This window comes from Ipomoea nil, unplaced genomic scaffold (assembly GCF_001879475.1).
Source record: "Ipomoea nil cultivar Tokyo-kokei standard unplaced genomic scaffold, Asagao_1.1 scaffold1074, whole genome shotgun sequence".
Lineage (NCBI taxonomy): Eukaryota > Viridiplantae > Streptophyta > Magnoliopsida > Solanales > Convolvulaceae > Ipomoea > Ipomoea nil.
In genome coordinates, this window is record NW_017617502.1 from 1,872,588 (window position 1) to 2,016,766 (window position 144,179).

The 144,179-nt window shown below is 34.6% G+C and overlaps 11 protein-coding genes, 1 long non-coding RNA gene and 1 pseudogene across 20 annotated transcripts in view; 8 read left to right on the plus strand and 5 right to left on the minus strand.

The window, feature by feature from the left end:
• Positions 1–9,085: 9,085 nt before the first annotated feature.
• Positions 9,086–9,863, plus strand: LOC109182620 (annotated as a pseudogene).
• An 824-nt stretch (positions 9,864–10,687) lies between these two features.
• LOC109182715 (pre-mRNA-splicing factor SLU7-like) lies at positions 10,688–14,520 on the plus strand. Of its 2 annotated transcripts, XM_019332877.1 has the most exons (10): positions 10,688–10,849; positions 11,082–11,245; positions 11,918–12,030; positions 12,112–12,537; positions 13,085–13,220; positions 13,301–13,600; positions 13,687–13,903; positions 14,005–14,108; positions 14,277–14,348; positions 14,428–14,520. In XM_019332877.1, exons 1-10 carry the CDS (start codon positions 10,834–10,836, stop codon positions 14,503–14,505), a joined length of 1,626 nt encoding a protein of 541 aa, XP_019188422.1. In that variant the 5' UTR covers positions 10,688–10,833; the 3' UTR covers positions 14,506–14,520. The 2 variants fall into 2 exon arrangements, with proteins under 2 accessions (XP_019188422.1, XP_019188423.1); XM_019332878.1 differs by lacking the exon at positions 10,688–10,849 and having other exon boundaries at positions 11,159–11,245; positions 11,918–12,034.
• LOC109182718 lies at positions 14,093–16,012 on the minus strand. Of its 3 annotated transcripts, none has more exons than XM_019332883.1 (3): positions 15,773–16,012; positions 15,319–15,683; positions 14,093–14,450 (listed from the first exon to the last, which is right to left on the minus strand). In XM_019332883.1, the coding sequence occupies exons 1-2, from the start codon at positions 15,904–15,906 to the stop codon at positions 15,356–15,358; spliced, it is 462 nt and encodes a 153-aa protein (XP_019188428.1). In that variant the 5' UTR covers positions 15,907–16,012; the 3' UTR covers positions 14,093–14,450; positions 15,319–15,355. The 3 variants fall into 3 exon arrangements, with proteins under 3 accessions (XP_019188428.1, XP_019188427.1, XP_019188426.1); XM_019332882.1 differs by having other exon boundaries at positions 14,301–14,501; XM_019332881.1 differs by lacking the exon at positions 14,093–14,450 and having other exon boundaries at positions 15,199–15,683.
• A 2,604-nt stretch (positions 16,013–18,616) lies between these two features.
• LOC109182714 (structural maintenance of chromosomes protein 1) lies at positions 18,617–31,593 on the minus strand. Its single transcript, XM_019332876.1, has 18 exons — positions 30,914–31,593; positions 30,206–30,442; positions 29,482–29,715; positions 28,488–28,726; positions 26,899–27,165; positions 26,475–26,745; positions 26,155–26,279; positions 25,639–25,748; positions 25,430–25,537; positions 24,231–24,370; positions 23,392–23,481; positions 23,097–23,305; positions 22,017–22,186; positions 21,010–21,119; positions 20,502–20,872; positions 19,758–20,009; positions 19,008–19,235; positions 18,617–18,911 (listed from the first exon to the last, which is right to left on the minus strand). Exons 1-18 carry the CDS (start codon positions 31,349–31,351, stop codon positions 18,863–18,865), a joined length of 3,648 nt encoding a protein of 1,215 aa, XP_019188421.1. The 5' UTR covers positions 31,352–31,593; the 3' UTR covers positions 18,617–18,862.
• Positions 31,594–35,248: 3,655 nt separating this feature from the next.
• Positions 35,249–38,043, minus strand: LOC109182716 (TOM1-like protein 2). The gene is made up of 3 exons (XM_019332879.1): positions 37,322–38,043; positions 36,381–36,653; positions 35,249–35,899 (listed from the first exon to the last, which is right to left on the minus strand). Exons 1-3 carry the CDS (start codon positions 37,829–37,831, stop codon positions 35,495–35,497), a joined length of 1,188 nt encoding a protein of 395 aa, XP_019188424.1. The 5' UTR covers positions 37,832–38,043; the 3' UTR covers positions 35,249–35,494.
• A 1,909-nt stretch (positions 38,044–39,952) lies between these two features.
• On the plus strand, positions 39,953–45,407 carry LOC109182621 (RING-box protein 1B-like). Its single transcript, XM_019332769.1, has 6 exons — positions 39,953–40,148; positions 42,382–42,473; positions 42,600–42,628; positions 43,564–43,682; positions 44,810–44,931; positions 45,159–45,407. The coding sequence occupies exons 1-5, from the start codon at positions 39,953–39,955 to the stop codon at positions 44,923–44,925; spliced, it is 552 nt and encodes a 183-aa protein (XP_019188314.1). The 3' UTR covers positions 44,926–44,931; positions 45,159–45,407.
• Positions 45,408–48,544: 3,137 nt separating this feature from the next.
• LOC109182717 (protein CUP-SHAPED COTYLEDON 3-like) lies at positions 48,545–55,218 on the minus strand. The gene is made up of 3 exons (XM_019332880.1): positions 54,981–55,218; positions 50,382–50,647; positions 48,545–49,225 (listed from the first exon to the last, which is right to left on the minus strand). Exons 1-3 carry the CDS (start codon positions 55,147–55,149, stop codon positions 48,824–48,826), a joined length of 837 nt encoding a protein of 278 aa, XP_019188425.1. The 5' UTR covers positions 55,150–55,218; the 3' UTR covers positions 48,545–48,823.
• Positions 55,219–64,953: 9,735 nt separating this feature from the next.
• Positions 64,954–67,816, plus strand: LOC109182622. The gene is made up of 2 exons (XM_019332770.1): positions 64,954–66,342; positions 66,665–67,816. The coding sequence occupies exons 1-2, from the start codon at positions 64,954–64,956 to the stop codon at positions 67,814–67,816; spliced, it is 2,541 nt and encodes an 846-aa protein (XP_019188315.1).
• A 115-nt stretch (positions 67,817–67,931) lies between these two features.
• On the plus strand, positions 67,932–69,056 carry LOC109182623 (uncharacterized mitochondrial protein AtMg00810-like). The gene has a single exon (XM_019332771.1). The coding sequence runs from the start codon at positions 67,932–67,934 to the stop codon at positions 69,054–69,056; it is 1,125 nt and encodes a 374-aa protein (XP_019188316.1).
• Positions 69,057–114,637: 45,581 nt separating this feature from the next.
• Positions 114,638–116,686, plus strand: LOC109182731. Its single transcript, XR_002054403.1, has 3 exons — positions 114,638–114,651; positions 115,836–115,838; positions 116,606–116,686. It is a non-coding gene; the product is annotated as an uncharacterized LOC109182731 (long non-coding RNA).
• On the minus strand, positions 116,218–120,460 carry LOC109182728 (pentatricopeptide repeat-containing protein At5g27270). Its single transcript, XM_019332893.1, is given in 10 exon segments — positions 116,218–116,324; positions 116,327–116,426; positions 116,428–116,525; positions 116,838–116,902; positions 117,034–117,155; positions 117,241–117,328; positions 117,417–117,521; positions 117,682–117,993; positions 118,068–119,469; positions 119,829–120,460. Coding segments are annotated over 10 exon segments (2,907 nt in total). The 5' UTR covers positions 120,372–120,460; the 3' UTR covers positions 116,218–116,252.
• A 6,372-nt stretch (positions 120,461–126,832) lies between these two features.
• Positions 126,833–133,760, plus strand: LOC109182726 (protein CHROMATIN REMODELING 8). 3 transcript variants are annotated; one of them, XM_019332891.1, is made up of 8 exons: positions 126,833–127,027; positions 127,830–127,932; positions 128,191–128,775; positions 128,977–129,352; positions 129,504–130,356; positions 131,163–131,772; positions 132,010–132,462; positions 132,726–133,760. In XM_019332891.1, the coding sequence occupies exons 2-8, from the start codon at positions 127,840–127,842 to the stop codon at positions 133,413–133,415; spliced, it is 3,660 nt and encodes a 1,219-aa protein (XP_019188436.1). In that variant the 5' UTR covers positions 126,833–127,027; positions 127,830–127,839; the 3' UTR covers positions 133,416–133,760. The 3 variants fall into 3 exon arrangements, with proteins under 3 accessions (XP_019188436.1, XP_019188435.1, XP_019188437.1); XM_019332890.1 differs by lacking the exon at positions 126,833–127,027 and adding an exon at positions 127,379–127,539; XM_019332892.1 differs by lacking the exon at positions 126,833–127,027 and adding an exon at positions 127,549–127,724.
• Positions 133,761–139,666: 5,906 nt separating this feature from the next.
• The window catches only part of LOC109182729 (casein kinase 1-like protein 7), a 5,912-nt gene continuing 1,399 nt past the window's right edge, over positions 139,667–144,179 (plus strand). The window contains exons 1-14 of one of the 4 annotated variants that reach the window (XM_019332895.1): positions 139,667–140,038; positions 140,096–140,188; positions 140,312–140,352; positions 140,824–140,893; positions 141,247–141,395; positions 141,487–141,582; positions 142,360–142,430; positions 142,744–142,805; positions 142,914–142,977; positions 143,109–143,193; positions 143,317–143,443; positions 143,553–143,638; positions 143,739–143,802; positions 144,049–144,179. In XM_019332895.1, the coding sequence (XP_019188440.1) occupies positions 140,113–140,188; positions 140,312–140,352; positions 140,824–140,893; positions 141,247–141,395; positions 141,487–141,582; positions 142,360–142,430; positions 142,744–142,805; positions 142,914–142,977; positions 143,109–143,193; positions 143,317–143,443; positions 143,553–143,638; positions 143,739–143,802; positions 144,049–144,179 (1,122 nt within the window). In that variant the 5' untranslated portion in view covers positions 139,667–140,038; positions 140,096–140,112. Of the gene's footprint in view, positions 140,189–140,311; positions 140,353–140,823; positions 140,894–141,246; positions 141,396–141,486; positions 141,583–142,359; positions 142,431–142,743; positions 142,806–142,913; positions 142,978–143,108; positions 143,194–143,316; positions 143,444–143,552; positions 143,639–143,738; positions 143,803–144,048 lie in introns of those variants that run through there. The other 3 variants (XM_019332894.1, XM_019332896.1, XM_019332897.1) reach the window with 3 other exon arrangements.

Genomic DNA, 144,179 nt, shown 5'->3' on the forward strand with positions numbered 1-144,179 from the left:
AATCTGATTTATGTACAAAATTTGTGTACATAGGCACTAAATTTCACAATACAAGACAGAAAAATTTATAACATAAGATACAACTACTAATTTGTCTTATGTACAAAATTTATATTCTTAAGACACGTAATTTCATAACATAAGATGTAAAGACTCACAATATAAAACACATACATATGCACCAGGGTCTATAGTACATTGTGGACCCTGGTCCATGGTTGTGGAAAATGGTGCATTTTTTTCTTTTTTTCTTACGAACAAGTATTGAGGTCTGATCATTTAAGCCTCGCACTATCAAAATTTACAAATGTCATCTCAACCTTACAAAGTTATTACAATTTTTGGATAATGATATAATTTATATTTAATAGTAATAATTTTTAATGGATCGAATTTATCATAAAATTGAATTGATTTGAGAAAATAGGAAGGAAAAATACTAATATTATATTGGAAAAATTGTAATTTAGGTCCCTCCATAATATGTCAATTATCAATGTCATTCATGAATTATTAGTGGTGTAATGTTGCCTCTCAATTTTTAAAACGGTACATATATATTACCCCTTCCGTAGTGTAAATGTTGCCTCTCAATTTTTAAAACGGTACATATATATTACCCCTTCCGTAGTGTAAATGTTGCTCCTCAATTTTTCTAAATTAATATAGATTTATTTTAGAAAAATTATGAATGTATCAATATAAATTTATTTTAGAAAAATTATGAGTGTATAAATATGAGTGTCATTTAAAATATCTCAATTTATCGATATTTAGATTATGTACATACAATTAACATATTATGTACATTCAGTTAAGTTATGCATTTGTAAATAAATTTAATGTACATAATATGCTAATTGTAATATATAGTTAAATACGTTAATTGTAATAGATACATAATTTATTAATTGAAGGTACATAATATATTAATTATTTGTTATAAGTGCATAATTTTTTAAATAAAAATATATAATATGTTAGTTATAGATATATAATATGAATGTGGTTTTGAATCAGAGTTTATAATCAATGGTATGTAATTTGCCAACGACATTGGATGTTAACCGCCTGGCATCAAATAGCAACTGCACTAAACGAAAAATCATCTATAATAAACAATACAATACTTAAACATTATATCCTCCAACTAACCCACTCTCAAGATAACAAATTTGTTGACTTATTCAATCCAAACGAAGCAACAAGAGGTCAATTAAATTATTTAAAAAATTAAGAAAAGGGTCAAATTAGTCCCTAATTAGTTAATCAGATAGTACATTTGGATCTCTTAAAAAAAAAAAAACAAACAAACAAACAAAAACAAAACAAAACAAAAAAAACAAACAAACAAACAAACAAAAACAAAAAAAACAAAAACAAAAACAAAAACAAAAAAAAAACAAAAAAAAAACAAAAAAAAAACAAAAAAAAAAAAAACTTCATTCAAATCTCTTAAGTCCGGGATGGCCATGGCCATCTTCCATTTTTATGATTTAGGATATTTGAATGGAGTTTTTTCATTTAAGAAACCTAATTGCACTATTTGATTGATTTAGAGGGTCAATTTGATTTTTTTTCAAAAAATTCAACCTTACAACTAGGAATAAATTTATCAAATTTGTTGACTTATTCAATCGTTAATAAATAAAAAATAAAAAAAATAAATAGTAACTACATTGGATAAATAGATGTCATGGTAAGAAAAATTCTGGCCAACCGACCTTTTGTCATAAATCACATAACCATTCAATCAAAGTGACAAGAGGCCGGCTATACGAATTATTTATTAAAAAAATTAAAATTAAACACTTATAACTATGAAAAACTTTATGAAATTTGTTGACTTATTCAATCCGTTAATAAAAAAAAAATTACATAACTATATTGGATAAACAGATGCTTTAAAATTCTCTCCAGCCGACCAAATTTTACCATGGAGTAGGGTCTATTGTTCCATCTTGCATTATGGACCTTAATTTAAAAATAACCTTTAGATTTATACTTATTGTAGTTGACACATTATGTACCAACAATTAATTGTTTATGTACATGTAAACAAATTGAAGGTACATCACATAGTAATTACAAACACATAATTAATTAACATAACTACAGACGCATAAACTGTTAATTGCAGGTTCAAAATATATTAATTGTGGACATATAACATGTTAGCCAATATCTTGTGTGTCTACAATTAACATATTCTATTCATATAGGTAACAACTTACGTATCTGCAGTTATCATGTTATGTGTTTGTAATTATCATATTATATGCCTTCTATTTGTTTACATGTACAAAATTATTAACTATAAACACATAATTTTTGAATAAGGATTCACAATGCAATATGAACCCTACTGGTTCGGACTTCCTGGTATAACAATTGTCTTTCAATACAATCATCCAATCGAAGTGAGAAGAGGCCAGTTATACGAATTATTTATACAAAGGCCCTGTTTGGTAAAACGGCTGTTAGCTGATAGTTGTTAGTTGTTAGCTGATTGTGTTAATTAGAGAGTATAAATAAACATTAGCTGATTGTAGAAAAGTGTTTGGTAAATTAGCTGTTAGCTGATAGTTATTTGGTATAATTTCTTTTCTCAAAAAGCTAATTGAAAAAGTTGTTTGGAGTAGCTTTTTGAATTTTAGGCTTTTGAAGTTGCAAAAAGCTAATTAACCAAACATTTATATTGATATTTAAACTAAATCAAACAATTAATAGTGGTCAAATAAGTCAAAATTGACCTACAGGGCAATTTTTTTTACCAAACAAGGCCAAAATTTAAAAGTAAACACGTATAACTATGAATAATTTTAACAATGGAAAATGATGATTTTAGTCTATTAATTATGATTAAAATTGTAAACTCAATCCATGAATTATTATTTTATACAAATTTTTTATTTTAATTATGTTGAAAGTAGTAATTTTAATTCATTATTTATAGATTTTGTTAATATTAATAATTTATTTTGAATATCCAAATTAAGATGCGTCAGTTGTTTAAACTTAAGGTGCGTCGACCGAAAGCTTTAGATGCATAATTTTTTCCTTCTTAAGCTGTGTTGTTTTCCTTCTTAAGGTGCGTGATTTGTATGCATAAGGTGCATTAGTTGTTGAAACATAAGGTGTGTGATTTGTGTTCTTAAGGTGCTATATATATATATATATATATATATATATATATATATATATATATATATATATATATATATATATATATGATCACGCTCCCATGAGAACCACCTTTAATGTGAAATGTGCGAACTAATCTAAACCATTAAATCAGAATGATGTATGATTGAGATTAAAAGGTACAAATCACTCGGATTAAGGAAACAAATTCCTTTAAAATATTAAAAAAAAAAATATACGATTATGGGTAAATCAATCTTATTAGAAGTTATGTATTCCTATACAGAATGTCATGCATTCCTATACCGAATGAAAAATCATATGATCGCACTAAGTTCCTAAGTGCACTAATACACCTTCACCAAACTACAATGCAGAACTCACAATACTGGGTTGCACAACCAGCACACCTGAATGAAGAACCGTACTAGTTACTACCCAAACATGTGTACATATACACCAACATCCAAATAAAGACAATATTATACTCAAAAGAACGAGCGAAAAAATGACCGCTTTCCATTGACGAACATCAATCGTTATGCTCTGGAACGTGCATGCTGGACACGGGTAACAGTGCCGTTAGGCACTGTTATCTCTTTTTTTTTTTTTTTTTTTTTTTTTTAATTTCAGATTCGTTATAGGAGTATATGTTCATAATTTTATTACTATATGTTCATAATTGTAAGTTCATAATGTTCATAATTCAATAAGTGTACATTCATACTTCCATAACTTTACATTCATAATTTCGTAACTGTATATTCATAATTCAATAATTGTAACTTCATAATTTTCGAAGCTCTATGTTCACAATTTTAGAGCTCTATGTTCATAATTTTATCACTATATGTTCATATTGTAAGTTCATAATGTCAGAGCTTTGTGTTCATAATTGCATAATTGTACATTCATAATTCCGTAACTGTACATTCATAATTCAATAACTGTAAAATCATAATTTTTGAAGCTCCATGTTCACAATTTTAGAGCTCTATGTTCATAATTTTATCACTATATGTTCATAATTGTAAGTTAATAATGTCAGAATTCTGTATTTATAATTTTACAACTTACATTCATAACGTCATAACTGTACATTCATAATGCCATAACTATACATTCATAATCCCATAACTGTACATTCATAATGGCACAAACGAATAACGCCGAGACAAAATATTTAAAAAAAAAAATTAACTGGAATGACGCGTTTTTCTTAAAAACGACGTCGTTTTGGACTCGTGTCCACAATGAATTGTGGACACGGGTCCAGGGCATAATTTCTTGACGAACATTCGATCGATTTCAAAATCGCAACTACAAATCACAACAGTGATGATCCAAGAAAAATAGAAAACAATTGACCAAGAATTACCCATTCAATCACACTTGAAAAAAAAAATAGAAAATAACATTATTATCCCACTTTAACAAAAAAATCAATCCATGTCTTTTTTTTTTTTTTTTTGAAAAACTTGTCATTTTATTGAATATCAAAGCTCATATTTACATAGGCCCAAAAGTGACCTAAAGAAAACACAAGAAACCAAGGCCTTACAAGACAAAAGGCCCAAAAAATGAGCTCATAGAAAAAAAGGAGCCAAAGCCCTCAAATTCTGCCCAAGAATCACGGCCCAGAAAGCCCAATTACCTACCTTATACTTCAATAGCTATACAGCAGCCCAAGTCTCCCTCTTCAAACAAGACCATAATATTCAACAAGAGGCCTAAATGACCTTAAACTATACAAGAGACCCAAACGGCCAAAATCTAAAATTCAACTATCCAAATCTAGGCAGCCCACTTTAAAACTCATCTTCACAATTCCAAACAACCCAATAAATCTCACGGCCCATTCTTTAGTCTCAATAAAACCTCACACAAATCTGTCAAGTATATTCTATGCATGCATACCCCATCTACAAGCCTCCAATGGATGACCTTGTTTAAAACATTTAGTACAGTAATGAGGAAATCTCTCATACATAACCTGCTGAATATAACCATCATCCTCCTCTCCAGGCTCTGTAGAAAAACCTATGAAAATTTCAGACACCATTGGCTTCAGTAAGTCAACTTCCACCTTTACTCTTGCAAAGCTCGGCCTAGTAAAATTAAGAGTAGCAGAATCAGCAGCCAAAAACTTCCCTAAAGGTTTACAGATTTGTCTAAGAGCTGTCTCAAAGAACATATTCAACTTCAGCCTTGGCAGCCTAACCCAAACAGGGGCTAGGCTTGTTTCCTTTTCAGTTGAGAACTCCATGGTCCACCTAAAGATCCTCATAAGAAAACCATTAAACATTATCTGTTCCTTCATTAGTATACTCAAACAATCTGCCTCATCAGAAAAAGCTAGGAATACATGCCTGTGATCCACCCATTCAACCTGAATTGTTCCTTTAAAAATATATTTAGCAGCCATAAACCTCCTAATTTCATCCATGTTAGGCATTCCCCTGGAGAACTTACCAATCAGCAAAAAGTTTTCAATTCTGTTCAATTGCTCAACCTCAGATTCCTTAAATCTAATGGCTGGCAAGCCCCTATGTACCTCCGGATTCTTCTCAGCAATTATAGGTTGAGGCATATCAGCAAAAACTCCCCCTAACCTCCCTGTTTCAGCAGCAAACAATGAAGCAAAATTCTTATTATTTCCCCCCGGACAGTCACCTGGCCTCACAAGCCTATTCACCTCTCCCAAACCCACTGCCCTCCTTCCCCGTAGCAAAGGTTCATGGGAAGCAGCCATAGAAGACTGCCCCTCCTTCAACCTACCTCTCCTATCAGCATACTCCTCACCAGCCACACCATTTTTAGTGTCCAACCCAGCATTCCTGGGATTCAGGTTCACTGATGCATTTTTACAAACAGTTGGTGTATCTAGCAATTGTTCATTAATCTCAACACAATCAGCATGTCTAATCTCCTCAATAGCCTTACCAAAAGACGTAGATGCTAGATTAGAAGGATTACCAGATTTGAGACTCTCCACTGCAAACGAGACCCCCTTCTTCGCAGCCACTTCATGATAATCAAAACCGCGCTGGAGTTCTTCTTCAACCTCAACCGGAACAGCTGGTTCCACAACCCTATCCTCCTCCTTCCATCGCATCATCTCCTTCTCCGCAGCCTTGAGACTCTCCACTGCAAACGAGACCCCCTTCTTCGTAGCCACTTCATGATAATCAAAACCGCGCTGGAGTTCTTCTTCAACCTCAACCGGAACAGCTCGTTCTACCACAACCCGATCCTCCTCCTTCCATCGCATCATCTCCTTCTCCGCAGCCCTATTCGCTTCCTTCCTTTCAATCATCCTGCGCCAACCCAAATAATCGTACCAGAGATCCTCAACTTCTCGCCAAGTATAGCGATACTCCACTGGAACCTTCGTAAGCTTCCTCAATCGATTGGTATCGCGGACGAAATCCCGCGAGGTTCTCTCTAGGATTTCAGCATCAGTCGGACAAGAGGCATACCAGGCCTCGTCTTCCTCATTATCGCCTTTGATTGAAGAATGATCCGAGACCGAGTCAGGATCTCGAATCACCGCTGCCGTCCTTCTAGACTTCCTGTTTTTGCCCCTTTTCTCCATCACAAGCGAAACCCTTCGACACAACCAAAGCAAATGGCGACGGTGGTTGAAGAGAACGACTAGACTCCGAATTTAGCGAAGGAAGATTTTAGCTGTAAAACCCTAGCGCCAGTTATAACCGACATGGCAGACACTACCCAAGCATAGAGAAGGCCACGAGGAATCGAGAACGAAGGCGGGAACAGAGGTTAAAAAGCTCTAATTGAAATCGTTTAATAACATCTCATCTCATATATTAATATATTTCAAAAGGTTTTTTAAAAAATAATAAATCTATAGGTACTATCATTATGTTAGCCTAGTGTTTATGTATATTATACTCTTTATTTTTATTAACATATAACATTATGAACTTATTATATAGTGCAAAATGAATGAAAATAGATACTATAATATATCAACAGGAAAAAAGACTGAAATATGAAATTTAGTTCATCTATTTCTCAAAATATGAAGCTTCTGAGCAATTGCGATTGACAAATTTGTGAAAAGGATGTTTGGGACATGCGTTTTAGGCATATTCAAAACGTACTCGACTTTTAATTATTTTTTTTTGACCTCTTCCTCAGACACAAGTCGTATTTGCGTCTGAGGTATTTATACGTCAGCCGCATTTACGAAATGCGACTGGCGTATGTTTCCATTATAAAGCAAGACCCATGTTTCCATTATAAAGCAGCAAGACGCATGTAGGAGATGTGTTTGACGTATACGCATCTCATACATGCGTTTTTGTTTCGATTACTCATCGGCTAGTAATTGCGTTCTTTCAACTGTGAAAACTCAGAAGACCGCAAGTGGGTTCTTTCTTTTTGTCAGCCGAAATGTGAGCTGACCAATAGCCTACTTAGGCACATTCCTTAGACCCCATTCACTCTTACAAAGAACAAAGAGCAGAGCATTCAAAGACTTCATAGTTAGGGCACATATAAACCTCGGAATCCTCAAGAACAGCTCAACCGCACATTGCAATTCACCAATATCACCATAAAACTTGATGAGATAAACAAAAACACCCTCGGGTATCTCAAAGTTGTCAACTTTCTGCAAATGATCAAGAACTTTAGGGATCAAATCATAGGTACAGGAGTTTCTGGTAAGCACTTGGAGTGGGGTCGCATTGGTAGTCCGCGAATGAATTGATGAGGGCCGATAAAAGATTCGACGTTGAAACATTTTCTATCATGCTCTGCATAGCTAGCTGATGGTCGAAGCTCTCGTGCCACTTGGTTTTGTACGGCGATATCGGCCATTTAATTTTCTTCTTTTTCTCAAGTAGTAGTTTTTCAATTTGGGTTTTGAAGAAGATGAAAATGAAAAGGACGAAAGATTTGTTCTCATATGCCAGATTGGTAGCCTGCATCTTCCGAAACAAAAACGCATGTACAAGATGTGTTTGACGTATAATACGCCAAACGCATCTGGTACATGCATTTTGATGTATAATGGAAACATACCTCAGCCACATTTCATAAATGCGTCTGAGGAAGAGGTCAAAAAAAAAAATTAAAAGTCAAGGACGTTTGGGACATGCCTAAAACGCATGTCCCAAACGTCCTTTTCACAAATTTGTCAATCGTCTAGAAGCTTCATATTTTGGGAAATAGATGGCCTAAGTTTTATATGTCAGTCTTTTTTCCCCAATAGTTTAGTGTTTATGTATATTATTAATATTTAAATTTATGATCATATAGACGAATATTATAATATATAATACAAGATAAATGTTATTAAAATGATGCACTTGTAATGTAATTTTATGTACATTGATCTTAATTTTTTTAATGAATACATAGAAAGAATATCATTAGTCTACTACATAGTGAATGGAAATAGATATAATGTACATGTAATTTAGTATTTATGTACATTAAAGTTTAGATTTATGATCATATAGAACATATATTATGAACATAATTTATTACTCCATATTAAACATGATGTCTATGGTGTAATTTTTATGTACATTAAGTTTTTCTTTATGAAAATATAGAATGAATATTATGAGTCTATTATAGAGTAATTAAAAATTTTACATATAATGAACATTAATGTTAGTGTTTATATACATTAAGGTTTAGATTTATAAACATATTTATCAAATATTATGAATATAATATAGGATCTGCCATGTAAAATCAAATTTCAATTTTGATCACATGACTATAGGGGCTTTGTTAATTTCAGCACTTGACTTTTAAAAGTATCAATTTAGTACCTTGACTATGCAATTTTTATCAATTTTGGTTACTCCGGCCAAATTAAACCGGAAAACCTTAATCTAACATTTAATCAATAATTTGAGGGATAAAATGGTCTTTTGATCCTTTCTCCTAATTGGTGTGCACCTACGACCGCCTGAAACTTCATCTTCCCAAGCAATTTTGCCAGCTCCCCAAATACCCTTTTCCGGATCACTACCCGGAGTATCAGACAATGCGGGAGTTCATTAAATACCTCGAATCGTACGCTGAACACTTCGACATCAAGTCGCGGTTCAACGAATGAGTGCAGTCCACTAAGTACGACGAGGCCTGCAAGGTGTGGCGGGTCAAGACAGCATCCCCTGACAGCGGAGAAGTCGAGTATATTTGCCAGTGGCCACCGACGAGAATGCGGAGTCCGTCGTGCCGGAGATTGAGGGGCTGAAGGAATTCGGTAGCGAAGTGATCCATGTCTGCGATTATAAGTTCGGCGAGGATTTTCACGACGTCGGCTGTGGGAATTCCGGCATGGAAATCTCCCTCGATATTTGCAACCACGACGTTAAACCTTCCATGGTTTGCCGCAGCTCGGTAAGCAAGAAAGCCATCAACTAAACGACGACGTTAATGCAAAATCATGGTTGAATTCTAATAAAATTTTCCTCTTTTTTATTTTTCTTTAGGTACATGTACTGCCTAGAGAAATTTTGGGGAAATTGACGTTCAAACTCGCTGTGTTAATGATGAAATGGCTGCCGCTGTGGCTGGTGGAATAGATTCTGGTAGTCCTGACATGGTTTATCCTCGAAAACATCGATAAATATGGACTGAAAAGGCCTTCAATTGGACTATTGAAACTCAAGAATACACAAGGAAAACCCCCTGTTCTTGACATTGGTGCCCCGGAAAAGATCAGATAAGGAAAACTGGGCGCTATATATCACATTTGCTGAACCAGGTCAAAATCAATTAAGAAAAAGGATCAAAAGACTATTTTGCCCCTTAAATTATAGATTAAATGTTGGATTAAATTTTTCCGGCCAAATTTGACCGTTAATTTGGCCGGAGTGATCAAAATTGACAAAAATTACATAATCAAGGTATTAAATTGACACTTTTAAAAGTCATGTGTTGAAATTAACAAAGCCCCTATAGTCATGTGACCAAAATTAAAATTTTCTCTTTGCCAATATCACTTGTGGTTTGTATAATATGTTAAAGTGGTTCCTCTACCGTGGGATCGGGAGTGTGGACTCTTAGGGCAATTGAAAGCATGTCTCACATTTGAATTAAAAGTATAAACTGATGGTTAGATTACCACACGGTTGCAAAAACGGCGTCATTTTGATTAAAAACGACATGTCCGACTAAAAAAAAAAAAAAAAAAAAAAATCAGTTTCGTTTGCTGTTAACGGCGTTATGTTGTGCATAATTTGAACTATATATCGAGAATGAATGAAGTATATTGTTTAAATTATGCACAACATAACGCCGACAATCAAAATTGATTTTTTTTTTTTTAATTATGCATGGTGCACAGCATAACGCTCCTTAAATTGCACATTTTTTTATTTTTTTTATTTTTGGGCTTCAAGCTAGGGCATGAGTTGAATCTGATATTAAATTACATATTCTCCATCTCAATCTCAATTAAAAAGTTAAGTTGATAGTTGAATAGCATATTTTGTTCATGTATCAATGTACCATATGCTCACAAGAGCTAGAGATTTTGGTTGAAGTGGGCCAATTTCAGAGGCAAGTTCTATTTCGTTACCGTTGGCAACGTCTCCCCCTTCTCTCCCTCGGCGATCTCTGACGATCGATCCTATCGACAACGGCTGAGCTTCGTCTCTGATCTATTCGGATTTGCATCAATAACTCTTATCGATCATGGCAACTGCGTCAGGTATTTCATTCTACTCTTGCTCCAAAAAATTCTTCGTTCCCTTATTGGAATTTAGTTTTTGTTATTTTGTGGGCATAATATTAACCATTCTATTTAAACTTTTCAATCAATCGAATCTCCATATGATTATTTTATGGTTTTCAGATTGGTTTTATGCTATCTTCCTGGATTGCTAATTGCATTGCACTTTTGGAATATGTTCAATAATATCATAAATAATGGCAAACTGCAGTGGCTTTCAAATCTAGGGAGGATCATAGGAAACAGTTGGAATTGGAGGAGGCTCGAAAGGCCGGGCTTGCTCCCGCTGAGGTGGATGAGGATGGAAAGGAAATTAACCCTCATATTCCTCAGTATATGTCCTCTGCTCCTTGGTATCTCAATGCTGAGAGGCCGGTATGTTTCCTTAATGGTTAGAGTGCCTTTTGTTATTCTTTTAATTGAGTTTGGAGCATGCATGTTCTTTTGGGTAACGAGGGAAACTAGTAGCCACTATTCGAGAGTGTGCACGGGGTAAATCCCGTCTTATAACCCTAGTCGAAAGACCACAGGAAGATAAATCCACATAGGTTGTCCATAGCTTACTGGCAAAAGACCACAAGGAGGTAAATCAGCCTAAGCTACTGTGATTTGAACTCGTGACCTTGTGGTTACAAGTTTGTATTAGATCATTAGCCATCTTGGCTAGAGTAACCCCGAGCATGCACGTTCTTGTTTTATAGAGTGATTGTAACTTCTTAATTGAGTTTGGAGCATGCATGTTCTTTTGGGTGACGAGGGAAACCCGCACTCACTACTCGAGAGTGTGCACTTTAATTTCCGCCTTGGGATCCTAGCTAGCGAAAGACCACAAGGAGGTAAACCAATTTGCTAGGTTGTCCATAGCTTACCGGCGAAAGACCACAAGGAGGTAAACCAGCTTAGGCTACTAGGATTTGAACTCGTGACCTTGTGGTTACAAGTTTGTATCAGATCATTAGCCATCTTGGCTAGTTGGAGTTACCCCGAGCATGCATGTTCTTGTTTTATAGAGTGATTGTAACTTCTGTATGTTTGAACGCTTCCTAGAGTTTGAAACATCAAAGGAAATGGAAATCAGATCCTAATTATACCAAGTCGTGGTATGACCGAGGTGCCAAGATTTATCAGGCTGACAAATATAGAAAAGGTGCTTGTGAAAAGTAGGTCAGACACTCTTTGATTTACAGCCACTTCCTATCTATGGAAATTCCTCGCCTTTACATCTCTATTTTTTTTCCCAGTTGTGGAGCAATGACACATAATGCGAAGTCATGCATGGAAAGGCCCCCCAAATTGGGAGCAAAATGGACGGGAAAAAGCATTGCAGCGGATGAGAAGATAGAGCAGTTCGAGCTGGATTATGATGGTAAAAGGGACCGTTGGAATGGTTATGATGCTGCTTCTTATGTCCATGTTGTTGAGAGATATGAAGCAAGAGATGAAGCGAGAAAGAAGTATCTCAAGGAACAGCAGCTTAAGAAGTTGGAGGAGAAAAACAATAATAACCAAAATAAGGAAGGTGATGTCCTCAGTGATGATGATGATGAAGATTTGGAAGATGCTCTGAAGGTAGATGAAGCCAAGGTTGATGAGAGTAACCAAATGGATTTCGCAAAGGTTGAGAAGCGTGTGCGAACTACTGGTGGTGGTAGCACCGGGACTGTTAGGTTAGTCTTAATGCATCTCTCTAGCCCGGGAAAGGTATAACTACTGGTGGTGGTAGCACCGGGACTGTTAGGTTAGTCTTAATGCATCTCTCTAGCCCGGGAAAGGTATAACTACTGGTGGTGGTAGTAGTACCGGGACTGTTAGGTTAGGCTTAATGCATCTCTCTAGCCCGGGAAAGGTATAACTACTGGTGGTGGTAGTACCGGGACTGTTAGGTTAGTCTTAATGCATCTCTCTGGCCCGGGAAAGGTATAACTAATGGTGGTGGTAGTACTGGGACTGTTAGGTTAGTCTTAATGCATCTCTCTGGCCCGGGAAAGGTATAACTACTGGTGGTGGTAGTACCGGGACTGTTAGGTTAGTCTTAATGCATCTCTCTGGCCCGGGAAAGGTATTTCTCTTTGATGTTTTTACGCGTTATTGGTAATGTTGGTGGGGATTCTTTTGTTGTAAATGCAGCTTCTGATTTCTGTGATAATCTAGAGCTTGATATCTGCTCTGCTAAGTGTTCAACATTACAATTCTGTTTTCTATTTCTATGGTTAGGAATTTGCGTATCCGGGAAGACACAGCCAAGTACCTTCTTAATCTCGACGTCAATTCAGCCTACTATGACCCCAAAACCAGGTCCATGCGCGAAGATCCACTTCCAGATATGGATCCAAACGAGAAGTTCTATGCGGTAAGATTGAGGCTTACTTACCGGTTGGTTATTTTTTGTCGAGTGTCCAAAAATTTGCTTGTGTTTCGGCTCTGTTACAGGGGGATAACCAAAACAGATTAAGTGGCCAAGCATTAGAGTTCAAGAACCTCAACATCCATGCTTGGGAATCATTTGAGAAGGGTCATGATGTCCATATGCAAGCAGCTCCCTCTCAAGCACAATTGCTTTATAAAAACTATAAAATCAACAAGGAACAACTCAAGTCCAAAACCAGGGAGACCATCATGGAGAAATATGGTAATGCAGCTAGTGATGAGGCACTCCCTAGAGAACTTTTACTTGGTCAGACTGAGAGAGAAGTCGAGTATGATCGCGCTGGCAGGATCGTAAAAGGACAGGTGATATTTGAATTCACAATTTATGAATGCTCGATTCAAAGTACTATGCATTTTACCTTAATTAATTACATATTATGGAATCAAAGGAGATGTCACTTCCTAAAAGTAAATACGAAGAAGATGCTCACATAAACAACCACACTAGTATTTGGGGTTCGTGGTGGAAGGACCATCAATGGGGTTATAAGTGCTGCAAGCAGACAATACGGAGTAGTTATTGTACTGGCGCTGCTGGAATTGAAGCAGCTGAAGCCGCGGGAGATCTTATGAGGGCCAATATTGCCCGCAAAGAAGCTACTGAGGGTGAGTAATAACATTCTAATCGTGTTGTGTCTATTTTGCTTCCGTGAACATGAAAGCATTTCCTAATGTTTTGGCACTGAACTTGATGGTTGTCAATCCAGATGCCTATAAACCAACCAAGGAAAAGAGGCTTGTTACCTGGGGAACTGATGTACCAGAAGATTTGGTTCTGGACCAGAGTAAAGTGACTGAAGCTCTTAGAAAGGAAAGATTTCTCATTCTCCTTTCGCTTTACACTTTGTTAGCATGTCTCAAGTTTCACATTTCACAAATCACAACCACACTCCCTGCACAATTTGATTTCTCAATGACCTTTTCACATCAAGCAAGCTAATTAGGTTCTCAGGTGGTGTGTGTTATTTTGAACGAGCAGGAGGATGAAAGGAGAAGAGAGGAAAAAGATGAAAGAAAACGGAAATATAATGTGAAGTATACTAGTGATGAGGTATGCCATTGTCTTCATCTTCTCACCAACACCCCACCCTCAAGACTAGGCTTTGTACAAACTACTTTTGCCCCTGCAGGTGACACCAGAAGAAATGGAGGCCTACAAGATGAAGAAGATCTATCACGACGATCCAATGAAGGAATTTCTGCACTGAGTTTGGTAGGAAGGAATAGAATTATTGAAAATTTAAAGAAAAAAGTGATATAAAAATGAAAATGCCCTTGTGTAATAATTATAATTAAGGGCAATTTTTGTCATTTTCCTCAATTTTCCTTTTCCAACTGCTACTAAATTGAAATTCATGGCTTGTTTGGTTGACATAACTGAATTGCAATTACAACACAATCTTTTGAACTCCTAATTACAGGAAAATTACTATATTGCCCTTGATTGTTATTATTATTATTTCCTTTTCCAACTGCTACCAAATTGAAATTCATGGCTTGTTTGGTTGACATAGCTGAATTGCAATTACAACACAATCTTTTGAGCTCCTCAATTACATGAAAATTGCTATATTTCCCTTGATTGTTATTATTATTATTACACACGAGTATTTTAATCTTTATATCACTTCTTCCTTCCTCATTTTCAATAATTTAATTCTCCTACCAAACAATGTAATTTGAATTCATACCCTTATTCTTTTCTTATCGAATTACAATTCTTTTCCTTTTTAATTCTTTCTTTTCAACCAGACGTCTTGTCGTGGGAGGAGTCTATGAATTCCAATTCCACTAAAAGGAGAGGATTACAATTCTCTACCAATCAAATGCCTTGTAATTAGTGTAGAATTCCCCATGAAATTTTGGATAAATGATGTTTGAGTGATAAGAAGCACATTTAATTTGTGTTGTGAAACCCTACTTGAGTGTGAAGTGAAAAATTATTTCACATTTTGGGCGGAGATTTAGTGAAGAAAAGCAAATAAATGTAAGTTAGGAGTGAAGAAACTAAAGACACGTACAGTAGTTTAATTCCAATGGAAATGGGTAGAGAGTGATTCAGTTGCAAGCCTGATTTGCATTGGCGAAGCTTTGAGCCTGTTTAGCGGCGGCGTCTTTAGAGACCAAAGCTTGGATTAGGCGAGTCTTGACTTCCCAGGCGGTGAAGTGATAGTGTGGCTTCCTAGCGTAGGAATTTAGCAGCGCCGCCGTGGACTCCTTCACCAGGCTGGCGAACACGTCGTCGCCGTCGTCGTTCCGCGACGCCGCCTCCAGCAGCGTCAGATCGTATCTGTACCGTTCGTACGCCCTCGATCCGAACACCTTCGACACCGTCGACATCTCCGGCACCATCCTCGGCCACGCCTCCCTCCGACTGCTCCAATACCTAATAATCAATCATACATACTCCCACATAAACACTTGCATTCAGATTTCAGATGAGATAACAGAGACGAAAGGAAAGGAAGATCTTACTGGGGAGTGCATCTTCCTCTGTTACGGGTGAAGAGAAATCCCGGCCGTCGCTGCTTCGCCATAGCCGTAGCTGCTCCAGCTCCAGAGCAGTAGAGGAAAGCGACAAGTAGTAGTAGTAAGAGCAAGTTATTCATGGCGGCACAAATCCTCCGCTTCGATCGGAGCTGCTAAATTAAGCTTCCATTCTCACTATGGCTGCTTAAATCCTTGTAATGTTTCGGTCGCCCTCGTAATTGATGCAAATTCAAAACTTCTTTTAACACTTATATTAAAAAAAAAAAAAGTAGGCATAAATTTTAAAAAAATTCTACTAACTAGACTCTCAAATCATACTCACTGATGTGGCGTAGGGATGTAAATGAGTCGAGCCACTCGCGAGCGGCTGAGTCAAAGCTCGACTCGAGATCGGTCAAAATCGAACTCGAGCAGCTCGTTTGATAATAAAGCTCGAGCTGAGCCTAGATATTCTAGGCTCGTAGCTCGTCAAGTCACTCACGAGCTGTATAATATATAATATTTATAATATATGATATAATATTATATAATTATAATATATAAAAATAACAATTAAAAAGTTCAAGATCAAGCACGAACTCGAGCTCGAACAATCGAGCTGCTCGAAAATTACCGAGCTCGAGCTCAAGCATCAGTTCTTTAGCTCGATCGAGCTCGAGCTCGGCTCGGCTCATTTACACCCCTAATGTGGCACATGATAGACTACTTTTTTCACGTGTATCCCAATACAAGTGTTTACGTCAAAATTTTGTGTGTGAGAATAAAAATTGAGAATAGAAAATGAGAATACATGTAATTTTTTCCTTATTAAAAATACTATTGTATTTTTATTCTCTACTCTTAGTTTTTCTTCAATACATAAAATTTTAACATTAACACTTTTATTAGAACTTGTATGAAAAACAAAAAAAATGTGTCCGAAAGTAAAATGGTAAGAATAAGATTTGAGAGTGATAAAGTACATGTAGGATAATTTTAATTTTTCTTTTTCATCCAAATTTTAAAAGTTTGGATATAGTAAACAAAAATTTGGGGTTCACGTGAAAATACTGTTTGTTTATTATTGTTTGTGGACGAAATATTTCTCATATTTTAATGAATGAGGACAGGGACGAATCTATCTTTGTTGATTTTGAAAGCAAGTACACATAAGTAGGGACAAGCCGGCAAGCTGACATGACATCACTCCCGATGATGAGTGTTACTGCATGTTAAAGAAAAAATAGTGTTATTATATTATATATGTACTTCAAAATCTTAGGACTCGTTTGCTTTGTGAAAATATTTTAGAAGAAATGAAATTTAAATATAAATTCATGGAAAAGTAATTACTAAAACGATAAATTTTATTGTTTAGTTGGTAAAAACAAATTATTAAGAATATTGATTTTATTGTTTGGTTAGATTTAGAATTGTAAGAAATAACAAATATAAATATTTATATGACCCTAACAAATTAATAAGAGTAATAATAATTAAGAAAGAACAGAAAATAAAAGATCATATCACTTCTTGGCGTCACAAATTCATATCCCGGGTGGGTAAGGAGATTCTCATTAAATGTGCGACACAAGTTGCCAATTTTTGCCATGTCTATATATCTTCTGCCTAAAAATGTCTATTCAAATCTGGAACGGTTGATGAACCGTTATTGATGGGACAATGGAAATGGCTTGAACCGTGGTGCCTCGTGGTTAAGTTGGGAATGCCTGTATTGATGGGACAATGGAAACGCCTCGTGGTTAAGTTAAGTTGTGGCTACCTATGACAGTCAAGGAAGCTTTAAAAAAAAATTGCTTCCTTTCTTGTCGTTAATATGCCTTTTGTCTTCAAAATTCGTTCCTCTATATTCACAATTTTTAACTCTATACTCACAATTTTAGAACTGAACATTCACAATTTTAGATATCAATATACAAAATTACATAACTAGATCTTAGTATACAAAATTACATAACTCAATATTCACAATTGCAGAAGTCTATATTCACAATTTTAGAACCCAATATACAAAATTACATAACTCATCAATATTCACAATTCCATAACTCCATATTCACAATTTCATAACTCTGTATTCACAATTAAAGAACTCTATATTCACAATAAAGAACTCTATATTCACAATTACAGAACTGAATATTCACTCGTTGAGTTGACTACAAAAACGGTGTGCCACTAATGATACCATTATTTTCACACGCGCAAATTACGTTGTTTTGAACCTAGATCCACCTTGCAAGGTGAACCCAAGTCCATGGGATAACTATCCCTAGCTTGAATAGCCAACTCGTATAACTAATGGGTCAATCTCCTTCCCCCTAAATTTTTCAAAATATATTTTGTAATTTTAATTAGTTCAGTATTTAAAAATATTATTCATTAAAAAAAATAAAATTGAACTCTTAACATTCAACTAATATAATCTTTGCAAGCCCAGTTAGTACTCTTAACCTTTCAACTAAGATAATCTTTGCAAGACCAATTATACCAACTCCCAACTTTTTCGGAAGAAACTTCATATTTGATTAATTAATTTCACAAAAGCAAAAAAATTAAAAAATCTAAAAAAAAAAAAAAAAAAAAAAAAAAGAGTAGAGACTAAAATTATCAAAATTTTAGCCTTACTGTTAACAAGCACTATTTGACATTGTCACTGAAATAATAGCTTTTTGAACAATGAACAGATACCATAATATAATAGAGTCCGTAGCTTTCAAAAAAAAAAAAACAAAACAAAAACAAAAACAAAAAATTTGAACATTAAAATTGTGCAGTACAATCGAATTACTATATACTTATACATTCCGAGAACCAACATGCATTTTAATCCAAATCCTCCCATTATATATTAATAATACAATATCCTTCTGAGATGAACCAAATATTTAGTATCACGCCCAAACACAATAAACAAGTACTTAATTTGGTACACTACTGACATTAAATTTAGCACGTTCAGATATTACTATTACTACTACTACTGACCTCTATTCCTACTTCTCCTTGTAGTATATACACCATACCAAGCATGGCTCTGACGTTGAAATTTCGAGTTACAGCAGTCAGAACTGGTCATGATTCACGGTACTTGGTCAAATCGAATGTCAGCGTCCTTGAGCAACTGGGGCGAAGGAAAAATAGAGATCACTGAGCATGTATGTATATTTTGTTAAAGAATGAAATGAAACTAGTAGAGAATCGCGAGAGAGAACCTCACCTTCTATCAGAATCTCTATACACACCGACCAGAGCTTCAGCTTTGTCATAAAAGCTATCCTTGAGAGATATCACAATACTTTGAAACCCACACCCTTCATCGGTGTCCACATTAAGCCGGGCTCCCTCACATGATTTTGATCTAATAAATCCCGCAACCTTGGCAACATTTAAATTATCCAATGCAGCATCCACTTCATCCAATATGAAGAATGGTGAAGGCCTAAAACTGAAAATTCCACACCAGAAACACATCGAACTACAGTTTAGACAACATGTAGATAACTCCCATTGCAACTTGGATGTGAAATAATTTCAAACAAGGTATATATATATATATATATATATATATATATATAGACTCATGATCAAATGAGTCCACCCCTCATGAGTCCGTGTGGACAGATCTGGGCCATTGAATGCTTGAGATCAATGGCTTAGATTTTGCCAGCTGTGCATCGCAAACTGTGCAAGTGAAGTGCACAGTTGGCAAAATCTAAGTCATTTCAAGCATTCAATGGCCCAGATCTGTCCACACGGACTAATGGGAAGGGGTGGACTCACCTGAACAATGGCCTATATATATATATATATATATATATATATATATATATATATATATATATATAAATTATTAAAATAAACCGATGAATACTCAGATTGGCTTGTAAAAAAGATAGAACCCCAACATTTCACACAGAGTAGGTCATTTTTTAACGACACAAGGAACTCCATGTCAGGAGAAGCATACCTGTGGATAGCAAAGAGCAATGCAAGTGCAGCTACAGTTTTCTCTCCACCAGATAGATGTTCCATTTCACGATAACGCTTTGTTGGTGGCATTGCAGTGTACTTAATGCCATGTAAGTATGGTTCATCTTCATTATCCAAGTTGAGATATGCTGTGCCACCAAGGGGGTGTGTGCTGCTCTTTGTGAGTTGTTTGTAAATTTTGTCTATATTGCCAGATATATGATTGAAAGCCTTCATAAACAATTCATACCTGACAATGAGAGTCAAAGACTCAATATTTACAATATTCAAACAGATTGAAATACAGAAATAGGACAACAGATGATACCAAACACACACTATTGGAAAATAATCACAATTTTTTTAAGCATGCACACAATTTTAGCATTGAAATAAGACAATCCCAATTTCATCCGCCTAGGTGACACATTGACACCCTGCTAGAAAGATGGGAGCCAAGTACTCTCTTTCTAATTGAAAGAGTTGAAACAGATTACTTTTCTGTGAAGTGGGAGGCCCCAGCCTCATTAAGGATTCCCAATTAGACCACCTTCATACCATACAAAACTACACAGATATTTTCATATTCCACCCCCAGAGATGGGCAACTCTACAGCCCATTTACTATTCTGCACCAAGATGGGACAGCAAAGTTGATGAGAAGTTAATAAAGTAGCAAATTTTAATGTAAAATGTATGAAAACATTTCGAAGAACAGTGGAGAATTGGAGATGAATCATACCTTGTCTCCTTCACTCTGTTGTACTCATCAGTTACCTTCTTCTCTTCATTCTTTGCCTCTTCAAATTCCTTAGTAACAGCATCTTCTTTCTGCCGCAGAGCCTCATATTGATCAAGGGCCTTCAGATTCGGAGCAGTTCTTTCAATATCTGACATCAGTGTAGATATTTTCTGAGAAAATTCTTCTTCGAGTTTCCCTCTATTCTTTTTCTCCTTATTTGCTCTACTGAGTCCACTGAAATCAAAAACAGGACCAGGAGTTGTCTCATCTGTATCCATTGGATCAGAGATAGTCGGAATGCTAATATGCTCTAATTCACACTTCTCCAATATCTCTTGCTTCCTTGAATTCAACTGTTCTATCTGTGCCTCCTGTAAACCCCCAGGAAGAATGTATTAGTATTATCTTTTTACCCCTTTTCCATCTGTAGCTTTATGATTGTTGAATCTTCAATGCATCTGTTAGTTTATGCATGAAAATTTGCAAGACAGTCACTAATAACACCAACCTCTGATTTTATTGTACGATTAACTTTGCCAATGGTTGTTGTTGCAGCGGATATCTCTTTCTGCCATTCCTGTATTTCCTTTTCACAATCTTCTGATTTGGATTTCCACGCTACACAAAAAAGGACTTATAAATCCTTTGATGATTAAGATTATTGAATTACAATTATTATAACAGTTCAGGAAAAAAAAAAAGTATAAATAGAATAAAAACTTTTTACATCCATTGCTTGAATCTATGCTCCTCAATCATTTTGTCATTCTAGAAAACTGCCGGTATGGAGTATTTAGTAAGGAGGAATTTCACTCATGTACCATTTATGTTGGACTTTTAGATTTTTAACTTTTGAGCCGAGTCAAATAGACAAATAGTACTTTTGTAGTATCATAATATAATTATGTTAGTTTTCAAAACCTGAATTTACCAATATCAAAACATAAAAGTGAAATTTGGTCAAATTAACTAAGAAAATAGCTAAAGTGACAGTGAATAATCTGTAGGGAGTATTTTTAGCATCAATCTCCAATTTTTAGTCATACTAAAGCACACCTGCTTGCATTTGTGTACATTATATATCTTCAATGTCAATTGTTTTTACATGCATATACGTAAGATCTCAATAGCCAAAGCCTAAGAAATAACTAGAAGAACCTTATTCAGAGCAACATAAATAAGTTCATGAATTGTTTCCATTTTTTATCGCATGTTGCCATCAACTTGATCCCCAAGCATTATTTTTGCCACATAACCCACATTTGGTCTTTCCAACCAAACCTCTAGTAGAAAACCCGATTACATATTTACATCATGTTTCCAATTCAAAACCATATAGTTTCTCCCCAAAAGTGTCAAAGTGTTGAAGCTGTTATGGTTCTGAACTAGAAATGTGATGAATTCTGACTGGTTTCTACCAAATGTGACAAAAGTAATACTTGAGGATCAAATGTAGAAGTGACCTATTAGTCATGGGACCAAAAGTGAAAATAATTCTAAAGTTGATTTACATACCTGTTACTTCTTCTTTGAAATGCTTAATTTCCTTACTTGCCGTTTCTATTGTTGATTTCAGTTCCTTCTCACTCTCCTCAACCTCTGACAAATCATTCTTTAACTTGATAAGTGTTGCCCCCAATTTGGTAATCCTTGAATCCATGTCCCGCTTCTGCTCATACTCCAATCTGGGAATTGATATATTATTAATATGTATTGCATTACAGTAACAAATCAGTATGTCAAAGCTGCAAACTCTCCAAGTGTTCTTAAGATGATAGGTTCAAACTATCCCCCATCCCCACAGATTATGCATGAAGAGAGAGAGAGAGAGAGAGGACAAACTGCAATACAACTGGTTAAACACTTAATCATTAAGCAAAGTTATACCTCTTAAATAATTAACATGACCACTAAAATAATCCTTAATGTGAAGTTAAAACTTAGTTTACACTCAACATTGCTGCACATATTCGAACTTCTCATGCATGGATGATCAGCAGTGCAACAAATCAATGGCCACAAACAAGTTGTGTGGGGATCTATTATTCTATTATTCCATGTCTCAGGGAACAATGATTACACTCTTGACTATCCCAGTTTGAACCTCAATTACATAGATGGACTGATGAACTAAGTCAACAGAATAATTCTGCCAATTTGTGAGTAGTTATGCCAAGTTTTATGGTTATAATATAATGTTTAATAGTCTACACCAATGCAGGGTACAACCCAAAAGTACATAGAACATGTAGAAAAAATAGATGAGCAGAACGCTAAGACACTATGCAAGGTTGAGCATATCCATAAAAATATAAAATCAATCAATGAACCGGAGCCTTTGCTTTGGTGAAGGAGAGATGTGTTTTATGGTTATATTGTAATGTGTACACCAATTAAGTATGTAAACCGATCCTTATGGCAGAGGTCATAAAAGCTTCCTGGATTGCTTATAGCAGCAATCTCCTCTCCTCTCTGATATTTTACTTGTGGAACTAATCAGGAAGTACAGAATTCAACTAAATCATCAAGGATGATCACAAATAGAAGATAAGGCTAGCATCACCATAACATATAAACTCAGGCAAAAAAACATACTGATATTTAATCTTTGATTGCTGATTGTGCAGGCTAAGCCTTTCTTCAGCCATCTGCTCTACAGCTTTGAGCTGGTTTTCTTCATACTCACGAATATTTTTCACCCCAACAGACTCACTGAATCTCTTATAGATGCGATCAACAATGTCATTGATCCTCTTCTCTCGAGACAGGATCTCTTTACTCCTTTCACTGATGGCATTTTCCAACTGCAGAAAACCAAGAGTGAGTTGTATAGTATAATAGCTGCCACATGATCATGCTCCTAAAGAGAGGAAGAAAGAGCACTACAGACCTTTTTAAGTTCAGGCTTCATGCGATCAATCTCATTTTCAATGGTTTCCCTTTCACGATTCAAGTTTGTAAGTTTATCAGCAATACTTTTCTGCAAAAAAATATGTAAATAACTAATATAGTCATAACAAGTAGGGAAAAAAAATTCTAGGAAGAGATTAACCATATATGAAGAGTTATCCCTGATTTAATCATCAACAGATTTGAGGACTGAAAGCATCCAGAGTGAAACCTGTGATCTTCAATCTCTCATCCAACAAAAAAGTCCAACATACTAATAAAAGAACCGATTCACTTGTCTAAGCTATATTAAATTCAATTCTACATTTGAAGTTTGAAGTTTGAACTAAATACCAACATGGACTACAAACTAAATAAAATTGGTGACAGCAAGGAAGCTAACCAACAACCCTAAACTTTATCTATTACTCCTGTATTCCAAAAAGATTGCCTAGTTTCATTTCTCAAGAGTCAACATAATCTAATTTTGACCAATTTTTTAAAACATATTTCTTTAAAACTCTGAATTGTGATTCTTAAAATAAGTGATGCATAATGTATAGTTCATAATATCTAATTTTTAATTTCAAAAGTTGAGCTTAAGAGTATTAAAACTTTTTAGACCAATCAACCTAAAGCACTAAATACAACAAAGTGGGACAAATGGAGCATTTAATACTAGGCTGGTCAAAGTGTGATGAATTAGAAGCACTTGGCAATGTTAATCAGTTAATTTACAATTTAAACCAATATCTAGCAGCACATTTCTCTTCACCAAATGCATAGTAGTAAGAGAAGATTCATGGAAATTAGAAATGTGGCGCAATTTACTCCATTAACCTGTTCAATTTCTGTATAGTGAATTTTCCTTTCAAGCCCCGTGATTTTGCCAGATAGTTCTGACTCCTTGAGATTCATCTCTCTAATTGAACCAAGATCCTCCAACTGCGATTCAAGTGCTTCCTTTTTCTTCTTCAGTCCTGAGACCAAAATTAAACATTTTGCAACAAAAGCAGAAGTATTTAGATACACTCCATTTAGGGGTGTCAATGCGGGCCGGCCCGCCCAGCGGCGGGCTAGAAATTTGGCAGGCAAACTCACGAACCCTAACCCGCCCCATGCGGGTTGGCAGGCGTCACGGGCCATCCCACAGGCAAACTTAGAATTTAAATAAAAATACTTATATTATATTACATACTATATTTTAATATATAAATAGGAAAATTCATATAAGTTTTAATTTATACGTACTATAATTTGATGGATAATGATGCTTTAATTATAATCATAAATTTGTACTAACTCTTTTTATACAAAAGTATTAATTTATATTTAGGGATAAGGGTCAAATAGACCCTTGAACTATAGGCAAAAGTGCAATTAGACCCTTCAACTTGAGATTTTGAGTCAAATAAGCCCAATTACAGATTATTCACCTGCAATAACCGGTCAAAAATTTCCGGCGACATTTCCGGTAAGAATTCTGCCGAAATAATCCGGCTGGCGACCAAAAAAAATTGACCGGCGCCTCGGAGAAGGCGACCGGACTGGGCGCCTTCTCACTGGAGAAGGCGCCGGTCAATTTTATTTTATTTTTTTGTCGCCGGCCGAATTTTTCCCCGGAATTCTTACCGGAAATTGTTGACCGGTTATTGCAGGTGAATAATCTGTAATTGGGTTTATTTGACTCAAAATAACAAGTTGAAGGGTCTAATTACACTTTTGTAAAGTTGAAGGCCTAATTGCACTTTTGCCTATAGTTCAAGGGTCTATTTGACCCTTATCCCTTATATTTATATTATACACAATACAATGAACAATAATGTATAATATGAATATTTTAAAAATATTTGAATGTAATAATGAGTTATAACATTTCTATTAAAAAAAATCAATTTTATTAAATACTAGCCAGGCCCGTGAGGCCCACTTCCTCGCGGGCCAAAAAATTTCAACCCTAACCCGCCCCACGGTGGGGCGGGTTAGGGCCAGCCGCGGGCCTCAACCCACTTTGACACCCCTAACTCCATTGCACATACCATCAACTTTTTTGTCATCCCATTTATGAGAGCGTACTTCAATACTAGAGCTTGTACCACCCGTCATTGTACCCGATTTTGTCAACAAAATCCCATCAATAGTCACAACTACAAGCACAATGCAAGATATTAGTATAAATGGATTTATGGTAGTAGGAATAAAAGGCTCCTTACCCAAAAAAAAAAAAAAAATGCATTTAAGATTTTACCCTTATGTCTATCTCCACTCCAGCTAAGACGCTTGGCCTCATCAAGCGTATCACAAACTAAGGTATTACCAACGGCAAATACTATTGCCCTCTCCAATGTTGGATCAAATCTGGTACTGTTAAGCACATAACCTCAAAGCATCTGTTTGGATTTTGATTTTATATTTTATAGGAAAGGATAGAACAGATGCATGTTTTACAATGAATCAAACAAAAAAGATATAGAGAATCCTACAATCTACATATAGATTATAGAGACTCCTACCTGTCTCATGTAATAAAACTAAAGAACTTGGTCAGGACATCATGCACAAATTTTTATACTATTGCCATAACTCAATAAAAAGAGCATGACTTTACCAAATTCACCGAGACTAAGAGATCTTGAGTATGATGGATAGTCAAATAACAAAGCAAAGGCAGAAGTAACTGGATGGTTTAAACACAGAAACAAGAAGAATGTATATAAAGGGATAAATCCTAGCATATAAAAAGAATTGTAGAGCAAGAGGATACTGGATTACATCAAACACCAGTTTAGCAGTTCCATTTAATGCACGTAGCCTCTCCATTACTGGTTTTACACGTACAGATTGAAGCGGAATAAATGTCTGGGGAGGAAGCTTTTGATCCTTTAAATACTGTAGGCAGGCAAGTAGACTACCGTAAGTCCGTAAATTTAACAGAATTAATCATTTACATAATACAGTTACTCAACAGTAACATGTACCACCTTCCTTGTAAATGAAGTTATTCTAGATGATTTACATCATGTGAGTCCAGGCACAAAGCATTCATGCAAAGGATTGCTAGGAAAATATGGTTACTGCTCATACCTTGATACATTCTTTGCCTGTGTGTTCATCTTCAACAACTATAGCATCCATAAATCTGCCCATAGCAACAGTTAAAGCAAGATTGTACCTCGTTTGTATAGGCTTACAGAGATCAATCATGCGACCACGAACACCAGGAAAGAGATGCTTCAAAGTATGAACTGCTTGAGAAATTTTCGTATCTCTCTCACTTTCATGTCGGTCAGCCTTCAGCTCACGTAGTTGATTTTCTACATCATCAATTTTCGCCTTCAACATTTCATATTTGCGTCTTCACCAAAAAAGAAAGATCACATTTTACAAATAAGGAGCATATATAGTAAACAAGTCATTTTTTTATGTACAGAGATTATGAAATCAATAAGCAGCTAGAGCCATTGCACTATCCGTAGAAAATAACTGTTGGAAAATTGAGATGAGTGACCTGGAATCTGCATGTTTATCTCTCATCTCACGCTGTTCCTTAATTGCTAGTGTTAGTTCTTCTTTGTGTTGTTTGACTTCCTCAATCATTTTTTTCAATCTACTTCGCATTTGTTTCTCCTGAGACTCCAGCTCTTGCTTCCGATTTTCCAACTGTTGAAGATTTTCTACCAAATTCTTTTGAGCCTCAATATCAGCATTTTGTTTCCTATCTAAGATGTCCTTTTCATCCCTTAGTTTTGCAGTTTTCATGCCAGCTTCCTCCTTGCTGCAAAAAAATAAAAAATAAAACTAAAATAAAATATAAAAAAAAAATCCCAGGTTTTTTATATCCTAATACGAGATCTGCTATATGTGATGCACTCATTATACCTAACCAAAAATAAATAAATAAATAAATAAGACTCTAAAGGGATTTATAAAGTTACATCATTATATGCAGAATGGTAACTTCTACAAGTTTCAAAATTAAACTTTTCACAGAAACAAAAACCAACAATTGTGGCTAGATATGACAAAGGTATATTTTGATTATTTTCAAATTTAAAACAAGGATGGTCATAATCACAATATTAGATTCTTTCAGATGAAACAAGAGGTAAGAGGATTGAAAATAAAGATGGACAATACAATAAATGAATATAAATAAAACAGAACAAAATTTTAACATGACTCCATTTAATGAGTGGCGTGTAAAGGCAGTAAAGCAAAAGCACTACTTTTTGGATTTCGAACTCCATTCCACAGTCAAAAGCAGTAGAAATACAATACATAAAGCATGTGAATTGGAAATAAGAGGGAATTCAAAATCATTAATATTCTAATTTTAATGATTTTTATTTAAACAATACAATTTCAAAACGTCTCACCAAAACAAAAAAACAAAAACAAAAAAAAAAACAAAAAAAAAAACAAAAAAAAAAAAAAAAACAATTTCAAAACATGATACCAAAACTTGAAAATATCACTTGAAGTGCATCTTTCTTGTGTGTGGGGGGGAGAGGGGGAGGGGTGGGGTGGCGGCTTCTAGGCTAACCTCAATCTTTCTGATACTAACCCATTTTCTAGAAGTCATAAATGAAATGAAAACCGTCAAAGCGACACTTATCTAGTAAACATCTTATGAGTTAAATTAGATGAGCTTTATTTTAAAAACTACAGTTATACAAGTCTAGTGATGTCTTTTAATAGAGCATTGAACTTACTCTTTGGGGAATAAATAAATGCCTTCAGATCAGTAGAAGAAAATTTTGAAATTAGAAATTTAGTAGAGAATAAGTGTAAACTACCAGTCCCTTATTAAAACACTGATATAGTTGTGCCTCTTGACAACAAAGCCTTTTATCATATTTAATTAACACCACTGTAGAATTTGATGGAAAGGTGCATTCCTTAAAATCTTTTCCAATTCTGGTCCAGTTGAAATTCTAACCAGATGACAGATTCCCATAATGCATCTTTAACTAGATATTATCCTTGTAAGCAAAAGATACATTTTGAAACGGCATTTTTCACATTATGGCATCATGCATTCTGACTAAAAAAATGTTGATACATGCATGATAATATAGCAAAAAAAGCAGGACTCACATTTGATGATATGTCTCCAGCTGACTGTCAGCCAATTGAAGTTTCCCACCTGCATCATGACTTTTTTTACGCAATTCATTCAGTTGCTCAGTGATATCTAGAAGGTCTCTCTCAAGTTTCTGAACCTCGGCAGCATGCTTTTTCTTTTCTCCCTGTCTCTTTTCTAGCTCTTTACTGGTGCTTTTAATTTTAGAATTAATGCGAGATGCTTCTTCCTTCTTTTTTACAACTTCTGGTTGCTATACAAATAAAAGTTCAAAGAATTATTAGTGTTATACTTCATTATTTTACCACAAGATTGATAACACAGAAACCTGGCGATTAAAAAATATTTTAAAACATGCCATGCAAAAATAACAACTTAAAAGTTGCACCCACTATGGGTTTTGATACCCATTACCAAGTTTGTTTGCCTATTTTTGTTATCCAACTATTGGATTCAAATCCTTTAGTAATTACAAAACTCATTACCCTTTTAGGCTTTTACTCCTCTACTTTTGAACTATGTGTATATATATATATGTATTATATTTTTTTAATATATTTATTTATTTTTATTTTAATTAATTATATATTTATTTATTTTGATTCCAATTCCTATTTACTACCAAACAAAGAGAGTCCTCCTACTTAAACCCATTAGCATTACCAAGTATTTGATTCCCATTACCATTCCGATTCCAATGTTTGAACCAAACACACCCTTAGTGAGGTCGATGCATCATCTAACAAAATTCTAAAAAGTTCCAAATAGCAGAAATTTAAAATAATTCACATCCATGTATTAAAGTACTAGTGCAAGACTTCACAAAAGCATTAGGCATTCACCCTTCACTTGATTTAATAATTGAAGAGTGGAGACTGGAGTGTGCATACACTACAGAGGTATGGCCTCAAATTAGATATGCAGAGCAAAGATTTAAATCAAGTTTCAAGTACAAGAGCATATATATCAAAATGCAGAAAAGAGAAAAGGAAGATTAGGTAATCATACACTCTTGTCAAGTTTATTCTTTTTGTCTGCAATCTTCCTCTCATACAATGCAACTTCTCTCATGTATCCACTTAGTTCTTTCTTCTTTTCTCTTGCTTCATTTTCATACTTTTCCAGTTCATCAACAATTTCCCTTCGTCTTCTTTCTTCAGCTTCGAGGTCTGTAGTTGCCTCTGTAATATCATTTTCTATATTGAATAATTGCCACAGAAAGTGCTCTTGCTTCAATTTTTTCTGCAAAAGAGAGGAATGGCAGAGATTAACAGCATGGGGCAAACACAAAGGGGACATTAAGGCAGAGAACAGGACTACACATGTATAGGCCCGACCTTCATGTTTTGCAGATTAGACACTTTTGAGTCCATGAAAAGTTGACTAGTAACTAACTCTACTATTCTAGGGTAATAACAAAGTAATTAGCTTCCCCTTCAAAAAAAAAAGTAGCCATGAGCAAAAATTAAAAATTCTTCCGTAAATAACCACCAAAATGTTAGCATATTTTTCATAGATAGCAAAATACGTTGTATTTGATGAATTGATGCCAAAATAATTTGTTAAATCTCTCATTATAAACACTAACCAAACATTCAAACTTATGTTAGGAGAAGCAGTTAGCAATCAAACAGCATAACCAGTAGCAAAACACAACTATGATGCTTCTTCCTCTGATAAAAGATCAAGAAGCCTGCACGCAAAAGGTGTTAATAAAACTCTGAAGCCATACCAGCTCCTTTTGTAAGCGAAGATGTCTTTCTGCCTCTTCCTTCTGTTCCTTCTTCTGTTTTCGCTCCATATTTACTGTTTTCTTCCTCTGATAAGCAAGTGCCTTCTTTTCTTCAGCTCTAGCTTTTTCCTCTTCTAATTCCTCATATCTTCTCTTGAATTCCTCAGACCCAGATATTTGCTCAAGCAAAGCTGTAAGCTCTCTAGGATTTTTAGATGCAATTGACTCCACATCACCCTGTATAAAATAACAGTTAATCAAGCACACACAAATTTACAGAAATCTCATCTTGTTACATTCAACCAAAAGCAAGAAAACCTTGGATTTTAATATTAGGCTGCAGAATAAATCTCTAGATCACTAATTCAAGGAAATTTTAATTTTAATTTTCTTTAAAAAATTAATTTATTCTTTGTTTCCATCTGAACATACAAATTCGAAGTTTTTCACCCTTACTCCTCATCCATACAGTTATTTCACAACCCTCTCCGGATTATACTCTCAGGAACTAGTACCACAATCCTTATGTACCTTTGCTCTTCCAACTTCATGACCAAGGTGAAGGCAAAAAAAGCTCAATTACCAAAAATGAAATACAGGTGTATAATGAGTTCCAAGTAAAAATGAATAATGATAATAATAAAGGGGTGATAAGTAGAAAATTTCAAAAGAGAAGATATTGGCATGATTGGTAATGCGCAAAACAACCTGAAACACAAGAAAGTTCCGTGCTTTAACAAGAATATCAAGGGACTTCAATTTGGCATTGTATTCGTCCCAGTTGACCACCTTTCCATCAATCCGGTACTCGCTGCCACCCGCACTAGTGATAGTGCGGGTAAACTGAATTTCAGTACCACTAGCCAACTGATAGACCATCCTAACAAAAGCTTTCCTGCCCCTCTGCTCCTTCTCACGATCATCAAATGCGTAAATAAGATCTCTCAACTGCGCGCCACGGAGTTGGCCAGTGCGGACGCCAAGGACGAAGCTGATGGCGTCCATGAGGTTTGACTTTCCGGCGCCATTGGGGCCAATGATGGCTGTGAAGTCGTAAAATGGGCCAATTGTTTGGAATCCCTTGTAGGATTTGAAATTCTCAAGCTCCAACCGGTGGATTTTGCCGGGGGAGGGTTGAGACGGCATCTTGCGGTCGGGGAACTGAACGTAGAAACCAAACCCTAGGTGTTGTCAGAGAACTGAGAAGTTTATTTAGGAGAAATGGAGATTGAGAGTGGAAAATTGATTGGTAAAGTTGGAAATTAGGGCTCGAAACTCGAAAATGTAGAAAGGTTTTGGCGGGTAAGTATATGGGAGAAAATTTAGGACAGTGAGGGAAGTATCTAGTTAGCTACCATCTTCGAGTTCGAAGCGCAGAGATGGAAATACGGACTTATATGGTAGTGCTCAATTTTTATTTTTTAAGGATAGCGCCGTGTAGGCCAAGCCCGCCTTTTTTGAGTACTATCGTAAAATACCAAATACTTATAATAGTTAATACCCAAAATCGTCCTCGACTATAGTGGTTTTTCTCAATTTCGTTCTAAACGACTATGGTGACCTAATATCATCCTAAACTTTTGTGTTTCGCTCAATTTAGTCCTCCATTTGTTATTCCGTCAAATTGGTGTTAAATTAAGGGATAATTCAGTAATGTCAATATTGATCTCTCTTTACTTTCAACTTGTGAAGTGCGAAATTCCTTTTTCTTGTACGAATTACACCCAAAATTACTCCCGGACCTGCAAATCAAATTTTATATTCGCAGTTTTAGGAGTAATTCTGGGAGTAATTCGTAAAAAAAAAGGATTTCGCAGTTCACATGTCTATGAGTAAAGAGATGTCATATTAAAATTACTGAATTGTCTATTTATTTAACACCAAATGGACAGAATAACAAATGAGGGACTAAATTGAGCAAAAACACAAAAGTCTGGGACTAAATTGAGGCGAAACACAAAAGTCTAGGACAATATTAGGTCACCAAAGTCGTTTAGGACGAAATTGAGAAAAATCACTATAGTCGAGGACGATTTTGGGAATTAACTCAATAAAAAACTAAAGAAATAAGTGTCAAATAGGATATTTAATTACGCACCAAACTGCAATTAGATCATTTAATTAAGTAAAGAGTTAATTTTTATGAAAGTTCTTTATTTTTTGTGACAATTCTAAATTTAGTTTCAGACTATCATTTTTGTCATTTAATATTTCAGACTATTGTTTTTTGGACACTTTTAATTTTTTTATGACTTTTTCTATTTTTAATAAGGGCATTTTTGTCTCTTCATAAATTTTTTTTCAATTTTAATCAGTTTAATTGATTTAGAACTTTAGGTAACCTATGATTTTTAATATTACTTTGCTTTCTAATTATGTTAGATCATCAATATTTAATTGTTGGATAAAGACAATACAAGTTTTATCACTTTCTCACTATGTACTTTTTTCATTATTTCATAGCAATTTTAACTATTTTATAGTGCATTTTTAGCATTTAGATCATGCACTTTTAATCTTTTATCCTTTCCATATTATGCACTTTTGTTCTACCAAAAAAAAAAATATGCACTTTTGTTATTCTTATAGTACAACATACTTTTACCTATTTTATATATAGTGCATTTTTTTCATTTTTTATACTGTACTTTTAAACTATTTTATAGTACATTTTTATCTTTTTTATAATACAATTTTAACTAATTTATAGTATAATTTTATCTTTCTTGTAATGCACTTTTACTATTTTTTACTAGTCCTCTAGCTGGTGCTGCGTAAATATGCATTGTTTTTTTTTCTTGGCTTTCTCTCTCTTCCTCACTCTCTTTCGTACATGGTATGACAAAAATCACCAAAAAACTAGTACTAGTATGGATGTGTTGGTGATAATGAACCACAATCGATTAATATCCCAAAAATAATATTTATATATACACACACAAATATATAAAATATTATTGGATATTTATCCGAAATATATATATACACACAAATATATATAAAACGGATCCAAAGGTTATATATACATGTATATCTACGAAAAAGATATACCAATATATATCAACCAAAATTGAAACTAATAATCCTCAGATTATAAGTCCAATCCAACTAATATATCAAAAGAGGGATAACGGATTTTTGCTTAAAAGCATAATCCAAAACAAGAAAGAAGGAGAAGGAAGAAAGAATTGTACGAGTTAGGCGAGTGCCTTTCTTTCCTTAAAACCTTATTTGCCACCTCCCAAAAGTGCTAGGAGCGTTGTGACCTAGGTTTCCCCAGGATAAAACGTACAACAGTTCGACGTTTGAGCACCTAAACAAACGAACCCGGCGAACAAGAGCACGGGCAAACACACAGCTTCAAGAATGGAGTAGAAGCAGAAGTATTTTGATGCTGGAAAAATTATTTTTCTTGTGTGTTAAAAAAAAGCTACTGTTCAACTCCTTCTTATATAGGGAATGAAGAGTGAATAGCTTTTATTATGTCATTTAGGGGCATCCCTACAACTCCTAACAGCAACTATTAACATGGGTTTTATTCAAAAATTAAAATTGAAATTAATTCAAAGAATTAATCCCATAACAGCTGAATTAAATCCCAACAGTCACAAACAGGAGCTTCAGGTCGAACTTTCGGCCTAAGTAGTAGCTTCGGCCATCAAGCCGAAACCACTACTTTCGGTTTGGCCAAAGTTGGCACACGAAACAAATGCAATTGTTTCATGTTTCATTTCGTGGCCACGGTGGCACACGAAAGTGAAACAATTGTTGTTTCATTTCGTGGTGACACCAAGGTGGCACACGAAACAGTGAAACCAAGTTTCACTTCGTAGCTGCCTGAATTGGAAAATGAAAAATGGCATTAACTTAGCGCACACAAGATTAGGCTTGATCCAAGCCTTTTCGATCTCATTCTGGAATTTGATTTGCACCCCTTCGCGCGAGAGAGAGTTTATATGCTATACAATTTAATAAGCTTAAAAAGAGCTCATGTATAAATAGCGGGGCAAATCCTCTTCCCAAACCAATGTGGGACAAAAGCTCACTTTTTCCCTTCATTTTCCAACTCAAATGGGTCTACTTTGAAAATCAATATCTCATTCACCCATTATCCGTTTTGAGCGTACAATATATCAATCTCTTGGTCTCACTACGAAGAACCCGAATCCACTTTGACCCGACCCAAATCAGAAGTGGACCCTACTGATAATTGTACCACAAAATAACCACTTAAAATGTCATTTTAAGCTATTTTTTCCAACAGGATGCTCTAACTATATCGACTCTGTCTCTCACATACTCAATCTTACTCGTTCAGTGTTTTTGTATTGGTGGAATCCTTGTTTATGGTAGTTCGTGAGTTTGTGAGATTTGGAGAAATACATACACAAGTGACCGGTGACTAGCTGAGATTTGTAAGGCTTGAAGCTTGATTGTGGTGAAAGCCCAAAGGTCCTAGTTTTCCAACATAAAAGTAAATCGTAAATTCTAATTTTCATTTTATGTTGTATTAAAGTATATATTTTCTACTAGTCCAAATGAGTAAAGTATAATTCTCATATCTGATATTATAGATTTAATTCTTGCTAATACTCTCGTAACATGTAACTTGCGATATTAGACAGTAACTTACCAGTAATAGACGCAATATTAGACAGTAGGTTACTAGTAATAGACGCAATGTGTCTTACAAACCTATCTTCGCTGCGTCAATTCATAATCAAGTTGAGTTAATACTTGATTTAGTCTCGCGACTATTAGAATTTCACCACTTTAGTCATTTGACTTTAAAACTTACTCAATTTTATCCATAACTATGTAATTGTTAACGAAAATGGTCCTAATAAGAGCTATTTTAGTTTGGACAAAAAGACTTTTTTATGTAAAAATTGCATAATTAAGAATGAAATTGAACAAGTGTGAGAGCCAAGTGAAGTCCTAATAGTATTAACTCTAATCAAGTTACTAAAAAAGATAAGTCAAAAGCTAATAATGCGTGTAAAATACCTAAAGAAAAAAGGTTTGGGCTTTTGAAATCAGCAATGAGAGAACTATGGAAATCCGCTTGATTTATTACAAAAATAAATACATACATATAACATATGGGAATCCAAACTCCATAATAAGACTCATGCCAGGGAAAAGAAGATTTTACACTACTAGTACTTCCATTGTGATGATTATTTGACAACTACTTGATGCAGACTGTTCAATCTTATTTTAGTTTTTCTAAAGCTAGCACCTACAACTAACTATTAGACAACCGGATCAGAGTGCAATTAACCCCCATTAAACCTTATTATTCTCGGGAAAATCTGGCTTATCAGCTTCATGGCCAGACCTCGTTTCTTCTGAGGAATCTAATCCATGGGCTGTGCTTGTAGCTTGGACTGGCAACTGTATATGGGGTTCTTTGACATCACCATCACTAGGCACTTCCCTTCCAACATCACCACCGGAACCCGAGGCATCCTTAGTCGCTTCACTTTCAACATTACTTGTTTTAGGCGGTTCGCCTCCTGAATCCAGGGCTGCTTCCATTTCTGCGTATTTGGAAATGACTTTCTGAATTTCATCGTGAAGGTTCAGAGCTTCAAACAGCATCCCCTCATCATCAGAGGTGATTTCTATGATCCTTCTAATAACTGCAAGAGACTGCTTGCAATTCTCCAACATGCTTACTGCCAAATCGTCCTGAGAAAGCACAAATGATCTTTTTAGCAAATGTTCATTCTTGTTCCCTATTCCAATTCCTTTAGCACACTAGGATCTCAATCAAAACTATCCAAGAGACTAGGCAATGAGACAAATATCAAGGCCTACTGGTAAATGAATATGTTACCAAAAACAATGAAAGCAGGGGGTAACCCTAGCCAAGATGGCAAAGGATACAAACTTGTAACCACAAGGTCACGAGTTCAAATCCCAACCTTTTAGGTTTGAGCAACCTAGGTTGGTTTACCTCCTTTTGATCTTTTGCTGGCTAGGGTCACAAGGCGGGGTTTACCTAGTCCACCCCCTCAGGTAGTGGCTATGGGTTTCCTTCGTCACCCCAAAAAATACAATGAAAGCAAGCAGAATTTTCGCCTTTTCGGGGGAAACAAGACTAGCAGAGGAGTATTACCAAATAACTGAATAGATACCATTGATATGGGTTCGGAGGTAGTAGTCTAACCTTGATGGGTTTTGGTTCAACTTCAGAGTTCAGTATGCTGGAAAAGATATCCAGATTGTTGCGTGCTATTATGAGAAATTCTCTCTTTTCTTCAACAGACCCACCACCATAATCAATGGAGCTTACATGCTCTTGGTTCTGCAACCCTGCTTCAGGAAAAGGGTAATTCTCCGGTGGTGATACTGGCGGTTGATTGATGTATGACTCCAAGGGGTACTGCATGGGGGAAGCGTTCCCATCTTGCACTTCTAGAGGTATCCTTGTCTTCAAGTTCTAAATGAGCAAAGAAGAAAATTAGAGTAAAGGTAATTGACGGTATGCCCCATCTTAACTAAAAGCCTAAGCTGATAAATGGTTACTTTGGATCATAGCCTCTTTTTATTGAGTGACACAGAGATTCAAACCCATGACCCAAATTAAAACATGTGCTCCATTTCAACTAAAAGCCTAGACTAATAGTTGGACTGCACATTTAGGTTATATATTATATGCTCAAGATCACCTAAATCTAAACTCAGGTATATATGGGACAGAATACACTAATTGGAGACTCAAACTCCATATTTAAGTTCACTTGATCTAAAGTCAAGTAAAAGGGGAATGGATATTGCTTCTGCATCCTCCCTTAGCACTAAGCTCCATTGTATTACTGGTGATTATCTATGGACAACACCTAATTTAAACCCCAACATCATTCTTTCTTTCAAGGAACTCATGAATACCTCACAACATATCTATTGAATTTTAAATCTTGGCCTTAACGTTTTGACCAAGAATTTCAAAAAATTTCCCCCAAAGTATCTCAATACAAGCGTTCTAGTTTCTAATGCAAGGACAAATTTCATAGATTGCAACTATGAACAAGAAAATACATACAATAGAATATACCTTAAGATGGAGGAAAAAGGAAAGCACAATAAAGGATTAAATGAGGGTTTTACCATATAAGTTTGACGGAAAACTGGGAGGTACTTGAGGTCTTCAGACTCGCCCCAAGCCCTAATCAACTGCATAGCTCGCACCCGATTCCCATGGTCGGTCTTCGGATCATCAATCATCCGCATCATATCTTCCAGAACCTTCTCAGAAGCCACTTCGGAGAAGACCTTGTCGCAATTGGAGGTGCAGGTCTCCAGCAAATCCAGGCTCAGCCTCTGAGTCACCACCGCGCTCTTCCCCTGCTGCTGCAACTTCCTCTTGATGGCCTTCACCACCTCCGTCCCGTTAAACTCCTCGCTGCTGATCATCGCGCAAATCCGGAGATTTAGCCCCCAATTCGGCTCCTCCATCGTCTCTAACGTCGCTTCGTCCACCATCTTCGACTCCGGCGTCGGCGCTTGCAGCATTTCCTTCACTTTCGTGCTTAACATCCGACTCATTTGGGCGCCGCCGGTTTTCAATCTCTCACCCAGAGACGATGAGGCCAGTTTCAGCTTGTCAAATTTATCCATTTTCAGATGATTGAGAACCCTTTTCTGTTTCAGCTGAGTACAGTATCGATGAAGTGAGAGAGCAGTTGATGCAGTTCCTTCCCAGAATCAGTTGCAGTTTTTGAGTTGGATTAACCCTTGCTTCCACTGGAAATGGAGAAGAAGAAAATTCAATGGAATTTATTTTTCATTTTCTGGGTCATAATGGCAAAACAATGTACTCCTTCCGACTTCCGACCCTTCCACCGACGTATCTGATTTTTTTTAATAGCATGTTTTAAATTTAAAATAAAAGTCAAATTAGCTAATTACACGAAAATAAAAATTTAAATATTTAAAAAGTTCAATTTTATTTAATTATTATTATTTTTTTAAACTACTTACCCCATAGTTGAAGGAGATGAGGTTTGTTTGTTTGTTTTTTTTTTTTTTTTTTAAATTTAAAATTGTTTTAAAAAGAATTAATTAGAATTAATTTCATCCTGTATAGGGCTGTTAAGAATTTTGGAGTGTTCGTGTTCGTTTGTTAAGTTTTTGAAAATCCTGTTTGTGTTCGTTTGTTAAGCATTCATTAGTGTTTGTTAACGTTCGCGAACACGTTTATAATGTGCAGTGTTCGTAACGTTAACAAACACGTTCACGAACATGTTGGTGTACGTTCATGAGCACGTTCGTGAACCTTTAATTCATGATCACAATTCGCTCGTGAACAAGAAATAATCTATGTTCATGTTCGCGAACATTATTAAACGAACACTAAACGAGTTTGTTCACGAACATTATTAAACGAACACAAAATAGCTTGTTCACGATCTCTTAGCAAACGAGCATATAATTGTTCAAGCTCTGTTCGTTTATTAACCGAGCTCTAATTTTTGTTTGTTAATGGTTCGTTTACCTTAACAAACGAACATAAACAAACGCTTACCGAACACGAACACGAGTAGTTTGCTGAAAGTTCTGTTCGCTAACACCCCTACTGTACCATAAGGAAAGAATATTTGCTCTCAAAACGCTCATTTCTCTCAAGGTAACTTTACGTTCTTTACAAACCGGAGGCCTACCGTCCGGCCATGCAGGCGACAACAAGTCCTCCAATGGTCCTCTATTAAAAAATGGGAGAGCAGTCTAAGGGAGGAACAAGGCTCTTCAAGAAGTTTCGATCTTTGAAGCGCTTGTATACAGAGACAACGACAATTTCGCCTAACTTTGAAGAAAATGTTACATGAAAATGATGGCATGGACTAGTTTCACGATGACATATATGTGGAATCGGACATTGAAGGTGGCAAAGGAGAGCCAGAGGATGTTACATGAAGATGATGGCATGAAGAGATTTAGAGATCACCTAGTTTCTCATTCGAGAACTTCTAACACTAATGGATATTGTCTCATTTCATTTCTCTATTAACGAAATTTAATTGTAATTATTTACAAATCAATGATTCATAATATAATATTAAATTTAGTTTCAGAATATAAAATTTACATATTTAGAAACAATAATACTAAAGTTCTATTAAACAAAAAAAATTTATTATAAAATACTAAAAAAAAGTAAATAAAAAAAAATTAGTTTTACCAATAAATAGTAAGCATGTCATTTAAAATAAGATACTCTAAGTAGTATATTTTTCATTTAGAAGAAAGAGAGTTGAGAGATGAGACTATCTAAAATTGAGGGAAATATAATAGCTATATATACAATTAACAAGTAGTTAGTGTTTAAAAAAAAAACAAGTAGTTAGTGATAAAGAGAAATGAGATTTGAGAAAAGATATAGAGCAACTAATTGAGAGGCCTATTTGAAATATTTTTTACTCATTCTACATTTTCAATATATTTATTCTCTATATTATTACAAACACATACACTACAAAAAGATTTAAATTATTTCGGTGTAATGATAAAAGGCTCAAACAAGTAGTAAAAAGTGGGCTTGAAACACAAAAGTGGACAGTCAGTGATGGTGGATCAAAGCAACGAAGAGTGGAAATGGAAGATCGAAGCAATAGATCGGCGGCGGTGGAAGATCAAAGAAGCAGAGAATCTGTGATGAAAGATCGATATAGTAGAGAATCGGCAATAGATATTTGAAGCAATGGAGAGTCGACGGTAGAAAATTGAAGCAATGGAGAGTCGATGGTGGACGATGGAAGCAACATTGAGTCTTTGATGGAAGATCAACACAACAAAGACTCGACGATTGAAAATCAAAGCGACAGAGAGTTGCCGATGGAAAATCGGTGGGACGGAGAGTTGCTGATGGAAAATCTGAGTGACGAAGAGTCTCTGAGGGAAAATCAGAGCGACAGAGAGTTACCAATGGAAAATGAAAGTAGTGATGAGTCGGTGATGGAAGATCATTGATTTGACGATGGAGTTTGAAGCAAATAAACGTCCAGCGGTGGGCTGACGAGACGTTCTCGTTGAGGAGAGAGCGATAGACAAGTAAGGTATGAAATTCAGGAAATGGCTTAAAATGAAAAGTGAGATACCTAAATAGGTAGAGACCTAGGGTTTTGGGTGATAGTGAAGATATGGGTCACACAAACAATAGTCCAATTTGGAGAACATTCTTTTATTGGTGTTGTAGATTAGGCAAATTTTAGTGTGGATTATGGTACATATAGTGATGTGTTGACTATAAAAAAGTACATTAATAATATATTAAAAGTATATTATTTGTGTACTGAATGTATAATATACAAAATAATATACTTTTTCTAAATACAAGATACATTTTTAATATACTAAAAGTACATTATTTGTATATTGAATGTATATTATTTGATAGTATATAAAATAATGTACTTTATGTACACTAATAATATACTTTTTATTTATGATTTACACAATAATGATTGATATGTCGTTAGCACAAAAATTAATTTCACGATTTAAGGAGTCAAAGTGGAAGCCCAAATGTTTAATGCAATGAAATTATCCAAATCCATAACTTTCAGATAACATTGATACATTTAGTAATTTGAGCATATCTCCATCATATGTAGGGATTTCAATTGGTCCAGCTTTATTGGTTTTAAGCCAACCCTATTAGTAGGGGTGTTAGCGAACAGAGCTTTTGGTAAATTACTCGTGTTCGTGTTCGTTTATGTTTTGTTTATTAAGGTAAACGAACATAAATGAACAAAATTTAAAGCTCGGTTCATAAACAAACAAAGTGTGAACAATTGTAGGCTCGTTTGTTAAGAGCTCGTGACCAAGCTCGTTTGTGTTCGTTTAATAATGTTCATAAACAAGTTCGTTTAGTGTTCGTTTAATAATGTTCAGACAGACAGACAGACACACACACACATATTAGATGCTACAATTGGACTTATTCAGTTATTTGTATTAGTTTTGTAGTTGTGTTGTTTGTTTAATTTGGTTATTGTCCGTGAACGTAGATTTTTTCTGATTCACGAACGAATTGTGATCGTGAACATGTGCAGGTGTTTGGTTATTAAGTGTTCACGAACGTTAACGAACACTACCGAACACTTAACAAACGAACACGGACAATATTTTCAAAAATCTTAACAAACGAACACGAACACTCCAAAATTCTTAACAAACATAGACACACAACCTCCGTTCGTTTATGCTTGGTTCGTTAACATCCCTACCTGTTAAGCTATTGAGTTCATTTTTATTTGGTTAACATTTTTGGCATTTTAACTCTAAAGTGACGCTCCCATATGGGAGGCCATGAGATCGAGCCTCAGTTGATGCACTATTGGCTCTTTGTGCTTCAACAGGTTAGGAAAGTATGTATGAACAAATGCTACAATGTAATAGAGTTAGTAGTACTAAAAAAAAAAAAATCTAAACCATAGGTTATTGGGCATATCATATGGACTCAATTAAAATTTCTGACATTTTAACTTTTAATTTTAATAAATTAACAAATTAACAATAATAAATAAAAAAAATACATCATTTAATCAATCCAAACCTTTATTTTTAAATTGCAACTAAAAAGATTTAATATATTTACAATTATAATATAAGAAATATAATAATTTTTTTGTTACTTATTTTTATAAAAATAATTTATTTTTTAATAAATTTGTTAATATATTTATTAAAAGAGTTAATTCCATTTTTAGTCATAGATTTATAGATGACAGTTTACTTTTTAGTCTTTTTTTATGAGAACATTCATTTTTGGTCATACTGTTATTGTGACATGATTATTTTTTATATTTTATCAATAAAATAATTTAAATATTCTTAAATACAAGGACATCTCTGTTTTCAATTATGGAGTTTGTTTAAAAAAATAAACGTAAACGATATAACGGGTCAACTTATACTTTGTATAAACAAGATAAGAATGTCTTTATATTTAACGACATTTCAATGATTCTGATAATGAATGACTAAAAATGATCATATCACAATAATATAAAGACTAAAAGATGATATTATAATAAAAAATAACTAACAATTTTCCGACACCTATAAATATAGGATATTTAAAAAGCCCTAATTCACAATCATTCATACTCAAGCTTCACTCTTCAGGAATTCAAATTTTCTACTCCCAATTATCTAAACTGCGAAAGGTAATTTCACCAATTACATTTCTTTCTCATTAGGGGGTTTTCCTGATTTCGAATTCACAACAGGTCCCAAGTGTCTGTCTACACTGCAAAATTTAATTTCATCAATTACATTTCTTTCTCATTGCCTCATTGGGGGGTTTGCCTGATTTCGAATTCACAATAAGTCCCAAGTCTCTGTGAATATAGGAGTAATTGTGACTGTAATTCTAATTTTGCAGGGAAGAGACTATGAAAGTCAAGATTATACGTATCCTTCTTGTCATATGCATTTTGAATAATTTGGCTGCTATTTATGATCTACTGGAACTATATTGATGCTTTTCGTTGTCCCAAATTTTCTTGATTGACTCAAAAAGTAATATTAAAAAAATTCCCGAATTCTTCAAACTCAAATCAATTTGGCTATTTGTAATTTTCTAGTTTAGGCTTTGGCCGCCATTTCAATGCATCGATGTTCTGTATGAATTTCTTGAACTCATGAAGTCTTAATGGGTGTTTGGTAAATAGCTGTTAGCTGGTAATTGTTAGCTGATTGTGTTAGTGTGTTTGACTAGTTGATAACATTAGCTGATTGTAGAAAAGTGTTTGATAAATTAGCAGTTAGCTGATAGCTTATTACATGCAAAATGACTTTCTCAATCGAAAAAACTACTTTGAGCAGCTTTTTAAATTTTAGCATTTTAGAGTAATAAGTTGTTACACCTAATTAATCAAACACTCATATAGATTGTTTAACCAAGTGAAACAGCTAATAGTGGTTAAATAAGCCAAAATTGATTGATAAGTTAACTATGTTACCAATCAAGGCCTTAACCTTTTATTATTAGTTTCTGACTTGACCACTAGCGAAGTTTGATTTGGACATGCATACAATTATACAAACTGTGTTTCATTTTTATTCTTCTTGTTGTTTTTTGTTTGTATGGCTGGACTAATTTTCAGTATGCCAGAAATACTTGAGATGGCCTATCAATTCTGTCATTGATTATCCAGCTTAACTTTCTGTGTGTAATACTGTAATCAGTTTTCACTTGACCAATTCTTTCGCGGGTTGCACTGTGCGCGGCTACGAACAGAGTATTTCCTTTGTCTCAGCTTGATACTACTCAACTTTCTAATATTTAAATTGTGGGGGATCTTAATACTCTCTTATTTTATGGTTTTTGTCAATAAAAACTACAGGTGGCATGCTGTTGCTTCGTGGACATGGGATGCACAGGATGAGACTTGTGGAATTTGTAGGATGGCCTTTGATGGCTGTTGTCCTGACTGTAAACTCCCTGGGGATGATTGCCCTTTAAGTAAGCCTTAGAGCCTGTTCTATTTGACACTTTTTCTTCACTTTTCAAGTTTCTGCATCATATGCATATGGGTGTTCTTTTAAGGATGTTTTGTTCTATATGTGCTTGTTTCTTAAGGATGTTTTGTCTGTGTAACTCTGAGTCTGCTATTATTGTCGTGTACTTGTGTGCACATTTGGATTATATGGTCATGTGGCAGTGTAAATGTGTAATACACTAATACTTATTGTTATGCCTTTAATGAGTCCACCATAATTGTTAAGCGTTGTTACTCTTTTTACACCTACCATTGTATTGCCATTAATTTTCTAATTCTATTAGGATTCCAAGCGGTTACTCTTTAGATCTACCATTATATTGCCCTTAAGTAAGTTTTCTTTGCAGTTTATCACAATACTGTCTAGTTCAGACTTCTAATTCTTGTGGGATTAATAGTGACATCCTTTTCCCCTGCACCTTGCGAACTTTTTCAATAAATATGTTTGTGATACGTTTCAGATATTCCTAAATTAGCAAGGATTTGCTTAATGCTTTTGGTGTATAAAGTTTCCAAGATAGTTGCTGAAGATGAGTGATCTAGCTTTTCTATACAATTTGAAGCTCATAGCCTTTATTGACAAGTGGTAGTCATTATATTTTGGGGGTTTTACCAACACTCTCTTGGTTTAAACTTTCAATTCAAATCTCTCCTGGCAACTGTATGACACTTGGTCCACTAAGTGATTAGTAATAATTAATAAAGAATGACAGTGGTTAATAAAGAGTGACAGTGGCATCTCAATTAATGTGTTTTTTGAAAGATCACCTTCAGTGCTTATGTTACAAGTAGTGTTTCAAAAATCGTGCCTAGGCGGTCGGCCTCCTAGGCGCTCTAGGTGCCCGACTAGGCGTTCTAGGCGCCCGCCTAGACGCTCTAGGCACCCTAGGCGGTCCCCAGGCGCCTAGAGGGCGCCTAGCGATTTTTTCAACATTGGTTACAAGGATGGAATGACAAAATGTTAATCTTATAGTTTGTATGGGTAGCCTACTTTTGATACTTCTCCCAAATACTGTCTACTGAACCAGTGAGCTAAGCCCGTGCGGGCGCTTATTTATGATACTTAAGTGGTTTAAATGTTGTTTTGCAGTTTGGGGTGCTTGCAACCATGCATTTCATCTTCACTGTATCTTGAAGTGGGTGAATTCACAGACTTCTCAGGCACACTGCCCCATGTGCCGCAGGGAATGGCAATTCAAAGGGTGAAAAACTGTAATGTGTTCTTAACTTCTGGCAAGTTTCTGTAGTGGAGAACTTGAATCTAGGAATTTCAGTGCTTGCCATTTTAAATTTTTTTTTTTTTTTTGGATTTAAAGACCATTACTTTTTGCTAAAAAAGAGCAGAGTGTAAAAGCCTTGCCCTTCTTATTTTACACTCTTTTGTATGTTGTATATGAAAGTTAATAATGTATGCTTAATGGTCTAACTACATTTTACAGGTTTGGAAGCATTGCCCCCATTCAACTAAAAGCACCTCAGAATTAAACATTTTTTCCATCTCTAGTTTGGTCCTGAGTTGTTTCCTTCTTTGCCTAATGTTGTATCAAACATTGTATTAGTTAGGATGGCTTTATGTTGTTTTCTTTCAGATATTCTATAAAGTTGGACAAATTATGTGCTTTAATGGCCAAAAATCTTGGTTATGGTGAATGATACTAGAAATGTAAGCATGTTTTTAGGGCTTAAAATGTTGATGATGCTGAGAAAGAAAATTGTGGGAATATGTGGGAAATTATTATGTGGACTCTCAAGTTCTACTCCTAAATTTTATTCTCGCTCTCAAATTTTTTATGTAGACATTTTTTTTGAGACCCACATGATGAAAATGTCTTATCATTGTCTGTCATGTCAGGGAGTAGAATTTGGAAATACATATAGTAGACAAATGTAGGAAGGAGTTTGGAGTTTGTATAACAAAAAGGAATTCATAAAAAATTTATATTCAGAAAGCATGTTTACCATTTTGCAATGCATAAAAATTTCATATGATACACATACATTATGAAAGTTTTTGAAAGAACTTTTTATATCATATGATACATATATACATTATCAAAGTTTTTGAAAGAAACTTATTATAATATAAAGAATACGTATTAATAAAAATTAATGAAAGTTTGTAAAGGCGTATTCAATTATGAAAGTCCTTAAATTACATAAAACTTTAAAAGAATGATATAAAAAAGAATTAATTTCACTTTTGGTCCCACGACTTTTGATGTTTTATCACTTTTGGTGCACAACTTTAAATTTTTTTAATTTTGGTGCCTAACTTTGTTATTTTTATCAATTTTGGTCCTTCCAGCCAAATTGACGGTAAAATATTTCTGGATTTTATATTTTAGGGGCAAAATCGTCATCCCATGGAAAGATCTTCAATATTTAAACAAAAGAAAAACCATATTAAGAGGAAAAAAAGAGTTTGCCAATGGTCGAAAATATAAATCCCATAGATTTGTCTGGTTTCTGCCCGTCTTCCACATTATTCTCATCATCAAACACATATAGATATGATTTTACAGGATGATTTTGTTTAGATATTGAAGATGTTGCCTTGGGATGATGATTTTACGCCTAACAATATAAAATCCAGCAACATTTCGCTGTCAAATTCGCCAAAAGGACCAAAATTGATAAAAATAACAAAGTTAGGCACCAAAATTAAAAAAATTTAAAGTTGTGCACCAAAAGTGATAGAACATCAAAAGTCGTGGGACCAAAAGTGAAATTAATTCTATAAAATACCTGCTTGATATGGGAACATAGCTAGGAATGATATTTTGAAAAATTATATTTTTAACGATTTGTTTTACAAATTACAATTTTGTTTATACAAAAAAAAGTAAAAATTAATATATTTAAGTGATCATTGATCAATTAGTGTCATTCTTATGAATCTAAATTTTTTGTATGAACATATAGTATATTTTTATGTACATAGATTCATGGTAGAACTATAGTCCATGATATAATTTTCCTTAATGAACACAAAAGGCTCATGGTCAAACACATTTTGGGTACGACTAGCAAAAGGCCCAATATCATTTAGAAATGAGAAGTTTTTTATTTAAAGAAATTACTACAACGCGCCATCAATTATATAGTGTAATGACATCTTTATTATCAATCTAAATGGGTGGTCACAGAATTGAAACCTGGTGATGAGGGCTTTAAATTTTTTAAATTGAAAATGATTGAGAAAGTATAAGGAGGGAATTAAATTTAGAAGTTGATTTAGGATAGCAAGCAAGTTGGTTTAAAGAAAAAGTAATACTTTTGAATGGAAAAGGAATATTTCTTTTATTTGCAAAATGTAATACTATTTTTTTGGGACATTATAATACTTTTTAGCAAAAAAGAAAAGTTTTAAATCAACTATAATATCTAATCTAACAAATATAATCTAACAAATATAATCAAAGTCAATTTTTGTTAAACGGACAGAGAAAGACCCGGACCACCTCGTGGTTTACACTAAAAAAAAAAGTCAATTTTGTTAAGTCTTAGGTGGAATAAAAAATGTGTTGGTAGTATAGATTGCATTGATCAATTATACTCTTGTGCTTTCTTCATTGTACCTCTTACATCTATCCTTTTATCTTTTGAAAATTGCTCAATCTCTTAACAATATGTTATTTAATTTAATGAATGGTTGTCAATTTAATGGTTTTTTTCCCCTTTTACTTGTACCGGCCTATTGATCCATCTATGTGATTATTAAACATAAATCCTTATAAGTTCTTGTCATAGCTATTATGCATAATTTTTTGAAAACAAAAATGTTCAATGAATAAAGATAATTAATTTTATGTAGTACAAGATACTGTGGTCTATATAAAAAATATCACTTCAATTATGGATAAAATTCAACATATTTTTGAAAATTCATATAAGATAATAATGTCCCTTATTATTAAAGTTGTATCCTATAATTCCATTTATAATTTAACATTTATTTTGACCATATTTTTTTGCTATTTTTTCATTGGTAAATTTTATTCATGCATTAAGCGTATTTATAACTAGTTTTTAGTAAAAAAATGTAATACTTTTCAAGGATAAAGTAATAATTTTCAAGAAAAATGTAATACTTTTTAGTGAAAAATGTGATATTATTTTAAAACAAATACGGAGTAATACTTTTTTAAAGAAAAAAATAATATTTTAAAATAAAAGTACAACATTTTCAATCAACTACTAATACATGTAAGTGAAAATTCAATACTTTTCAATAAGAAACTAATATTTGTTAAGGAAAAAGATTTTTTGTAGTGATAACATAATAATTTCTAAGTAGCATAAAATAGTTTTAAAGAAAAATGTAATATTTCAGAGTTTTTTCTAGTGAAAATATAATATTTTTTAATAAAAGAATAATATACCTTTTAGTAAAAATATGTAATTCTTTTCAAGGAAAAAGTAATACATTTTAATGGAAATGTAATATTTTAAGTGAATATGTAATGTTTTTTTAACAAAAAAAAACTTATAATTTTCAAAGAGCAGTAATATTTTTTAACGAAAATACAATACTTTAACGAAAAGATTGATTAAAAATGATGGATACTGCCGAGTACGATACCAGTCAGAGTATAAGTTGGCGGTCAAGGTTTGATCACGCTACCCAAACGATAGGAAGAATCCAGTAGCTTGCGGCCTCGTGCCGAGCTGAATGACTCGTTCGAAAGGCCCATCTAGATGACTTAGCGAAGGCAATCGGCTACACTCGACTGGGTGCCGTACTCAGGGGCGGTTAGTGGCCGTAAAACCAACAAAAAGATTATTTTCAATTCAAACAAAGAATTTTATGTTGATTTAAATCAAAGATATAGAGGAAAGAATACCATCATGACTGCCAGTTTACACCAAATCCAGACTAAATAAAAATAGAAACAATTATGTACACAGTATTCCTACCATTCAATTTGAATAACATAACCCTACCACTGAAAGAGAAAAAAAAAATGCAATCAAACACAATTCTTACCATATTTCCAAACACTACACAACATGATTGATAATCACAATTCAGTAAATAATTAATTCAAGTATTTTTTTTCCCTTTTAATTTTCTGCATAATGACCTAAATAAATAATCGGATCATCAAATGAAAGCCAAGCCGTTTTCATCGTCACCAAACCGCATATCCTCAATGCTGGAATGAACTCCCCCGTCTTGCATGCTTGGATGATCGTCGAAATTCATGTCGTCGAACAAGAACTCGTAATCGTTAGACGAGGGAGCTACGTTGTTGGTGTTGTGGCGCGACGATTGCGGAAATCCTCGTTGGTCTGCCGGCGCGGCGAAGAAGTTAGCAGTGCTTGATGAGTTTTGGGTTTGGTTGGGTGGACTGTGAGAGTGGGAGTACGGCGGCGCCGCCGGACGGTAGGCGGAGGACGGCAAACAAACCTCCAAGCTGCCACTTGCCATGTCGTACATGATGTTGTTTTCGTTGTTGGTTTCAATTTTGGATTTGTGGAACACTCTGCATAGTACCCAGTCTTCCTGCATTCATAATTAGCCAACCAATAAGTCCCTAATCATAGCTCAGTGGTCGAAAGTCTAAGCGTAAGGGTGTATTGATTAGAGATTTAAGGCACTTCCTGAGCTTCATACTCAAAGTCAAGGATTGAACCTTTGGCCTTTGAGTAAGGATTGATGAATCATTTCCACGCAACCACTTTGCTAAAAGCTATATATAGCTCACATTGAAGGCCCAACTTTATTTATTTATATACTACCAACACATTTTTAAAAGACAGGACGCTGGACTTAGGCAAATTATTGTGTGGACCATGGTCCACACATTGTTATGTGTCACCATAACAAAAAGTACATTTTTAATATATTAAATGTACATTAATTTTATACTTAATGTACATTATACAATATAATGTACACCCAGAACAAAAATAATGTACATCCCCTGAATATAATGTACATTAGTTTTGTACTGAATATACATTATTTTTATATTGAATGTACATTATTTTACAGTAGACAAAATATGGTCCACACAATAATAATTGTTGGACTTAGCCCTTTTCAGCCTCCGCCCAACAATCTCCTAGCTACAAATTACTGGACTTGGCCTTTCACCAGCCTCTTCCCAACAATCTCCTAGCCACCAATTGCTCAATTGCCCAAGTGCTAGACTTGGCCTTTCACCAGCCTCTTCCCAACAATTTCCTAGCGAATAATTGCACTTACCTTTCACTAGTCTCCGCCCAACAATCCCCTAACCACCAATTGCTCGATTTGGCTTTTCACCCGTCTCCGCCCAACAATTTCCTAACCACCAATTGCTCGATTTAGCCTTTCACCGTCTCCGCCCAACAATCTCCTAACCACCCATTGCTCGATTTGGCCTTTCACCAGTCTCCGCCCAACAATCCCCTAACCATCAATTGCTCGACTTGGCCTTTCACCAGTCTCCACCCAACAATTCCCTAAGACCCTAACCACCAATTGCATGCTCAACTTGACCTTTTACCCGCTTCCACCCAACAACCATTTATCTCTCATCACAGAACCCAAAGACATTAGCATGAGGGGCTTTTAAGTTTGGGGAACGGTTCAAACTTATAATAATTAGCGAACCATTAACTTAATTAGAAAAGAAAAAAGGGAAAAGGAAAAAGAAAAGAGAATATATATATACCTTGGGGGGAATATGAGGATTTTCGAGGCGAAATTCATGCATGATCCAGCCAGTTTTGATGCCATTTGGGGCTCTATTCTTGTAAAACACTAAAGTTTTCCTCATCCCTACAATTGCTCGAGTTGTGGGATCAATCACCGTCCGATCTTTGCCGGTGGCTTTCCAGTAGCCGGAAGTGGTGGCTCTGTTGGTACGAAAACCCGTCGCATATTTCCGATCACGGAAGCTGAAGAAGTACCACTCGCTCGAATTCAGCTTTGCCACCTCTTTATTTATTAAAACATTAATATGTTAGACTTCAATATAATTTGCCAGTCATCTGGGTATATACTTAATTGTACAAACTTAATTCCTTAATTATATGTCTATTCTCTTTTAACTCATAAGTTATGGGTAAAGTGGCGAATTTAATCAGAATCAAATCTTGTCACTTTATTAAATGACATATTAACACTTCAACCATAACTTAAGAGTTAAAAAATGATTACACATATCATTCAAGAACTAAATTTGTACCACATATAATTGGTGAACTAAGAATGTAATTTTTCTTAAAAGAAAAAAAAAAAAACAGATTTCAAATATTAGCAAGAACTTTAATTTAAGATTCCAAGAGAACACACTCAGAATAAATTAAAAATAAAATATAAACTTATTATCATTGTCATAATAACTAACGAACAAATTAAATGACCAATAATGTTACAGCAATGCATATATTAGGGCTCTAAATCTATAAATATTCTCTATACTAAATCGAACACATAACATAATATAAAGAGTTCACTAATTTATTCATAGATATATACTGCATCTATTTTTTTTTTGGACGACGATGAAAAACTTCAATCATTATTTGAAGGCGTGCGTTGAGTAAATTTTACCTGGTAAATCTATCTGTCAAAAGACTACAATGAGGAAAACCAGTCTAAGTTGCCTAGAAACCTGATCGAGTAAAATTAAGAGGGTCAATAGACTGTTATTGTTAATAGTCAAACTTATAACTTTCTAATTACCAAGTTAACAATCCGACTAACTAGAGTTGCTCCTACTATATTTACATTTTACCGATTAATCATTGATTTTGAAAGTGACCATCTCTTTCCTTCCTTTCTTTTTATCAAATCAACGTGAGTTACATGATAAAAAAAAAAAAAAACTATATACTTATTTAGGGATGGGAAAATATGATAAGTATTTTGGTTATTATTATTGTTGTGCCAACACATTGACAGTGTTTGTGTAGGACATGTAATCAAGAATTTGATGTGAGTAGAGGACTGGACAGGAGAGAGGAGAGAGGTGTGAATAAAGAGAAGAAAATGTTTGGAAGAGACATATATATATATATATATATATATATATATATATATATATATATATATATATAATCAGCAACCTTAGCTTATTAGGCATTCTCAATGTCTTGTACGAGAATCCTCCCAACAAAATTATTAGGAAATGACGCAGAAAGCTTGGTCGTTTAGGTAGTGGTCAGATCAGTACAGAGAAGAATCTCTACATACACTCACATGTTTCCTTTACACCAAAGCTTATTTATTCTACTGCTGTATGTATGTTAAGATTATATATTATTAATTAACAGACAAAATTCACAACCTAAGCTTTTATTTTAGAGCTCTACTTTTTTATATGAGTCCCAATACAAGTGTTTACATCAAGATTTTATAAAAGTAAAAGTTGAGAGTAGAAAATGAGAATACATGTAGTATTTTATTTTATTTTATTTTCGACCTGTTTGGTAACATTATTAGAGCCAATTTTAGCTTATTTGACCACTATTAGCTGTTTGACTTTGTAATAACTTATTACTCTAAAACGCTAAAATTCAAAAAGCTACTCAAAGTAGTTTTTTCGATAAGCTTTTAGGAAAGTTATTTTGCATTTAATCAGCTATCAGTTAACGTCTAATTTACTAAACATTTTTCTACAATCACCTAATCTTATTAACTAGTTAAACCCACTAACCCAATCAACTAACAACTATCATCAAACAATTATTTACCAAACACTCCATTTATTTTATTTAACCTTAGCTTTTTAAAATTAATGCTCATCTCATCTCATCTGATCTGATAATAATGAATAAGTGAGATGGTGGGCAGGCAGTCCATTTCCATCAACTTCACTTCATGCCCTACGTGTCCTCTCCTCACCTATGCTGCCTGTGCTATACGTACATACTAATCCAATTCATTTAATTTAAATAATATACCTATACATATATACTATCATCCAAATCCCACCATTTAATTTACTCCTTTTTCAGTTAATGAGATTTTACTCAAATCATTTAATTGGTATTAATAAATAAATTTTATATATTTAAAAATTATATTATAAACAAAATATCGAAATTTGAGAGTTATAAATTATTATTATTATTTTTTTTAAGAAATTAAACAAAGAAAGAAGGATTAAGTTGACCTAAGAATATTAAGAAAGGCGGGTTAATGTATTTAGAGGAAATATTTTATTAATTTCCGTTCTCTCTTAGGTATGGGAATTGATCCAAGAGAAATTGAACTCGTGTTATTCCTAAAATTATCTCCACAAAAAAATTTATTTGTCACTTGAGCTACCCCTTTAGATTTTCGATCATATATAATTTAACACTCTTTAATTTCATCTTTTCCTATGAGAATAATGATTTTGTCTTAATGTATGAGAATAATTGTGCATTTGTTCCTACAGAGAAAAGGAGACTTTGAATGTGATTTTTTTTTTTTTTGGGTGAGAATTTCCTTAATTATTGATTTTGGTCTAATATATAAGATATTCTTGGACTGGTGCTATCTTAAAGGATTTGTACATAACGTTTCATGATTGTTAACCATTTTTGAATTACGATATGAGTTCTCATGTTCAGTGAAAGTTGGCTATTAAAAGAATTTTAAGAGAAATACTTGGTTTTCAAAAAAAAAAAAAAAATTAGAGAAATACTTAATTTGTAAGTGAATTAATTAGGAAATTAAAACAGCACTAACAAAAGGGGAATATGAAGAAATAATTTAAAATTATTTTTTTGTCATTAATCAATTCTCTCAAGTAAATGCTTTATTTAATAATATTAATAAATGTAATTACCTAGTAATTCATTTGGTATATAAACTAAGGATACTTTTTAATAATAAATAATCTAAAATGAAAAAAAAAATATTTATATGAATTTGTACATTGTTATACCATAATCCAACAAGCTTGAACAAAAACGAGTCATGCTAGATTCTCTTCAACATTTCTATTGTAATATTCACCCCTAATATATAACTTTTAAAAAAAAAAAATGTGGTGAGTCAGCTAATTCACATCACAAGTAATTAATAAATATGAAAATGTTTAGAGTTTAGGCCCTGTTTGGTAAATAGTTAATTTATCTGTTAATTTTAATTTATTTTATCACTATTAGCTGTTTGACTTGATTAAACAAGTGTTTAATTAATTAGTTTTTTGTAACAACTTATTGCTCCAAAATGTTAAAATTTGAAAAGCTACTCAAAATAGCTTTTTCGATCAACTTTTTAGAGAAAGTTATTTTGCATGTAATTAGCTATCAACTAACAATTAATTACCAATCACTTTTTTACTAATATAATCAGCTAACAACTATTTACCAAACCTTATGATATAAATATTTAGGAGAAGAGAGAAGCATTTATTTTCAAAAGAAAATAACCATAGGTAAACATAGTTATGAATCACACTTTATAAAAATAAAAATCAAAATGAATATAAAGAAAATGCTAACTATTTTTTTTTATATAAAAATTTTAAAACATGACAGATTAGTAAAATATATTAAATTTTTAATATTTATTTATATATGTACAAAAGTTTTTTTTTTTTTTTTTTTTTTTTGAATTTCCTTATCACAGAAACTTTTCTATAAATGGCTATATCTAAAGAAGTATGAAAGAGAAAATATTTCCCAAAACATATTTTCATTTTCTTACTTTATTTTCTAAATTCCAATTCTGTGAAATTATACCAAATTCTACATCTGGAAGTAAATCCATTGAACCTCAATCAATTAATGTGTACAAACATCCTTTTCTTTCAAGTCACGTACTGCACTAGCCTCTCTAGCAAGATTCTCCTCCAACTTTCTCCCTAGCTTTAAGCCCATATTTTTCTTTTATCCATAAAATTATTAAATTAAATTTCAAATCAAACATCCTACGCTTCCTTCCATCGCTATCTTATTTATTTATTTATTTATTATTATTTCGAGTGACGAGAGAAATTGCTGTCACTATTAGATGATGTGTATGGAGTAAATTCTGCTTTATGACCTTAGCTAACAAAGGACCGAGGTAAACAAGTCTAGGTTTTTTAACACTAACCGGTTCAAACCGAGAAAACCAATAAATTATTTTAAGGGTAACATTTGTGTGACACAGTTTCACGGGTCTCAATCCGTGAAACGAGTCGGGTCTTTGATTAATGGGTCAGATTGTTGACCTTATTAATCAAAGATCCGACCTGTCTCACGGATAGAGACCCCACACCTCGACCCGACAGAATATTTGGGAGGAGATCGAAGAAGCTAAATAAGGGTATGGAGGATGACGTACGTACCAGGAAGCTGCCATGGCTCGCAGGTATGAAGGTCGACTTCGACAAGAGTGCCCTTAGAAACATTTTGGTTAGCAACTTTGTTGTAGAGATAATGGCAGATTAGCTCTTCATCACTAGGGTAAAACCTAAACCCAGGAGGCAGTGTGGCTCCGATGTCTCTTAACCCCATTTCGATTTTCTTTTTCTTTTTTCTGGGTTTTCTCAACAAGAAGGAAAGTTGCGACTCCCAACCAAAGTAGTTTTCATGAATTATTTGTACGATAGAATAATTCTGGATGGGATGATATATATAGAGAGAGAGAGCCACCCATACAGGGTGCCCTTTGTTTGCCACATGGAATATGATAACGTAAGATGATGCGTTTTATATTAATTTTTAATTATTAATTATATTCCATGTAGCATAGCAATAGTATGTAGCTTGCGTTTGTATGTATAGTTCGTTATTGTCATACTTGGAACTTTCAAGAAAATCTAAAGTCACAAGCAACTTTGTTTTTTCAAGGGGGAGAAAGAAAACTTAATGCACTTTAACTATATTATAATGGGGATAATCCAAATCCTAGTTTTTGGCCAAAACCTCCAAATACTCCCCTCCAAAACTCTCCTTTTTACTTTTATTGCATAAAATTCCTAGTCTTATTTGAATTGACATGTCCAATTTCATAGTAAATTTTAAATAAATTCGACATATATATTAGTAATATTTTGGAATTTTGCTAACGTATCTTCATCGGAAATGTCATAAGTAAAATATTTTTTACATATGCCAAGAATAATAAAATAAAGTATTAATGTAACATTAATCACATTTCCTTCTTGCTAAACTTTATTGATGGAGTCATGGGGGTTGAGCTCAAGGACAATTGGATAAAAGAGTTGAGATTTGGAAGTGGTCAATTGGGGTAAGGAAACATTGGAGCCCGTGGGCAAGTTTTTGGACCTTAATTAGATTGAGAAGTAGAGTTGGGAAGGGCCAAAGTGCAAAGATTGAACGGATGAGGTATAAAGTGAAGAACGAGAGAAAATTTGTGGGCCAAAGTGTGCCAAGACATAAAGTACATGGTACCAAAGCATTAAAAATGAGCACTAAGCTAAGGGTGCGTTTGGCGATGCACAAATGGTACAACAGTGGAGAAGGTATACAAGGAGAGAGTTGGACCCGATTTTGCCCCTGTTCGGGCGACAGAGACGCGAGGCGGTGCCCCCTACTCGGCCGATGGTACAATTGAGGGTAGCAAAGTCTGGGTGACTAATAGAGGTGTAAACGAGCTGAGCCGAGCTCGAGCCTGGGTTGGCTCGAGCTCAAGCTCGATAAGGATAGTCCTGCTCAAGCTCGAGCTCGAGCTCGGCAATTTTCGAGCAGCTTGATTGTTCGAGCTCGAACTCGAGTTCGGGCTCGATTTTGAGCTCGACTATGCCTCAAATTTGACCTGCTTGACTTTGAATTCATGTTTCAATTAATAATAAACTTCTTTGTTTTATCCATACAAAAATAATAAAAACTTTAAAAAATTCAAAAATCCAAATTTAAATTTTTAAAAGTTTAAATTAAATCTATCATTTCCATCCAACTTCTTCATCCCTGCTCTCTTCAATGCCTCAGCCAATCTCCAAACTGTCTCCCCTCCTCCAGCCCCATGTTGCTGCCATTGCTGCTTCCCCTTCCAGTCACCAGCTTTCCCCTTTCTTGCTGCTACTGTTACCACCCCATCTCCTCCCTTAGCTGCCATTGAAAATGTAAGATACAGAATACTCACCAGTTAACAACTTCACCTACTGGACAACAATGTGCACTGCAAGCCACAACATTATACTCTAGAAGGCTAAACAATGTGCACTGGATGGCTGAACAATATGCACACTAATGCAAAACAATATACAATTCGAAAGCACAACAATATGCTTTAGAAGAAACAACAATGTGCTTAGGAAGGCACAACAATATGCTCTCGAAGGCCCAACAATATGCACACTAAGACAAAACAATATACACTTCGAAGACACAACAATGTGCTCTGGAAGAAATAACAATGTGCTCAGGAAGGCACAACAATGTACTCTGGATCCTCAACAATGTGCTCTGTAAGGCAAAGCAATGTGCACTAGAAGGCATATTAGGGTGCTCTAGAAAGCACAACAATACATTGTGCTCTGGAAGACATAAAATTGTGCTATGCAAAAAGGGAAAACATGCATCAGAAGACAAAAAAATTAACTTATGTAAACAAAATTACCATAATGCCACCGAATTTTTTTTATTTAAAAAATATCTTCAATTTGGGCCCTGATTTGGACTTAATCAACGGATATAATTAAACCATATTTTTCACATAAGGTAATTGTTTCACCTGATCCGTTATATATATATATATATATATATATATATATATATATATATATATATATATATATATATATATATATATATATATATGTGGGTACGTTCAAGTAAGAATGAGCACCTAGGAGCGGAATGAGAACCATTCATAGTAGTTCATCTATCCTGATTTACCGGATAAGATGTAATTTTAAAAAAATGCTGTGACATTTTTTTAAATAACTCGAATTTTGGTGCAAGTAACATGAGTTAAAAGTGCAGGTAACCAGTGCAAGTCTGTATTTAAAAAGTGCAAGTAAAATCACTTAAAAGTGCAACTATTTTTCACTTAATAGCAAATGTAATTTACCTTTTCACGTTGGTGCACATAATGTTGACGTTTTGTGCACTTAATATTGTTACTTGGTGTATATTATATTGTTGCACTTGTAACACATTTTACTTGCACTGTTAATACATTTTAATTACACTTAAGTGCAATACTCTATGAAATTGTTACTTTCACTTTTAGGCTTTAGCACAACTTAATCACTTTCACCTCAAAGTTTGAATTAATTACAAAAATGTCGTCGTATTTTAAAAAAGTGTTTATGATCCATTAGATATGGACAGATGGACATATATGGTGAGTTCTCATTCCTCTCCTAGGCCTGTGGTTTTCACTAAAGGGGATATCTTGATCAATTTTCATCGTTTTTATGAACAGATACTACATTGTAACACAATCAATGGTATTCAGAAAAATAGTTTGAATGTATTTAAATTTGGATTTTAAAATAAGTATTTATTAATATTATTTTAGTGTGAATGTATTTAAATTTGGATTTAAAAATAAGTATTTATTTATTTATTAATATTATTTCAGTTTCAAAAGCGAGTCATACTGTCATATATCATCATATCTACAATTTATTTAATATTTTTTTTTCTACATTTCTATAATTCCATGATTTTCATCTTACTTTCAATAATAATAATAATAATAATAATAATAATAATAATAATAATAATAATAATAATAATAATAATAATAATAATAATAATAATAATAAGCAATTGATTAGTAATTATTTTTAATAAAAAGGAAAAAGTGCAATTGATTAGTAATTTATTTTTAATAAAAAAGAAAAAGTAGGCCCATCTTAACATTTGACCGCAAATTATTCTGCATTTGGGTCCAAATGTTCACAATTTACATACTAAATATTCACAATTTACTTTTTAAAAATTTACAAATTTGTATACTACGAACACACAATGTTAATATATATGTAATTGATTACCTTGTTTTGTATTCACAAATTTCTTTCAAATACTGCAGTAACATTGACCCTGTATTGTATTCACAAATTGCCTTCTACAATTATTATATATGTGTTTTGATTTAGAAATACAATTTATATTCTAGAATTTCACAATTCCAATATTAAAAATACATAATTTATATGTTGTTTTGGACCAGGGTGTGGTCAGTTATGCCATGGACCCGGGTCCACCTTGCAATATTGATTCGGGTCAAAATACACAATTTATATACTGAATGTTCACAATTTGAATTGTGAACATTCAATATGTAAATTGTGAACATTTAATATATAAATTGCGAACATTCAATATTTAAATTGTGAACTTCAATATATAAAATTTGTGAACATTCAGTATGTAAATTGTAAACATTAAATATATAAATTGTGTATTTTTGAAATCGGGTCCACCTTGAAAAGTGGATCCGAGTCCACATAATAATTTGCCATGGTATAACAACTCAACATTTGACAGTGTGGATCGTGAATTGGACTGCCTTGTGTTAAGAATGAAAGCCTTTCATTTTATATATGATTTTTTAAAAAAAATAATGACATGACATTGGCTTTTTCATATTCAAAATATGAAAATTACAGGGATGAATTGGACCTTGTAAAATCATCAACAAAACATACATCACTAAATGTAGGTTATTATTTTATATGTATGTAATACCTAACTAGTTTGCTTATTTAATTTTTAGGTGCATGCATATGTTTTTATTGGAGCGTACGTTTAGTCATTCTAATACAACAATAACAACAATAAAAAATTTCCAAAGTTCTAAATTATTATTAAGCCATGAATAAATTACACTAGCTAATTAAAGGCCCCTATTGTACAATTTATTCTATATTGTTTAAACTTTGTAGATCTATCATTAGGGAATCTAAGTTGCGTAGAAATGATTGGTCACGGGACTTTGTGAAGGTAGCTGTAGCTTATATATATATATATATATATATATATATATATATATATATATATATATATATATATATATATTGCGAAATGGCCTGGGCTTCCCATGGCAACATAGGAACAAAAGGAATGTATTGCAACTACTACACGAATGCATCGCAATTACTCCAACTTTGCGACTACTACACGAATGTACCACAACTATTCCAGTTCCATGACTACTACGCAAATTCACCTTAACTACTAGATGAGTGCACCGCAATTACTAAAAGAATGCACTACATACATCCACGTGCGTCCTCCAAGCATGTTTGGGAGTAGTTATTGTGCATTCATGTAGTACTTACGACTCGCATGGGAAGACTGATCCGCACGTGAACGCAAATATATATAATGATCATATGAGAACTTGTTTCCGAAGAAAAAATTAAGAACTAACCTTAGTCATCAATCTAGACAGATTTAACGATTCTAGATTTTGGAGGGAAAAATTTGCAATGACAGTTTTGTAATTTTATTTAATTTTAAAAGTGTATTTTCAACAAAATATTGTGCATTTTTGGCAAGTTTGAAATGCAGTGTACTTAAGAACATCTTTTAGCGTTTACAATTTAAAAATTTTGTTTGGTTTAGTGTTTCAATTTTTAGTTTGGTTTATGAGTTACTTTTTACTGCTTAGGATTGAGTATTTATGGTTTACGACTTTATATTTATGATTTATTTATTTATTTATTTTGTGTCGGTTTTAGGGTTTATTAAAAAAATGCAATGTATAGTATTAAAAATTGTACTCTTTACTGTTAGAAGTTGTACTTTTGAAATTATAGAAAAGGCAGAAGTGCCAAATAGACCCATCTGCGAAGTGCTCAATTTCCACCACGAATTAAATTAAGTGTCAAATAGACCTATCTACCAGCCAAATTTGTTCAATTAGCTTTTTTTGCAGGTTGCTAACAGGTTGCCTATTCAATTATTAATATATATATATATATATATATATATATATATATATATATATATATATATATATATATATATAGAAAAAAAAAGAATTTCAACCGCATGTCCGTGCCGGACAGCGGGTGGCTGCGTATTTCACAGACAGCCGTGGCTGTCAAACATGAGGTCCAGATCTGGACCTCATGTTTGACAGCCACGGCTGTCTGTGAAATACGCCGGACAGTCGGTGGCTGATTTTTTTTTTTTTTGTTATATATATATTTTATATTTTTTTTAATAATTGAATAGGTAACCGGTTAGCAACCTGCAAAAAAAGCCAATTCAACAAATTTAGCTGGTAGATGGACCTATTTGACACTTAATTTAGTTCGTGGTGGGAATTGAGCCGCAGTAGTAGATGAGTCTATTTGACACTTTTGTCTATAGAAAATTATCAGAATGTCACCATATTTCTTTTGTCAAATTACATTAGATCCGTTAGATTTTTATTTTTTCAGATGTGCAACTGAGATTGGTTCTTAATTTTTTTTTTCTAGAAACAGGCCGGTTTAGAGACCTCCGATTAAGTTGAAAGAGGTTCACACCATCTCATCTCACCTTCATTTTTTTTTACATTTATTTACTTTATTTATATAAAATAGTTTATGAGAAATTAAATTTAAATTTATTAAAAAATAAATGTAGAGTTTATATTCTATTATTAATTAATATGAAAAAATTACTGAGAATTAAGGTTTCTGTGGTTAATATTTTTTTATTTTTTTATTTTTAAAGAAAAGGAGGGTTGAAATCCAGGTCAGTATCTGACCCTTACAATATTATTACTATACCCAGAATATTCGGTGGTTAATTTAATCACAACATGTTAACTCTTTCTTCTCAAATAGTCAGGAATTTATATACCAAATAGACCTCGTGAAATTCTAATTCTTCAAATTTTTAGAATTGAAACTCCAATGTTACAAATATAAGAATTCACAATTTGAAAGAATTATTAAGGAAAAGAATTTTTAAATTCCATTGTGTTGAGCATATAATATATATATAAACATAAATGTGCAATCCAATTATAAGCTTAGGCTTTTAGTTGAATGGAGCACATGCTTCAATTTGGTATCACGTGTCATTTGGAGTCCATAAAAAATAATCGACTTAGACTTTTAGTTAAGATGGAGTACATGCTTCAATTCATTGAACCAAACATATTGTTAGTCTCTAGGTATTATGTTTTTCAAATTTGTTAAAATTTTCATTTTTTTTTCCCACATTTGGTTAGTTATACCAAACCTTGGTAAAAACTATCTGAAATGCATCAAAATTTTAGTTCAAAATCATAATTTTTTTTCTTTCCAAATGTGTTGAGATGTTTAAGATGGTAACAATATGCATGGTTTTGAACTGAAAATTTGTTACATTTTGACTTTCTTTTATAGAAGATTTGGTTAGAAAGACTATAAATGTAGCAAAGTTTAAAGATGAAAGTCATATACTAAAGTTGACAAAAATAATATTTAGGGATCAAATGTAGGATCTACATTCATAAGATTAAATGTGAAAATAATTAAAATAAATGTAAACATTTTAATGTAGAAGTTGAAATGAAAAATCAGAGGTTTTTTAGATTGAATTAAGTGAAGTCTTATAAGATCAGACTATCCATACCTTGGCAGGATGGTGCATGGTTGCAATCTTTTGTGGCGGCTTTGTTACAAAAGGTTTTTAATTTTAAAAATCCAAATCATCATTTACAAGTGAAAGCCTGGCAAAAATTGTAAATCTTTTAATTTTTCTTGTCAATGTACTAGCATAGCTTTACCCAATCATTATCCACACAGCTGTACGAACCATTCTATCAAATAATGTACATTCAGTACACAAATAATGTACTTTTAGTATATTAAAAATGTACTTTTTGTTATAATTTACACTATAATTTGTCAGTTTTTCCCTTGCCAAAACGGCAAGGTGGGCTTATTATTATTATTATTATTATTATTATTATTATTATTATTATTATTATTATTATTATTATTATTATTATGAAAATGATATAGTATGTAGTGTTTAGTTTCAAAAATGAAAGAGTATTACTGAGATGTTGATGGTTAGCCTAATTTTAAATAATGTTCGGCGTTGATTGGGTGGCTGAGTTCAGAATGTGCTTGATTCGAGATGTGACGATGTAACTTATCATGGAGTAATGTGATTAAATAATTAATTAATATTTTTATATAATTGGTTTTAAATAAGATATGACAATCAGATTGTCAAAAAATTTTGTAATTAAGCTTACTTGATTTACAACAGTCACGGGATAGATGACCCCGTAAGAAGTGAACATAGTATCGCGTTGAGATCATCAAATAAAAATGATTGAGGTATGTTTTGATAGTCGTCTCCCGCGTTACAGTGAGCTAGCTAGCCCCTGTGCTAGGGCGTGTATATATCTAGGTTGAATCAATCACATTATATTAATAATAATAACTTGAGGCACACGGATTATGCATTTAATATAATGCTAATTAATCACGCAATGATATCTTAAATCAGTGGTCATCCACTCAACATATATCTTTTCAAGAGCAGAATAATACACCAAGGCCCAAGCCTTGCGCTCTAACTTTTTATGCCAATAATTTTCAGTGAGGACAAATCCTTTTTTGTCACAACCTACGTAATATAATCGACGAATGACAATAATTAGGTATGGGTGATGACAATATGGATAGGGGTGGTTTCTTATTCAGAGTATTTCTCTATAAATTAAACATCAACATAATAGAGACTTCATTTTCTTTTACTAATAAGGAATAACTTGAATGAAATGGGAGTAGGTGTCCACCCCATTAAGGAAATTCGAACCTAAACTCCACCAATTATATTACTATTTGAACTACTCACCTCCCAAATCTAATTAAACCTTATTCTTATTTGTCACATACCCATTTAACATTCAAGTTTCAAGGGAATAAAAATGTCTTTACACTACACCAAGCAAATCAATAGTCCTCAATAATATATATGGTTGGTCTAGTATGAGAATAGGCATATGTATAATCCGATTTATCCGAAATGACAAAAGTGACACATGTTGGATATTCGACCCGATATAAAGGGGATGATATATTTGGTTGAAATGAGAGCATGTTGTGGATATCGGGTTGGGTAGATCAATTTGATATTCGATCTGTCCAAGAATCCAAAATATTATAAGCACATATACATGTAAATGGACCATACGATGTCGTTTATATACACCTATACATATATGTCGTTATTTCGTGTTGTGAAAGCCCTAGTTTTTTCTATTCTCATATCCTCTTATCTTTCTCTGGTCTCTTAGTTCTCTCCATCTCAACTCTCAATTCTATCACAATCTCTCAGAGTGTGTGATCAGTTTTCTCTGTCTCAAACTCTTAACTTTCACTTCTCTCTTCGTTTCTCAGAGTGTGAGTGGAAGCCCTGCCCTCTAATTTTGTACATCTCTCAGTCGTTGTGGCCTAAGAGAGATCTGTACCTTTCTCAGTCGTTGTGGCCTAAGAGAGACTTTGAGATCAGAGTTGTGAAGGTCGTTGTGGCCTAGATTAAAAGCTCAATTGAAAAAGAAAATGTTAGAGAATGGGGAATTAGGGAACAAGAAAACAGAGTAACAAATTTATTTGAGTGAGTCAAGGAGGATAAGAATGAATTTTGTATTTTAAGATGGTGGAAGTTAAATAGTGAAATGTTTCATATCCTTCCTAAGTTGAATATGGATATACTTGTTCTTTCCGTCTCTACTGTGCCTTTGCCCTTTTGAATCTACATTCAGTACAAGTGATAGAGTTTTACATGCATTTAGGAATCCTTTTAACTCCTACAATTGTAGAAGCCCTTGTTTCACTAGACGAGATGAGATTGCCAAATCAACTAATAATTTCAAGGGGAGAAACAAGATGATGAAGATCAAAGTGACACTTGTCACCATCTCAGCATAGCAGTTGGAAGTTAGTTAGTTGATAACCTCCTTTCCCTCCCTTTTTTAGCTGATGTATATAAACCAGTTTGTAACCAGAGCAATAAGCAATGAAACAGTATCTTTTATTCTTCAACTTCTTCTTCTGTTAGTGCTCTCTTTAGTTCGTAAAATGGTATCAGAGCTGAGTAATTGAGAGCTTCGATCAGTTTGATCAGTTGACAATGGCATCCTGGCCTCCTCTTAACAATCGTTCGGTTCCTGCTGATAGTGCGACTGCAGGACCATCTGCTCCGGTGATTGGCAACACCAATACAACACACACTGGCCACATTCCTACCACCCCTGTTATCGGATCGAGCAACAATGAGGTAACATTCGATCCTCAATCATAATCCAACCCATATTTTCTTCACATCAGTGAGAATCCAGCACTAGAATTGGTCTCCACCCCCCTTGATGGCGCGAATTACCATTCTTGGGCTAGGGCAATGACCATGGCCTTGTCGTGCAAAAACAAGGTCCCATTCATCAATGGAAGTATTCTGAAAGCTTCCACAGGAAACCTAGATATATATCTCACCTGGGAAAGGTGCAACAATATAGTATCCACTTGGATTGTGCGCACCCTTTCACCAACAATTGCACGCAGTGTGTTGTGGATTGATACTGCATATGGTATCTGGAATGACCTAAGAAGGAGATTTAGTCAGCAAGATCTGTTTCGGATTGCTGAAATTAAGTGTGAGATCTATCAAACCAAGCAGAATGATGATTCCTTGAACGAGTATTTCACCAGGCAGAAGTTGCTATGGGATGAGTTGGGCATTCTTAGACCCCAGTTGAGCTGCCTTTGCAGCACAAAATGTGAGTGTGGAAAGAGAATTGATGAACTGAATGAACAAGCAGAGAAGGACAAGCTGTCTATCTTTCTAATTGGCTTGCATGAGAAGTATACAGGGGCTAGAAATCAAATCATGTTGATGAGGCCTTTACCTGATGTTAATGAAGCATATTCTATGATTTCCCAACAAGAGAGACAATTCCACATGGCCAGCAATGGTTTTGGAGGCCAAATATATCAAGCAGGAGAAAATAATGTTGCTGGCAGCACTCTCTTGGCTAGATCAGAAGGCAATTACCAACAAGGGTTCAAGAAAGCTAATCACAAGAAGCCAGTGTGTACTTACTGTGGGTATACAGGCCATACTCATGATAAGTGTTACAAAAAGCATGGGTATCCCCCAGGATGGAAATCAAGGCCAAGAAGTCAGTCTGTTAATCAAACTCAAGGTCCTCTTGCAGCACAACAACAATACAACCCTGAAGGTAATAAGTCTTTTTCCCAAGAAGACTTCAGAAGGTTCATGGAGTTCATGCATGCTAAGAAATCAGATGGGGATTGCTTGAATTCACATTTTGATCACCAGCAGACTTCACAGGCTTTGGCCAATACTATGGCAGTAGATTTCCAAAAGGAAGGTATGTCTCTTTCAATCAATGCTGTTAGATCAAATAAGATTGATTGGATCATTGATAGTGGTGCCATACACCACATTGTGTGTGATTTAAAGATGTTGAAAAATCAGAAAAAGGCTCACAACATGTATGTTAATATGCCAAATGGCCAACAAGCTGCTATTCAGTTCACAGGGATAGTTTGCTTATCTGAAAATCTTGTGTTGCATAATGCTCTTTACATCCCTGAGTTTCACTATAACTTGGTCTCAGTTGGTGCCTTCATAAAAGATTCAAGTTATGTTGTAAAGATGTACTCTAACCAGTGTATTATACAGGATGCTTCTCATGGGAGAATGATTGGAAGGGCTGAGCTGATGAATGGCTTGTATTACCTAGTTTTTCCTTGTTTTACACATCCTGTATGTAGTTCTATTTCTGTTGAAAACAAATGTATTCTTTGGCACACCAGATTGGGGCATGCCTCACATTCAAAAGTACAGTTCTTAAAAAAACTAGAGCCAATGATTCATTCTAATGAGAATTTGATTTGTGATAGTTGCCATTTTGCCAAACAAAAGAGAATTCCCTTCCAGACCAGTGCTTCTTTATCATCTAACTGCTTTGACTTGTTACACATGGACATATGAGGACCATACAGAGTAGAAACTGTCCATGGTCACAGGTACTTCTTGACAATCTTGGATGATCATAGCAGAGCTGTATGGATATTCTTGATGAAAGCCAAATCAGAAGGTCAGAAATTTGATTGTTGAGTTCTGCAATCTTGTTGGAAATCAATTTGGAGCAGCTATAAAGTGCATAAGGACTGACAATGGTCCTGAGTTTAATATGGTAGAACTGTTCAGACAAAGAGGGATCATACACCAAACCTCTTGCACACATACACCTCAACAAAATGGTAGAGTAGAAAGGAAACATGGGCACTTATTATCCACTGCTAGGGCTTTGAAGTTTCAAGCCAATTTACCTGACAAATTCTGGGGTGAGTGTGTGTTGCATGCTGCATATCTAATTAACAGGCTTCCATCAGTTGCTATCAACAATCAAATCCCATACCAAGTTTTACTCAAAAGGACCCCTTCATACCAACATCTAAGAGTCTTTGGTTGCTTAGCATATGCAACTACTGTTGGACCTAAATCAAAGCTGGATGCTAGGGCCAAGAAATGCATCTTCCTAGGTTATGCTAGTGCCAAAAAAGGTTATAAAGTCTTTGATCTTGCCTCAAAGGAATTATTTATATCCAGAGATGTGATGTTCCATGAGCTAGTGTTTCCTTTCCAACAGTCCAACACACCAGAAGCTGGTCATGGGATCATACTACCATCCATGACTCCCACACTTCCTGAGGATTATGGTGATCTTCAAGCTCAGCAACAGGAACTTTTGCATCAGGGTATAAGTGCAGAAAGTGAGAATGCTGTCTCTCAACAACATGGGACACCTGAACAAACACAAGGTGATTCAGATAGTCCAGCCAGCAGTAGTGGTGAGCATCCTTGGCAACCTTCTCAGGATATCACCACTGAGCAGCAACCTGGTACTGTTCAGCAACATACCAAAAGGTCCACCAGGAGTAGACAGGTTCCTACCTATCTACATGACTACATCTATCAAAATTCTAAGTTACACACTTCCCCCCATCAAATGTGTAAAGTGGTGGATTACAATGGATTGACTCCATCTTTCCAGTCCTTTGCTATGAGCATTTCCTGCCAATCTGAGCTTAAGAACTATTATGAAGCTGCTCAGCATGAAAGATGGAGGTCTGCAATGCAAGAAGAGATAAGAGCTCTTGAAAACAACAACACTTGGCAAATGGTGGACTTACCACCCTCTAAAAAGGCCATTGGCTGCAAAATGGGTGTATAAAATCAAATATAAAGCTGATGGGAGCATAGAAAGGTACAAAGCTAGACTAGTAGCAAAAGGGTACAATCAGACCCTTGGCATTGACTACTTAGACACCTTCAGCCCTGTTGTCAAGATGACCACTATCAGAACTCTCCTAGCAGTGGCAGCAGCAAAGAATTGGCATTTGCATCAGATGGATGTAAATAATGCTTTCCTAAATGGTGATTTGGATGAAGAAGTTTACATGCAGCCACCTCTTGGTTTCTCTGGAGGCAGAAAAGAGCAAGTGTGCAAATTGATTAAGTCCCTATATGGCTTGAAACAAGCTAGTAGGCAGTGGAATACAAAGTTGACTATTGCATTGAAACATATGGGATTTAAACAAGCAGTTCCTGACAGTTCCTTATTCATCAGAGGCAAGAATAGGTCCTTGGTGGCCTTATTGGTCTATGTAGATGACATTGTCCTTGCAAGTGAAAGCCTGGAAATCATACAAAATGTCAAGCAGCAGCTAAGCACAAGTTTTCTACTCAAAGATCTAGGCCCTTTAAGATACTTTCTTGGGCTAGAAGTAGCTAGACACAAAATGGGCATTGCAGTATGCCAAAGGAAGTATGCAATTGAATTACTTGAAGATATAGGTTTTACAAATGCTAAGCCTGTGTTCAGTCCCACAGTTCCCTCACACAAGCTGAGCAAGAATGAAGGAGAATTCCTTCAAGATAGCAGCCAATACAGGAGAATTGTTGGTAAACTTCTTTACTTAACAATAACAAGACCTGACATTACTTTTGCCACTCAGCAATTGTCCCAATTTCTTGATAATCCTACAGATCTACATTTGCAAGCAGCACATAGAGTCTTAAGATATATCAAAGCTGCTCCTGGGCAAGGTTTATTTTTCCCATCTACATCTGATCTACACCTTAAGGCCTATTCAGACTCAGATTGGGGAGCTTGTGTAGATACAAGGAGATCTGTTACTGGATTCTGCATTTTTCTTGGAAATGCCTTAATCTCATGGAAATCCAAGAAACAACCTACTGTCTCCAAATCATCCTCAGAAGCAGAGTATAGGGCTTTAGCAGCCACAAGCTGTGAGATTCAGTGGTTGATATATTTGCTAGCAGAGTTTGGAATGATTCACAATGAAGCAGTAGCTATATACTGTGATAGCAAATCAGCTGTGGCTATTGCAGAGAATCCTGTGTTTCATGAGAGAACTAAACACATAGAGTTGGACTGTCATCTTGTTTGAGAAAAGCTACATAAAGGCCTCATCAGGTTGTTCCACATTCCATCTGAGAAGCAGCTGGCAGACCCCTTTACCAAAACACACTGCCCTACATCCTTTCAGCATTATATCTCCAAGCTTGGATTAATGAATCTATATAATCCAGCTTGCGGGGGGATTTCAAGGGGAGAAACAAGATGATGAAGATCAAAGTGACAATTGTCACCATCTCAGCATAGCAGTTGGAAGTTAGTTAGTTGATAACCTCCTTTCCCTCCCTTTTTTAGCTGATGTATATAAACCAGTTTGTAACTAGAGCAATAAGCAATGAAACAGTATCTTTTCTTCTTCAACTTCTTCTTCTGTTAGTGCTCTCTTTAGTTCGTAAAAAATAATAGTTGTAAATCTTGATGATGCTGAAAGATTGGGTAAACGTTAACACTTAACATTTTAATTTTTTTTTATCTTTTTCATTTATAATTATGTATTTCTATATGCACTTTTGTAGAATTGACCAATGGAGCTAGGAGCAGTAGAGTTGGATCTTCACTTCCCCCAATTGCTATAAAATTACTTTTAATCTCATTTACTTAATTTTTAAAATACTTGAGTTATGAGCTAATGGTTGTCCTTGTTTTGAGGGCTATGCGCTAATGTGCCTATATTGGAAAGTGGATCTTTGATATTGTGGTTGTGCCCAGGTGGACAACTTATACTACAAAATTTTAGTAATGATATTAAGTCTAAACATTTCTTGAATATGAGTGATTATCAATATAGAATCTCGATTTGGCTCTAATCAAACTGAGTCATTGGTTATGATGCTTCCACTATTAGTCTGAAAAGAAAAATGATTTGGATTAGTATGTTGCACCGGTTACTAGAAGTTTAGACTTAAATAGCAATTTGTTCGAAATCCTTATATTGATAAGAAAAACAAAGCATTCTGAGCCAATATGAATTATGGTCAAATTAGTTTTTCCATACGATGGGGTTCAAACTCTCGACCTCTTTTAAGGGATGAGAGTGCACTGTACAACCACTCATGTCAATCAAGCTGATGATTGTTAAACTTGTAGAATTTGATTTGGGGAAAGAAGAATGAGTAGTGACAGATATATTGGAAATTTGGAATTTAGGGTGCTTTACAAAATGGCATTTGATCTTGATTTAATTGGTGGCTTGTAAAGTTAAAAATTGTAATTTGGTCATTTTGGATATTTGGGAATTGAGATTATTAGAATTTGGAAATTGGATGTATTATACTTGTATTTTTGGGTGATGAGGGAAATCCTTATTTACTATCAAATCGTGTTCACTAGGTAAATCCTTCCTATTTATCCTAGTTGACAAAGAATCACGAGAAAGTAAATAATCCTAGCCTCCTAGGTTACTCATAGTTGTCTAGCTAACTCAAACTAAAAAAGCTAATAGGAATCAAACTTGTCACATTGCATACTTGTATTTTGTAAGGTGCAAAGCTGTAAATTCTATTTTTGTAACTTTATTTTGATAATTTACTTGCCTATAAGTGGTTGTAATTTGTAAATTACTAAATTGACATGTAAAATTGTAAACAATGTTATTTGACTTATTTGATTTTAAACATTAATATTTTTACAATTTTGTTTTTAAATCCAAAAATTTTCAAAAATTTAACAAAACTAACCGAAATTATGATAATCCGATGGTTTAAAATGTTTTTTATTGATTGGATTTTAAATTTTTTAATCGAATTCCGAAAGGATTGTATTTCTAAAAATTCGAATTGTTTGTACCGATCTGATGCACTGACCTATGTGAGACCGCTCCATGTAAGATAAATTTTAAATATGTAATGCTTAGATTAATTTCTTATATCTACATGTTCAAAATGATTAATTAGTAAATAAAAAATTACTTTCAAAGTGTACCCATCAAGTTGGGAAAACAGCTTTGAAAATGTTAAGTGCTACATGGGAAGAATATGTGCTTGTGGATTAGTATTTATATATTTACATGTTTTAGAAAAAAAGCAAATAGCATTACAAGAAGGCTGTCATTAAGAGTGTATGTAGCTAGGATTTAAATTCAGATCCAAGCAAATTTGTTTAAAGGAGATGGTGTCACACACATTACTCACAACGATGACGTTCCGATGTGCCATAATTATAATTTGAGATTTCTAAATAAAATGAGAATTGTATTTATTTATGGCTTTTTTATTTTTTATTTTTATTTTTATAACTCATATTTCATGGTCCCATGAACTTACACTATTGGAAATTATGGAATTTCCGACCACCAGAAAGTGATCTTAAATTAAGTCAAAAATCTTGTTCCGACCACTTTTGGTATCTAGAAAAATCTTTGTTGCTATTTCCGGCGACTTTTTGCTTTCGACTTGATTTAAAATTACTTTCAAGTGGTCAGAAATTTCATAATTTCCAGTAGTATTACCCAAACTCATGCGGGTATTTATTAAGAAATTTTAATTATATATCATGCATACAAAATTAATAAGAATATATATATATATATATATATATATATATATATATATATATATATATATATATATATATATATATATATATATATATATATATATATATATATATATAGATATAGGATCATATGAGAACACTTGCTTAGGTGAAAATGTGAGAACAGATCATGTGCATCTATCTAATATTTTTTAATGGTCTAGATTAGATTAAGTGTGTGTGAACACAAATTAAATGTGTGCAAACGCGATTAAGTGTGTTTGCACACATTTAATTCGCATTCGCACGCACTTAATCTAATCTAGACCATTCAAAAATACTAGATGGATGCACACGATGTGTTCTCACGTTCTCACCTAAGCAAGTGTTCTCATTGAAACCCTACTATATATATATATATATATATATATATATATATATATATATATATATATATATATATATATATATATATATATAGTCGAGTTCAAGTGTAGCCGCGCCTTCTCGTACTGTCGGTGCGGCCGCACCAATAGTTATACAAATATACACCATCTAGGTTAAGAAATACACAACAAAAAACATGCACAAATTAGGTATGAATAAAAGCATCACACAGTGTTCGAAAATACACCATTAGATCGAGGTGATGAATTATATGGTGCATTTTTTGATTTTTGGTGTATTTGTGCATTTCATTGTTGTGTTTTTTCCTAACACTATTAGTGTCTTTTGTTCACACTATCGGTGTATGTATTTTGTCAAGCAACCGCATTTGAATAAAAGTATATATATATATATATATATATATATATATATATATATATATATATATATATATATATATATATATATATATATATATATATATATAGGGGGTATATTTTCATTTTATCAGTGACACGTATTAGAACCCCAATGATGGCAAGTACATTATTTTGGGGCATGACCTAAGATATCTTCATAGTAGGCTAATGTGGCATTTTAAGATAGTGAACTCAAAGGCATCTAATGATTTGGATGGTCCTATTAATTATGAGAATAAAGAAACTAAATAATGAATTGAGTAATTTTCAAAAAAAAAAAATAATGAATTGAGTATTGAGACACTCTGGTAAACGTGGCAGTTTTAGATTCTATGGCAAGGATTAAGGATATTGCACTCCTCCCTCACCTCATCCCCCCCCCCCCCCCCCCCCCCCAGTTGTTTGGTTTTCTTCTACTTTTGAAACTAGTTAACTAATGAAAAGTAGTAATATTATGAGAATATAAAAAAGAACATAAATAATAAATATATAGAGCATGAAAAATAAATAAAATTTAAAATAATTTGTAAGTGTGCAAATAAATAAATAAATGTACAACTATTATATTTAATGACGTTAAACATTTATGGAGAAAAGAAAAAGGAGGGCTAAAATTGAAAAATAACTTATAATTGTACATAAAAGTAAACATGAGTTACAAGTTATTATTGCAACTGGTTAGATAAATATTTTTCTTAGTCGTATACTTCGTGTCAGAACCTTAACACCATTGCCTTTTATATAAATTTTGTAAGTGTATAAGAAAGTAAACACAAACTACAAGATAACATTGTAACTATATATATATATATATATATATATATATATATATATATATATATATATATATATATATATACTAGTTATCACAGGCGCATTGCGCGAATAATTCAATGCCCAATGTGTATTTTTAAATTCGTGTTTCAGAATTTATCAAAGCATCATTTGGTATCATTACGTATATTAATACAAAATTATCAAAATTTTCATAAAAGTAAATATTTCAAGAATGCATAACTATGACCTGTAGCAAAAATGTTGGATTAACTGGTATAATAGCAATTTTAGAGGAAAACACTCTCACTGGATCGTACCCAAACGTAATTTTTGCAACACAAAACCCTATTAATTGGCGTGATCCATGCTTCTTCTTGTTGCAACTTCCGCCAAAAGTGAATTCTTGATTTGATATAGTCCCTGGTGTGCTTCATTGCAATTTTAGTGCCTTGGCGTAGTGCACCTTAAAAAACAAAAGAAAGTCCTGCTTCCCCAAAAAAACAATAATAATAGGCATAGTTTCTCATTTTTGTTGAATATATATTGTAAATTAGGTGCATGTACCGTTTAATCAAAGCCCAATATGTGATTCTAGGAGCGTTATACCCTGGACCCGTGTCCACCATCCCACCATGTGCATGGTGGACACGCTGTACATTCATAATTTCTATACTGTAGATTCATAAAATTTATAATGTAGATTCATAATTTCTATACTGCACATTCATAATTTCTGTATTGTAGATTCATAATTTCTATACTCTACATTCATAATTTCTGTACTGTAGATTCATAATTTCTATACTGTACATTCATAATTTCTATACTGTAGATTCATAAAATTTATAATGTAGATTCATAATTTCTATACTGCACATTTATAATTTCTGTACTGTAGATTCATAATTTGATAACTATACAGTTTAGAAATTATGAATTTACATTGCAGAAATTATAAATCTACAGTACAGAAATTATGAATGTGCAGTATAGAAATTATGAATCTACATTATAAATTTTATGAATCTACAGTTTAGAAATTATGAATCTACAATATAGAAATTATGAATCTACAGTATAGAAATTATGAATGTACAGTGTGTCCACCATGCACATGGTAGACACGGGTCCATAGCATAATTTTCCGTGATTCTAATTAATTGACTAAAATTCATGTTAAATTTTATTTTGTATTTTTTTAATACACTCTAATATATTCATAGTATATGTTTAACAATTATGTCAATTTTGATTCGGATGAGTTCAAATTTAAGACCTTCTTTATAAAAATCAATGAGTAAGTTAACAATAATAAATTGTTAACGAAATATTCCGTTAATAAAAGTTTACACTGACGAAATGTATGGATATTTATGAAAAGTAAATGATATAATATGAATTGAGTTCCGTTTTCAAAAAAAAAAAAAAAAAAAAAAATCGAATTTGATGATTTTTGTTACGTTCATCATCACTTCTTAGAAAGGTATGCGTAGTTGTTTTAGGGTCATAGGTACGGGAGTTTTATCTTCCTAGATGCTAATTGATGAATCTTATTTTATATTATATACTAATCTTTTTTATGTGCAATGCGCAGAAACATTTGTCCAATATTTATATTTTTAAAAATAACTAACAAATTCTTACTAATTAAAATCTATATCAAATCAAATTTATTTATTATATTAATTTTTTTTTTTTGAAAGTTACTGGCTCTATTACATTGTAGTATCTGTTCATATACTTTCTCAACCTATTGAAACACAAAGAACCAATAACGCCTCCACTAAGGCTCGAACTTATAATAATCTTCCAAATGGAAGTCCAACCCGGATACCATTGGACCACATAGTCCTTTATTATATTAATTCAATATATAATATCTACAAATATTATATCATTAAAGAATATAAGACTATATATGGTGGATGCATGAGCATGTAACAATAATGGAAAAGATAATGAAAGTTATAACGGTAAGGATATTTTTGTCCAAAAATTTATATTGTACAACTCTAAAAACACAATGTACAAAATGATTAGCACTAAAAACATGGACATAAATTAGGGATATAACTTTAATTGAGATTTATTATGTTTTTAGATATTTCAGCCTATTCTTACCCTTTTTAATACCCAATTCAAAGTGTTTATTTGGATTTTAGAACTTAAAAATGTGTTTTATGCTCAGTTACGCCCAAATAGACTTCTGAGAGAAGAGAATGGAAAATGAAGCAAAATATTATCAAAATAGAAAAAAAAAAAAACGCATGGAAAAGAGCACACGAGAGCAAATTCGGGAAAAGACGTGCAAAAGATCGAAGACGGAGTTCGTAGTGTGGAGGCAAACTACGCATGGACGTAAACCACCAGTGCGACTTGCCTTCCGCATGGGCACTTTGTGCCCGTGCCTTGCCAGTTCACTCGCAAGGGCAATGGCACTCCCGTGTGGGGCCAATGCGCCGAAACCTTAAAATTTTCCTATAAATAGATCTTTTTCCTGTTTTGGGTAGGGAAGCAGCCCTTAGTGAATAGTAGCAGAAGGGAATTTTTCAAATTAGGTTATCTCTTCTTTTCCTTGTTTTATTGCTTTATTTAGATATATTTTGTGACTTTTAGCTTATATTACTTTGTTCTTGTGTTTATTTATTACTTTTATCTTGTGAATCTTTACTTCGTTTAAAGGATTATTTCTCTCATTATTTTCTTAATATATTGTTGGATGATGTTATTTATGAATGTTCTTGTGTTTTACCTATTTATTATGAGTGAGTAGTGTATTATATGGGGCGGATAGTGGTGTATAGTGTTTAATTTGATGCATATTGTATAAAAGGGTTTGAAACGTAACCCAACTTAGGGTTCTTGTTCTTGTGATATGTTTTGTATTTTTGTGTTGATAGGTTTGTGCACAACCTTGTCATACATGTCTAGTTTGAGATTTTGGCAATCGTTCGTACAAGGAGTCCATGGTTGCAAAGCTGTAAGAACAACATTATCCGTGGGGGATATTAGGGGGAGAATGTAAGAGTGATTAGGAAAGAGAATGTGGGAGGGGAGAGAAAAAAAAAAGAAAAAAAAATGGAGAAAACTGAATTTTAAAAAAATAAAAATAAAAATAAATAAATAAATGTAAGAGTGATTAGGAAAGAGAATGTGGGAGGGGGGAGAAAAAAAAAAGAAAAAAAATGGAGAAAACTGAATTTAAAAAAAAATTAAAATTAAAAATAAAAATAAATAAATAAATAAATAAATAAATATATAAATATATAAATATATATATATATATATATATATATATATATATATATATATATATATATATATATATATATATATATATATATATATATATATATTGCGTCAGGAGCGCGCCTGACGCGCCACACGGGCGCGTGCACTACACGCGCCCGTGTGGCATTTGGCTGTGCGCGAACGCGCACAACTTTTATTGTTTTGTTTTTTTGTTTGTTTTTTTTTTTTTTGTTTCTTTTTTTGTTTTTTTTTTTTTTTTTTTTGTTTCTTTTTTTTGTTTTTTTTTTCTCTTTCTCTCTGACATTATTTCAACATTTACAAGTCAATTATTTTTTAAATAACTCTTCATCACATCAATTATTAATTTTGCCTGAGAGATTTAATGTAAGAAATAACCTCAAATTCTCTTCTAGTGTAAATGCTCTAAAGGAGGAGGGGGAATGGGTTCAAAATCAATATGCCATAGAAGAGAATCTCAACAATATTTTCAAAACTATATATGTTTAATTGCAAATTTGCTAATAAGTATCAGTCTTAGCTTGCAAGGAAACACAAATTAAAATTCAAAAGAACCTCCACTGAATCATAATAAAATCACATGATGGAGATGAGGAATATAATGGTATATGTGAATTACCCAAAATCTACGGCAAGATATTTAAGTCAAAGAAAGATTAGTCATCTCTGATGAAGAATGCATCATATCAACACCTAAGTCAAAATTTAAATATTAGAGTTTATTTAAAAAGTAAGTATGAATACTGTACGGCAGAAAGTGACCCCAAAACAAGAATAGTTTTTTGTGAACAAGAAATAGCTTTCTAATTTTACCTATAAATCTTCCATATAGTTGGGGAATAATAAGATTTTTACTTTGAGATTTCTATTGCACCTGCCAAATCTTTAACCTCATCGAATCATGTTTATCCTTATCCTCATCAAAAAGTTAAAGTTCCAATTAAGAAAAGTCTCGCAATTTTTCTACTATTAAATCACTTAATGTCATAATTTTAAAAACAAAAAGTTTCTTATAATAGTAATATGTGTATTTTATTTTATTTTATTTTATTTTCCTTTGTAAAATTATCTCATAATATTTATTGGCAAATTATTCTTTGCAAGGTGGACCCAGATCTAAAATACACAATTTATACACTGAATGTTCACAACTTTGTAAAAGCTAAGGTAAATTGTGAACATTTAGTATTAAAATTGTGAACATTTAGTATTAAAATTGTGAACATTAAGTATGTAAATATGCATGTAAATTGTAAACATTCAGGAGTCGTTATATCGTGGACCGCGGTCAAAACTGCGCCGTTTCTTTAAGTTAAGAAACGGCGTGCCGTTAGTTTTAACGGAGCGCGCATTTTTTTGTATGTTAATTACCAACTGACACTATAGTATATCTAAACTGACACTGCCACACGTATTATTTTTATATTATCAAATGAAACTGCAGTTATATCAAAATGATACTGTAGTTGTGGTGAAATGAAACGGGTGTGTATATAAAATGAAACTGAATAACATTTCACATATTTGAGTGTATATTGTACAATGAAGTTGTAATTATATCAAAATGATCCTGTAGTTGTGTTTTAATAAAACTAAGTGTATATAAAATAAAATTAAATAACATTTTAAGATATTTGAGTCTATAAATATTGAATGAAACCGTAGTTATATCGAAATGAAACTGTAGTTGTGTTGAACCGAAACTGCACTGTATACAAAATGAAACTGAATAACAGAGTTACTTTTTGCGGAAGGGTGCGGAACGGCGGGAAACGGATGCCGTTTCTTTTCATTAAACAAAACGACATCGTTTTGTGCGCGGTGCATAATCGAATATGCACCATAGTGCACGATATAATTTGCCAATATACAGTATGTAAATTGCGTACTTGGACCTGGGTTCAATTTACAAGGTGTACCTGGCCTGGTCCATGGTATAGTATAACAACTCATATTTATTCGTTGATGCAACATTATTATGGGCGTGGATACTTTAAAAAAATAATTCTTGAATACTGTATGAGCTATTTTGTTACGGTTAATAATGATGGTGTTGGCCCCTTGACTATATATGTCATTTTTTCATTTTTCATTTGTTTTTTTGAATTCAAGATTGATTAATTTTTAGTTTTTGCACTATTGAAGATGTATAATTTTTAATCCTCACACTATTAAATGTATTACTTTTCGATGGGGATATGGGACCTTCGGGTTCATTTTACTGGCAAAGTATTAACCCAAGTAGGGAGGGTGAAGTAAGGAGGTTGGCCAAGTTTTATTGGACTAAGAAGACAAGGGGGCATGGTGGCCCAAAGGAGATGAGAGAATAGGTTTCCTGGGTGGCCCGCCGGGATTCCCGGGAGAGGAGAAAATAGGTTTCCCGGGTGGCCCGCCGGGATTCCTGGCAGCGAGACGTGGGCGGTGCGGCCAGTGAAGGGGAGAAGCTAGCAGAAGGCCAAAGAAAAAGAGAGCAAGGGATACTGCCAGCAGGGATCAAACCCAGGCCTCCTGGCATACCTAGCGCACCTCAACCCATTAGCTCACACCAACACCTGTATATTAAGGATCGCGACTATGTATTTATTCCGACAATCTCGAGCGGGCAGCCTTGACCACCGGCCACCCCATAGGGGCTTCCTGGGAGATTAGATATGCATGAACCTGTTCTCAAAAAAAAAAAAAAAAAAAAGATATGCATGAACCGGGTCAACAACAATTAGGAGAAAGGATCAAAAGACCATTTTGCCCCGCAAATTATAGACTAAATGTTTGATTAAATTTTTCCGGCCAAATTTGGCCGATAATTTGGCCGTGGTGACCAAAATTGACAAAAATTAAATACTCAAGGTACTAAATTGACATTTTTAAAAGTTAGGTGCTAAAATTAACAAAGCCACTATAGTCATGTGACTAAAATTGAAATTTTCTCTATAACTTCCTTTCCATATTTCGTATTTAAATTGCTCATTGAAAAAATAGATTGCATAAATTGGGCAAAAAAGAGATTCCATAGATTGCATTAATAATGCCAACAAAAACTGTTACAATGGTAAAACTGTCATACAATGAGCAACATTCTAACCATTCTAACACTGCCGTTCTAAATACACTAACACTGGCAACAAAAAACAAATCATTCTAACCATTGTAACACTACCGAGAATGCTAACCATTATAACCACTCTAACACTGGCAACAAAATACAAACCATCACAACAGTTTGGTTTAGCCACAGTTCATTCAATTTCAATAGGTTCACTGAAATTTTCTTTAAATTTGGACTTCAACCCCATGGTAGACCTTGTTCGGTATTTTCTTTGAGGCACTTGCTTTCTTAACCCAAGAGTCTTATGTTTTTTTTGAATTAGGGGGATGAGGTTGTCTCATTAGCCTTTGTTCTCTAGTTGGAAGTTTCTTAATTATTCACCACCTCATGTCCTACTTGAACCTACAACAAGCACATTAAATCACTACAACCTCAAAGTTTAAAACAAGTTAGAATGTTGGATTAAAAGTACCTCGTGCTGGATTTTCTGGAAAAAAAATGACAGATTTAGGTTATGTACCACCTCATCTCCTACATCAACCTGCAACAAGCACATTAAACCATTACAGCCACAAAGTTTAAAACAAGTTAGAATGTTGGATTAAAAGTACCTCATGTGCTGGATTTTCTGGAAAAAAAAAATGACAGATTTAGGTTATGCACCACCTCATCTCCTACATCAACCTGTAACAAGAACATTAAACCACTACAATCTCAAAGTTTAAAACAAACTGTCACAAAAACCCAAACTATAAGTACCTCATTTGCAGGGTGATCTTCTGGAATAGGCTGAGACTCTAGAATAGGGTGATCTTCTGGAATAGGTTGAGACTCTGGAATAGGGTGATCTTCTGGAACAGGCTGTGATGATGGATAACAATAATTAGATAGGTATACCAATTATGATAGTCATAGTGAATAACAATGAGCATTACCTGATTGCCATTCAAAGGACACTTTTTACTGTTAAGTCCTTTTTGCATACACTTGGTGCAATGCAAACTGATATATGTCCTTGAAAGATAGACCCCATCTACTGTAAATTGATTTGCACCTCTTGGATTTTTTCGTTGAATCTCACCTACTCTCATCTTTTTTTAGTTTTTTTTTTTTTTTGGCCTTCCAGCTCTGACAGTGTAGAGAGGTGGTAGTGGTGCCACTCTTTCTGTTTCAGGCCATCCATTGGGACCAGACATAGGATTTATGGATCTTCCATAAACTGCCAAGTATGTTTCCTTTGTGCAACACACATTAACATATTCAATGGGGCTTTGTTTTTTCATCCATATGGAAACAACAACATGTTTGTAGGGAATTTCAATGAGATCCCACTTTCTGCATGAACACATTCTTCTGCCCAAATCTACTTTCTCATGTTCATCTGTATACATCCTCTTCACTTCAAATAACATAAAGTCACACTAAATAGGCATATATCATCCAACAGATTTCTCAATGGCAGCTAACTTTTTAAATATATTTGGGCAAATTAGGCCTTTTCACTTGCTTGCTTCTTCCCTTTTCTCAAACAATCTTTTCATTAAAATTTCCCTCAAACACTCAAAAAGAAGTTTATTAGAGGATTGTCCCTTGCATCTAGTACCATTGCATTAAAGCATGCAGATACATATTCACTAAAATATCACACAACGCATGCTCATTGGAGTGTGATCTTGACCATTCACTAGGGTGTTTGTCTGTTAGCCATTCAAATGCAGTAATATTCATTTTTTCAGGTTTCTCATTGTTGTAGTAAACTAATTGACTGTTGTAGCCCTAGCAGCACTCCACGGTATATCTTTAATAGCTTTTCCTTGAAAACCAGTTACCTTCATATTTTCACACAAGTGTCTAACACAAAATCTATGACTGGAATTTGGGAAAACTAATTGAGTAATGCTCACCAACTTCAGTAATCCCCAAGTCATGTTTTAGTAGTTGCAAAAACGAAACCCAAGAGTCTTTATTTTCTCCCTCAACAATTGCATAAGCAATGGGAAAAATACCATCATTAGGATCTAATGTTGTGGCAGTGAGAACCTGTCCATAATACTTGGCCTTCGGATGGCATCCATCAACTCCTATAATCTTCCTACAATGCTTAAATCCCTCTTTGCATGCATCCCAACATATATACCACCTCTGAAACCTCTTCTTTCCTTCTTCTTCAACCACATTACCCAATTTGACTATAGAAGATGTGTTTGAGTTAGTTCATTGTATCTCAAGGTAGTAACCCCAAAACTTGTTTAAATAATCTTCAAGTTATCATTTAATTGTAGCCCTAGCGGTCTTCATAACCTTTAATGCTTGCCTCTTGGTTACAATAAAATGCTCATCACTATACATTTTAGCCCTAAACTCCTTTGTTGTCCATGTAGAATGGTCTTTTACTTCATTCTTCCACATTTTTGCCAACACATTTGCCTTTACCATTTTGTTTTCTTTTACCCAAGGACACTCAACCTGGGAATCATTAAAGGTTGTAACCCTCCAAGTATTAGAATTTGGGTATAACCTAAGAGTGACTGTCTATAGGCATCCAGCTTATTTGCAATCCACCACACACATAACCTTATCATTTTTGGAGAATTTTAAATCCTTCACAACCTTAAAAGCATAATGTTGTATGGCCTCTTTAAAATAAGCTTTAGTAGCAAATTTTAATCCAATACTAAATACAGGGCATTCAATGTCAGTACTGGCCCTAAAATGTGGCCATTTCTGTGCTACCCATTCTTCATTATTACCATATGGTGTCCTTTCATCAGAATATTGAACCTCTTTGTCAATATTTTGTCCTGCAACTTGTTCTTCATCCACACCTTTAGAACTTGAAAATACACCATCATACTCCACAGTTGGATCAATTGATTTGGCAAATTCAATGTCATCACCTTCTTCATTATAATCAATATTACAATCGTACAACACATCATCACTAACCTCCTCTTCACTTACTGCATCCAATTCACCCAAACCAACCCATAACTCAACTTCTCTTGCCCAACCAATTCATATATATTGCAATCCTCAATGTTGTACCCTAATTCATTAAGTAGATCCTTAACCGTCATAAAACCGCATTCATCTACTTCAACATTGTCAAAGTAATATGTGTACCCTCCCAACATAGCTAGTAGGTTCACAATGGCTTAACTTTCCCGCATGTCTAATCTTAACTGTAAATACTTCATTTTCTTCTCCAGATTTCAGTAGTTAAATAAGAATTAATTTCACTTTTGGTCCCACGACTTTTGAGTTCTTATCACTTTTGGTGCACAACTTTAAATTTTTTCAATTTTGGTGCCTAACTTTGTTATTTTTATCAGTTTTGGTCCTTCCAGCCAAATTGACGGTAAAATATTTTCAAATTTTATATTTTAGGGGCAAAATCGTCATCCCATGGAAAAAACTTCAATATTTAAACAAAAGAAAAATCATATTAAGAGGAAACTAAGAGTTTTTCAATCGTCGAAACTATAAATCTCATAGATCTATCTGGTTTCTGCCCGTCTTCCCCATTATTCTCATCTATCAATCGCCTATAAATATGATTTTACAGTGATTTTGTTAAGATATTGAAGATGTTTCCTTGTGATGACGATTTTACCCCTAAAAATATAAAATTCAGCAACATTTCGCTATCAATTTTGTCAAAAGGATCAAAACTGATAAAAATAACAAAGTTAGGCACCAAAATTAAAAAAATTTAAAGTTGTGCACCAAAAGTGATAGAACATCAAAAGTCGTGGGACCAAAAGTGAAATTTATTCAGTTAAATAACAAAAAACCAACCAACCAAACAAACAAACATGAGAATGCACCAATAACTCAATTAAATATGTGGTCTCCAACCGCAATTAAAAATACATGGTCCCGAGCACCAATAACAAAGGCACATGGTAGTGTTTATATAGTAGTAGTTCGAGGTATTAATTAAACAAAGAATCTACACAACCTACACTAAAGCAATCAATAAAGGAATAAAGCTTGAAAGTACATGGTTCCTACCATTACCACCCGAATTCAACTAAAAACAATTACAGGAAAGTACATGTCATGGACCCTACACTACCATTCGAGTATTATGTGTACCAACAATGTCAAATTTAAACTGATTTTTTCCCTAAAAAAGTGGAATAATCAAAAAGCAAGGTCAAGAATCACATACCGTTAATAAGGATTTTACTACTTCCAAGCCTTCTGCTATAGCCCATTCTCGAACACTACAAGAATAATGACATTTAGTGACAATTTTTTTGTGATACTTCGTAATTTAGTCACAAGAATAATGAGATTTCATCCATTTCTCCTCCCTAGATACCTGAGGTTCTTGACTCAGACTTTCCATTACACGGTTATGAGTTCAAATTTTTGTAGTTATGTTTGAATATAACATAACTACAAACATTTAAACCCATAATTAACCGTGTAATGGTAAGTCTGAGTCAAGAACCTCAGGTATGCAAGGAGGAGAGATGGATGAAAATTTCACATTTATTAGACTTGAAAGTGTGTGTATGTGTGTGTGTGTGTGTGTATATATATATATATAGATTTTGAATCCGGTGCACACCCCCTACTTAGCCGAGTCCGTAAGCACACTCTGTGATCGTTGATGATGTTTTTTTAACGGTTGAGATGGTGGGCTAATAAGATTCACGTGCGCCTGGTGTAGGGGTGGTTTTGTCATTCCTCTTTGTGTTTTATTATGACAAGTCATAAATTCAGCCGGTTGATTTGCGTGTGTGAGTAGATAAAATAAGATTGATTTTAGGTTTCTCTCCCCTTAATCTCTTTTCCGCAGCCTCCTCGTTCCTCGCGGCCCTTCCATTCTTCTCATCCCTCCGGTACACACAACGTCCGAAGAACCTCCATGGCTGGTTCTAGCAGGCGGTAGTCCAAGCGGCTTAGGGCATCTCTTCTGCTTCCGGTGCCGGTACTATTTTCTCCGTTTTTTTTTTCCTTTTTTGTTTGTTTCGGGATCTTTTTTTTGCTGGGGGTTTGTGGGTTTGCTACAGTTCCGAACGGATTTTGGGTTGGGATTTAGGTTTTTGTATTTTGCTTGCGTTGTAGTTCTTCAGTGCGTGTTTTTTTCGGGGGTTTCACCGGAATAGTTTTGGCATTCATCGGTGTTCTTAGGGTTGAGGGGGGGGGGGGGGGGGGGCTGCGGCAAGTGCGATGGTGAGTGGTGTACGATTTCTGGGTTAGTGTTCGGGTTTTTTTTTTTTTCTTTTTTTTTTTTTTGTTCCTTTGAACGTATGGGGTCTTGGTTTGTGGTGGTCCGAAGGTATTGGTTGTTTCTTACAGTTGGGGTTTTGGGGGTGGGCGTAAGAGTATGTGAATGTGGGCGTTTTTGTTGTTTTTTCTCCGGTCGGTGGGTGTTGGCGTGTGGGTTAGTAATCTTGATGGCAGATTCCTTTGTTTAATTGCCTGTGTAGCCTACTTTCTTTCCTCAAAACTGCAACCTTTTTCAACCTCTTCCATGACAGCTCTATCTTCTCAGGAAACCCGAGGAATTTTTCCGGGCTGATTTGCAGAAACACACGATTTGTGTCGAAACATGGCAGCAGATTAGCCTCCTTATACAAGATCACTCTGTATATTTCTTTGTTTTTTATTTTTCTTTTGATACTTCGTAGGATATGTTCCACATTCGAAGGTACATTAGTAGGACCTAATGTAGATGTGCTCCCCCACATTTGCGATCTCCATGCTTTTTGAATGTTGGTGTATTCTCTGACACTTGGAACCATAATACTTACTACTCCCTACTATTTTGCAAACATTTGGTTTTAGCTGCTGCTGCTTCTTGTTTCTTTTTTTTTTTTTTCCAGATACTATTGCCTTCTCTGAGATTTCTGCTTTCTAATTATTGAGAATTGGAAAGACAGTTTTATAACTGAGATGCCTTTCGTCAATTTGACTTACCCATCTTTTCCAGGTTGATAATTTTCACTTTTTTTTTCCAGATGTAGCATAAAGATTGTGAGGAGTTTCAGCATTGTCTCACACTCTTCTGATCTTATCCCCAAAATGAAATTTCCTATTTGAGCATGGTCATACCTTGAGAGTAATGATGGCAAGTGATCTTGTTATAGTATTAGAAAAAACTTAGCAGAAGAGAGTGCCATGTTTTGTTTTTTTGTTTTTTTTTTTTTGTTTTGTTTTTTTTTTTTTTTTTTTTTTTTGCATTACTGTTTATTATTGTTTCAACAATGTGTCATAGTTTTAAAGTTGAATTCAACAAGCTTAAATGCAATTTAAATGTTTTGCTAAATGTATTGCCTATACCTGCACTACAATTCATGTTTTGAATTCATTCATGCACTGTAATTCATGATTTTCAACCTCCAGGGAATGGGGTTTAACCCATGGAGATACAAGTTTCTTCTAGTAGTTCATGCCTTCAGGGCAATGAGCAAAGAGACTTGGGAAAAGAAGATGGAGGCTTATAAGAAGTATGAATTTATGAGGCTGAGATATTCAAAGCTTTTGAAGTTGTATACAAAAAGATTGGATCTTCTCTATTGATCATGTCCTGCATATGAAGAGAGAGCCAGATACTCTTTTATCTCTTTTATCTGCCAAGGTGTATATTTCACCATTTTTGCCTAGAATTTTGGTTGTTAGTGGATGACGTTTAGGCTTTCACACAACCAAGATGTAACTGAAGTGACTCAATTTAATTAAATGGTTGCTTTCTTGCCAACAATTCATTACATGTGTAATGTGTTTAAATCAATTGCCTCCAAAAGTTGATTTTCTTCTCATTGTATAGAAGTATCAGAATTCGTGTAGTTCCAGTGTGACATTGCCTTTTCATCTATTTAAACCCATTGCATAATATGTGATTCACGCACACACCAAAACACGTAAATGCACACGCCCCATCATCATTACGCACACGCTTCTCCATTGCTCGCACACCACACCGACAATTAAACATCTGCTACCAAAATGAATTTACCCAACACGCACTAACCGAATCCACGACACGCACAGACCACTACATGAATACGCACACTCCATAATTAAAAACGCACATACCCCCCATACCTCTACCCATTCAGTAATTTTCTTCCATATACAGTCAAACCACATGCATTCAACCATATCCCCAATAATAACTTAGCTCCTTGGATCTCGAATTACAGGAAAAACATTTTACACCTCCAATTCACCAAAACGCACACGCCACAACAGTAACATGCACACACCATTACAAGTAGATACACAAACCACAATTCCAAACGCACAGACCCGCAATACTACTCTTGTGACGCCCAAAAATTACAAACCACTTCTACCTATTTAGTTAATTTCTTCCATATCCGGGCAAACAACATACATTCAACCATACCTCCAATAATAACTTAGTTCCTTGGATCTCAAATTACAGGAAATATATTTTCCACCTCCAATTCACCAAAACGCACACGCCAATAGTAACACGCACACACTATAACAAGCAGACGTACATACCACAATCCCAAACGCACAGACCCTCAATACTACTCCCGTGACGCCCAAACAATAACAAACCACTTCTACCCATTTAGTTAATTTCTTCCATATTCGGGCAAACAACATGCATTCAACCATACCCCCAATAATTCTTTAACTCCTTGGATGTCGAATTAAAGGAACACGCACACGCCATTACAAGACGCACAGACCGCAATTCCAAACGCACAGACCCCAAACACTACAGCACTAAATTTCCGTACTACTACTACATGTTCGTATCTCATCCACAGATACTTTATATTTGTTACCATTCTTATTCCATCTAATATTATGCTAAATATTACTAATTTATTTTAGCCATAATTAACAACACTATTACAATGACACTTTTATCCTTATTTTTAAATTCTAACCTTAATTATCTAACACATCTCTTTCAATCACATCCATCAAATTCTAGTAACTTAATGGTTGTGATGAGACCTCATGACCTCATCTAGTATAAGGGGTGCACCGGATTCGATATATATATATATATATATATATATATATATATATATATATATATATATATATATATATATATATATATATATATATGGAGTAGATCAGGTGCAAAGATAATTTCTCGTGCGGTTGTGCGGTTAACACAAAAAACACACCTTAAGCATTAAAATGGTGCACCTTAAGTACACAAACGACGCACTTAAAGTTTTAAAATGACGTACCTTAAGTTCACAAATCACGCACCTTAAGCACAACACATGTACAAACAAAGCACCTTAAGAACACAAATCACGCACTTAAAATTTTAAAATTGCGCACCTTAAGTTTCAACAACTGACGCACCTTAAGCATACATATCATGCACCTTAAGAAGGAAAACAACGCACCTTAAGAATGAAAACCACGAACCTTAAGAAGGAAAACCACGCTCCTAAAGCTTTAGGCCGACACACCTTAAGTTTCAACAACTGACTCACCTTAAGCACAAAAATCACGCACCTTAAGAATGAAAACCACACACCTTAAATTTAACCTAAATGCAAAAAGACCAAATTACCACCACGTTTTTTAATCATTGTTAATCCTGGACGTTGAGGTGCGAACTGCCCGCCCAAGAGAGAAATGAGAACGCATGCCATCCGTCCACGTGTCCAGATCTAACGTATGAGAAACATTGATTTTTTTAAAAAAAAAAAAAATCCAGTGGCATTTTCATAAATAATTGAAAATCGAAGTGCAAGTAAAATGTATTACAAGTGCAAGTTGCAGTTTCATAAAGTGCACCTCAGTGCAAATAAAATATATTACAAGTGCAGGTAAAATGTATTACAGGTGCAAGTAAAATTTACACTGAGCATCAATATTAAGTGCACCTAACGTTATAAGTAGTTGCACCTAGGTGCATGAATGTTAACAAGGTAAAATTACTTGCACTTGTAAGCGATTTTACTTCACTTTTTACTTGTAAAGGTGCACTAGTTACTTGAACTTATAACACATTTACATGCACCAAAATTCGAGTTATTTACGAAAATACCACCGCATCGTGTTTTTTTTTTTTTAAATTACATCTGATTCGTTAATCTGGACACGTGAACGGCTATCATGTGTTCTCATTCCTCTCCTGGGCGCTGGTTCGCATGAGAGCATACCCATATATATATATATATATATATATATATATATATATATATATATATATATATATATATATATATATATATATATATATATATATATATATATATATATATATATATATATATATATATATATATATATATATATATATATATATATATATATATAGAAGAGCGCTCATAGCGGCGGGGTCTTACGGTGCGGCGGTGCGGTCAAATTCCAGAATACACCAACAGTGTTAACAATATGCACCAACAGTGTAATAAAAACACACCCCAATGAAATGTAATAAAACATCACAAAATACACCACAGACTCAAAAAAACACACCATATAACTCACCACCCCCAATGGTGTATTTCCGAACAGTGTATGGTGTTTTTACTCACACCTAATGGTGTGTGTTTGGTGATGCAGGGCTCTGTTTACTCTGTTTTGTGTGGTGTATTTCCTAACGTTGATGGTGCATATTTGGTGAACTATTGGTGTTGCCGCACCGTAAGAAATAACTGCACCGTAAGACACTGCCGCACCTGAACCCGCCTCTATATATATATATATATATATATATATATATATACATACATACATACATACATATCGCTCAAATCGAACATATTTGAAAATATTTTGAATACCAAATCGAAATGAAAACTCTAATTTTTTATTTTATAATTTTTTTTTATAACGTTATGGTCCTAATATTGAATTTAGAAAATTGGTGCAGCTAACATGTTTCCAAACAAAAGAAAAGGAAATTAGATAACGAAAAATAAAAAATAGAAAATCAAAATGCTGAGCTAAACACGCGCTTTGTAGGCCTAGGGTTTCATTTGTCCACGTAGGTAGATGTAGTTGTGTTGTGTGTAACGTTTGTAAAAGAGTGACGGACGATATGATACGATATTCTCAAATTTGGAATCAAATGAAGCAATAATTTCCTTCATCCAACCCCACATCTTTCAAACTCTATTATTATCTAATTCATCTTCCATAAGTTACGGGCGGATATGCATCAATAGTTATTGCGTGTTGTGTGGACCACAGTCCAAAAATAACATCGTTTTGCGTAATTTTTATTTTGTTCAAATGACTTACTGCGACAGATTATAATTCTGGACATTATTCTAACTCATAAAATAATTTATCTTACTTCAGAAATTTTATTATTCTAACACATAATATACATTATTCTAACACATAATGTACATTATTCTAACTCATAATATACATTATTTTAACTCATAAAATTCAACGACGCCGTTTTGAACTGTGGTACAGACAATAATTTGCCAGCAGCATACCTCCCCCCTCTCACTCATTTCATTCCCTACCCACACTGTTACCTTTTACTACACACTTTTTTAAAATAAAAATAAGTTTTATTTCCGCCCCCCCCCCCCCCCCCCCCCCCCCCCCCCCCAAAAAAAAAAAAAAAAAAAGAGAGGGGGGAGGGTCTTTGAAGATCATTTTAAAATATTATAATGGCCCCCACCAAAAAAAAAATTATAATGTCTAAGGAGCGTTGATTTATGTGGATGAAATATGAGTTGCTTAATCATTATTTAATTTGAAATCCGAATATATATGTATGCCTTTAGTCTTTGAAAGAGAAATTTCAAATAGACTTGACTAAAAACAAACAAACAAACAAACAAAAAAAGAAGAAGAGAAAAACGAAAATTAAATATTCTTCACGTTCACACTTAAAAACATGTAAAAATACAATGTCATAAGATATTGAAATATGCGTAATTGCGTATAGTATGCCCTAAGTTCAAGATGGTCTATACTCTAATATTCACTTTATAATGTGTGATTATTATAATATTTTTATATTTAATTATTTTGTGGATTTTTATTATCAAAGTGATCAATTTTCTCCTCCAATCAACAAGGTAAACGTTTTAGCAAATTGCCTTCAATTCGATGAATAATGCTATGCCAAATATGGTGAAGCACTCTTCATCCAAAACAAATTGGATTGTATGTTTTTATTATTTTTTATTATTTTGTCCTTACTCTTCTTTTGTAAATTCCCTGTATATTTTGTTTTTATATATTACATAATTTTTTTTTTATATATTTAAACATTATATTTGTATTATTAAAAAAATATATCAATTGAACGATCTTATCAAGATGATTAAAACAAGATTAATATTGAATATAATAAATTAAATAAAAATTATATTATGTAACACATAATTTCAAGAAAAATAAATTGAGTATATTTAATATTATATTTTATATTAAAATAATTAAAGTAGCAAAACTTGAGTTTGAATTTATGAAGATAAAAAATTATTTTACGGTAGGAACGTAACAAAATTTAGAGTGTGTTTCGTAGCTAGGAATGTTTGAACTTTATGAGAATTTTAAAGGTGGAAAAATTGTGTAACCTTTGACTTAGGAAAGTTTGGGTGAAAGTGAATCTAATTTCATTATATCAAGGGAATTGAAGTAAATCTCACCTAGGAGAGGTAGAATTATTTTTCCAAGGTGACTAGGAATCTAGCTACCAAATATACTCAATTCCGTATTTATTATTTATTTATTTTTGGCGCAGATTAAAAGTCTCTTATAAATATAAGAAATTTGCCTCTCTCACCATTACGAAGGATAACAACATTATTTATTGAAGAAATTTGTTTCTCTCAACACTGTTTTTTTTTTTTTACATAAATATTGTTTTGAATTTTGAATATTCTTGATGTATACAATAATCTTTTAGCTATGGTTTATTAATTTATAAGTGATTTATTAAATTCTCAATTATTTATTATGTTTGTTTTTTTCTTTTTAGTGGTTGCATATAACAAGGATATATACGAGATTTAAAAAATTTTAAAAAAATTTAAACGAACCAAACATATTATTAATTAATTTTCTAAGTAATTTTTTTTTTTTTAGGGTAACTCCAATTGAACATTACATGTTACTTAATTTTCCTTGCAAAGTTATTCCCATCAAATACATTCATTGGAAATATTTTCCTCGGAATTTAATTGAAAGCAAACTATCAAACACCCTCTAGTGTAGAATTTGGAGTAAGAATAACCAGTTGCCTTGGCTGAATTCCAACGATTGAATGACCAGTTGTGCCAGCTGGAAGCTTAGAAGGATGTTTTTTGGAGACAACGGGTGAAGAAACATTGGCTCCGTGGCGCAGATGCCAATACAAAGTTCTACTACAGGTATGCTACTGCCCGAGAAAAAAAGAATTCCATTCCACGATTAATGAATGATGCAGGTGTGTGGGTAGAGGGGGAGGACATGAATGTTGTTATTGTTGATTATTTTAGATCTATCTTTTGCTCTAATAATAATGTGTGTGAGGACCCCTTGTTTGATAATATTGGCCCACGTGTGACGCGTGAGTAGAATGATATGTTGTTGCAACCGTTTGAATCTGATGAGGTGAAATCGGCACTCTTTGCCATGTTTCCTGATAAAGCACCGGGCCTGAATGGGATGAATCCGAGTTTTTATCAACACTTTTGGGATGTGGTGGGGGGAGATGTGTCTGCTTTTACTACTAATTGTTTGAATACTTGCTCTTTCCCGGAAGGATTGAATGATACGAATGTAGTTTTGATCCCAAAAAAGAATGTGCCTAAGACAGTCTCAGATATGAGGCCTGTTGCGTTAGCTAATGTTTTGTACAGAGTCATGGCCTAGATGATAGCTAACAGGATGAAATCGCTTATGGGGGATCTAATCTCGGAGTCCCAAAGTGCTTTTATTACAAGAAGGCTTATTACTGATAATATTCTTATAGCAGCTGAGGTGGGACATTATTTGAATAGAAAGCAGTGTGGATTGACAGGTTGGGGTGCTCTGAAATTGGATATGGCAAAGGCCTATGATAGAATGGAGTGGTCGTTCCTACGGAAAATGCTTGTGGTTCTGGGTTTTGATGAACGATGGATTAGACTGATAATGTTATGTGTAACTACAGTCGCATATAATATTATGGTAAATGGAGCCCCAAGTGGTCAGGTTGTGCCTACTCGTGGCCTCAGGCAAGGTGATCCTTTATCTCCCTATTTATTTATTATTTGTGTGGAGGGGTTATTTGTGTTACACCAAAGGGCTTAGAACGCAGGGGCAATACACGGATGCAGAGTTGCGAGAGGAGCTCCCCCTATTTCTCACATGTTCTTTGCAGATGATAGCCTGTTGTTCTTTAAAGCAAATATACAGGAGGCCGGAGTAATTAAGCAGTGCCTTTTAAGGTATGAAAAATTGTCTGGCCAGATGGTTAATTTTCATAAGTCGAGTATCTGCTTTAGTAGGAACACCCGGGAGGATGATAGGGTGGCTGTGGCGGCTTGCCTGGAGGTGGTGCAGGCTCCCAACTTTGGTAAATATCTTGGGCTACCTTCCTTTGTGGGGAGACATAAAAGGGCGGTTTTCTCTTATGTGGAAGACAAGATCAGACAAAGGATAGGTTTTGGAATAAAAAACTATTGTCTCAGGCGGGTAAGGAAGTACTTTTGAAAAGTGTGGCTCAATCAATGCCTACATTTTCCACGAGTATTTTTTTATTACCTAAAACTGTTTGTTTATCTATTGAAAGAATTATGAACAGATACTGGTGGCGAATGGCACAGGGAGGGGAATTCATTGGAAGGCATGGGACAGACTGTGTATTCCTAAAAAATTTGGGGGATTGGGATTTAAGGATCTCCGTGCATTTAATTTCGCAATGCTAGGCAAGCAGGCTTGGCGTTTTCTAACCAACCCAAACTCACTAGCTACAAAAGTTTATCAGGCACGCTATTACCCCCGCACCTCTTTTATTGATGCGACGATGGGGCGGTCTCCGAGTTATTGTTGGCGTAGTATTATGGCAGCGCATGAGCTGGTTTGTTCAGGTGTGCGGAGAAGGATTGATAATGGAAATACAACATTAATCTGGGAGCATCCCTGACTACCAGATGACCCTAGTCTTCTTGTCCAAACAATAATGCCTGAGTAGTTGAGGAGTTGTGTAGTGGCAGGCTTGATTGGCCCGCAAACAAGTTCTTGGGATCCTTATATTTTAGCAGATCTTTTTACCCCGGGAGATGTTTCACGTATCTCTAGGATCCCTATTAGCGCAGATTATGAGGACTCATGGTATTGGCAGGGAGACCCAAAAGGATGTTACACGGTTAAGAATGCCTATTGGCATATTATGGGTAATTATGAACATGACCCGGGATCTTTTGATAAATGAGTTATGTTATGGAAAATGAAGGTCCCTCCCAAGTGGAAGATATTTTTATGGAGAGCCTTATTTGATATTCTACCAACTACTACCAACTTGCTTATAAAGAGGGTAGAGATGGATCCTACATGCCCAATGTGTGGGTTGGCAAATGAGAATGTTATGCATGCTTTACTATTTTGTGATTATTCTAGACTTGTGTGGAATATTTTACAGCTACCGATCACAAATATTGTGTCCAACACTTTTTCCACTTGTCTTATGGGTGCTTTGGCTACTTTCACAGAAGAGGACTGTCGACTCACGGTTGCTGTTCTATATTATCTGTGGGCTGCTCGGAATACCGCATTGTGGGATGGGGCGCTGCCGAGACCGGGGCAGACATGGAGACGAGCAGCCGGTGACATGCATGTGTACACCCAGGTGCATCACCGTCCACCACGGTTGGCGCCTCCCGCAGCAGGTACGAGCGAGGCGGTGCGGCTAAGGTGCTACTTCGATGCCGGATTCCGACCGGCTTCTGGCGAGGCTACCTATGGGGTGGTGTTGCTCGCTCAGGATGGATCTTTTTTGGCTGCAACCAACGGCAAGCTACAGGACTGCTTCTCCCCTCTTATGGCAGAAACCATGGCATGCAAGGAAGCGCTCTCTTGGCTTAAGGATCGAAATGTGCTATCTGTTGATCTTCTTACGGATTGTTCAGAACTGCGGAGCTCACTACAGGCCAACTCTACGGTCATTCTGTCTTATGTTGGGATCATCACGGACCAATGTAGGACAACGATGTCTTCATTTGCTCATTGCACTTTACATTATGTCTCTAGATCGATTAATTTACATTCGCACACTTTAGCTTCGTTAACGTTTAACCAGGATCACTCTATGTACTGGGACTCTGTCCCTCGTGACTCTATTGCTATTTTCATCCATTAATATATGCAATGGTTATTTTCAAAAAAAAAAAAGAATATTATTTTAGGTCTAAAATCGGTGTTGAATTTAATGTTTTTTTTTTATTGGAAATGGCCTGAGGGACTACGACTGAATTAGTGAATTATATCATATCAATACAATTTTCTAGTTTGTTTGATGTAGCATTGTATGTGAGTCTCAACTAATAATTACATGAATTTTGCAAATATATGATAACTCAATCTTCTCTCGTTTTTTTCTTTTTCAAGATGTGATCTGGTATTCTTTTCGCTATATAATAATATTTCATATAACTTCTCCAAAACATTTGGTCCCTACTTTTAGAAATCATTTTTTTAAATTTTCCTGTGTTTATTCAATGAAAATAAATTAAAATCAAAGGAAAATAATCATTCTAATAAATGAAAAATGGCTAATTTAATGGAAAATGTCTTTCTAAATTTTTAGTCAAAAAATATTTTATGAATTCTTTGATTTGTCATATTTATCTTCTCTCACATTTCTTTCAAGCTAATTTCTACCGTATTTACAACCACCACTACCCCCACTTATTATTATTATTATTATTATTATTATTATTATCATCACCACGAACACATCACCACAGTACACCACCACAACAACCACCACCACTACCACACAATCACCACAACTACCACCACCATCACGACTACCACCACCAGCACCACCAACACCACTTATTATTATTATTATTATTATTATTATTATTATTATTATTATTATTATTATTATTATTATTATTATTATTATTATTGTTGTTGTTGTTGTTGTTGTTGTTGTTGTTGTTGTATTATAACAAATAATATGTTCATTTTCACGAAAATGAACTAAGTAAAAAAAAATACAATTTCTTAACTTTTAGACAAATAGAAAAAGATAATTTTCTAACCTTCAACCATTAGATAATTAAATTATCTTTTAAAAATTAATTATTTTCTAGAAATTATTTTGCAGAAAATATTTTAAAAATTTTTAAATAGACCTTAATTACAATATATTTTGGCCCAAAAGAAAACAAAACAAAAATATAAAGAGACATTTTGTCACTTATAACTTTTTAACTTCGTTTTCCATTTTTTTTTTTTTTTTTGAATGCTACTGACTCTATTACATTGTGGAGTCAACAACACCTCCACTAAGATTCAATTTCATAACCTTCTACATGAGAGATGTCACTACATGCCATCTGAGCACATCTAACAAAATATCTTCTCTTTTTCACTTTTACTAAAAGGTATGAGAGAAAGGCCACCTAAGAAAATTCTAATATATAATATTATAGTATTTAAGTAAATTAATAATCATTATAATCTTTGAATGCACTCTTAACGACAAATATTCAATCTTCATTTGTACTTTAATTAATGGGACTAGAATATAATTAGTATTTATTTGATTCATTTCTATGAGAACGGTTATTAAATGTATTGACAATGATGATTACAAGAGTACAGATTCTAGGTATATGAGACATGGAGAGATTAGGATTGTAATCATAGATAGACTAGGATTATGAATCAGACTCAAATATATAGAGTCATAATACTCCCTATCAAGCACAGGATACAGACGTGACCTGTAGCTTGTCTCTAAGAAAAGAAAATCTAGGACCTGCTAAAGCTTTTGTAAATATGTCAGCAAGTTGATCTTTGGTGGAGATAAAGTTGACTTGAATGTCTCCCCCCTTGGCAACTCTGTCTCTCACAAAATGATAGTCAATCTCAACATGTTTAGTGCAAGCATGGAATATGGGATTGGCACATAGGTATGTAGCACCAAGGTTATCACACCACAGCTTTGGAACAGAGACACCACTCACGCCAATCTCTTGTAAGAGGGAGAGAACCCAAATTACCTAAGCACAGACATCCGCTAGAGCCTTGTATTCAGCCTTCGTGGAAGATCTAGCCACAGTTCTTTACTTTTTGCATACACAATACACAAGATTAGTTGATCCAAGAAAAATAGCATAACCACTAGTTGACTTACGATCCTCAGGAGTCAGAGAAGGCATGTAGTTTTCTGGACTCATATTTTCAGATACGTAAACTATAAGATAGAGTCCCTATAACATACCTCAACACACGCTTGACTTGTTCCCAATGAGTGACTGTAGGAACGTGCATATGTTGACAAAGCTGATTAACTGCAAGGGATAAATCTGGTTTGGTGATGGTAAGATACTAAAGAGCTCCAGCCATGCTCCAGTATTGTGTAGTGTCAACATATAAATATGTAGAAGTAGTATGGGATTTCGAAACAGGTATGGGAGTTGACAGAGATTTGCAATCTATCATACCAACTCGTTTCAAAATATCTTGCATATACCGTTGTTGAGATTGAAGAATCCCATCATTGCACTTAATGGTTTCAATACCAAGGAAGAATCCTGGTTCACCAAGATCCCTAATCTTAAAAGTATTGGACAATTTTTGACAATAAATAACTCACAAGATTCGGATCACTGTCCATCACCTGAATGCCATCAACATAAACTAGAAAATAAAAATAAGTAGAATTTTGGGAGTAATAAAATAGTGACACATATGTTTTTTATGCCTGGAATCCAACAGACAATAAAAAGGCATGAAGGCGGTTAAACTAGGGATGGCAACGGGACGGGGCGGGGCGGGGAATGGGGTCCCCGTCCCCGTCCCCGTCCCCAAAATAGGTCCCCGTTCCCCGTCCCCGCCCCGTTCCCCGACGGGGATGGGGAATTATTCCCCATCCCGTCCCCACGGGGATTTTTCGGTGGCGGGGATTTTTGAATGATGACAATGAAAAAAAAAAGCTATATTATGATATTATTAATATTTTAAATTGTTAAATCTTGAATCCTTAAACAAAGTCTAAAATACATAGACTACAAATACTAATTAAAACTAATTACTAAATACTAAAAATATAAATTACAAAATAAACTACTTTGTTGAGCACTTTAGCTATTGCGTACTGTTAGGATTACAAAAAGCATTAGGGAGGTTATCCAAGTACATGACCAACTAATTTGCATAGTAATTAGCTTATTTATGGAACAAGAAAAGCAATAGGGAGGTTATCCAAGTACTGCCTACTGCTAGGATTAAGAGATAAATGTTAAATGTTTTGTTTTCAAGTTATATATATATATATATATATATATATATATATATATATATATATATAATGGGGAATCGGGATCGGGGCCGGGGCCGGGGCGGGAAATGCCGTCTCCGTCCCCGGCGGGGATGGGAAAATTCTCCCCATCCTCGCCTCCGTTCCCCGAAAAAAATCTCCGAACCTGCCCCCACCGAGGCGGGGATCGGTTTTTCCCGTCGGGGGCGGGTTGAATTGCCATCCCCAGGTTAAATCAAGTTCTTGGAGCTTGTTTCAACACATACAAGGATCTCTTTAGCAAACAGACATGATTAGAAAATTGAACATCAATGCATCCAGGTGGTTGTCGCGTGTAAACAGTTTCAGTCAAATTACCATTGAGAAAAACATTATGAACATATAGCTGTATCACAGTCCAACCAAAAGATATAGTCAAAGAAAGAAGTAACCTGACTGTGGTAGGTTTTACAACCAGATTGAATGTGTCAAAAAGTCCTGACCAGGAACCTTATTGAATCCATTTGCTACTAACCTTGCTTTGTATCTCTCAATTGAACCATCCACCTTTCTCTTGGTTCGAAAGACCCATTTACAGTTAATCACATTCTGGTTAGATTGAGGCGGAACCAAACACCAAGTCTGATTCTGTAGTAAGGCATTAAATTCTTCATCCATGGACTGGCACCACTCCAAGTGTTTGACAGCATGTGTGTAACAAGTAGGATCAGTGGTGCAAACCTGAGCTGACAAAACTGTAGGTGGTGCGCAATACCGGCTCTGTGACTCCATATCATGCGTGCGGACATTCGGCGAGTGGACCGGCCCCGTGGACGCCCTCGCGGACGGCTGCTACAGAGACAGCCTGTTGTGCTGCCTCGATCTCAAGAGGCGCTGCCGGAAGTGCAATGTCAATCCGTTCTAGCGCTGTTAACAGTGCTGGTTCGGTCTGAACTAGTGTAGTCGGCTGTGCTGGTTCGAACAGAACGCGGGCAGCAGGCTCGGTCACCACGAGGTGAAGAATAGATGAAACCCACGACGCAGAATGAGGCACTGGAACTTCCTGCACAATATTTTTAGTAGCAAAAGGAAAAACTGTCTCATCAAATCTGACATGCTTGCACACAAACACCTTATTAGTGTTTAAGTCCATGCATCTATACCCCCTAAAACACTCAGGATAACCAAGAAAGACACATGGAGAGGATCTGTAAGACATCTTGTGACGATTATAGGGCCGTAGGTGAGGATAACACAGACAACCAAAGACACGAAGAAAAGAGTAGGACGGAGGAGATTTATGCAATAATGAATGAGGACTGGAGTTATTTAATACAGCAGATGGCATTCTTTTAATTAAATAAACTGCAGTTTCAAATGCAAAATCCCAAAACCTAGATGAAACATAAGCACGAGCCATGAGAGTAAGACCGATCTCAACAATATATCTATGTTTTCGTTCCGCACGACCATTTTGTTCATGAGTATAAGCACATGATTGTCTATGATAGATACCTAATTTTGTGAGAGAGGAATGCAACTTTTTGTACTCATACAAGAGTACAGATTCTAGGTATATATACAAGTGGAGACATGGGGAGACTAGGATTGTGAATCATAAATAGACTAGGATTGTGAATCATAAACAAACTCAAATACATAGTCCTAATAATTCAAACGTCTTGACTTGCATTGAGGCATTAGCCATTTTATTAGGACAATCTATCATCAACAATACAACAATATAATATAATACAATTACAATTTAAAAAAAAAAACAAACAAACAAACAAACAAACAAACAAACAAACAGAATTTCATTAACTTGTTGTACCCAAGTTCAAAATATCCAGGAGGGGGAGTTGTGAAACCACTCTACTCGATCAGACAAAGAAACTGATTTCCTAATTAAGACACGAGCAACTCAGTTCACAAATCGTTTTAACCCAAAAAAAAATAAAAATTAAATGATTAAAATACCTAGCTATTTCTACGAATTTGTATGTATCAATACAAACTAACAAAATAATTGTTGGTCCCGGTAGGTAGGGGTACAAGTCTAGGGGGTGAATAGACTTGTATAAATTTTTGAAAACTTTTCAAATTAATGCAGCGGGAATAATTGTTACCCTTTTTAAGTTTGTTTGCACGAATTTGTTTTTATAAATTTAAGGTTTATTTCGTAGATGCTTGAAAATAAGTGGCAATAAAGTAAAGAGAGTGAGAGATTTTTGAAGTGGTTTGGCCAAAACCCAGCCAACATCCACTCTTATCCTTAAACTCCAAAGAGGATTGCACTATCACCACTAGTACAAGAAATGACCACCTAAGCCTTGAACACAAATATGATCTTAAGTGTCTAGGTTTTTTACAAGTAACACTTGTTAATCTGCCTCTTTCTACTTAACAAAAGTAGAGAAGGTTGGTTTGAACACAAAGGTTGTTCAGGTTTCTTCAACATTTGACTTGGTATTGAATCTTCACACCTGATGTTGAAGTCGTGAGCTTGATTTGTCTTTGAAGCTCTTTTGTTCTCTCACTTCATTGGCTCTATCTAGTTTTGCTTGTAAGCTTTGAATTGCACTTATCACTTGAATGCCTAAGTTGCTAGCACCCATTCTGATTTGAATGGAGGTATTTATAGACAACGTTTGAAATTTGTCCATTGGAGGGGAAACAATATTTCAAACGACTTTTATCCAGTGTATCATAACCAGTGGTTCGAGCCTTGAGTTGTTTTTGTTAGGAACAAGTGTAAATTAGATTTTGATGATACCAAAGAACTTAGGAAATTAAATTCCCAATTCGTTTAATCTTTTAGACTTAGGAATTTTTCTTCCAGTGTGAATTGTTTTAAGGAGTACGAATTGTAATTCGAATAGTTACAATTCCAACTTTGCTATCAATTAACTTGTTACAAGCTCTTAGGCAAATTTTAGTAACAAGTTGAGGCTTGTGAAAAACCTAGAAACAAGTTGACAAATTGACTTTGTGTTCAAGACTCTAGTGTTCTTCATTGTACTAAGAATTTTAGTGCAATACTCTAAGGAGTTTTTAGAGAAGAGTGGACATACATAGGCTGGTTGATAGTCGAACCACTTCAAAAATCTCTCTCTCTCTCAAAAAAAAAAATATGTACAAGTCTATTCACCCCTAGACATGTAACCCAACCCTTCGGACCAACAACTTTATGTTAGATTTCCAGTCGTTGGTGTATTCTTGCTACTGTTTAGGTACCTTTTGTCTGCTCAGAATGATTTTGGTTTTTTTTTTTTTTTTTTGGGAAATCTTGCTCGAGAAATGTATCTAGGACACATTTTTCCTTGGCGACATTCTTCTTGCACTTTAAGGTTTTATACTGTTCGCTTAGAGAATGTTCGAACATTAGTGTACGAGAGGTTACTTTTTATCCTTCGACGAGTACGTAACTCTTCATAGCTTACCTCAACAACTCTTTGGATTCGACTTTCCTTTGTCAATCCTCACTCTTCGGAAATTAACTTCTCTCTTTGAGTTAACTTTTTGTGTCCCCTTACTATCCGGCTAAGGTTGACCCTTTCACTCTTCTATCAAACCTTCTGGTCTTGAGCTCTTCGTCTTCCACTCTCCGAATCTTCTACTCTTCAAGTCTTCAAGTCTTTTATTCATCGAGTCTTCTACTCTTCATCGTTGACGCTTGACTTTACTTCTTGTAGTTGTGATTGCTCGAAACTTCGTAAATCGAAGGTCTCAATTAAGACTAATGTTGATTTGACTTCTCGTAGGTTTAATCTTCGCTCCCTCCCTATAGTTCCACTGTTCCAGAGGCAACACAAACAAGAAGATAGCAACTATCATAGAGCTAATCTATTACTTTCACTATTACAATGTTAGGCTACTCGTAATTTATACATTTTTAAGTTTATGTTACATTGTATCTATATTTAACATTTAGTATCAAAATTTTATATGTATATATATTAGTATGTATGCGCATGTCTATAGTCATCATCATACATTATTTTCCATATAGCTAGATTGGGATAGAAGATTAGGGGTGGATACAAAATTAAAGTTTACTATGTGCACTTGATATAAGTAAATATAATTTAAATGTTTTATTTTAAAAATGTGTATTACGGTTTCATTTTAGATATATTGTAATTTTATTTTATTATGAGCACATCACAAATACGGGATTTGTTATAAAATAAAAAAAATAAAAATAAATAACAGTCACTGTTTCTTTATGACAGTAAATATGGTTACCGGAGTATATTTGAGTATAAGCAAATTGAGACAAGTTGTATTGCTAAGAGCGAGTGAGTACAAAGTTTTCAGAGTGTCCCCTCTTGTTACACGGGGTCAACATTTATACAATAAACTTGTAACAGTTACAATAATTATATCAACGGCCTCCTAATAAGTGACGCTACCTCCTTAGTTAATTGAGGCGCCCTCCTCCGTAAGTGTAAGTGCATTGACCATCCATAACTCTTCTCTTTGATGAGGTGGTGCTCTTAATGCGCGGCCTCTTGTAACTATTCCACTTGTTCTCTGCTCTTGACCGTTACGGTTTGACTGTCGTCATTGCTTTGATGGGTTAGACCAAGTGCACTGAGTTGGACCCAGTACCTTATCCAATTATCCTGTCACTTTACTTAAAAGAAACAACGTCATTTTTGGATCATGATTTACACAGCTGTGTGAACCATGGTCCACAATTGGTCCATACATAGGTGGGTCGCATACACAATTATTGCTTCATAAGCAGGCCAATTCACACCAAAGTTAAATATGGATGCAGTTGGATGGGGTTGATATCCTCAACTTTAAATCGAGCAGGAAACACGCACAAAACAATCAAAGGCCTGGCCAGGTCATCGAATAAAAACCTTGATACGCAAGCTATTATCCCACCAGCCGCAATTCACATTCGCAGTGTAAACCTAGCTCTACGTCATCCATCTAGCTTTGCTACGTACCTATACACTTTTTTCTTTCTTTTTATCCACAATACCCGGTCCCTAAAGTTATTACGAAGATAAATTATAAGTTTGTTGCTTATAAGAAAAAGTGTATTACTTTTTTTAAAAAAATGTAATACTTTTATATTTGAGTTATACCAACATACATGAGTCCTTGTATTGAAAAAAAAAAAAAAAAAAAAAAAAAAAAAAAAAGACATGAGTCCTCCGAGTATAGTGGCATCGCTATATTTAGTTCTAAACTTTCAATTTAACCACGTGTAATTCTTCAACTTTCAAGTTATATAACCCATGATCCTTCAACTTTCAAGTTAACCACTCATAATCCTTCAACTTTCAAATTTTTAACTAGGGTCCTAACTTTGTCCTTACTTAAACTAACATAAGAACTATGGTTGGTTAAATTTGAAACTTGAAGGATCACTGGTGGTTAAATTGAAAGTTTAAGACTAAACGTGTCAGTGTCACTATACTCGAAGGACCACAATTGGTATTATCTCTTTACTTTTGCTTTTAAATTATTAAATTTTTCTCAAAAGTATTTCATTTTCTAATAACAAAAATTTTATTTCATTTCTATCCTGATTTTATCTGTCTCACGGTCTCACAAAAGAGTCACTCTATTTAGAAAAGTATTACTTCAACTCTCAAATTCTACTTTTGACTTCTATTCGTTCAGTCAAATGTTTTATAATAAACATTTTTCTTGAGATCTGTAGACCGAGTGAAAATAATTTATCATTATTTTTTGAATGGTAATTTATCATTATTAATTACATTAAAAAAAAAAAAAAAAAAAAAAAAAAAAAAAAAAAAAAAAAAAGTGAGAGTAGAGATGGATCGGGAATTTCGTATACTAGAATCCTTCATTTATTGGATCCTGCTAGCTAAGCTGTGGTCCACCATTATTATGATTAATATTCCATTGAAAATGAAACTTAATTGAAGTGACGTGGTGTTGTCTGAGAGACACAAATAACGACAACTTCAATTATAACGCAATACGCGACATGATGCCTAGCTAGCTTCACTTGTTGTCACGCATTTAATTAAGTAATGTATGTTGAATCTCTGCCATGTTGTGTTTTTCCCATGTATGTCCGATCAGATTGATTTTTTTTTTTTTTTGGGTATATCCAGAATTTTAATCGTCGAACACTTGATTAATCTCCTTATTAATTATTGACACTTCTTTTGAGTGGACAATTGGCCTAGAGATTTAAGATTATCACTTTGTTTTTAAGATCAATGATTGAACTCTTGACATTTGATTAAGGATTGATGAGTCTCTTTCACTCAAACATACCTTCCAATTATGTCGGATCAGAATGATGGTTGATTGTTCTTTCGAGTCTAGACAACATATATGACGTCTTCCTACGTTTCTTTGGCAATTCTTACGCCACTAGCAGCTGCGCGCAACATCTATGCCAATCCCCCACAGAACTTCATTGAGTTCGCATCGCACATCTATCTTTACTTTACTTTTGATATTATATTAATACTTAATTCCAACGAAAGTTTTTTTTTTTGTTTGTTTATTGTTTTTGACAATTTCATATTTAGTCCAAAACTATTATTTTTGTCATTTAAGATTGTTTTTATTCTTACAATACTTTCTCATTTTTTAAAAGTGGATCTTACTTCTACATCACTAAATTTGTAACTCTTTTAGTATTTTTCCTACATCCCTGCAATACTTTCTCACTTTAAAAAATGATCTCACTTTCACATCACATCAAAATAATAATAAATAAATAATCAAAAACGAAAATGAAAAATAATACTAATAATAATAAATAAATAAATAAAAGAACAAAAAGTTGCTGCAGATGCTGTCAGATTAGCAAACTTGCTGTCGTAGCAAGTTTGCTAACCATATCATCACTTTGGAAGAAAAAAACTGCTTCCCGATGTGTCATGTCATCTTGCAAAGAGAAAATTTGATGGGATGAGGTTAGTCTAACATCCCAGACTATCATATTTTGGACACTTTTGATCTTTCAAATGACTTTTCTAGTTAAATCCTATTTTAGGCAAGAGAATTTTTGTCTTATTAATTTTTTATTTCCCCAATTTTTGTGCTTTTTTTCTAGTTTTCGTCTCTTAACCCGTGAATTGCACCATCTCCTTCAATCAACTCTTAGATTGTCTTCATCCCCTTCAACCCGGTCCCAAATCATCCTTTGTCAATGGAGATACTAGATACGTGAGGACCCCTTGGTGCGGGAGAATCATTTTGCAATATAATGTAGTTGGAAAGCTCAGGATGTCATCACCGAATCGGTTTCAATCTAACTGCTATTGCTTTAGTCAATGATTCTATGAATCAAAAATTGTAGTAATAAATCAAATCAAAACAAAACAAAACAAGACAAAAAAAAAAAAAAAAAAAAAAAAAAAAAAAACACACACACACACACACACAAAACACAAAAACAAAGAAGCTTCTTCTTTGTACCGATCACTGCATCTTCCCGTGTTTCCTCCGGGTGGTTGCCAATGAGACTAAGGCTTGCCCCAACTTTAAGATGGTCTACTTGGATAAAACGATCAGCAATACATAGTTATTATATTTTGTATCTACAAGAATCTGACAGTGTAGGTGAAAATGATCTTGAAATGTTTTCTCAAGCCATGAATTTGTACAGTCTGACATATGGTTTGAAGCCAAGAAAGATGAAATGAATTCAATGAAGAGTAATGGGGTTATGGGCCTTGTAGAGTTGCCTAATGGGGCCAAGCTGGCTATTAGTTGTAAATGGGTTTTCAAGACCAAAAAGGACCCATATGACAACATCAAGATACACAAGGTCAAACTTGTTGCAAAGGGATTTACGCAAAAAGAAGGGATTGATTACAATGAGACTTTTTCTCATAATCTAAGAAAGATTCCCTTCAAATCATTTTGGCTTTAGTTGCGAACTTTAACCTTGAGTTGCACCAGATGGATGTGAAAACGGCTTTCTTTAATGATGATCTAGAAGAAGAAGTATAGCTATATGCTGCAACCTAAAGGCTTCTCTTCTAGGATGATGAGCAATTGATTTGTAAGCTTAAGAAATCCATATACTATTTGAAACAAGCCTCCTGTCACTGGTATATAAAGTTTGATGAGGTTGGTTCTTCATTTAGTTTTGTTAAAAGTCCATTAGACTACTGTATATACCAGAAAGTAAATGGGAGTCAAGTATGTTTTCCCTTTTTATATGTGAATGACATCTTACTTGCTACCAATGATAAGGAGATACTTCGTGACATGAAATGGTTCTTTTCCCAGAAATTTTATATGAAAGATACAGGTGATATGTATTATGTCATTGACATAAAGATTCATAGGGATAGGTCCCAATGTATACTAGCTAGGTATATCACAAGAAATCTATATTAACAAGGTTTTGGAGAGATTTCGGATGTAGAATTGTTCAACAAATGTTGCTTCCATAGCGAAAGGAAACAAGTTTAGTTTGGACCAATGTCCAAAGAATGATTTGGAGAAAGAACCTATTAAGAACATTCCTTATATATGTTGCAGTGGTTGGGTGTCTTGGATATGTTCAAGAGTGTACAAGGTAGGACATTTCCTTTGCGATCGAATTGCTAGGATGACACCTGCATAATTTGAGTTAGATAATTGGGAGCTGTGAAGAGGCTTCTAAGGTACTTAAGATGTACCAAAGACTAAATGCTCGGGTTTAGGCAGACGGACAATCTTAGATGTGTTGGAGGATAAAAATATAATATCCTCCATTCCTTTTTATTCCTATTATTTTTCCCTTATTCCCTTATATAAAACCAGTGTATAAACCAGTGTATCCTATTATCTCTCATAATCAATAATATCATCTTTCTTCTTCATCTTCTCGAACTCTCGTTTCTCTCTGCCTCTCTTCGTTCTCCATTGATGTAGTCACTATTCCAACATGGTATCAGAGCGGCGATCCCACGCCGCCGCCGTCTCTACTGTCGCCGGCGTGAATCAGAAGACGCAAGCTACCACTCCGGTCACACAATCTCCATTCATGCGATTCCTTTCTCGTGTTGTTCCAAAGTCGGTTCCGCAGAGGAACTCGATCAACTGTGCTCTTCTTCTTCAATCCCAGGCAGCGGAGAAGATTAATGCTAGGCAGAGTAGAAACAACAAAGCCGATGCTCAATCACCAATTCGATCGGCATCAACAACGATTCCAGAGAGGAATCTGATTTCGGAGCAGACTTCAGTAGCCGATCCGCAGCGGAAGGCAATCCGAGTCTGTCCATCGTTGATCTCCACATTCGTTCCGCAGGGGAAGGAAGGTGCTCGTCCGATCGCTGGATCTTCAATTATGGCGAAATCCATAGTTGTTCCGCAGTGGAACCAGTTCACGCAGAGGAACTACCATCCAGAAGATCTGGATAAGTCCGATCTGAAGAAGATGGAGCAGTCCTCCGATTCAGCCACATCGGTTGTGTCTTTTGATTTGAAATTCGTTCGCAGAGTAACCGGGAAGAGCATCGCCGGAGTTGGAGCAGAAGGAGCGGCATTACTAGAGACAGAGCTCAAGGACGCCGTTTCTCTGTCTCGCCGTCGCCTTCAAGCTAATGCCGCCGCCGGTGAGGAGACGGCGCCGGGAGTGGAGCCGCAGAAGATGTGGCGGAAGATAACTGCTCGGTATTTGAAGACAGAGGATTGCTTAGCAAGAGAAATCGCGTCATAGCTGGGAGGAAAGCTTATGCAACTCTTAATGAATAATAGCGTTGAGTTATCCAAGTTTGCTTCCAGAGACAAATGTGTGGCCGAGAAAACCTGTGATACGCTTTCCAACAGATTGAGGAAGTACAAGCGGTCAGCATCATTCAATTCAAGAAGAGTAGTTCTTCTGTTCTCCATTCTGCCAATCATGGGAACAGTCATACTGATATATCTAACGCTGAGAGTTAAACAGATTGGTGATGGTGCGGAGAAATTTGAGTTCCAGGTTGAGGTTTCTCGGCTTATGGACATCATTATCAATTCCCTTTACAGTAACAAAGATATTTTCTTGAGGGAGCTGATCTCCAATGCTTCGGATGCATTGGACAAGATCAGATTCCTTTCACTCACTGACAAGGATATATTGGGTGAAGGTGATACTGCTAAGCTTGAGATCCAGATTAAATTGGACAAAGACAAGAAAATTCTTTCGATTCGTGACAAAGGAATTGGGATGACAAAGGAGGATTTAGTTAAGAACTTGGGAACCATTGCCAAGTCTGGAACATCAGCCTTTGTTGAGAAAATGCAGACAAGTGGAGACCTTAACCTCATTGAAAAATTTGGTGTTGGGTTCTATTCTGTCTATCTTGTGGCTGACTATGTAGAAGTTATTAGCAAACACAATGATGACAAGCAATATGTTTGGGAATCAAAGGCTGATGGAGGAGTGAGTGAGGCAGATCAGGAAGGAGCAACAAAGGAAAACATTGAACGACTGCTAGAAGACTTGGTGATTTTAAGAAACAAAATAGTGAGATTCAAGAATCCTTTGGAGGAGTATTTCTGTTTGAGGCTACTGGCATGTACAAAGGGTGGTGAAAGATCTCATCCAAAGTTGCAGGCATCATTACTGGATTGAATATGGCTAGGATTATCAATGAACCAACTGCAGCTGCCATTGCCTATGGATTGGACAAGAAAGGCATATTGCCAATGGTCTGACCAAAGCTCTTCCAACATCTCTGTTTTATCTCCTTTCTATCTAAGCTGGACATACAAGATTTGCATGCTCCAGCTTACGGGGGGGTGTTGGAGGATAAAAATATAATATCCTCCATTCCTTTTTATTCCTATTATTTTTCCCTTATTCCCTTATATAAAACCAGTGTATCCTATTATCTCTCATAATCAATAATATCATCTTTCTTCTTCATCTTCTCGAACTCTCGTTTCTCTCTGCTTATCTTCGTTCTCCATTGATGTAGTCACTATTCCAACAAGATGTTGTCAGTTATTCTGATGTAGACTTCACTGGTTGTGTTGATAGTCAAAAATTAACTTTAAGGTACATCTTTATCATGGCATGTGGGGTTATCTCGTGGATAAGTGTTAAAAAATCTTTGATAACTACTTCTACCATGGAAGCTGAGTTTGTTTCCTTTTTCAAGGCCACTTCACAAGGTGTATGGCTCAAGAATTTTATCTCCAAACTTAGAAGTATGGACTCTATATATAAGCCATTGAAAGTCTATTGTGACAACTCATCTGCAGTTGTCGTCCTAGCTAGGAATGACGACAAAAGTGGGAATTGAAGTAAATATATTGACATCAAATTCTTAGCCGTTAAGAAACATGTCAAAAGAGAAAATTGTGTCATTGAGCACAACATTAGCATTGAGTTGATGTTAGCAAATCCTCTTACGGGTTATGTTACGCCTCTAAGATAATTAACACTAATCGATATTGTTTTATTTAGATATTCTATTAAATTGTAATATCATAATACAAAATTGCATCAAATAGTGTAGTACTTAATGAATACACAAATATATTTTTTTTGAAAACAATATATGCCGCATTGTCAATTTAGTCAATGTATGTATTGAATATAATCTTCTAATTTCGTATTTTTTCTAGAGTAGACAGCTTTTATTGTTCAGAAGAAAAACACCATTTTTGAATGAATGAATGCGATGAGAACAATAGTTCTGAGAATAATTTTATTATTGATCAAGTTATGATGTTTGAAGTATTGGAAGATATGTATTTATAAGGATACAAAGAGTCTCAAATCAGAATTGGAATGATAATTGATAATATTCTCAATAATATAGGGAGAGAGAGAAAGAAGTCTAGAATACAGAGTCTTAATACGCCACTTGAAGTTTAAAGTTTTCTAGATAAAACATTGAGCTTGCCCCATTAGATCATTTAACCTTGATGTGGTTAGTGGCTTGGTGAAGATGTTTCAGTTGGTCTTTTTGTAGATATGTAGTTTACTTGTAGTTCCTTTTATACTACTTTATCACAAAAACAAAATGGTAGTCGTTGAATTGATCAATTGTCACAGGTTCTTTAGTGATCAATGAGGAGATCATCGTGCGAGACTCAGGGTTGGTCGGTTGGTTGGCCGGCTTCTGCAAGAAGTCCAATTAAAACATTGGCTTTGCCAAGATACTCACTCGTAGTGGAATCCCCCTGGCGCAAAGACTGCAACCAACTATGGAGACACATATATCATGCCCGAGAAGAAGATCGACCCAATAAGACCCAATGGCGACTTCAATAGTCTGTCATAGGGCCCGGCTGTCCAGGACATGGCATGTCCCACTGCAACATACAAAATCAGAATTTATTAAATAATATATTTTCCTAAATTCATTTATTTTATAAAGCAATCAAGTTTTAGTGGTCGACAGAGAAAAGCAGCATGGCCAAACTTCGATAATTCTATCATTCTCTATGTTTTTCTAAAATCACTAATACACTATCATCATATATATTCATATAAAAACAAGAAAGCTAGCTAGATAGATACACCCATGCGTACACCACGTTTCAACTCCGATCCGTGAATCGCAACTAGATTCGATTCGTAACGAATAAATAAATTAAATGTAGTATTTATTATTATTTGTTTTTATTATTATTTGTTTGTTTGTTTAATTTTTGAAACACATAATTTATTACAAGATATTATATGTTCTATACTTTATTATTTCAAAGAATCAAATCCCCTTACCATCCAGAATTTGATCATGTGATCACTCATTTAAAATGATAATGGCCCTGTTTGGTAAAATAGTTAGTCTATAGGTCAATTTTGACTTATTTGATCACTATTAGCTTTTGATTTGGTTAAAAAATTAATATAAGTGTTTGGTTAATTTGCTTTTTGTAACTCAAAAATGCTAAAATTCAAAAAATTGCTCAATTAGTTTTTTGAGAAAGGAAATTATATCAAACAGTTATCAGCTAACAGCTAATTTACCAAACATATTTCTATAATCAGCTAATGTTATCAACTAATTATACCATTTAATTAACTCAATCAGCTATCAGTTAACAGGCATTTACCAAACAGAGCCTATGGCATTACATTACATAATAGTTGGCTTATATTATTGGTTAGTTTAGACTTTAGTGCACTTCTTAAAGATATGGTGTTATATATTTTAGTTTTAAAATTGTGTAGTTAATTAATTCAATTAAAAGACTCGGATCGTTTTCATGGCATTACTTGCATGAAAAGTTAGGTAAAAATAATTCCTTCCAAACGATACCCATTACTGCAAGTCATCGATGTCAAGATTTTGTCAGTTTCTCCAAGCCATCCAGCTAGCTAGCTCCACCTGCCACGCATGCATCTACTCATTTTAACTATTAAATAATTAATTATCATCACTTCATGATTACATTCACAATAATTCCATTAATTTATTTTTTTTAAATACTATCTCAATTTTGCTAAACTCATCTAAGTCCACGGGACCTATTCTTAAAAGCATTGCAAAAGTGAAATCGTGAGTTAAGCAATCAGTTCAATGGTTAAGTCCTAGCCCCTAGTCTTTATAAGGGCACAAGAGATCTGATTTACACATTTCATTCTGAGCCCTTTTTTATTGATTTATATTTTTAATAGGATTCGAACCCTCACATTGTCATCTTAATTCTGTCGTGACATCAACTCAAGCGATGAAACACTAAATTAAGCCCGGGGTACGCCTAATGATTGCATGCAATGGATATTGTGGAAATTAAAATTGATGGCAACTAAAAAATAAATATATCCCAAGGGGGAAAGGGGAATAAACTATGATTTGCTTCTTCTTCTCCTGTTCTTTTCCTTGGGACTAATTTAGTCAAAATTTAGTTGAGTTTTATTGGGAAGCATCTCTCTCAAAAATAAACGCATTCCTTTTATTATCATATGTACATTATATTTATTAACTATAGAAAAATGTAGCATTATCAACCAGCGCAAATTCAACGAATGATTTCGTAGTAAAAACTGTCATTATTGATCACATATTTAGTATCCGTTTGAAAACTTGTAAAATATTTTTTGAAAAATAATTCTAGAAAATGACTCATTTTTCAAAAAAAAAAATTTTTTTTTTTTTTGTGTTTGGCTGAATGTATGAAAATTATATTTTTCTATTTGATTGAAAGTTAAAATTTTGTATTTTTTCTGTTTGGTCTATTTTACTGAAAATAACATATTATTTGTTATAACAACAACAACAACAATAATAATAATATGGTGATGGTGGTGGTGTGGTGATAGTAGTGTTGGTGTTGGTGTGGTTGTGGTGTGGTGATAGTGGTGTTGGTGTTGGTGTGGTGGTGGTAGTTGGTGGTGGTGGTTTGGTGGCAGTGATGGTGTGGTGGTGTAGTGGTGGTTATAATAATAATCCAAAAATTAACTTTAAACAAGAAGAGAGTGAAGTGGGAAATAAGAATTGAAAATAAAGAATCTGAAAAGTGTCCTCCCAAAAATATATATATATATATATATATATATATATATATATATATATATATATATATATATATATATATATATATATATATGAAGACATTTTTCGCCAAATTAGACTTTCTTCTGTTATCATAAGAGATATTTTCCTTTTTACTTTATTTTCCTTGGGTACCCAAATACTGAGAAATCTAGAAAATGACTTTTGAGAGTTGTTTTCCGGATTTGCAAACGGACCCTTAATCTAAAAGGTTATAAGAAAGCCCCTAATTAAAGAAAATATATAGTTGAATCTAATTGTATTTCTTACTTTAAATTGCTAGTTATAAAGAATTTTTAAATAATTACTCCATATATATTTTTGGCAAAAACTTGTGTGATACTATCTCACGAATCCTCCGAACAGGTCAATATAAAAATGTAATACTTATACGCGAAAATGTAATACTAATCAAGAATAAAGTTTTTGTTAGCTATAAGGAAAAGTGTAATACTTTTGAAGACAAATGTAATACTTTTACATTTTAATTTAAAGTATTATAATCTCTTATAAGTAACAAACACTTTATTTTAGTATTACAATTTTCAGGTATTACATTTTCATCTTAACCCGATCCATCTCACATATTTTGATCCATAAGACAGTCTCATAGTAAAATCACCCTATATTTTATTTTTTTTTTTCGATGAATCTTGACATAGAAACTAATAAGCAACAGTCTAGTGGTGCAAAGTTAGAAAATTTGGAAAGATGATAATATAATGTCCGGTAGTCCGGTATGTACCATCGTTGTCAAGTCGAAAACTAATGGAATTTCAGAAAATATTTTTTAAAAGTGTCCGCAACAGATCCGTGAAATCTCATCTTAACTATAATAAAGTTATATGGTTGGGAAGTAATTAATGTTACAATTAATGCCACAACATCCTTTATTTTATATATATATATATATATATATATATATATATATATATATATATATATATATATATATATGTGTGTGTGTGTGTGTGTGTGTGTGTGTGTGTGTGTGTGTGTGTGTATAAAGTACAACATTTAAAAAATAAAATAGCTAGCTATATATTATATAATCATATAAAAATGTGTTCAATTAGAGTTTAAATTTACTCATACAAAATTTAAAATTTGCTTTCCAAATGTAATTATCTTAGTTATTATTCGTATTGTGAAAATTATAATATAGATGAAATACAATTAAGAATAAATCAATGTAATTATGTAAATTCTCTCTATAAGTTTATTTGAATATGCACATAATTAGAGATTATATTAACCATACAAAATTTTAATTTTAATTTTAATTTTAATTGTAATTTTGTATTCTATAAAAATAATAAATACTTGACCAATGGAAGCTCAAAAATATTATTATATTAAACAATTTAAATATTTTAGTTTTATATTTTTTATTTATATTTATAATAATATAATTTTTTTCCCGTGCATCGCACGGGTGAATTACTAGGGATTAAAGTATGAAAGCTGCTTTATCATAAAATAATCAACTTCCTTGTAAGACAATCTTTGCAATTATTTAAAATGTTTTGATAATAATGCATTGGCATAGAGGGCATAGAGCATTTATTCCCAATAATGGAATTTTGAATGATTTTTGTAGTTTTTACATCCATGAAAGAGAGAAGCTTGGAGAGAGAATATTGAGTTCCTCCGGCAAGATTTGGTTTTTTGTGGGACCTACTATCCCACCAGAAAAAAATAAAAAAATAAAAACAAAAACCAAGACTTTCTCATTGCACAGAGCAGGTGTGTGCGCCTTAATGTTGTAAAAATCGCGCCTAGATTCTAGGCGACGGCCGGCCGCCTAGAAATTTAACGGAATTAATGTTCTAGGCGGTTGGCCGCCTAGGTGCTCTAGGCGCCGAGTAGGCCGTCGTCGGACTAGGAAGCCTAGGCGGTCTAGGCGGGAGTTTAACTATTTAAAAAAAAAAAAAAAAAAAAAAAATCGACGCTTAGGCGCCCCCGCCCCCATCAGGCACCTAGAGGGTGCTTAACGATTTTTTCAAAACATTGCATACACGTGAACAAAAGCCAGAAGCGAGCAGTGTGGAAGACCGGATGGAAAAATGCATATATGTATGTACTATATTGGTGATAATGACATATCTTACATCATCGTTATTGTTTATCTAATGAAGAAATCTCAGATCACTGTTCCTCGGATATACATATACCACAAGATTCTATTGTCTAATCCTAATACTAAAAGCCAAAGTGCACCTTCTACTCATCTGAATTATTGCTACGTTGGAGACAATTGTTAATTATATTATATGACAGATGAAAAATACTACTCCAACTCCCAAATTTTACTCTCACTTAACTTTTTATTTAATAACACAAAATTTTGATGTTGATATTTTCATTAAGACCCACAAAATGAAGAAAACTAATCATCAATTGTCACAAAAGTGAAGGAATACAGTATAAATGTAGTAAAAGTCTTATATGCTTAACGTACATCTTGTAACATAAATTTTAATGTTGATTCAACTTTAGTGTCTAGAGATTTCATTTTAGTATACCGGTCACATGTTTATTTAATTATTTGTATAGGTTTCTAAACAATTTTACAAGTTCATTATATTTAATGCATGTTCATTTTAGTATATTAATTGCAAGTTTATATTTTGGATGAGCATCCATTTTAGATGGACACTAATAGCGTAAATAAGACTATTTAAAGACTATGGTTTAGTGGGCAGTATTTGGAGTAAGACTATGGTCTAGAGACTTGCTATATATGGTTTAATGAATGGATCTGAACAGGTAAATTAAGTTTGAGATTGACGCACCTTAAGTTTCAACAACAATTCACATTAACACACAAATCATGTACCTTAAAAAAAACCCACGCATTTAAAACACATAAAAACCACCCACAAAAATGAATGTCGTTTCTTTTCATTAAACAAAATGACGTTTTTATGCGCGGTGCACGATCGATCATGCACCGCGGTGCATGATATAACTTGCATGCAAAGACGATGTTAGCGCCACGTTAGCTAAGTTAATGGACATATTAACACCATAAACTATTGTCCTTTGCCATTTTTAAAGAATAAGAATTAAACTAAAGAAAATAGTTACTTTGACCATCAATTTACTTATTATTTTTTGTAGTATTGAGTATTTCAAGTGTGTTTTTGATCCAATTGAACTCACTATATTTTTGTTGGAGAAGTCCATGGGCACATGCAACCAAGGCATCCATATATTTTCTCTTTAAACTTTTTTTCAATTTAAATTTATTTATCCCTTTTTTCTATTTTACAAATAAAATTAATATAAAAAATATATCATTAAAAAGTTGTAAGTGAAATACTCCGATGCAAGGAGGCAGCCCAAATCTGAGAAGTATTACTACCCCATGGGGCCACGAATAATTTTATGACTATGGATTTTGATACTTGACTAACCACAAATGTGGCAGGTAAAGATTTAGGTACCCCCCTCCATCTTCCCCCAAAAAAAAAATAAATAAATAAAATTACATCAAACTTTGTTTTTGTAAACATATAAAAAGAACAGAACCTATACTATAACAGAATTAATGGAAGTATATACACTTGAGTATTTACGTACATTGATAAACAAAAAATTAAAAATAAAAGAGAGGGTGAGAGTGTGTGATTGTACCGCCACTTCACGTGCAGGAATGGTAATCCAGTTGGTCCAAAAGAATGTACAAGGAACAACCAAATCCAAATGGGTGGTTTGCAATGTTTGTATTGTATTTATATACATGGATATGAATAACCCTGGGTGTCGTTGAGTGAAATGGACTTATCCATTCTTAACCAAACATTGAGATCGATGCTTGGAAATGGAGCAGTCACAATTCAACGAAGAGATTAGTCACTCTGTTCAATACACCCCAAAACCAATTCAGCGAGGAGATTAGTCACTGTGTTCGATAAACCCAAAACCGCTTCAGCTTTGAGTTCCGTCTCCATGCCTGCTCTGCTTTGTTCTGCTGCCTTGTACAAATGCATAATTCTCTGGCCTTCCTCCTCTAGGCTTACACTGAAAATTAGGTTGATATGCATGCCCATGCCCCTCTCTTTTTGGCAAAAGCAAACAATAAGGCATTAAAATGAGCACATATAATGTGGGGGACACACCTTTATTTTGCATTGAAGCATTAGCCTTTCCCGCCTTGTCGTACTTTGACCTCATCCCCATTGTATATGCTCGGATACGAGCAAGGTTGAACACCATTTCTCTGCATGCTATGGTAAACTTCCTCGGCTTCTTCATAAGCTCCGGCACGAGCATATGCGTTCATCATAATGCTGTAGCACAACTGCATGTCCCCCAAAAACACATTAGAGGGAACTATACTATAACATGCTATTCACAACCATAAATTGTACGCTTATTGAGGGTAACTCCAGCCAAGATGGCTAAGGATACAAACTTGTAATCACACAAAGTCACGAGTTTGAATCTCAACCCTCTTGGTTTTAGTCGGTCAGTTATGGATAACCTAAGCTGGTTTACCTCCTTGTGGTCCTTTGCCAACTAGGGTCACAAGGCGAGGTTTACCCAGTACACACCCTCAGGTAGTAGCTACGGGTTTCTCTCATCACCCAAAAAAAAAAAATTATACACTTACTTCACTAGGTTTTATCCCTTCTTCCTGCATTTTGCTAAATAGACTTGATGCTTCATCAATTTTCCCTACATACAAAACGAGCAATTAACACATGTCTAAAATCAAGCAATTCGGGAAGATTCCTGAAAATTGTTTCCTAAAGACTCAATGCCATAGATAACATGGATACATAAAACATCCTAAGCTGTTAACTTACCGGCCTTTCCATAATAGCATATCAAATTGGTATAGGCCTTTTCATCCAAAGCTATCCCCCTGCTTCGAGCCATGTTAAACATCTCCATAGCTTTATCCAAGTTTCTACCTCGTCCATACACACTGCATACATAATCAATTTCCTCAGTCAGATCAAATCGACTTTTTCTTTGGTAGATCTATGTTGTTTTAATATCCATGCCCTAACCTGATCATAGTGCTATATGTCTGAATTGATGGATCGATCTTCAATGAAACCATACGTTCATAAATGCTGGCTGCGTCCTCTAACTTGCCTGCATACCAATTTGAATATCCTTAGAGTCTCGTTCAAATCAACTTTTCTCGTGGAATAAGGTGTACACGAGAGAAAGGAAAGTCAACCTGCTGACAACATTGCCTTGATAAATGTATTATATGCCACGGTATCAAGCTCAAAATTGGCACAAAAAGTGCTATGGATGACATCCTCCGCTTCCTTATATTTGCCTGCAGATAATATGAAAAATAATACTCCGTACCATATTGTAGATTTTATGGTAAACTATGTGTTAAAGATGAATATTTAACACATTAAGGAAACTGAACTATTTACTCTGGTTTGTAAATTTGCAGAAAATCATCCAAGGAAAAAGATGTTTATTCTTACCACAATTAGTCAATGCGTTCACAAGCATGCTAATAGCGACTGGACCCATAACATGCCCTTTCTTGATTTCTTCCTTGTAAAACAAATATGCTTCCTCGTGTTTATTGCATCTGTTATACACATCAATCATGGAATCATATAGAAGCGCTTTATTTCTTGCAGAGTCTGATACTGCTGCAAAGATTTTTTCAGCTTGTCGCAACTTCTGTTGCTTTCCATACAAACTGATCATAGATGCACTAGCAGAATCCTCGGGTTTGTAGCCTAGCTTCATTAACAGCTCAAGAAGATTCTCCGCTTTTGATATGTCACCTACATGGGAAAAAACTATGTCAGAAAAGATCATTGTCTAGAGAGCTATCAAAGAAAATTGCGAGTTATTTTACCTTCTTTGGCAAAAATCTTCACTACTTTACTGACTATTGACAAGCCATTTGCAGCCTTGAGCAATATTTCCAATATCTCTTGCGCCATTGCATTATTCCCATCTGCTAGTGTAAGGGTTAGGCTCAGCTCAAATGCCATAGAACGAGGCTGGTCTAAGGGCTTAGAAGTAATTTCGGCTTCAGACAATCTGTCCTTTCCCCGTATGACCATCAGGAGTGTTTGCACAATTGCACTACCAAATATCTTGCTTGAACTTAGCTCGTCTAGCAATTTCTCCGTATCTCTTACCATTCCGTCCTTGCAATAAACCTTCATAACACTCCTGAGGAGCTCCTCGTCAAATTCTACCCGAGCTTTTCTTACACGGAGGATAAAATCCTTAGCTTTTTCAGTTAATCCCAGTCTGAGATACAAATTGAGCATATTATTGCAAGAAACACAATCGGGAAGTTCAAACTTAGATAGAGTCTGAAACGCAACTTCAGAAGAGGGCAAGTCTCCCTTCATTACATAGCACTGTAGCAAGACACTATATGCAAATCTTGAACGTAAGATGTTTTTTGACTTCATCACTTCCATTATTTGCAAGGCTTTCTCGATATTACCAGCATTCAGATGAACTTGGGCCATAGTCGTATATGTTTTTTCATTACTAAGCATGCCCAGTTTCTCAATCTCATCGAAAGTATCTTGTGCGTCTTGATAGAGACCCAGCTTTCCATATATTCTGATAAGCAGACCATATATGACCTCATCTACCGTGACTCCATACTTCTTCATTTCCACAAAGAGGGAAAGGGCTTTAGAATAATCCCGGTTTTTGTAATACACTGTCAGAAGTGAAGCACACGTGAAATTACTCGGAACAATTCCTTGTGAGCACATTTCATCATAAAGACCACAAGATTCATCATAGTTGCCACGCTTGGAACTTACACTGATAAGAAGGCTATACGTTGCCTCTTCAGGAACAAATCCCAAACTCTTCATCTCTTTAAAAACTTTAAATGCTTCCTCGAAAAGGCCACCTTTCACAAGTGAGGCAATAACAATTGAATACGTAAAATGATTGGGAACAACTGCTTTATCGCCCATATGCTTCCATATACTGATAACATTCTCATGGAGTGCCTTTTTCTGCAAAGAAGAAAGCATAAAGTTGAAGACTGCAGTAGGAGGCGTTATCCCCCTTTGTTGTACAGCAGAAAAGAACGACATCATAGCTTTGTGATGCCCGAATTTAGCATAGGCACATAACATCGTGCCACAAGCAACCTCATCTGGTTCACATCCTGTTTCAACCATTTCCAAAAAGGTCTCTTCAGCAAGTCCAATTTTCCCTGCTTGGCTATACGCCCGGAGAACAATTGTATATGCAATCACACTAGGCCGATAGGTTAACTGTTGAAGAATAAATTTAACATTACATAAAAATGAATGTTTGTGGCCTTCACAAGAGCTAGCACTAACAAAGAAAATGAAGCAAAACCACTAACTTTTTATTAAACTCAATCACAAATTGAAATTACCATCATTTCCACTTTCTATGATAAATTAGAGGAAGAAACTAACAAGAAATATAGAGGAATCTTTACCATTTGGCATAAAAGCAGTAAAATGAAAACTGAAATACATTGTGGTAAGGAATGGTTCCAAAATAAAACTTGAATTTTTGTGTTATTCTTCAACCTAAAACTTAAAATGCATAATCCCCAGCGAAATACAAGAAGTCTTAAAAATAAGAGGGGATTGATTCTAACCTGCAATTTCATCCAAGCGAAAAAGTCTCTGACTTGTCTCCAACCCCTTTGCTCTTTCAGCACAACACACATCTCTCTGAAAGTAAGCTTGGCAACAAAAGAACCCAGTACTTTCCTCATATCATACGACCCATCAGGCTTAGAAGAAAGGCTCCGAACTATCCGAATGGCGGCGACTACATGTTTCCCGTACAAGTGACCATTCCTATCGTCCTCCAAGTACTGCACCATCTGCTCCGGAGTCCTCTTGATCCACTTCGGGGTCTGAGCTTGTGAGCCCTGGTTGCGCCTCAACACGCTTAAATAACGGGCCTTGGCTTTGATTATGCGACGCGCGTTGTCGTCCGAAAGTGGGTTTTTCGGATTCTTGGACCTGGGTTTCGGCTTGTTGAGGTTCTTGTCATTGCCGTCGCTCAGGGTCCATGGGTCTGGCCTGAAGGAACATGAGAATTTGGTCCGTTTGAAATTGGGTTTCTTGGAGGAGTTAGAAGATGGGGTTTTCAAGGGAATGGAGCACAGAAAGGAGGAGTGCAGAGCTTCCATGGTTAACTGAGATTTTGCATAGCTTCCTGTTCCTGTGGTTCATAACTCAATTTTCATACCAGCAGTTAAATGCATCCTCCAAAATCCAAATTGTAGTGAAAATGAAATCACCGACTTCACCTTACAATTTATGCAATTGAGTCCTTGTATTATTCCGCGGATTAAGTTATTTTTCAGAAAATATTTTTCAAAAATTATTTTTAAAATTTTTACACATCTTAGTACTCAAATTTCTAAAAATATTTTTCAGACATCATTTTCCAAATTTTTAAATACATCTTAGTACTCAAAATTTTTCATCTTTGATTTAGAGAAAAGCTTGCAATGAGTTGGTTAAGATTCTTCCATTTAAAATGATAATAGTCATGTCATCAGACTACAATGTATTTGGCAATACATAAATTGTTATAGTAAATTTCATTCAAATAACTTTATTTTCATCATTTTTCTAGTGTTCATAATTGTGGACTTGTTTAACAATCAGCGGATTGTTAGCAGTTAACGAATAACGAATTGTGTTAGCGAGATTGACCAGCGAATTGTATTAACAATTTGTAAAAAGATGTTTGGTAAAATTAGCTAACATGTAAAATATCAAAAGGGTATATTGTATACATATTATAATAATAATAATAATAATAATAATAATAATAATAATAATAACAACAACAACAACAACAACAACAACAACAACAAAATATGTGAGATTAGAAATTATCCCACAAAAAAAAAAAAAAAAAAAAAAAAAAAAAAAAGAGGTGTTGAGCTCCCTTATAAAAGTGAGATCAATACCCCTTTAGTTTCTCATCTTGCCCATCCCACATTCCTACATCACATAGGCAAGAGAAGAGAAGTATGAGGCTTCTTTATTAAGAGCATCACCATCAGATAAGATTTAGGGTTAATATCAGATCAAATATGTTGGAAAATAAATATATTTAGCCTGCAAAGTGTTGGGTTCATGTCAGAGGAAAAAAAAAAAAAAAAAGAATGGTCAAAAAAAAAAAAGGATGGCCACACGGGTGTGTGGCGTTGACAATGCACTTGACACACTGTTTTTCTGTTTAAAAATTCAGTTTTGTTTTTTTTTTTTTCTTTTTTCTCTCCCCTCCCATCTTCTATTTCCTAATTACTCTTACAAAAACTCATTAAAAACAACACCAAAGTTAAACTGATAATATTGCTCGGCTTTTTAATAACATAGTTAATTTTTTATATATATAAAATAGAGGGTGTTTTGGGGAAGGATAAACGGATCTGTCATTTACCAAACATGGTCTGTTTCTTCTGCTAAAAAAACTCCATAACATTCCCGTGAGCAGGGGTAGATTCAGAATTTTATTTGAGTGGGGGCGAAGACGTGATGCTAAAAAACTCCATAACATCCCGTAAGCAGGGGTGGGGGGCGAAGACGTGATGTTAAAATCGTTTTAAATATCTCCGTGACACCAATAAAATTAGTAGTCACAGTCTCTAATTAATAGAGAAAAAAAAAATTAGTAGTCTGTCCGTCTCTAAAATTAGCACTAATACACAGATTAGATACAATATACTGATTACAGGGAAAATATGTCAATATACACACTAACATCATCCCATTGTTCATACACCATCAATTGAATCTGGAGCCTCCATTACACTTATCCATCAAAGAAACATGAATTCATTATTATTTTGTAATTGATATGATGATATTCTGTAATCAATTTGCAAAGTACTAATAAACACCTCAATAGGTACTGGCAATAACATTGCAAAGCAAAAACAGACCCAAAAAAAATTTGATAGTGCAAAAATTTAAAAAAGGCAGTGTATAAAAAATCACTTCCAGATTACTAGCATTTATGTTCACTAGGATTGCATAATCAAACATAAATTGAACTGCAAATAAATTTTCAGAAGTCAAGCATAAATTATACAAAAAATAAATCTAATTATCCAAAAAAACAAAAAAAAACAAAAAACAAAAAAACAAAAAAACAAAAAAAAAAAAAAAAAAAAAAACCAACCTGGCAGTGAAATTATTCATTCCAAATATTACTGGCCAAAGAAATTCACTCCCACTAGGATTGGAGTGCAAATAAATTCCAAGAAATAAATCATAAATTATATATAACAAAAATACAATAACCCAAAAAAAACTGACAGTGAAATTGCAGTGCAAATATTCAAAAAAGGAAAACAAAATTGTGCTACACCATCAACATTTGCAGATGTTAATCACAGATTGCAAAAAATTAATTAATTAATTAATTAAATACAATACAACAAAGTAAGATGCGAGAAAGATAAGCTTACCTGCAATGCAAATTGCAATGTTGCAGTGCTTGAATTGTGCTATTGATAGGGGAGACTGTCGCAGAGGTAAGTAAGAAAGAAGAAAGAAAAGTGGCGATAACAAAGAAGAAAGAAAAAAGGAGAAATGGCGTGAAGGAAGAAGAAGATTGAAAAAGAAATAAACGGGAGAAAAGTGGCTAGGAGTTGGAGGATAAACGGAGAGAAGAATGAATAACTAGGGGTTGGCTATATATACTTGTGTAATTAAAAAACTTTTATGAGGGTAAAATAGTTCAACCATTTTATATTTTCTTCCCAAGTCTTGTAATCTTATTTCGTTTTTTGTCTGGAAAATATTTTTCATCCAAACAAAAAACATAAAACAACATTTTCCTCCATTTTTAAGAAAACATTTTCTATGAAAAATATTTTACATCTAACCAAACACCCTCTTAACCTTATTTTCCTTTTATCTACTATCTATTAGTAGAGTCAATTGATTATATTTACTACATTATCCCTACAATGTCTTTATTCAAAAAAAAAAAAAAAAAAAAGTACTCATTATCAATAAATTATGTAAGATAAATAATTTCATTAATTATATTGTATTTATTTTTCTCCAATGTAAAAATTCTTTACATTCAAATTCATCAATTGATTATATTCACTACATTGTCTATTATCTTCTTTTTTTTGAATATCAAAGTTATAATACAAAATAATGCTATATATTTATTTACCAAGTATTTTATTAATACCATGAAAAAAAAAATTAATTAAGTCAATCATATTAACTACTTGGGAGATTTATTGACAAATAAGGTATTCAAATCACACAACAAATTGAATTGGGAAACTACATCGCAATGTTCTTGTTTGGCAATCAACAGTTAGCAGTTAGCGGTTAGTGTTAGCGGATTGTGTTAGCAATTAGCAAATAGCGGGTTTGTCCAACGAATTATATAAGCGGTTGGTAAAAAGATATTTGAAAAACCTAATTGTTTAGATTACCATGTAAAATAACCTAAATGGTATACATATATTTCATAATAATAATAATAATTTAATAAAAAAATAAAAAACAAACAAAAAAAACATATGGAGAGTCGAACGTTCGGCTCCCCTTAGTTTTGCCAATTTTTCCATATCGATGAGAAAGGTGACATAGGAGCCTTGAGGCTTCTATAAAAGGAGGCTCAAGGCTCCAATTCTAAAATCAAGCTTGCCCATCCGTTGATGGACAAGCAGTGAGCTAGCTAAATTCGCTCTTGTTATTAAAGGAGTCGAAACGACTCTACAGTAAACGTTTTTTTTTTTAATATAGGGATGTTTTGGAAAAATCATTCTCCAAAACGCTAAGTGAAAAATATAATAAATTGTAGTGTTTGTATTTTCAGTGGTTTGGAACAAATTGTTGCTATAAACTGTTGAATAACCAAACATTTTTTTAAGCATTTTGATCTTTGGGTCACATCATATTTACCAACCGTCCAATATTTTTGAGTTACATTATATTTAAAAATTTTAAATGTTTACTACTTCATCTAAATAATGGTTGAACTAAATGAACACTGAGCAAAACACCTAAACGACTGGTACCGTTGATTCATTCAACAAAAATACTTGGTTATTGGTTATTATTTTAAAAAAGTTTAGTGACAATTATAATGAATATCATATATTATCTTGTAGTCATATACTATGGGTTACATATTTAAATAAACAAATTCGACATTAAATTACTTATGTATGAACTTATCATATATAATATTGCATCACTATACTTTTAAATATTTATTTAATTATAAATATTGGGCATTAACTCATTCCCACAGTGCGCGTATAAAACTAGTCTTTAAACATAGTTCCAGTAGTCCATTGTATTTTATATATTTAGGCTATGTTTGGCAAACATAGCTGAAAAGTAGCTGAAGACTGAAAAGATAAAAACTAAGGAGCATTTAAGCTATGGTAAAATTAACTTTTTGATAAGCTGATAAATGTAAAAAGGCTACAAAAGACATATTCATAAAATTTAAATAGTTTTAAATTTAAATATGTTTTTACATATTAAAATTTAACATTTTGAAATGAAAATATTAACATAATCATGATATAGCATCTCGTAATGAAGTAGCAATATAATTGCATAAAGTGCTTGCTTTTTTCTCTTTTTTTTTTTCGTTCCAACTCCATGATGTACCTAATAAATGTAGAAAATTGAAACTAATATATTTTAATAAAATATGAAGTAAGAAGATATATTTGAAAATATATATACAAAGTAAAACAAAATGTTTATAATTCATAAAATTAGTTCATATAAAAATCAATCTTCAACACACAAAAGTTAGGAAGCTACTAGCTGATTTTTGAAATGTTACTTAAGTAGCGGTTCAAAATAAGCTCTTATTTTACTAGTTTATTTTGAGAGCATTACCAAATCCGGCTTATAGCTTATTAATAGCTTAAAACAAGTTATAAGTTCTTAAATAAATTCTATCAAACAGAGCCTTAGCAAAGCTAGATTTGTTTTAAATTTTTAATTATTTTTAGCATTGGATTATTGGGCAAATTATATCGTGGTCCAGAGTCCACAGTAGTCCAATACACACAATCTGACTTTATACGCACATAATTCATCTTTATCTCTATACTAGTTTTTCACGCGCATTGCACGCATGGAGCGAAATTAACACGCCCCTACAGTCATAGGACCAAATGTGTAATTTGCTCATTTGTTAAATTAATAATACTCCGTGCACCGCACATGGCACTTACTAGTATATATTAAAGCAAAATGAAGTAGGGAAAAAGTTTATTGTGTTCAAATTTATTGATAAAGTTTTATATTTAATATAATTTTGTGTGTGTGTGTGTATTCATTTAAACTTCACCATAATTAATTTGACTCCACATATATAAAAAGGAGAAATTAGATATAAAATAAACATAGTTCTTACATAAATAATCTTTTTCAAATCTATAAGTTTTTGGTGGAGATTTTCGATAAATATTTCTTATTATTTTATTTAAATATGTTAGTTATATAATTAAGAGTAAATACCCAAAATGGTCCCTCGACTGTAGCTAAATTCACAAATTGGTCATCGACTTTCAATTTCAACCAATTAAGTCTTTAACTTTGCAATTTTAACACGATTTGATCCCCGTCTATTTGACCGTTTGTTGACTGTGATTTTTGAGGATATATATGTAATTTCATGGTCCATCGTCGGTTTTTTAAGGTTTCGGTTGTATTTTTAGACCGCACTCTAGTTGAGTTTGTACCAGAGCGAAGAATACGACGTGTTTCTGAAACGGTCCAACGTCATCTTGGAGGCCTCCATGTGCTCCGACGAGAGCTGCAGGTTTTTCTGGAGATCGTCGATGACGACGCAACCGCCGGCGATGATGCAGAATCGTGAAATTACATATATATCCTCAAAGATCACAGCCAACAAACTGTCAAATAGACGGATGATCAAATTGTGTTAAAATTGCAAAGTTAAGGACTTAATTGGTTGAAATTGAAAGTCGATGACCAATTTATGAATTTAGCTATAGTCGATGGACCATTTTGAATTTTTACTCTATAATTAAAGTACGGAGTAGTTATTTCAAATTCAAATAATAATACAAGTAACAATAAATTTTAAAACCAACATATTAATAGCATAATTGAACTTTTAAAAATATTAATATTATATTGTATAGTTATACTTACATTTTTAATAAAACTAATTTTGAACTAAAGAACTCAAGTATGTTTTTCTGCTTTAACAACCATTACTTTCTTTGTTAATTTAGAGGATGTCAAAAATTTAATTGGTAAATTTGTTAAATTAATAATAGTCCGTGCGATACAATTACTAGTATTCATAATGTACAGAATTCATGTTCATAATACACATACACATAAACACGATATATTGAACATGAATTTTGTGTATTATGATTTATGAACATGAATTCTGTATATTATGTTAAGTGTTTATGTATCCTTAACTATATAATACACATAATTCATGCTCATAAATCATAATACACAGAATTAATGTTTATTATATTGTGTTTATGTATATGTGTATTGAGAATATAAATTCTTAACATTATGAATATAAATTCTACGTATTGGACCAGAATCCAACTGTTGGGATTATTGCGGTATACGTATTGGTGTAGTCTTGGATGACACGTATAATGGCTTCGAAGAAGCTACGTATTCTTCAGGAAATTTCACAAGGAATTGGCAGGCAACATTCAACTCTGTAAGGCATCGCTCGCCTGCATTCCTGCTGCCCTACTTGGACCGTTGAGGAAAGCCGAAGCGGCGGTAGCAGCACGACGGCAGCCCCGATTGGAGCATTTTCGCGGTATCCACACTATCCAGAAAAAACAAAAGACTGTACCCAAAATTCTCAAATTACTAAACCTGAAATACAAAATTATAGGAAAAACAATATAAGTCGCGGTTCTAGGGTTTCTCTGGCATTTATCGATCCTAAAACCCTCTGGGAATGGTGTTGGGGGGGGAATAAATTTTGAGTGTAATATACCGGGGAGGGATAGAGCAGTTTCGTGATTCGAATTTGCATTTAGCTGCGACTTCGTACTATAGTTTCGTGATTCGAATTTGCATTTGTAGAGTGTGCATTTGAATGCTTTGCTTCTGTGATGAGAATTTTAAATTGTACTCCGTATTGTTTCTGTGATGAGAGTTTTAAATTGTATCATTTTATCTTAATTTGGATGAAATATATATTTTATTATAATCCCTGGAGGCATGAGTGTTCTAGCGTTGTATGAATTAGATTAGAATGAAACTTTAGAAGATTAGCATGAAGCTGGGGAATTTCTGGTGAAGTAGAAGTTCAGCTACAATCAGGTTTGTTGGGTGGATACTTTATGGCTCCCCATAGAATATACATCTTTAGTGATTTTTGGCTGATTTCTATGAGTTCCACCTAATATCTTCATATAAAATTGGGGTTACAATACATTGATACAGTTTTCATCACACACAGAATCTGTACTCAAACTACGGGTTCTGTGAGCTCTGTGCTTTCGAAGGTGCTATTATGAACAACTATATACTGCATACTATGTTTATGAATGTAAGTCTTTTGATTCCAGATTGTAATGAGTGGATCTTCTTGTGTGTCTGTCTTTATGCAGAAAAGTGCAAATGGAAGAAGATGAGGAGGATAGGGTTTTATTCAGTAGTTTGGGTGTTACATCTGCAAATCCTGAAGATATTGAGCGCAATATATTCGGACAGGTTTGTTTATTGTTCAAAATTTATTGCATCAAATGTAGAATATTGGAGTTATCCATTTTCTGAAGCAATAGTCCAACTCAAAATGTATAAAGTAATAACTGAAATATGCTATTCTGAACTTCAGAAGAACTGAGATGGTAGATGAACACTTATTACACCCCTCAAAAAATGTTTTTGGTTTAATATAATCTCTTGATATATGCCATTTCCCCTGGCCCTGGGAATGTGTGAGTGACTAGATGTTTATGGTATTGCCAGACAGAAAATGGCTTTGATGCGAGCAATGAGGCCGCAAGGAGTATGGAATTGGAGGCTACTGAACACAATGCAACATCGTCCACCAAAAAAACAGATATGTATAATAAACTTAGAGCCGTGGAAACTGAAATACAGGCAGTTAAGAGTGGTTTTGAGCAGTTAGAGAACTTCAGAAGAAATGACGAGCAGGTCCCTGATAGAGAAGATGGCCATGAAAAAAGGGATATAGAGACCGAGCAAAGCACTACTCAGGCTCCGCTTAATGATTTAGACCTTCAGCGTGCTTTGGCTGCTGATCGACTAAAAAGCCTATTAAAAACAAAAGCTCAACTCAAAAAGGAGATTTCTGATTTGTCTAATGATTCTACGCATGATACTCTTTCTGTGCTAAGAGATATTGTTAAGGAGCAGCCTAATGCTGTGCTACGAGATGTCGTTAAGGGGCAGCCTAAACCCAAACGAAGGCTAAAAGAAGCCAAGAGCCCAAGCAAGAATAAGAAAAAAAGGATAAAGACAGCATCATTGGATGATGATGATGATTTTGATGCAGTACTGAATGCAGCATCTTCTGGATTTGTTGAAACAGTAAGTAATTACTCTATATCAATTAGTTTGTCTGAATTGCATGAAAAGCTTAAATTTTGCCTTCTTTCTTGGGCTTGGGGAATGTTGAACTTTTTTTGGGTACTAGGGGAATGTTAGACTTTTAGTCTTTTATTTACTTTACTAAGCAATGGATATAAGTATATAACCACATAATTCATTTATTTATCTATATATTTTTAGGAAAAGGATCAGTTGGTGAGAAAAGGAATTTTAACTCCCTTCCACAAACTCAAAGGTTTTGAGCGTCAAATTCAAGAACCAGGGCAATCCAGTAGGCACAGTATGCAAGACAATGGTGATCTGGTTTCAACTAGCTTAGCGAATGCTATCCAGTCAATCTCAGAGGCTGCACAATCTAGACCAACAACAAAGCTGCTTGATTCTTCATTATTACCAAAACTTGAGCCACCTACCTATCCTTTTCAAACGCCAAGAAAACATGTCAAGATCTCACAGTCTGCAGAGAATGGCAGAAATGATAAGAGGAAGAGAAGGCCAACACCTGGCAAGAAATGGAGAGTAAAAGTATCCCGTGAAAACAAAGATGAAGGACCAGGTAAATTTAGGCAGTTGATTCTAGTTTTATTTTCCAATGAGTTAATGAGTTAATTATAGAAGTATGTTGCATGACTAAATGTAATTGGTGTTTGTATTATAAAAAAAAAAAAAGTTACTCCATATTAAGCAATTTCTTTTCCTTGTGAAAGATGTTGAAATTTCAAGTTATGAAGATGAAAAGGATGATGAAGATATGGATGATGAAGGACCGCCATTTGTGATGCTTGAAGGTGGATTAAAAATTCCAGAGACAATTTTTGACAAACTTTTCGACTATCAAAAGGTTGGAGTGCAGTGGTTATGGGAACTTCACTGTCAAAAAGCTGGTGGGATTATTGGAGATGAGATGGGTCTTGGTAAAACTGTGCAGGTTTTAGCTTTTCTTGGATCATTACATTTCAGTAATGCCTACAAGCCAAGCATCATTGTATGCCCTCTCACTCTACTGCAGCAATGGAAGAGGGAAGCTAAAAAATGGTATCCAAGCTTTCATGTGGAGATATTACATGATTCAGTTAATGACTTTCATGACAAGAAGAAGGGATCCAAATCTCATGAAAGTGATTCTGAAAGTGAAGAATTACTTGATGTTGATGTTGAAAAAAACTTGTCTTTCAGGAATACCAAAAAATGGGATAAATTGATAAATCATGTTTTAGGGTCAGATTCTGGTTTGCTGATCACCACTTATGAGCAACTGAGGCTTCTGGGAGAGAAATTACTTGATATAGAGTGGGGTTATGCTGTGTTAGATGAAGGTCATCGGATTCGGAATCCAAATACAGATGTAACTCTTGTTTGCAAGCAGTTGCAGACAGTTCATCGCATCATAATGACTGGTTCTCCTATTCAGAATAAGCTTTCTGAGTTGTGGTCTTTGTTTGACTTTGTCTTCCCTGGAAAGTTGGGAGTCCTACCTGTATTTGAGGCAGAATTTGCAGTTCCCATATCTATTGGTGGCTATGCTAATGCAACACCATTGCAAGTTTCCACTGCCTACAGGTCTGCATTTTGAAATTTTTGAAGTTTGTAGTTCTGGATTGAGAACTTATTTCTTGCAAAAATAACTGTATCTGAAAGATCAAAGCAGCTGAATGTGCTTTAGTATTGTACCAACTCTTTTCTGGCCTTTATTTGGTTCATGAGTGCTTATATTAAAAATAGGGTTAATTGCACATTTGGTTCCTAAGATAGGAATGGTCAAATTAGTCCTTTAACAATAGGGGTGAGCCAATTTTATCCCTTCTCGGGCACCAATGTGATTGAGGATCTCATCTGACGGATTCCATTAAATGGTCACATGTGTGTTTGGCGTATTTTAGGTTCTCACATCAGTCTTTCATTTTTTATATCTGTGGCATGGGACTAATGATTGTCATGATAGGAGGGATCAAAATAGTCACCTTGATATATAATTTAGGAACTAAAAATGCATTTCTCCCAAAAGTTAAAGACTTAAGGATTTCTTATAATTCTATTTTTTTTCCTGCCTTTGTTTACAAGATCAGCTGGAATTATAGATGGAGGTCATATCAGGGAAGTTGAAGGAAGAGACTGAAATAGCAATTTTTTATGTTTTAAATTTATTATTTTATTATTATCACTCTTTTTTTCTTTTTTCTTTTTTTTTTTGGTTGAAGAAGAATGAAATATAGGAAACACATGTTTGTATAAATATGTAATATTTGTTACTTAGTAATATCTAATGACTTAGTGTCAGCTTTGGTAAAGTTTCTAATCTAGAATCTGTCACTATCTTTGATGTTCCTTTTCTTACAGTTGGCTTCCTTAACTATTATCATATGCAGATGTGCTGTTGTCTTGCGTGATTTGATCATGCCATATCTCCTGCGGCGAATGAAGGCTGATGTAAATGCTCAGCTTCCTAAGAAGACTGAACATGTCATTTTCTGTAGCCTTACTTCAGTGCAGCGATCGATTTACCAAGCGTTTCTCGCTAGTACTGACGTTGAACAAATATTTGATGGGAGCAAAAACGCTCTGTATGGAATTGACGTGATGCGTAAAATTTGTAATCATCCTGATCTTCTAGAGAGGGAACATTCTTGTAGAGATCCTGACTATGGAAACCCTGAGCGCAGTGGAAAAATGAAAGTTGTTGCTGAAGTGCTTAAGTTATGGAAGGATCAGGGTCACCGCGTGCTCTTTTTTAGTCAGACACAACAGATGCTTGATATTCTTGAAAATTTTCTAGTTACTGGAGGCTACAAGTATAGGCGAATGGATGGTGCCACTCCCGTTAAACAAAGAATGGCTTTGATAGATGAATTTAACAATACAGTTGAAATTTTCATCTTCATTTTGACAACGAGAGTTGGCGGTCTTGGAACAAATTTAACTGGTGCCAACAGAGTCATTATATTTGATCCTGACTGGAACCCATCAAATGATATGCAGGTATGCTGTATGACTATTTGGATCCAGTGAGTGTCCACATTGAGAATTTGAACATGAAATTATTCAACTTTAGAATTCATGCACACTGGTGGTTTTCAATCCTCTTTCCTTGTGAGTATGAAGGAGAGAATGAGAGCCCATTCATAAACAAAAACATGATTATTATTGTCTTATTGAGCTTGAAAGCTTTGGTTTTTTTCCATCTTGTGCTTATTATAATCGTCATTAATATGTTAGGCAAGGGAGCGTGCTTGGCGTATTGGTCAGAAAAAAGATGTGACTGTTTACAGGTTGATTACCCGTGGAACAATAGAAGAGAAGGTGTATCACCGACAGATTTACAAGCACTCACTTACAAACAAAATCTTGAAGAACCCACAGCAGCGACGACTTTTCAAAGCTCGTGATTTGAAAGATCTCTTTGTATTGAATGATGATGGGGAGAATGGTTCTACAGAATCATCAAGTATTTTCAGCCAGTTAAGTGAGGATGTAAATATTACTGGGCCTCAACACCCTGATCAAGAAAAAGATAAATCTATTAAAACAAATCCAGCTGATCATGGCACTGCCATGGAAAGAGATAATAACTCAGGAAGCAATGGTGAAGAGAAAGCTGATAACAACAATGGTGATGTAGATGAAGACACTAGTATCTTGCGGACTCTTTTTGATGCCCATGGCATTCATGTAAGTACATGTTCTCCCTTACAGAATTTAAATGAGTTTTCCCTTGTTTCCCCTCTCAAAAAAATCGTTCTTGCAATAATCTGTTTTACCATCTGATGACTAATTTCAGATAACAAAATGGTCAGTACTTCCTTTGGATTTATATTGCTTCCCTTTTTTCCATAAGCTAATTATCTGTCAAATGTGCATATGTTAAATTGTGGCTTTAACTTTGTCTTCTTTCTGCAAATTATACCTTTTTACTACAACTATTATTTTTTCAGAGTGCCATGGATCATGATGCTATTGTGAATGCTCATGATGAAGAGAAATTGAAGCTAGAGGAACAAGCCTCCCGAGTTGCACAGAGAGCTGCAGAAGCATTGCGCCAGTCACGAATGCTTCGGAGCCAAGAAAGTGTAGCTATCCCAACCTGGACTGGCAGATCTGGAACTGCAGGAGCACCTCCGTCTATCAAAAAGAAATTTGGTTCTACTTTGAACCCTCAATTGGTAACTAGTTCAAAGCCTTTGGAAGAGTCGTCCATGATAAGCAGCAGGCGAAATGGAATTGCTGCTGGGGCATCTGCTGGTAAAGCACTATCTTCAGCTGAGTTACTGGCTAAGATTAGAGGAAACCAAGAAAGAGCTATAAGCGATGGGCTAGAGCATCAGCATCAGTTTAATTCGGGTTCAAGCTCTAACAGCAGGACAAGAGCTGCTGAGAATGGGGCTTCCAGGCCATCTCACGGGTCAGCAGGGATGCAGCCAGAAGTGTTGATCCGACAGGTTTGTACATTTATACAACGGAAAGGTGGAAGCACCAGTTCGGCAAGCATAGTTGAGCATTTTAGAAGCAGGGTACCATCAAAAGATTTGGCATTGTTCAAGAATCTTTTGAAGGAGATAGCAACTTTGAAGAAAAACCCAAACGGATCATTCTGGATTCTTAAACCAGAATATCAGGAAGAGTAGTAACTGTAAGTACCACTGCATCAGCCTTCTGAGACTTCGGTAATGACTTCTCAAATCTCAATGCTTGCTTTAGATAGATACTATGCAAATATAAAAAAGTCGGTTTTGGTGTACATAGTCAGATGTTGTAGATGATGTTTTCATATTCCTCTCAGTTAATTATTATTCCTGCTTGGATTTTGTAACTGTTCTCAAAATTTTGGTTGCCCAATCCAATCCATTCGTTCTTCTGGCTTGTTGCAATTTGATTTAATTTCGCCTTTTCTTTTCGGGCTTCACTATAATTGTAAATTTATATTCTGGAAGTTGGCCACATGGTCAGCAGCTCTCGAGACAGACTGACTAAGAATTGAATGAGTGATTTGGTAGTTCAAGGTTTAAGGTTTCATTTTCAAATTTCAGTCAGCTCTGATGCCTGTGTTTCTTCTACCTCACTTTTCCTACTTGGATGGAAATTTATGGCCCAGTTTGATAAATGGCTATTAACTGATTGAGTTAATTAAAGATATAATTAGTTGATTACATTAGTTGATTGTAGAAATGTTTGGTAAATTAGTTGTTAATTGAAAAAGTTGCTTTGAGCAGTTTTTTGAATTTTAACATTTTAAAGTTACAAAAAGCTAATTAATCAAATACTTATATTAATTTTTAACCAAATCAAACAACTAATAGTGGTCAAATAAGTCAAAATTGATTTATAAATTAACTATTTTACCAAAGAGGTCTATATTACCATGTTTGATTTGCATGAATAAAATTATTGAAAATTTCAATTTCAGTGTTTGACATCCATGAAAATGGAAAGAGAATAAGTAGTATAAAGACTAAAGTGTCCATATTTTTTTTTTCTCAAAAAAAGTGTCCATTATTATTATTATTATTAATCTTAAATGACAAGTAAATTTGTATCAAAACTATAATGCAATGTAATTGTTATTTGGAATATGTTCACATTGATTGTTGACTTTAGATATAAACTTGTATCACTAGAACATACAAAATATTTAATAGCTCTAGTATCGGAGGTAGGCATGAAATTCTAATTCCATAAAAATGAAACATCAATAATTTTGTACTACCAGGGAGAGACATGAAATTTTAATTTTGTGAAAATGAGGGAAATACAATTCCCTCCAACCAATCGAAAGAAGGTGGGAGTGAAATAATTATACTCTAATCTTATATGAGAGATCTTTAAGTCCATACGATACGCTTACTAATCCACGTTTATGCCGGGTTAGCTCAATTATGAGGTAAAATACTGATTATATTAATTTTTTTTTTTTATACAAAATGAAGTTTTAAACTCACAATCCCTCTTAAAAGAAGAAAGTGCATAATCACTCATTCTAACCAAATTGGTTTAGTTCTCTCTATTTTACTCCGTACTTCTCTATAATTCAAAGGAAGCCACTAATTGATGGCATGATCTGTATTGTTTGGTTCATGTATCAAATACAAAATGCAAATTCGTTTATAACAAATACGGTAGATTTATTAAAATGACATCAATTCGTCATTTATATTTAAATATATTATTATCTACTTTTTGTTTTAAAAAAATAATGTTACAAAAATATTTCATTGAGATCTTTTAAATAATGTAACACTCACATTAATATATTTTTTCAATATATTGTTTTAATTATTGTGTAATGAAGTTAAAATCGTGATGAATTATGATGATGATAATTGGCCATTGAAATACAAAGAAAAAGGGGTAAAAGATAGGTCCTTGAAATACAAGGGAAAATTGTCAAATAAGCTATTGAACTTTATACTAAATACTCCGTAGCAATTAAGTTCATGAATTTAAAAATGTGCAAATAAACACTTTGTCATTATGGTGCATATAAACCAGTTGGTTATCAGGGTTCCGATGACCGTCACCATTGCCATTGAAGAAAGAAGGTGACGATGGGAGAAGATGACTACGACTCGAGGGCGTTTTCTCCGCTATAGAATGCGACCAAACTGATCTTCTTCTCCATTGTTGCCTTCTTTTTCAATGGCAATGGCGGCCGTCGGTCAATGGTGGTAAGCGACATTAATTTCATTGTTTACATATAAATAGAATTTATTTGACAAGTTTGAGTGTTTAATTACATAACCTTTTTAAGTTTATGAGCTTAATTTTTCTTTTGCGTAAAGTTCAATGGCTTATTTGATCATTGACTTTAATAATAATTGATGGGGATATGGGACCCTAGGGGTCCATTTTATTGGGAAAGTATTGACCTAAGTGGGGGTGGTGAAAGAAGGAGGTTGGACCAAGTCTTGTTGGGCTAGGAAGACAAGCACGCATGGTGGGCCAGGGTGAAGAACATGGACCGGAAGGCGGGAGGAAGTAGGTGCGGGAGGTAGGTACGACGTGAGGGGGGAGGTAGGTACGATATGAGGGGGGAGGTAGGTACGGCGTGAGGGGGGAGGTAGGTACGGCGTGAGGGGGGAGGTAGGTACGACATGAGGGGGTAGGTAGGTACGGCTGAGGGGGGGAGGTAGGTGCGGCGTGCATGGTGGAGGATGCGGGAGTCGCGGGGATAGTGGCGACGTGACATGCATGACGACAAACAAGCAGAGTGGGGGAGGAGCAACGTGGGACACGCGGACGCCAGAGGAGGAGGGGGGCTTGCTATAAATAGGGGCCCTGGATCTTTGGCTAAGGGGCAACTCAGACACGACAAGCACTACGGTCTAGTGGTCTTGATCTATACTTTCAACCCAGTTACCTGGGTTCGATTCCTACCAGTAGCGTAGTTCGCTATAGCCCATCCTGTGAGCCTTGTTCTTTGTAATTGGGCTACCATTCTGGGCCTGTACCTCGGGCTTTTGTACGCATTGTTCTCGGCCTAGCGCCTTACCCCCCGTCCTATGTTCCTATACCCGGTTTATGGTGGACCCGGTCCCAATAAAACCATCATTGGCACCGTCTGTGGGGATCGCTACGATTAGCCCGTGTTTGTAGTCTCTACCATCCTAGCAAGGTTCCGAGGTACGCCCAAATGGTTGATTCGCAAGAGGAGCTACCCTATAAGGTAACACACTTAGCACATCGAGACGCTACTCTGGTGAGTACACTTGAACACTTAGTTAGGTAAAGATTGTGTTTATTTTCCCGAACTATGTGCCCCTATGTGCTCTGCATGCTTGGCCCACGACCACCTCAACTATATGCTCATATGTGCTCTGCATGCTTGGCTCGCGGCCACCTCAACTATATGCTCATATGTGTCTGCATGCTTGGCCCGCGGCCACCTCAACTATGTGCTCTGCATGCTTGGCCCACGGCCACCTCAACCATGTGCTCCTATGTGCTCTGCATGCTTGGCCCACGGCCACCTCAACTATGTGCTCCTATGTGCTCTTACGTGCTATGCATGCTGGCTCTACGGCCATGGCAGATGGGGCATGTGGGTTATCGCAACCCACATGCGCGGACTTGCCCTCGGCAAGCCGCATGGTTTTGGCGGATGGGGCATGTGGGTTATCGCAACCCACATGCGCGGACTTGCCCCCGGTAAGCCGCATGGTTTTTGGCGGATGGGGCGTGTGGGTTATCGCAACCCACATGCGCGGACTTGCCCCCGGCAAGCCGCATGGTTTTGGCGGATGGGGCATGTGGGTTATCGCAACCCACATGCACGGACTTGCCCTCGGCAAGCCGCATGGTTTTTGGCGAATGGGGCGTGTGGGTTATCGCAACCCACATGCGCGGACTTGCCCCCGGCAAGCCGCATGGCATTGGCGGAGGGGGCGTGTGGGTTATCGCAACCCACACTACCCCGTCCTACAATCTTCAGTTACCTTCATCCTTTAAAAAAAAAAAAAAGAAAAAAAAAAAGAAAAAAAGGTTGCATGCAGGTGTAGCATGGAGAAGGAGCAAAGACATCCATTGAATATTTAAAAGAAGCATGCAGGTGCATCATGGAGAAATTGACAAAGCATACTAAATAAATGCAACAAAAGATATGTGCAGTGCAAGAAGCATCCAAGAAGTGACAATAGAGGAGTCACCTTGACCTCTCGACACTAGGTGATGAAGCGAAGGCCAGGACAACATGCGGTGTGTGTGGCAGAGGTACGGAGTAATGGCGTGACGCACAACAATGGTGATAATGGAAGGTGGCGGCGAGAGGTTGAGAAAGGGAAAGAAAGGAGGTGGTGATACCGAATTCTACTTCTTTTAGGCATCAAGATACCTAAAAGAAGTGGGGGACTTGTGATGGGGATATCATGAAAGCTTGGGAACTAGAGGTTGAGTTTGGGAAAGAAATGAGGTAGTTGTACCGAATTCTACTTCCTTTAGGCATCAAGATGCCTAAAAGAAGTGGGGGACTTGTGATGGGGATATGGGACCCTAGGGGTCCATTTTATTGGGAAAGTATTAACCTAAGTGGGGGTGGTGAAAGAAGGAGGTTGGACCAAGTCTTGTTGGGCTAGGAAGACAAGCACGCATGGTGGGCCAGGGTGAAGAACATGGACCGGAAGGCGGGAGGAAGTAGGTGCGGGAGGTAGGTACGACGTGAGGGGGGAGGTAGGTACGATATGAGGGGGGAGGTAGGTACGGCGTGAGGGGGGAGGTAGGTACGGCGTGAGGGGGGAGGTAGGTACAGCGTGAGGGGGTAGGTAGGTACGATATGAGGGGGGGGGGAGGTAGGTATGGAGTGAGGGGGGAGGTAGGTACGGCATGAGGGGGGTAGGTATGGCGTGAGGGGGTAGGTAGGTACGATATGAGGGGGGGAGGTAGGTACGACGTGAGGGGGGAGGTAGGTACGGCGTGAGGGGGGAGGTAGGTACGGCGTGAGGGGGTAGGTAGGTACGGCTGAGGGGGGGAGGTATGTGCGGCGTGCATGGTGGAGGATGCGGGAGTCGCGGGGATAGTGGCGACGTGACATGCATGACGACAAACAAGCAGAGTGGGGGAGGAGCAACGTGGGACACGCGGACGCCAGAGGAGGAGGGGGGCTTGCTATAAATAGGGGCCCTGGATCTTTGGCTAAGGGGCAACTCAGACACAATAAGCACTACAGTCTAGTGGTTTTGGTCTTGTACTCTCAATCCAGTCACCTGGGTTCGATTCCTACCAGTAGCATAGTTCGCTATAGCCCATCCTGTGAGCCTTGTTCTTTGTAATTGGGCTGCCATTCTGGGCCTATACCTCGGGCTTTTGTACGCATTGTTCTGGGCCTAGCGCCCTACCCCCGTCCTATGTTCCTATACCCGGTTTATGGTGGACCTGGTCCCAATAAAACCATCAATAATAATTATAAAATACATACATATATATAGTATATAACAAAAATAAATAAGGATAAATTATGTATTACCAAATTAAGTTAATCTTGAGAAGAATAGTCTAATATCAAGATCTCATTATAACTATGTCCCTTGTAAAGAAGTAAATTATTATTAAAAATATTATTCCCAAAAATAAAATAACTTACCAAATAATAGTATATAGGGAAAATGACACTTTTCCCCCCTAAGTTATATACTTATAGCACTTTTCTCCCCTCAATTATTTATGTAAGCACATTAGCCTCCTCAATTATTTTAAAAGTGGTGATTTTTCTCCTTAATATATTAAATTGACATTTCTACCCTTAAAGTAAACATTTTATTTATTTTACTTCTCCTACAAATTATTGCGTATATGTAGCGATTACCACGGTTCGGTTCGAACTGAACCAGACACTATAGCAATCAAATTAAAAGTTTTCAGATTTAGAACCCAATATTTGAATTTCAATTTATTAAATTTAAGAATAAAAAAATTGGGATCATGAACCGTGAACCGGCGGTTCCGGATCCAGTTCGCGATTTTAAACCGTCTTTATTTTAAAATTTTATTTTTATTTTAAAATAGTCTAAATTCAACAATAAATGTATTTTATTTTTTCAGTTTGGAACATGAACCGGCCATTCCGATTCGCGATTTTAATAAACTCTATATATCTCATTTTGATTATAAATTATAATTCAACAATAAATATATTTTATTTTTTCACTTAACTTATTTAGTGAATCAAACATGCTATATAAGGATGTACTTACATAGGATAAAAATATAAAATTTTCCTTACAAAATTAAATAAAACATTTAACATTAGTGTTTTCTATTCTCCCTCGGCCCACCCCACCTATCCATACATACATTAATTTCATTCATTCAATCATCTTTTTCTCTCTATCTCTCTACTGTTTTCCACGTCTCGAAATCAAGCTTTCTCTCTCTCTCTCTCTCTCTCTCTCTCTCTCTCTCTCTCTCTCTCTCTCTCTCTCCTCAATCCTCGCATAAGCCCACCCATTGGAGCTGTTTTCATTATTCTCCGATTATCTCTCTGTAAAACGACAGATACATAATTTCTTATCCGTTATCGGTCGGACGTTATGATCAAAAATCGATATTCCCTGTGCTTTTAGGGTTCTGTATCTCTGAAAAATAGTGTTTTAATTTCTCCAAGGTAGTGGTTGAACAATATCAACGATTTCTCTCGATCTTTAGTGATCAGCTTTTTTTAACTTTGCTGTTCAGTAAGAAGACGTATTTGAATCCATTAAGAGTGTTGATTGCGCGTGTTCTCGAGAGGACTGTTAATATTTTTGGGTAACCCTAAATCCGAGTTGAACTCGAGCTTCGTTGGTGTTGTATTGTCGTTTTACAAATTGATCGAAGCGTTGTTGAACTTGAATCGCTATGGGTCATGTTGTTGGTGGCAAGTATAAGCTGGGTAGAAAGATTGGGAGTGGCTCTTTCGGTGAGCTGTATTTAGGTATGTTCCTCCATTTTTATGTATCATTCTTTATTTTAACCTTGAGTTTTATTCGCGCTAGTTGTTTGCATAACTTTGTAATGATTCATGTGATCATGTCATGCATTTGGTTAATTCATTCAGGTGTCAATATACAAAACGAAGAAGAAGTAGCCATCAAGTTGGTATGCTTTTTTCTTATTTTATATTTGTTTGGAACTTAGTTTGGTTATCTAGCTGTGATAGATCATCTTGCCCTTCTGGTGTAGCCAAGCACTAAACTTTAAATAACTCATTTTATCTGTTTGTGGAACTTAAGATGTGAATGTGTATTAGATACTGAAAGTGACTTTTCATTTTGTGTGTACATTCACTTTCCTGGAGAGAGTTCAAGAGTTGTTAAAGAAATTTAAGCTTTGGATGGATGAGCTGTAATTCTGTTTCCTATGGCCTTTCGGTTATCTTAGTACAGACTAGTTGATTAAGTTGAACTCCGCTTTAGTAGATACATAAACTTCCCACATTTTAAAATCAGTCATAGATTTTTTTCCCTGCTAAGGTTAGCATTAATCTATTTATGTGAGTTCTCCATACTGTATGTGTACTTAATACTATCTTCATGATACTGATATTGTCTCAATTGCCACAATTCCCAGGAGTCAGTCAAGACCAAACACCCTCAACTTCACTACGAATCAAAAATTTATATTCTTCTTCAAGGAGGAAGTGAGTTCTATCCCTCCCAGTTGCATATATTTATTTGTTCTACACTTCTACTAATTATCAGGCAATCAATCTGCCTTGTTTACTTAAAATCAGTTTCTTGACTATGCAATCAACTTTAAACAATCTTCATAAAGTATTGCATAATGTTCACTCTTAAGTCTTATCAAATGATGATGAGGTATTCCATAACAACAATAACAACAAATATTTGCATCGGAGAATTTATATTTAATGAAGTAAAAATGGAAAAGTGATTGCATCAGATGGCTTAAAGCTCAACATGAATTATAAATTGAAGCATTAATGCTTGCAATCAATGAATTGACATTTTGTGCTCTGCTGTTCTGATGAAGCTGGCATTCCCAGCCTTAAATGGTTTGGAGTTGAGGGTGAATACAATGTTATGGTCATTGATCTTCTTGGCCCAAGTTTGGAAGATCTCTTCAACTACTGCAATAGGAAGTTCTCTCTGAAAACTGTATTAATGCTTGCTGATCAATTAGTAAGTACTTGGCTACATGAACTTTAAAATATTATTTGTCTGCATTTTTTTTAATGTTCTTCAGGTGATAGTGCTATTATGTTGTTTTCAGATTAACAGAGTTGAATTCATGCATGCTAGAGGGTTTCTACACCGTGATATAAAGCCGGACAACTTTTTAATGGGTCTTGGCCGCAAAGCAAATCAGGTAATTGTTTCAGTTGATTGTGTTTTTGGACCTAGCATAATGGTCAGGTGCTCACTTGTTGACTAGTTAGGTTATGGGTTCAAGGGTTATACACCACATCTCTGGAAAGTGAGATGAGGTCTGTGCATATCAGACCTTGCATGATGCAGAAACCTTGCACACTGACTGCCCTCTGTAAAAAATGGTCAATGTTGTTATGACTTATGAGGTCACTATATTTTTATATTTTGTTCAATTTAGTACCATAAGCCCCTCTACTGAAGTGTGGTCTATTTTTTCCTACTTTAAAAATTAAGACAATTAAAACATGAAAACTAACACCATAGACTTAACAGTTAAATATCCTGGTGTGGCATTGCCACATTATCTTTTTAATATTTTAAAATAATGAATTTAAAGATTTTTAGAAAAAGAAAAATAAAGCTGTTACCAGCTGACTGTGGTTTCTCTGGCCAGAAACCGTAGCTGATAAGTTGATAACAGCATTTCTTAAAATCTTCTTTAGTTATTTATTTTAAGTTCTTAAAAAATATTAAGAGTTGAAATGACATTGTCATGTCAATAAATTTTGAAATGGAAGTGCTAATGTCATTGGCACATCATTGTGACTTTGTGAGGTTAGTTTTGTCTTTTTAATTATACCAATTTTAAATTAGGAGTAAATTTACCGAATTTCAAGTAGAAATGCTAAATTTAGAAAGTAGTACTGTCCAGGGACCTCTTAGGTACTTTGACATTTTAAGGTTGACTGCTTTAACATTCTAAATGCTTATGCAGGTTTATGTCATTGACTATGGCCTTGCTAAGAAGTACAGAGATCTCCAGACTCATAAACATATACCATACAGGTAGTGCCACTATCTGACGTTTATTGCCTTATTGGTAATGGTTTGTATTAATTGTGGTTGATATATTCTATTGTGTTTGTTCTTTTGGTTTTATTATGCATATGATATGAATATTGAGGGTTCAAAATCCTCTCAGGCTGAGTAATGGAAATTGCTTAATTTGAGTCACCCTCAGTCGTATACGGCACAAGGATTTGGTTTATTATTGCGTCAAATATGCTGAGAATAGAGATTATACATGTCACATACATACATGAGGGCGTACAATTTGTATAATTGCCAGGGTCTCAAAATTGTGTCCAATTCTTTTCAGGGAAAACAAGAATTTGACGGGTACTGCTCGCTATGCTAGTGTCAACACACACCTTGGAGTTGGTAAGTTTATCACCTATACTTTGAATTGCCAGCTTATTGGAAATACATCTTGATTTAGTTTCAGAATCTTTTCTAAAGTATCATCAATCTGTTACTTTTTCCTGTCAGAACAAAGCAGGAGGGATGATTTGGAGTCTTTGGGTTATGTACTTATGTACTTCCTCAGAGGAAGGTTGGAATTTAAGGGTGGTTACTTTTTTTCTTGTCAGGAGTGTTTTTCATACCTGGATTGAAATCCTATTACATAGTTTATACTCTACAACTTTTTACATCCTAGCCTAAGACAATTTCTTCTTGCTTCAGTCTTCCCTGGCAAGGATTAAGAGCTGGTACCAAAAAGCAGAAATATGATAGAATCAGTGAGAAGAAGATGATAACTCCTATAGAGGTAATTATAGAGTAGGAACTATATCTGCATCTTTGTTATTGACTTTTTGGTGATTCTGATAGACTGCTTCTGCCATGAAATTGGTGGAAAGAACTCACACAGTATGTAAATTATTGATGACAGGTGCTTTGCAAATCGTATCCATCTGAATTCGCATCATACTTTCACTATTGTCGATCATTACGTTTTGAAGACAAACCTGACTATTCATATCTGAAGCGGCTTTTTAGAGATTTATTCATTCGGGAAGGTAAAAAAAACAGTCCTATTTCTATGTTATTTGTCCTAATGTTAGTAATTAGTTATTTTGTGATTTGTATGCTGTGGTCTCTGCATTCTAACATCCTTACTGCTTCCAGGCTATCAATTTGACTATGTTTTCGATTGGACAATTTTGAAGTATCCTCAGATTGGCGGCACCAGTTCTAGAGGACGTGTTAGTCCTGTAAAACTATTCTTTTCTATTTTTTATATTTTCTTGTGGGAAACATTTTCTTCACTGTGTTCACATATGTTGCTCTTCTTTTATGACTTCTTTCTGCCAGAATCCCAGTGGGGGTGCAGGATTAGATGCTGGGCCATCTGCAGAAAGACAAGGAAGGACATCTGGTATTTCATCTTCAAACAAAAAGTGACTTGTAAAACTGTAACTCGCCCATTTTCAGGAATTACTGGAACCATGTTATTTTTCCTTACCTGAATTCTCTCACCTTTTTCACTTGAATCACGATTTGAGGAGTTTGGCACATCCATTTCGATCCATAAATAATATTTGACCTCCCCTGTAGAGTCTAAAGAATTACTGCTCTGACAAATTTTCATTGCATGACACGTGATATTTTATTTTGGGTCCAGTGGGGCAAGATATCAGAGACAAGTTTTCAGGTGCTGTTGAAGCATTTTCAAGGAGAAATGGGGTAGGTTCTGGTCGGCATGCTGATCAGTCGAGGCAGAAGTCAGAGGATATTCAATCATCTAAATATGTT

Coding starts and splice junctions, on each gene's coding strand:
- LOC109182623 (XM_019332771.1), top strand. CDS start 67,932: ATGACCACTATCAGAACTCTCCTAGCAGTGGCAGCAGCAAAGAATTGG.
- LOC109182714 (XM_019332876.1), bottom strand. CDS start 31,351: ATGCCGTCTCAACCCTCCCCCGGCAAAATCCACCGGTTGGAGCTTGAG. Junction 21,120..22,016: donor TTTCAAAGAAGAAGTAACAG/GTATGTAAATCA, acceptor TTTTTTGTGTAG/CGTGGAAATCCAAATCAGAA. Junction 20,873..21,009: donor ATCGTACAATAAAATCAGAG/GTTGGTGTTATT, acceptor GGGGGTTTACAG/GAGGCACAGATAGAACAGTT.
- LOC109182715 (XM_019332877.1), top strand. Junction 13,221..13,300: donor CAAACGAGAAGTTCTATGCG/GTAAGATTGAGG, acceptor GCTCTGTTACAG/GGGGATAACCAAAACAGATT. Junction 13,601..13,686: donor GCAGGATCGTAAAAGGACAG/GTGATATTTGAA, acceptor ATGGAATCAAAG/GAGATGTCACTTCCTAAAAG.
- LOC109182717 (XM_019332880.1), bottom strand. CDS start 55,149: ATGGGGTTAAGAGACATCGGAGCCACACTGCCTCCTGGGTTTAGGTTT. Junction 50,648..54,980: donor CGAGCCATGGCAGCTTCCTG/GTACGTACGTCA, acceptor TAATAAATAAAG/AGGTGGCAAAGCTGAATTCG. Junction 49,226..50,381: donor ATCCTCATATTCCCCCCAAG/GTATATATATAT, acceptor TTATGAATGCAG/GAAGACTGGGTACTATGCAG.
- LOC109182621 (XM_019332769.1), top strand. CDS start 39,953: ATGGTGGACGATGGAAGCAACATTGAGTCTTTGATGGAAGATCAACAC. Junction 40,149..42,381: donor GTTACCAATGGAAAATGAAA/GTAGTGATGAGT, acceptor AAACTGCGAAAG/GTAATTTCACCAATTACATT. Junction 43,683..44,809: donor TGGGGATGATTGCCCTTTAA/GTAAGCCTTAGA, acceptor GTTGTTTTGCAG/TTTGGGGTGCTTGCAACCAT.
- LOC109182718 (XM_019332883.1), bottom strand. CDS start 15,906: ATGAATAACTTGCTCTTACTACTACTACTTGTCGCTTTCCTCTACTGC. Junction 15,684..15,772: donor AGAGGAAGATGCACTCCCCA/GTAAGATCTTCC, acceptor ATTGATTATTAG/GTATTGGAGCAGTCGGAGGG.
- LOC109182622 (XM_019332770.1), top strand. CDS start 64,954: ATGACCATGGCCTTGTCGTGCAAAAACAAGGTCCCATTCATCAATGGA. Junction 66,343..66,664: donor TTCCTTGTTTTACACATCCT/GTATGTAGTTCT, acceptor TCTTGATGAAAG/CCAAATCAGAAGGTCAGAAA.
- LOC109182716 (XM_019332879.1), bottom strand. CDS start 37,831: ATGGATAAATTTGACAAGCTGAAACTGGCCTCATCGTCTCTGGGTGAG. Junction 36,654..37,321: donor TTTTCCGTCAAACTTATATG/GTAAAACCCTCA, acceptor TTGCTCATTTAG/AACTTGAAGACAAGGATACC. Junction 35,900..36,380: donor TTGAACCAAAACCCATCAAG/GTTAGACTACTA, acceptor GTGCTTTCTCAG/GACGATTTGGCAGTAAGCAT.
- LOC109182726 (XM_019332891.1), top strand. CDS start 127,840: ATGGAAGAAGATGAGGAGGATAGGGTTTTATTCAGTAGTTTGGGTGTT. Junction 127,933..128,190: donor AGCGCAATATATTCGGACAG/GTTTGTTTATTG, acceptor TGGTATTGCCAG/ACAGAAAATGGCTTTGATGC. Junction 132,463..132,725: donor TTGATGCCCATGGCATTCAT/GTAAGTACATGT, acceptor TTATTTTTTCAG/AGTGCCATGGATCATGATGC.